This window comes from Pinus tabuliformis, chromosome J (assembly GCF_031772625.1).
Source record: "Pinus tabuliformis cultivar Carrire ecotype Pingquan chromosome J, CPIR1, whole genome shotgun sequence".
Classification (NCBI taxonomy): Eukaryota; Viridiplantae; Streptophyta; class Pinopsida; order Pinales; family Pinaceae; genus Pinus; species Pinus tabuliformis.
This window is the reverse complement of record NC_142295.1, coordinates 69,281,094-69,425,272: the sequence shown is the minus strand read 5'-3', so window position 1 is coordinate 69,425,272 and position 144,179 is coordinate 69,281,094. Positions and strand designations below refer to the sequence as shown.

General features: G+C 38.0%; 1 protein-coding gene across 3 annotated transcripts; it reads left to right on the top strand.

Annotated features, from left to right (window-relative positions):
• Positions 1 to 23,714: 23,714 nt before the first annotated feature.
• On the top strand, positions 23,715 to 129,348 carry LOC149225556 (uncharacterized). Of its 3 annotated transcripts, none has more exons than XM_089377134.1 (9): positions 23,715 to 30,319; positions 33,728 to 33,851; positions 34,021 to 34,109; positions 34,747 to 34,988; positions 35,516 to 35,602; positions 38,369 to 38,468; positions 43,893 to 44,097; positions 44,207 to 45,416; positions 128,008 to 129,348. In XM_089377134.1, the coding sequence occupies exons 1-8, from the start codon at positions 24,956 to 24,958 to the stop codon at positions 45,406 to 45,408; spliced, it is 7,413 nt and encodes a 2,470-aa protein (XP_089233260.1). In that variant the 5' UTR covers positions 23,715 to 24,955; the 3' UTR covers positions 45,409 to 45,416; positions 128,008 to 129,348. The 3 variants fall into 3 exon arrangements, with proteins under 3 accessions (XP_089233260.1, XP_089233262.1, XP_089233261.1); XM_089377136.1 differs by having other exon boundaries at positions 44,210 to 45,416; positions 128,008 to 129,347; XM_089377135.1 differs by having other exon boundaries at positions 128,351 to 129,347.
• Positions 129,349 to 144,179: the final 14,831 nt, after the last annotated feature.

Genomic DNA, 144,179 nt, shown 5'->3' with positions numbered 1-144,179 from the left:
CTCTCGGGCCTCATGCTTTAGGGGGCATCTGTTACACAGTAATTTGTCACCATTGGTCACCGTCCCTGTTACCCCTTTCCCGTACTTTGGAGGACTCATTCCGGGACCTGTGAGCAGTGACATAACTTAAAAACACTTGCATTATGTTCCCCTAAGTATGGACTTCATGTGCCCTGAAGACACCTCCTGCAAAATATCCCTGAAAAGTGTCCTTTTTCCATTAGCGCGGTTCCACAGAATACTACCCGCGCCAATGAGGGAGATCCTCAAAAGAAGGCGCGCCATTGGCACTCTGTCTTAAAGTAACACCCGCGCCAACCAAGCTTGGAAAAGATTTTTAACAAACGCGCGCCCAGATGTTTTTTCCCTTCAAGTCATGAAGTCTTTTGAGGATAAAGCTCATTTTCTAGATGTCGAGAGTCATCATCTATCCCTTACATCTATCCACAACAGCTTTTTGGAGATAATGCCAATCCATAATGGGTGTCTTGATGCATTGTATCTTCTTCCCCTTCTCCATATATAAAAGTCTGTCTCATGCATTTGACAAGCTAGTTTTTGAGTAGTAGTGATAACGCTTGTCTTGAGTGATAGTAAGAGTCTTGGAGCATAGGGAGGTTATGCTGCCGGAAGTCTGAGAGAGAAAGGTCTATTGCAAGACATATGTAGCTGCTCGCCCAGCCAGAGGAGAGATTCAATGTCAGAACTTTGGTTGTATTTTTCTCTGTTGATTATTCATTAATAAACGACTATCATTATGATTCCGATCTTATTGTTCATGTTTGATCTATATCTTTTCTGACTGATATATAGTTGTATTTAGTGGATTTTATGCTTGTATTCGCTTCGTTCTTTGCATGTGCAGGTATCCATTCGCGGAGATCGTGAGGATCATGACCTGCCGGAGCAAGGGAACGAGAGTATCAACTCTTATACGACACTAGTGTTGGACTCCAGGTTGGTTCTCATAATCTACTTTCAATTTGCAACTAGGAACTTGCATGGTAGCATTGATTGATTGTTGCTAAACCCATTTTGGGCTAGTGGGATCGCCTCTGTCCGCAGAGGGGATTTACCTCACCAACACTACTGATGTGGCAGGTGACTGTGCAAAGTCAACTTCGGTCAACATCCAATCACAGTTCGCCAAGTGTTATATTTTTATTGGGTTCACAGGTTGGTGACATGCACATTCGTATTGGTTAATGGAGGTTCAATGAGGAGGGGACAAGTGGCAAGCCCAGAGGCTGCCACGTGTCCCTCCCCAAAGGACTGGCTGGGACTTTACCAATTTTTTTTGGAGGCGTTAGGGTTCGACCCAACGACCTCCTCTACACAGTCCACATCACATAACCAACTCCACTACCGTTGTTCCTTAACCTATATAGCTTTTGACATATATTTAAAGTTTAATACGTATGGATTTGGCAGTTAGGAGGGCCATCTCGAGGGCCAACCCTCCCCATGTGAATGCATAATTCAAGGTTAACGTTATATTTGGCGATTACGAAACCATGATCCACTAACAATTAATTCCATTCATGTGAGCGCACCAAACTCCGACAGTTACGGTTAAGGTGGTGGTCAGTTGAAACCGACGGACAATTAACATTTAATGTAAGGCATGTGATACCTCTGCCTAAACCGTAAGAGTTAGGCTAGCGGCCAACCATTAGTCCGCGTGATTAGCGCTAATCACGATTTAGTATTTAATTAAAATTGAGTTAATTTCGGCGGTGTCTTGGCAGAACCCACCAAATTCGACCTTTTCTCCAAGTTTAGTGAACTTAACTGGAGTTCCTCTAGTTTTAGAGGAGCTTTTCTAGGGAAAGACAATTTGAGTCATAACTAGAGCATTTTTCGACCAAATTGAGCTCAAGAAAAGGTGTTATTAGCTAATTTCGACATTCTTAACACATTGGAATAGGTATCAGGAGAAGCAGAGCTTTGTTAACAACATTTTTACCATATTGAGCTAATCCAGAGGCCCAAGCCATGGAAGCTGGACCAAGGAGATGTAGCCCAGGAGGGGTGAACTCCTTCATCAAAACACTGTGTTAAGTGTTCAAATTGATGGTTTGCTATACTTTGAATGGTTGTTATTCAACACTTGTTTTTTGATGCTATTTTGTTCATGTCTTTTACTTAAAACTTGATAAAAATTTACTTGTTTACAATCACAAACACCATAAGAGAACCATGCACAGGAAGCAACAGACAAGAATTTGTTTATAAATCTGTAATTGAAATTAGCACATAAAAACTAACATTCAATAAAAGATCACCGTGTCTTCAAAACTTCATTAGTATACCTCCATCACATATATAATTCATCAACCATTTCATGCTTTTAGCCTTAATATATATATGATATACCACAACCTCTCCTTTTTCTTTTCCTTTTTAAATTCACACACACACACATATATGAATCATATTCAAAATTCCATTAAAAAAACTTCAACTCAAACTTTACACCATTATATAACCACCAAACAAAGACTTCATATTACCTTCTTGGAGTTCACCCAACGACCATGCCCAATTCAAAACATATTATGCTTCAATGCAATACGCCATACAGTCTTCAAAAAATGGAGCTCAACGCAAGAAGTTGACAACACATACAATACATACCAGTTGTTGGCACACCATACTCAATTCAATGCGTGAGGTAATTGTAGGTTCGACACACTTTATGCAAAGGTCTCAACGAGCTGTTACACACCTTTCAACGCAGAGATACCACGAGCATCATAACCGGTGCATAGTCATGATTTCAACCAACGTTGCAGGAGTTTCGACCAACGAAATTTTCCACTCGATATTTGAGTTCCTCGTTTTGAATACGATTTTAACTCTGATTAATTGCCTTAGTGATCATCTGTGTGATAAAATTGTTGCAGGTCGTTGCATAGATTAGAGCCCCACCGAACATGCCAAGTTTAACTACAACAACAGGGTGCTCGAGGTACAATATTTGTAAAAAAATGGAATTGAAATAGAGCTTGTTTATTTTCGATGTATGTAGGAGTATTATTCAATGCATGGAGAACTCAGACAATTGGACAAGAATGAACACAATTCATTAAACAATGTGTCCACAAGACCTAGATTCTCAACGTAGGTTTCAAGGGAGGCTATGATAGCAACCACATTCCAACTTCAATGTAGAGAGAGAGGAACAAACCAACGCACCATAGGCAACAACCATAGGCAGGGTCTGTAGAAAATACACAACGCAACAATCCAACCTAACGTTCATTCATAAGTAATTAGTGGGTGAAGAAGATAATTCACATATATAATTCAACGCACTATCCAAACACACATAATTTGGGACAAAGAACAGAGGGACAAAATATGGCAGAGAAAATAGTAGTTACTGGGCAAAAAAAAACTAAAATTAGGGGATGGATCTGATACCATGTCAGGCCAGGAAGTAACTCCACGAATTGAATTTTCTTTTGCATTAATATGGAACATGTATATATACATGGAGAGGGAGATGATTGCGTTTCATCTCCCAATGTATCTCCGTCTTCCAATTCTCTTTATTTTTCTATTTACAATATTTACATGGATTTACCTAATCCCAAAGATAAGGTGTCAACACGTGTGAAAAACAATCTACCCTTGAACAAGACACACTTGACTTACTTGTTGAAAGAGTGCTCATATCGACCCTTTCAGTCCATGTGCCTTGAACACCTAGCAGGTCCTTTTCTACCGATACTCATAGAGTATAATGTTGTTCCACTACCTCTGCCTCTGATGCTCACAAGTTCTTCTATAACTTCATAATAGCTTCAACATTCAACTCATTAATCTGCCTCTATCAATCCTCTTGTTGCTCTAAGAAGACTGAACATAGGCTCATCGACTCTTCCCTCTAAAAGTCCTCTAGTTTCTCCTTAGATCATTGTTCTTAAATTCTTCACAATACTGCCCTCACACAAAAACTATGATTACTTAGGGATTCCATAAACAACCTTCTTTCAAACTTCTTGATACTTCAAAAACATCCGATCATAGGATTTCGTAACAACCCTTTAACTATCTTCTTGACTGCTCCAAGATATTAGTCCTTAGGGCACACTTGACAGCCCACATGGTAGTGATTTGATTCCCCAAATCAAAATCACTAGAGATGCTTGTAAATTTTTTTCAAAACCTTTATGAACAACCCTCCACATTTATAATTTCAACAAACATAAGAGCACAAACATACCTCTTTAAGAGTCCACGGTTCTAGGCATCAATTTGACGTAAATCCTCGGCCTAGATGACAAACCTTAGCAGCCACCTCAGACCCTGCGGTCGCTTTAGTCACTTAAATGCTGTGATATCCTCCCTTATAGGCCTGTGATCATCTTTGCTACTCCTTGAGGGGACTCGACCTTGTCTTCCACCATAAAAAGGGGTCCCGACCCTCCTTTAACACTCATAAATCAACTCAATTATCACAAAGATTTCACAAAATAATAGAACAAAACTTATGCCCAAAACATCCATGTACAATCCTCCTGAACTCGTCTAGTTGGATCACAATAAAAGAAACCTTAACTCGTCCTTCTTTCCTTGCTAACTCAACTCCTTGAGTTCTGCGACTCCTTTGTGCTTCTTCCTCTTGATGAATTACACTTGTGGATGATTCCAAATGAGCTCACATTCATCTCTACTTATAGTGGTCTTAGTGGATTACATTATCCATTAAGAGACACGACTTATAGCCTAAGTCATCTTGAGTCTACATGTCAAAATGACACTAACATAAGAAATACATTTCTTCCATTTGACTTTCGCCACTACATTGAAGCCCTAGGTGCCCCTTATCCCTTCAAGGTTGCTCCTTATGCATCCAATGAATAAACAATGATTTTCTCCTTGGGTATTTCATCCACAACTCTGGGTACAAAGCCCATTGCTTCAGTACACTGCCCACAAACTGCATTTATGGGTCAACTCCTCACAAACCCAGTACCCCAGGGGTTGTCCGAGTGACTCCCAAGCTACACATTTCAACATGATGTTTGGTGGAGCTACTAGTTGGATGAGTAAGCGACAATTAGTCGTGGCACTATTGATGACATAGGTTGAATACATGGAAACCACTCATGCAAGAAAGGAAGCAGTTTGGTTGTGGAAACTTTGTTTAGAGATTGGGTTTGTTCAAAAAGAAACACAGATAGGTTTTGACAGTTAGAGTGCAATCTTCTTGGAAAAGAACTCATATTATATTTTAAGGACAAAACATATTTATGCACAATACCATCTCATTATAGACATAATGGAGAGAAAGAAGGTGTTGCTTTGTAAAAGTAGACATGGTGAAGAATGTTGTAAACCTTCTAACAAAGCAAATGAGTGATGGTAAACTCTCTTGGTGTAGAGAGGATTTGGGCATGGGAGCCTCGGTTCACTAAAAACATGGTACTAATAGTTCTTACAAAGAAGAAAACAAGTGGGAGAATGTTGAGGTGTAATACTCTTTGTAGGTAATCTTATTCAACTAGAGTTCAATTAGTCGATGGTTTGGTCGAGCAAGCCTCAACAAGTCTAGTTGAGGCAATTGCCTAGGGAAAATAAGTTGATGGTCAAGTTAAGAGGTCAACAATGAAGTCATAAGAGAAGTTACCTCAATTGAAGTTGATGGGTAGTCGAACAACCAACGAAATTCAACAGTTGACTAGAGCAGTTGAAGGGATCATGGTCGGGCGCATGTGCATAGTCGAGTTATATTGGTGTTAAATTGGAGGTTAATTGGTGGTTGAAACGAAGTCCACTACAATCAGGAAATGGTTATGAAGACCAAGATTCCTAAGATCTTAACCAATAATATTAAGCCACTTTTACTTATTCAAGATGCTTCAAATTAGGGTTCTTTTATGTCTTTAAATAGCACAAGATGTAAGCTTGATGAGACAATGATGATGTACAATGAATACATTAGTCTTAAGTGTGGACTTAGGTCAACATTAATTGTAATTGGTTATATTATTTAGTTGTTGGTTTTCCCAGTTAAGGGTTTCTAGGATAAAATCTCTATGGTTGTGTAATTATTTATGGTGCAGGATTGTTTATTTTCTAATCTTTAAGTTATCTTGTGATCTTAAAGGTTTATGTTAATTGAGCTTCCAATCTAGCTCAGATGTCTAGTCATTTATGTATTTGAATTTTATGCACATGTACTAAGAATTAAGTACCTTAAGCCCAACAATAACATGCAAAACCATTTCACTTTTTTCTTTAGAAGTCCCATGTGTAAGGCAACCAAACCCAAAAATACCAAGGCAAAACACAAGCAAAGGTGGTAGTTCTTCATAAGGCGAATCACACATTGACCAGCTACAAAGCACACATCATCTCCATAGGTAAGAACTTAGAGAGACATTACAACACAAAGAAAATTCCATGGCTTCAATGCTATAACACTCCCACTAACTCTTTGCAACGTAGAGAAATTCTAAAATAACCACCCTTACCAAAAAAAACTTCAAAATAACCATGCATATAGGGATAAACAACAACATGGAGGAGCACAAACCACCTACATAATCAACCAAATTGGTTTTGTTAGAAACCAAGAAAATACTAAGAAGGGGGGGGGGGGGGTGGGGGCGCGGGGGGTTGGGGTGAACCAATATTTTAACAATTTTAAAAATTATCTACTCAAAGTAAAAAGTCTCATATACAGAGTAATAAATAACAACACACCAATCTCATAAATTTTGGATATAAGATATTAATGTGGAAACCGAATCGGGAAAAACCAAAATTTCTATTTTATTATGATGAAAATAAAGCTCCAACTTCAAATTACATCAATTTGTGTATGCTACAATCTACAAAAGGTTCCAACCTTCTTTTTCTTTTGCAAGGACAAACTTTTTGATTTTTACATTCTCCAACTTGAAGGAAGCTCCAACTCCCTTATGTGCAAGCACCTACTTACACAACCTTTCAGATCCTTCTTTCATAAATTTTCAAATTCAGGTTTGAGGCTTCTTTTTCATAAAATATCACCTGATCAATTTCTCCTTCTTTGATCTACTCTTCAACCCAACACACACATCTTTGTCCCTGTTCTTCTATTTTTCTTCTTTAATGTTGTTATTGCTTATAAATCTCTATAGTTGCTTCTTTTCTCAATTGATTTTCTATTTTAAAATTTAGCTTGCAATTAGGCTTCATATCTATTTTAGATCAGTTCTTGTCCTTATCGTTGCTTCAACTGCTCTCTCTATGTGTTCCTTAATTGTTCTATTAGTTAACTCATGCTTCAATAGTTTTTATCTATAGTCTGCATGTGAACAACACATTTTACATTCCTTGTAAAAACTATAACTCAAACTTTATCCAAATTTGGTGTTCGAACTATAGTTTTCTAATTTTGTCACTAAAACACCAAATTTGTTGAACGCCAAATATGCTTGAGCACCTTTGTTGTCGGTAGCACCTTTTGCTTTGATAACTAGGGCCATAACCATCGTTTAGCCCTACAACTCTTAACTTGTTTGCACCCCAGATTGTCAGGATGCCCCAAATTCTTTGAATCCTTCTCTTATTGTCAAACATGCCTTCACTTCAAAACATTTGTTGAGACCAAGTTGATTAAACGTGATATGCATTACATAGGCTTGGTTCTACGTAAACAAGGAACATCCCTAAAGAGTAGATCGACTTGAATTCAAGTCAATCAACCTCTGGTCAATGTTCACCATATATCTTAATTAATCGAACCTCATCAATAGAGATCTGGACACGTGGATTCAACAACAACAAGAAGCTAGAGTATGCCCCATCATTTAACAACATAAAGAAATCTAACAATTGCAAGTTGAATATCCTTGTGAGTTGAGTTGAAGTAGTCAATTCAATCCATGGGCCATCAAGTCGAGAGATCTAGTCGACAAGAAAGCCAAGTCGATGTTTGGCAAAAAGGGTTTTGGTCGACAAACAAGTTTGGTTGAGCTAGATGTAAGGTCCATTTCGTGTAAGGTCCATTTCCATACTATATAGAGATATATATTTTTTTTTGTTATAATCATAGCAAAATACCACCAGAAGAGAAACACATTGAAATTTCAAATTTATTCAGCACTGTCTAACACTTTCCTGAAACTCATTTCAGGAAACATATCATAACATTTACATACTTTTAACTAAGATCAAATAGTAATGAAACACATATGTACCATTCACTAGAAGGCAAGACTCCTCTTGCTCTGCTGTTACTGGTATTCCCTTGTTGCCGGTCACCTCCGCGAGTGAATGACGATGTACTTGATCCGAATGCAAAGACCCACCGGTTAACCTCCCAGCCTACTCCTTGGGTACTCTTCTTCCCCGCGGACCCCCGAGCTGCAATGGGGTTGTACAATGGAGGAATGCACTAGCTGGTAGAGGAGAGCACTCCTTGGCTCAAGAGTCCCCTCTCTAAAATCCTCTACCTCACCAAACTCACTATAGTTTCGTAATCACTGCTCTGACATCATCTCATCCATCCAACAATAGGGTTACCAAAAAAAAGTCCTTTCTCCCATGGCTTGCCCCTTCTTTTATAGGAGTCCTCATAGGTGACACTTGTCATGTCATGCATAATTAATTATTTTTTTTATAATTCAATAGCTTGATTATTCACCCACCCATGTGTCACTCTCTCATCAAGGGTCTCCCAAAATTATTTACTTAAATTTTTATTTAAAACTAATATTTTCCTCACCTCAACAAAATTCCTATTTCTTCTCCTAGTTGTCTCTTTATCCCCCCTTTTTATTCCTTAATTTGTGTTCATTACTTAAAGTCAATTAATGAGTCAAGATTTGATCCCCTATCTACTCCCTAATTTAACTCAGGTTATCTCTTAGATGGATATTCTTATGTTGTTTGTTGCCACATGGAGGTTCTTTACATTTCTCTAGATTTAATTTATTATTCTTATTTTAATTCACCTTCCTCTTTTCTTCATTAGGTTTAATTAGTTTAGTATTAAATTTTATCCTTACAATTATGTCCCTCTTTCGCCTTTTTACCTAATTAAACCACATAATCTTCCTAGTATTTTCCAACATGGGAAGGGTAGAGTTTTTAAGGTAATCTATTTTATTTCTTCCTATGATCCTCTTAACCCAAGTTTTATTTTAGATTTAATTACCTCGGTTTCTAACATCATTTACCCTTGATGTAAATTTATCTAGCTTTCATTCCTTGATTATATCTATTATTTAATTTATTTTTAATGGTTCCAAGGGTGCCAAGTTTGGTCGTGCCCTTCAAGAACTTCCCTTGAAGTTCCAAGGGTGCCACGCCTAATAGTTATTTGTGATGCCAAGGGTGCCAAGTTGGTCGTGCCCTTCAAGAAATTCCCTTGAAGTTCCAAGGGTGCCACACCACTTGCCCTTCAAGCATTCAGTGACTACGAGGGGAAAATATAGGTGCAATGTCATAAACCACTATCATCTCTTATGATGCCTGCTATAGTGAGACTAATGGTGTCGGGGATCAAGGAATCCGCCTTGATGTGCACCCCCCGGTAAAATCCTCATGAGCGACCCAACTTTGGGAACTGCCCTCATGGCATCGTGATCTTCAAGGAAAAGGTGTTTCAACCCTTCCAGCCCAAGTCACGGTGAGAGTGCTAGTGGGTGAGATGAGGGACACTGTCCCACCCCTCCCATATAGTTCCATCCACTTGTACAACCCCATCACCCATATGTGAGTCATTTGGCCAAGCAACTAATGTGTGCCTGTAACCACTATCATCTCATCAGCATATAGATAAAAATATATAGCAGGCTTCAAAATTTACTTTGAAATAAAATAATATAATTTTTTTTTCATCAAACCAGTTGTCATCAACTCGTCATATGCGAGTGCCTCTGGTGGTTTCCTGCCATACTCAATAATCATTAGTAACAAGGTTTCTCAGCGTTAGTCATTGTCATAATAACATCATTAACTACGCCTAGTCATTCACATCATTGTTCATTGTAAGCCCGAACTAATGAAAGTAGGTAACATAGGGGACACATCCATCATGATTATCATCATCATAACATCAATGGAAACATACATATCCATCAAAGCTATCAACATCGTAACATCAATATAAACATACCTATCCATCAAAGCTATCATCATCATGATATCAATAGAGAGTATACATATCTTTTGTCATCATCATTATCATAAATTCAATAGAGACCAAACATAACCATTTATGCTACAATCATCATAATACCAATAGATACATACATAACCATTAATGCTATCTTCATCATAATATCAATGGAAAACATACATAAACATCACAACCACTAATAATAGACTCATATGTCTGGATCCTCAACCTGAGGTCCTCAAAGAATAATGTGTGGGCCTTAGGGCTAAATAAATGTTAGTGTCATATCACTGCCAGTCAACTAGAGCGGGGCACTACACAAGAATCGTGCCATATTACTTGGTCTAATCAACAGAGCGGGGTCAATACTGCTAGTCAAAAAACTCAAAAAGAGTCTATAGGATTTCACTGAAGCTTTATCTGCATTTCAATGGAGTAAGTTCAATACACTTATAGCCGTTTAGTCGGAAGAGGCTAAGGCATAAGTCGATGGTGAGGAACCCAATGTAGCTTTTATTTTGAGTCCACAAAAGGACACTCTAATTTTCAGTTAATGGAGTCTCAAGTCAAATCAATGAGTTGATATCTAGTCAAGTTAATGAGTCAATATCCATTCAAGTCGACAAGTCGATATCCAGTCGAGTCTAGTAAATGTCTTCAAGAATAGGCTATATCTCATCAATAATAATCATCAACAAACTCCCCCAAAACTTGTATTCACTTATTCACTTGACATCAAGGACTCAAATTGACATCAATGACAACACTAATTTCTCAATAAGTTCCATAACACCACACATCACATTCACACTCCCACATCCACTACAACATGGAGAAACATTGGTTCACATTACCACATCCACTATAACATGAAGAAACATTGGTTCACACTCCCACTCCCACATAGATAAATTTTAAAATAACCATATGGGTTTAAAGAAACTTATAAGGAGCACAAACCACACATTGAATTTACCATGCTAGGGCTATAACATGGCATATTTCTCTCACACGCTTGCATCCCATTGCAATGCAAATAAACACTGACAAGGAGGAACACAAACCATACACCAATTACAACATTAAAACCACCCACATCTATTGCATTTACATTGATTAATATCCAAATTTTATTGTATTCCCACTATGGAGATGTGGTGGTCACGAAAGCCTAATCAAATTTCCTTTTGTATTCAAAACGCATTGCCACCGCACCTTCAAAGAAATTTGTCACATATAATCTCTCCATTAACAAAAGTCCATTTATAAATTTAAATATGCCCTTAAATGATATTAAACTTCATTGGTATGTTGAATGTAGGGGGATCCGAAATTGATTGAAGACAAACAATAAGGTATTACAGACTCATGTGCATGGATGTGCCTATGTTACTTTATGCAACGGATCAATAAGATTGCAAAATACATAGACACTAAAGCATTTAGAGAAAACACAACAAGCAAAACATATAAACACAACAAGTTTAATAAGGAGTTCACCAAATACTCCTGGGCTACGTCTCCTGGTCCAACCTTCAGTGGTGGCCTCTCTATTATGTTTTCAAAACAGAGTTTTTACAACTGTGAGCTCAATTTGAGTCTCACTCAACAGATAGAAATCAACAACACTATCCTTGGATTTCCCAAGTCTCTGGAGTACATAGACTCTCTTTACTGATTCTCGACCTCCTATGGGTCATAATGGTATGAGTCCAATCTGAGACTCAATACATGACAGGCATTTATAGAGGAGTTCGCTTGAACCTCTCAAGCCTTCTCTAGAGTACACAGACTCTCTAACTTTCTCTGTCTCTGTCTCTGACTCGATGTTGCCTTTGCTCCTGCAGGTCGGCTCAGCCTTTTCTCTCTTTTCTCTTCTCTCAGCTTTCCGCTTCTAACTTACTTATCTCTCTCTCTCTGTCAGTTCGTGGTTGTAAAGCCAATTTGCTTTCTGACAGTGCGTTTTCGCTTCCCGGCTTCCTGGTTCCCTTGCCTCTGTCCATTTGAATTCCTCTGTTCTACGTCATCATCACTGTATAACGCCTCACAGGGAGGTGGCCACTTGTTTCATAACGAACCAAGTGTCATTTCTCTTTGACGTTTTCAAAACAACTGTTTATTCCATTAACTCCAAGAATGCCCGCAAAACACGTCCTTCTGCTAATGCATCGTCCATGTCGGACTTCGAATCCTATACAACTCTGTTTGTTTACCTTGTCAGGTCCGGTCATCCATCGGAACGCATTTCCGTCGTCGATCTGGAGCCTCCAGATCCTACGGTCTCCGTCCATATCAGACGGGTAAGTAACATGATGTTTACCCGTCCGTTGTGAGCGGTTTTCTCTCTCTTCTGCCAGACGCTTGGCACCCATTGTGTGGCATCAGGCAAGACTCGATTGAAACTGCTTACCGCTCAAAACCCTTCTGATATTCTGACGGTTTTTGTGGGCCCCGATTCTGACGGAATCTGCACGATATCAGTTGCATTTCATGATTTTTCGGGTCCGGGCACTCGGGGCTTTTCCTTCTTTGAGGGGTTTGCCCCTTGTCGCTGATCGCATATCAGAAACTACCCCCGTTTCTTGAAATGACCTCCCGTTCTGCTAATTCATGACAACGCGCGTTACCATGGGCCAACGGTCTGCGTGCTTGACCGAGGGTCCTCGTTGCTCCATGCTGATCACAAATTGAAACTGTTATGAGGATATCTCTGATAAGCTCGATCTTTATAAGACTTTTAAACTTTGGCATGAATTTTACAGTGTTCTTGAAAACTTAGAGAGTGTTCTAGGATCCAATTCGGATCAAGGGGGAAATGAAATATCTACCATCATGCACCTAACACATGTAACCAATGACCCTTGACATAAGTTATAGTCCTTGTTATTTATAAATTTTGACATACATATATGTGTGTGTGGGGGAGTGGGGGGGCATTTATGTTTAGAAGAACACAATTATAAAGATAAATAGGTGGTATAAATCTAAAAAACACAAAATATATAACAATAATATCAATCAAAATATACACAAACAACTTTAATATAATAATACTCTTTATTTCAAATATATAAATACATAGATTTATGAGGATTTGGGGGTATATGTATATAAATCTTAAGATTTATTCTTAAGGAACTATGCGAGTTTGATACTAAGTGGGGTAGTTTTGCCTTAAATTTATAGATTGTGCAACTACATAAAAATTAATTTCTATTAAGGTGTATTGTAAATAACATTAGATCAATGACTTGCCAATACCAACATGTAAGTATCTCTTGTAAACACTTGGTTTTCTCGTTTACTAAACATGGTTTTTATAAATAGTTTTACATATTTTGTTGATAACATCGAAGATCTAAAGGTTGGAAGAATTTAACATTTTTGTGAGCATTGATGTAGTGTCTCTCTACACAAAAATCTTGATGCACGAGGCCATACACATCATCGATGGCTTCATTGACGTAGAGATGATAAAACTTATTAGATTATGTCAAAATTCTACACACTTTAGTTTTTGTGATGAAATTTATAAGCAAATTGTGAATGTCTCTATAAATTCTTCTTTATCTCTCATATTGTGGCCAACATAAACATGGAAAATTTTAACATAATCATTATCAATGCATCTTTGCTCAACATAAAATGTGAAAATAAATTTATCAATAATATAAATTAATCTAATCAAATTATAAAAAATATTCCTAAACTATTTTAATAAACCATACAACTTTTCAAAATTTAAATTAAGTCCTAAACTATTTCAATAAACAATAAATTTTTAAATATAGCAAAAACTTAGAATGATACATCTCTAATCCATTACAATTTATAGAAAAAAATACATATAGATAAAGATTTATACGTACAAATCCTAATATGCAAGGAATGAGTGTGATAAATACAATTGCCATTCAAAAAATTACACACTAAGATAATGAACACATAGGCAGAATATCTCTTCGATGGCGGTTCCTATTTCGTAGACTATAGAAAAGTAAATGCTGGCTGACATGCCAGGCATTTACCTTTCGCCCTCTTTCTCCAGGCTGCTATCTCGATTCGCGTGCTGTGAGAGAGAGGGCGAAAGGTAAATGCCTGACATGTCAGCCAGCATTTACTTTTCTATAGTCTACGAAATAGGAGTTGCCCTCTTCGATGCCTTCGAGGATTACTATGAAAAACAAATATCTAATAACTCCATGGAATCCCTCACCATTAAGATTTTCAAAAATATTATTTATTAAATATTTTGTTACTATATGATATACGAGGATAAGGATAGATTTGTCCTTATCTACCTACAACAAATAGAAAGTCATAAAATTGCCCTGGGAAGTGGGCCTAGTATTAATTTAATAAACTCATTAAATATTTATGTTGTTTCACCAATTGTTAGCTAAAGCCAAAATTCTTTATCACCAATGGCCATTATTGTTTATGCCAAAATTCTAATGATTTCTTAGACATTCTTAGTATAGAAATATTATTGTTTATACCAAAATTCTAATGATTTCTTAGACATTCTTAGTATAAAAAATATTCTGTTAGATATTTTTAGCAGGTTAATATCCTATTTATAAGGATAGATTTGTCCTTGGAAGTGGCCATGCTCATTTAGTAAACTCATTAAATTAAATTAAATATCTATGTGGTTTCTCCCTATGTTTGTTCAAGCCAAAATTCTTCATCTCCGACCAAGTGGCTAACATTCCTTAACTTGGCTAACTTGTCGATCCAAAAATCTTCACCTCTTACCACGTGGCCGACATTCCTTGACTTTTGTAACGTTGGATACATGGGACTTCCCAAAAGATACCCACTCACTCCAATTTATATTTTAAAGGTCAATTTTGTTGGACACATTGCTAGCGCCGCCAATCAAGGGGACCTATCATCGAATACTCAAAAATCTATGTGATTGTGATTGTTTATGGAGTGGTTGTGTTTTCTTACCCCTGTCATCTCTGTTTTTTAAAATAAGTGTCGTTGTCTTGTCTCGTAACATAAAAGACAAATTCCGATGAAACACTCGTCTTCAATTTTCACAACAATTTGAAATGATATATATATATATATATATATATAATAAAAATAATAAATATTAAAATTTTAGTTGTTTTTTGTTTTTGTTTTTTAGGTAGGAAAATTTACTTATTATAAGTTAGTAGCGAGGATAACTATTTCTCGCTATTATTTACGAATGTAGGTTGACTCATTATCGTTATTCAATGAAGACCATCGTCACCTCACCTGGAATAACCCGCTCTGTAAAGGGGCATGCTTTCACTCCTTCCAGATGTCTCTAGGTCTTAGGTTTGTAGGTTGACTCATTATCGTTATTCAATGAAGACCACGTCACCTGGAATAACCCGCTCTGTAAAGGGGCATGCTTTCACTCCTGCCAGATGTCTCTAGGTCTTAGGTCTTAACCTATTTCCCTGCGTCAGACCAGTTCTTAGCCAAACAAGAACAATTTTAGAGTTTTAGTAAATTTTTATATTATTCTTATAATATATTTTAAAAAAATATTATACATTTTTTTTATTTCCGAAAACTATAGTTAAAGTTAATTTAACATTTTAATAATAATTAATTTATAATAAATATATTATAAAAATAAAATTTTGATTAAATTATTTTTTTATAATAATTCTCTTATGGAGAATAAATATGTTATAATGTAGAATTGAATTTAGATAAAAAGGAAATCATATTTTATCTCAACTATTAAATAAAAGTCATCTTAATTATGGATCTATGAAGAGTAGAGAGGGATTAAATCTCTCAAAATGTAAACTTCTTTTTAAGTGCAAACTAGAGAAAAAGTTTGCACTTTGAGAGATTTGATACCTCTAAATCCTCGGTAAATTTGGATTTAAGATGGATAATATTATTTATGTTTATATAAATTTCTCATCTCTAAATATAGAAATATATCCGAATTCAAGCTTCTCTGATCCATATTGAATAATTAAGAAAACACTTTCGGTAGTAATCACATAGGAGAAGTTTTCTCCTATATGATTACTATCGAAAGTATTTGCTTAGTTATAGAAATATTCTTATTTTTAATTTTTATTAAACCCCAATAATACATATAACTAGATCCATCTCTTCCAAAAGTCAGAGGGATCGAATCTCTTTCCATTCTAAAAGTTTTGCATCTCAAGCGATACATTTGATCTCTCTCTGAGCTTGGTAGATTCGGAGTTAAGATGGATCTAGGCATCTCTCTTTGACCTTGGTAGATTTGGAGTTAAGATGTATCTAGGCTGGTTTAATTATTAATTATAATTTGATATTTTAAATTTTAAATTTAATTGAAGTTTTATTTTTATTTAATTTGATCGAGTCAAATGTTTAACATTATAGGACATCACAATATCTCTACCATACCTGGCTCGAGAGCGCCTCTCCACGCAATTAATAAAGACATAGAGGAAATGACAACAATTAATAAAGGCATAGAGGAAATGAACTTTTTCACTACATTTTTTCTCGTTAATTTTACGCAAAATCTGGCAGTGGTTTTAAAAAATTCCACTTTAAGTTGTTTAGTCTCTAGAATTCAAGTGCCCTGGGGTTTTTTAGGGTGCTAAATCCATTTATGCATTTAAAAATGTATTTTAAACAACAACAAAAACATATACTTGGTTGAAATTGTATCCTCGATGGATTCGTCTATAAGTTAAACTAAGCCATTAATAAATATGCATTATGTTTGATAATTATTTAAATTTTCTTTTAATATATATAATGCAGTTAAAAGATAAACTCAAGTGGTTTGGTTAGCAATAGTTTTCTAAGACATGTTGTAAGTAGTCAATTTTAAAATAGTTTTTTGTTTGTTTGTCAAGAGTTCTTGAGAGAAACCACAATCTAGCCTCGGCCACACCAACCCTTAACATGGTTGGATTTTTGCCCATGGATTTTCAAACTGATGACCTTCACATCACAGAGTAACTTAATGGTACACCACATCACCATCTATTCTAAGCCCCATGGACAATTTTAAAATAGTATTTAATCCTTATCATGTATTTAAAAAAAATATTATACATTTATTTTATTCTTGAAAACTATAGTTAAGCTTAATATAATATTTTAATAATAATTAATTTATAAAAAAAATTATGGAGAATAAACATGTTATAAAGTGGGCATTGGATTTAGATAAAAAAGAAACCATACTTCCTCTCAATTACTTAAATAAAATCCATCTTTATTTTGGATCTATGAAGAGTAGAGAGGAATCAAATCTCTCAAGATACAAACTTATTTTTAAGTGCAAACTAGAGAAAAAGTTTGTAGTTTGAGAGATTTGATACCTCTAAGATTGATAGTATTATTTATATTTATATCATTTCACATTTCTATATATAGAATTATTATTATTTTTAATTTTATTAAACCTCAATAATACATATAACTAGATCCATATGAGTCAGAGGGATCAAATCCCTTTTCACTAAAAAAAAAACTCTACATCTCAAGAGATTTGATCTCTCTCCAAGTTTGGTAGATTCAAATTTAATTATTAATTATAATTATAATTTAATTCATTTTTTTTAGATTCTAAATGTTTAATAGTACATGGCATTACAATCTTTCTACATAGGCAGAAGAGCGCCTCTAGTTGCAATTAATAAATGAGAAGACCAAAAGACCTTTTTTCAAGACATTTTTTTCTAGTTACAGAGATTTAAAAAAACTTGTTTAATTTGTAGAATTCAAGTGCCCTGGGGGTTTTTGTTTGATGATTTTTTTTCTTTTTTTTTAATGTAATATATATATATATATGAAGTTCATAAATATGATGATTATTGATTGAATAAATATTTTTTAATTTATATGGTAAAAAATCTTAATTTATAACTACTATTTATATTTTATATTTGTTTGACATTTCTATATCTATAAATATTCTTATTTTTAATTATATCTCTATTATTTAAATTTATTAAGTTTTTATATGTTTATGGTGAACAATATTCTTAACGGACATGTAAGTGGTCAATTTGTGGCAGTTTATGAAATATTATGGATATGGACACCAATCATTATTATTATATTTTAATATACAATATAACAAATTGAATGGAATGGATTTTTACTTTTTACTTTTTATTACCTTTTTAATTGAGCTAAAATTATGTTTTATTAATATTATTTTTTGATATAATTTTATAAACAGCCATCTCCCCGTATAAGTAAGTTGATATTATGATTATGTATTTTTGCATGGAGAGACCCTCTCTAGCCCAATATGGAAGAGATGTAATGTCATGTCCTATTATGCAAACATGTTGACTCTATCAAATTACATAAAAATAAAAATAAATTTAAAAAATAATTAAAATAAAATTGAGGTAAAATAGTCAATCATGGTTTTGCTAATGTATATGTGTGTGTATATGTATATATATATATATATATATATATATATATAGAGAGAGAGAGAGAGAGAGAGAGAGAGTTTATCGCCACCCCATCCGGGTTCGACTCTCGCTGCATGTTGGCTGCTCCGCAACATATTGTACCCATTTTGCTTCGTTGTTCCAACACCTTATCATCTTCTTGTACATATGATATAATGCATATATATGTAAAAAATTGTGAAAAATGGGCTATATATAGCTTCTAATTGAGGGACTTGGCCCCCCTCATATATATATATATATATATAGACTGGATCCATCTTAACTCCAAATACAAAATCTTTTGAGGTGTAAACTTCTTTTAGAGTGAAAAGAGATTTGATCCCTTTGTGCCCTTGGTAAATGGAGAGTTAAGATGGATATACACTGATGTATTATACATTTGAATTTAAAAATAGTGTATATACATTTTCATAAATTAAGTAATTAGATAGCAAGACAAAAGAGGTACCTTATTTTATAAACAAAGAATTTCCATAGGTTAATTTGATGTATAACTAAGTTGTAATCTTAGATTAGATTATTACTATTTTAAATCGAGGGTAATACATTATTTGTGGAATTACTTGGGCAAGACACACATTAAAATCTAGCTAATTACCATTATAAATCCTAAGCTAATGTTAATAATTGACAAGTTGACACCTAGTGGGAAACTTATACCTTAGTAAGGAACAAGACATTTGAAGGCACACCCATTAAGGGGTCCCACTCATGAGGGGCACCTACCCTTTTAACCTTATCACAACAAGGCAAAGTCTCATTAGGAATTTCAACTTGAGTAAAGAGAGCACAAGACCTACCTCCCAATTAGATAAGGGACATTCAAACTACTATCCTTTTTAAATATCATTCTAGTACAAATTTGAGAGAAATTAAAATTCCATGATAATTAGAATAATTTTATTGTAGAATTCTCATTTAAAGGCTTTGGTTTTATGAAACTATTTGAGATTCTTAAAAAAAACTAAAATTAAATACATTGATAAAAAATTTACTTCTAAAGTTTTATTAAATTTCAGCCTGTGTTAAATTGGACAAAGATTTGTATTAATTCAAAATATATATATACTAATCCCTTAGTGATTACTAGTGCATCACTAAGGAAATCATACCAGTAGCACAAAAGGGTTGCTTTTGGCCAAGTAAACATTATGTTCAATGCCATACAAACAAGTGAATATGAGAGTCTAAAAAAGTATAGTAATCTACTATAAAACTGGGTCTTTCATCTCCTAGGATTAAAGGCTAGTTATTTCTAGTATGGAAAATAAAAATTATAAGAGAAAGCATTCATCTCAATAGTTTCAAGTGCCTCTATGTCCTCAACATAGCGAGAAAATTTCAAATTAGCTATCTTCTTAGCCACCATTGATACCTTGTCATTGAGTCTCACCTGTTTCAGGAATCCAATTGCCAATCTCTTCCTCCATTTTAGCATCCAAATTAAATCTTTGCTCCACCCTGGTTGCCCTCTTTACATTTAGATTTCCTTGTGAATCTCTGTTAGAATATTTTCCATATAATTCGATGTAGACCATTCCGCCATTTGTCGTGCTCATAGACAGGGAGTGTTCTTAAAGCCTCAACAACCTCTATGTCTCCCTTACACATTGATTCTTTACATCAAGAATGAGGGATGGGAGACAAGGATAAATTACGAGGAGAGGGAGCAATAAGAGACAACAACACTTGCTCGTAGACAAAGAAGTGTTCAATAAACACTTAGTGCCACAAGATCGAATCAAAGAACACTACTGGTTTATTGGAACATAGTTGAAGACCAAAGAGAGGGACAAGACCTAAAGACTCCTAGTATGAAAAATGGAAAGGAGGAAAAATGAAGCTCTGTGACCTGTCTATAACCAAGATGGTACTAGCAGGCTCTCATAGAGTCTAAAACTAAGACACATAGACGGACTAGAATTATGAGAAAAAACCAAAGAGAATCATGCCTCCTACGAACTAAAGCATAAAAACATAGATCCATAAAAACTCAAGCCTTTCAAGCATTTAGAAAAAGCCATGATTTGTGGAAACCTAAATAAATTAGAATAAAAAAATATCGGCAATATTGAACGATAAAAAAATAATAACACCAAAACACTAATTTTTTTCTTAAAAAACACTTTGAGTCTACTTCGGAGACTCTAACCCTTTTATTTACCATGAAAAACAAGTTATTGTGTCTATAATGTGACCATAATCTCATATATACATGCACCTTCAATTTAACCTCTCCCAAATAAATAAACCATTAATCTTAACTTAAAATTAACAACTACCTTTCATAATAATCTCAAACACTTCTATAATTTAACACCCACCATTTAAAAATAAATAAATCAATATATTAGAAAATCAAAATATCCATCACATAAGTTACTAAATATTTACATTTACCTCACACAACCTTAATACAAACATTTATACCAACTATCACACATAACTTTTCCATGCTAATCATTTATTGATAAAAACAACCTAAACCATATGAGTTGACAAAATGAAACAACATTTTCCAAAACATGACTTTATCCTCCACAATAAAAAGTTTGTGAAAAAATGATAATCCTTACCACAAAATAATAGTGTTAAGATTTTAACAATCCATCAACATACTTTGATTGATTTTTGGAACTTCAGTGTTTTGGTTTAGTTTAATGAAGTGATGAAAGTTGTCATTACATATATATTTTGTATTAGTAAGGGTAACTTTCACCACTTAATTATATATATAATTGAAATGGCATTTTGTTTGTAATTAAAAAGAAAAAGAAAGAAATAAATTTATTTTGATGTTCACTAAAGATAGCTTATGAGACATATTGTTTCTTTATCTGGTTAATGTATTAAGTTTTTTCCTTGTGAAGCCTCACAATAAACGCTCCCAATTTCTCGTCTGGCTAAATAGATTATCCCAAGAGCTAGCTGCCAGAATATCTGCATAACCTTCCCTGTTGTCTTTGAAGGCCTTACATTCTAATAACCTTCCCTGTTGTAGCTTCTTGTCTGGCTAAATAGATTATCCCAAGAGCTAGCTGCCAGAATATCTGCATAACCTTCCCTGCTGTCTTTGAAGGCCTCACATTCTAATAACCTTCCCTGCTGTCTTTGAAGGCCTCACATTCTAATAACCATCCCTGTTGTCCTTGAAGGCCTCACATTCTAAAATGAAATGCTTTTTCTATTTCCACTTTTCTGGAAATGAACCAACTTAAATCCATCTTATCTCCCCATTTACTAAGTGTTAAGAGGGATCAAATCTCTTGAGATGCAATAAGAGATTTGATGCTTATTAGCACTTGGTAGATCCAAAGTTAAGATGAATCTAGGCTGGTTTAATTTCCACATGAATACCATGGGTCAACACCACGACTTGTAAATACCATGGGCCATTTTTATTTTATTTTGCGTAGAAACTTATGGGGCACTCAAATTGTACGGATTAAACAACTTAAACTCGAGTTTCTAAAAATCTCTTGCAGATTTTGGTTAGAATTAACCAAAAAAAGGTTTTAGATTTTGGTTAAAATTAACAAAAAAAAACTCTCTGAAAAGGCTACTTTTATTATTTATTATCTTTTTTTTTGTAATCTGACTAAATATTAAACATAATACTATGTTACAACATATTTAAGCTGTAGTTTAACGATTATGCTTTTTTGCCCTGGAAATTCCAGCAATATTTTGAAAAAATCCCGAGGGATTTTTGTAAATCCAAGTAAAAACTGCCAAACTTCATAATTTTAGGTGTCCTGGAAGCCATTTCCACCATGTTTTTTTTGATGGTGCTAAATCCATTTCTGCCATCAAAAACATGATTCAAACACTGCCTCTACAAATCCGACCACTTTTGGTCATGCGGGCAATCCTCAGCCTCCATAGACGACTCCCATCTTTAAGGCTGGAAAGTACTTCTCCACACAAAAAAATTAGGTACAATGTTCAAAATAGTGTAGTTTAAAGGAAGTAAAGTTTCATTGTAATATATTAATTTTTTTTTAAAAGACAACTATTTTTTTTTAAATTTATGATGTTAATTTAAAGGAAGTAAAGTTTCATTGTGATATATTAATTTTTTTTGAAAAGACAACTAATTTTTTTTAAATTTATGATGTTTTTGATTTGCCATCACAAAATTGAGTTAGCTATTTTTTATTATCAAAATTATAATTTTGAAGTAACGAGGTTGTTCTTTTAATACATAGATTGTGTTATTACTAATGCATAGATACATTCAACATCTTTAAATATCTATTCAATTTAATATTTATGAGGTGTAGTTTATTTTAGAGACAAGATGACACTTTTCATTAAAATTTTGGGATACAATTTCAAGTAAAATCGTGATTTTGTATGGTTTAAAACACAGTTTTGAATGTATAAATAGATTCGACCTTGTGAAAAATTTCTAAAACATTGAAATTTTACAAATTAAACAACATAAATTTAAATTTTCAAAAATCTCTGTAAAATTTTGGTTAAAATTAACCAGAAAAACCATTTCATCTATTAATTACACTACTTATTTATAATATTATGATCTAAAATAATTACTATCACTCATTTACCTTCTCATCATTTTAGATACAGAAACTTAACTATTTTATCTTAAAAATAAAAAATATCTAAATTATCTCAAATAAATCAAATTTTAATAACCAAAATTTCTAACAATCCAATTAAATTATAACATTTAAATATATATACATTTTCCAACTTATTCCAATCACATACATAGTGACGATGCTTCAAATTTCAACAAAACTACGTAAAACTGAAAGATCACATGCACAGCGAACCCATAAATAACATATAAAAAGCTTTAAAAGCTGACACAAACAGTGATGACAAGGCTACAAAACCAATACCATCAGTGCTTTGGTTATTCACCTTATTACAAAACTTATTCTTTGAGAAGTGAGTTCTCTTTGTTGGGGAGAGAGAGTCAATATCATGTCAAAAAGTTCACTTTTTGTTGGTCAAAAAGAATCTAGACTGTGGGAGATGTCACTTCATGGATTCAGGTGGAATCCCTTGTGAACAAACAAGTATAATTATTATTATAATAATAACAAGGGGAGGGAATGGAAGCTCTATGCACATTTGAAATGTTCCGAGAGTAAAACAACTACCCAAACCCCAAATTCCCCCCACCAAAACGCAAAATGCCATTTAAAATGCAAATAATTTTCACTAATCTCACTCGTTGGGAATCACAGTTAGCATTATGTGTCAGTGCCAATTCCAAGGACACGACCGGCATTGAATTTATTCGTGCCATCGATGGACAACCAGAAGAAGAACCCCCTGGTGTTATAATAACGCCACGTCAAGCCGAGGGATGCAGAAGGTATAACCAAGGTTTCAATGGCGTATAACATTCTCTGCTGGAAATGAGGATTTACTTCTCAGAAATGACAACGAAATTTTGAGGTATGAGCGAGTTTTCTTGAAAAGAATTTGTTTTTACTTAAAAAAAAAGGCTTATTTCTAAAGGTTTTTTCTGTTGAAAAATCCATTAGTAAATGGTGTTTGTTAAATGCCAGAGGTTTCAAGACTCAAATTTTGTGGGGTTATGCTGGAACCCTTGTGGGTAGTGTTTAATTTCTGTCTAATGTGGTTGAAGGGCAGAGAGCTGCCTCAGTCATTGAGATATTGCAATCTTTGGAATCTTGAAATGGTTAAAGTAGGGCAAAGCCTGAAAGAACGAGTTCAAGAGTTGAGAAATTAGGTAGAGAGAGAAGGAACGGTGTTAAAGATTTGAGAAATTAGGAAAGGGAAATAATGGGCAGAGAGTGAAGAAATTAATGTCGGGATCAAGAAATGAGGGTAAAGATGGAAGAGTTTTGGTGCAGAAAAGGACAAAGATTGGGGAAATTTGGGCAGCACGTAGAGTAGGACAAAGATTGAGGAAATTTGGGCAGCAAAAGGAAAATAAGGACAAAGATGGAGGCTGACAAAGATTGAGGGGATTAGGGGAGCAGATGGGAAATAAGGGAGAAAATAAAGGATATTAGGACAGGAGATGGAAGATAAGGGCAAAAATCCTGGGCATTAGGACAGAGAATGAGAAGCAAGGGAAACGATTAATGCAATGCATTTAGAAGCTTGAGCATGCGGTTAATGGTTGAATAAACTGGGCAGAAGCTGATAGATCTAGTATAATAAGAAATAGATTCAAGCAGCACTTAAAAGATTAGGGGAAAGAGAAGAAATAGATTCAAGCAGCAATTGAAAGATTAGGGGATAGAATGGGTGAGTCTGTGAAGAAGATGTGGAAAATGAATAAAATAATAAGAGTGTTATGAAATGTTGGAAGAGACAGGTTATGGTTCAATGTGGTTGTTGTGTGGGAACAACCTCAATCAGCTGAAATTTTCAGAGAATGCACTACAGAGGTAACTCTTGGACAGTCGAGCGGAAGAGTGTCTCGTTGCTGTGTGGAGGAAAGAAAATGAGGATAAGGAAGGATGAGCAGAGACTCTTAAGGGAGCGCAATGGTGTGATGGGGTTGCCACGGTTTTGTGGATGTAAACGAAAAAATGCAGAAGATCCTTGTGCAGAATTTGTAAGGACAGTGATTGGGGCAGAAGCTATGACTTTGAGCCCCGAAGACAACTTTAAAGGCTCCATCGAGGAGCAGAAGATTTTTACCTCATTTTTCCCTCGAGAAGTGGAACTAGAGAATTCCTCAGAGAATATAAGTGCGGAAGATGTTTTGTTGGAAGGATGTGCTCATAGTAGAGGGTTTCCAAACATTGCCATAAGAGGGAAAAATGGCTATCGCCCTGCTAGGCTTGAGGTTTGTACATTGAGGAATAGAGGGGAAATGCAGAAGCTGGTTTCACCAAAAATAGACTTTAGGGGAGGAGAATATGATGCTGGACAATATGAGTTGAAGGATCACAAGGAGCATAATTTTAGCCTTGCTGTACCCAGCAATGTTAAAATGCAAACAAATACACATGATATGTATAATGCCCCAGAAGAAATCAAGTTACTGCAGCACTGGAGTTCGGGGACACAGTCTTTTCCAGGTTGTTTTCCTACTGTTGACAAACTTGATTCTTCCAATAGGAAGAAGATGAGCCAGGACAATGAGAAGTCAGTATATTCAAGGGAGGCTGTTTTTTCCAATTACAATCAATTGGGTTCACGAGGAAATCATGAGGTTGCCGGTAAACTGCAGGTTGATGTTCGGAATTTGAAGGGAATTAATGCTCAAGAGGAACAGTACAGGAGAATAGATGGCAATATCCGATTAAGGAACTTGCATGAGGATACTGTTGATGGTTGCCTATCTGCATTTCAGGTAAAGGAAATTAATCAACATTTGGCGAATCCCAATCAACATTTGACAAGTCCCATTGTTGAATCTTCTGAAGGAAGTATGCTTTTAAGCTGTTATGTAGGTCAGCATTCTCAAGAAATCAATACAGACAATACAATTGGGGTTCATAGGGCCAATGAGAGTTCAGGGCACTGGTCTCCCTCTCTTGTTGACACCTCCTTGAAAGCAGGGTCTCTGTTAAGCTACAACCAGGTTCAAAATTTGGCTGAAACAAAGGATAGTACTATGACACTTGGATTGGCAACTAATTTGCCACATGGTAAGATTGCCTATACTAGAGAGGTGAATGACAAAAGTAATAATGCACTGGAAAAGTTCCAGAGTGCTAAGTTACCCATATTATCAAATGAGAAACAAGCTGGGAGGCAATTGCCATTACCGAAACAACGCAAGTGGCTCCGAGAGTGTGCAAAAGCTCGCCTTTTGGCTGCTGGTTGGAAAATTGAGTTGAAGCCTAGGACTGGCAGGGACTATAAAGACTCTGTATATGTTTCACCGTGGGGTTCATCTTACTGGTCTCTTCCAAAAGCGTGGCATGCCCTAAGGCAAAGTTTGGATGCAGATGCCATAAATAGTGGAAAAAAATATTGTTCAGTACAGCCACCAAACAAAAAGAGAGCTCAGGATAAAGTTGGTGATTTTTGGGCTGAATTGAAAGATTTCTTGCAGTTAGAGAGTGGAAAGCAGGACTTCGATGTATCTACAAGTGATCAGCCTAGTGGGGTGAACCCTTTAATGAGTATGGAATTTGCAGAGGATCTCAGTTTACTGAAACGGAGAAAAAAATATAGACACAAGGAGGATATAGACAGGGAAGATGAAGACATCAAACATTACATGAAAGGAGATGATGATAAACGGGACTGTCCACTTCTCGAGTCTCGACAGCTAGAAGAAAAGGGAATGGACAAAGTAGATGAACTAGGTGTAACAGATTCAGATAGGAAGGTCTGTGTTGGAAGGGATATCTCTGAAAATATATCAATGATGGGGGATCAAGGGGGCTTATATCAAAAGCTATCGAATTCTAGGGAGCTAAAAAGTATGCAGGGGAAGTTGCCAGATCTCATGGAGGGAAGAATTGTACATGCTGGTGATTTGAGGAACATATATATAAGTCTCAGAGATGATGTGAAGAAAATGGACACATGTTGGCAGTCGATAGATTCTCAGAATGAAAGGAGCATGCATGGCAATCTCTTTGAAGCTCCGCAGCAACAGAATGTGCATGCAAAGCTCTCACATGTTTCTAATCGATCTAGCCTGAGTAGAAAGATGCTTCATGCTGATAACAGAAGAAGTGTGCGTCAGAAGCTCTCAAATGGTGAGGAACAAATGAGCATACACAAAGAGATCTTGCCATCTGCTAATCAAAGGAGTGTGCATGGGAATCTCTCAAATTCTGAGGAACAAAGGGGCACATGTGAGGAGTGTTTGAAATCTGGCAACCAAAGCAGCAGTAGCAGTCATGGTAATGTCTTGGATGCTAAGAAACAGCATGGCATGTTTGGGGAGCTATTTCGTTCTGGCAGTCAAAGGAGCATACCAGCAAAACTCTCAAGTTTCAGGGATCAAAGTGGCATATATGAAGTTAGGAGCCAAAGTGACATGCATTGGAAGCCCTTGAATGGTAGGGAGCAAGCGTGCATGCATATGAAATCCTTACATGCTGCTAATCAAAGCAATGTACATGGAATGCACATCAATGTTGTGGAACAAAATAGTGTGGATGAGAAGCTTTTCCAAGCGAGTGATAAAATTAACTCACAGGTGAAGCTCTTGAATGCCGAGAAATTGCAGAGCATGGACAATAAGACATTGGATGCTAGTGATATAAACAGCAGGAAGTTGTCAAATGCTGTGGAGCAAATGATCATACTATCACATGTGGGAGAACAAAGGAGAATATATGATAAGCTGTCACATCATGGAAATCATAAGAGACTCAATGAGAAACTATTGCATGCTGATGAGCTAAAGGAAGAGTTATTCTCTCAAACAGAAACAAATGGTAAAATTCCACACCAGGAGACAAATGGAAAATCGTTGCATGATGAACTTTACAATAAAAGCATCTTGAAGAGGCTTCACATCATCCAACAGCACATTTCAGATTATAGAGATGCTCAGCTACCGTCAACCAAAAGTTTAAATGGGGGAGCAGGAAATCAGCTTGCATTACATGTGGTTAGTGAATTGGAGAAACCCAAGTACATAAATTCTAGATTGCCTCTATCAGCTGTACAATCTGACATATCAGAAGTTGGTGAAAAAGTCATAAAGCTGCATGAGCCTCAATTAGTACAAGTGGGAAGAAAGTTGGATGAATCAGGAAAAGGTAGAATATTGAATGAATTAGATTTAGGCAGCCAGTCAGAAGATCAAGTATGCCAAGCAGAGAAAAGGTATAATCAACTGGAGGCGGGTGGGCAGTGTGATAAACTTGGAGCTGATGAAAACTCTAGTGGGCCACATGAAGCTGAAGTAGTAAATTTTTTAAATGAGATACAAGTACACCAAACAGGTGTTAACAGTACTGAGCAAGAACTAAGCAGAAAGGTAAGCAGAAAGCCAGGTGAATCAGATATTGATAGTAAACTCAATAAACTACGTGAAGATGAAGAAGGCATAAATTCAATTGGGTCACAAGTAGTTAAAAATATCCATGATCTCGAAGGAAGCAGACAGTTTGACGGGCTGCAAGACCAAGAAGATGAAGCAGGAAGAAATTCTATCAGACCAAAGGTACTCACAGTCCTCAATGGTCTAGAAGGAAGCAAACAGCTTGGTGAGCTGCAAGCTGGCAAAGTGGGCGGAGGCTCAAAGTATCCACTAGTATGCATTCAAAAAAATGTCTGCAATAACCTACAGGCAGCCATAAAGTTGAATTGCTCAGAATCTAGCACAAGAGACAAAGTTTCATATGCTCCATATGTAGGGAGAAGGCCTAACAATTCACAAGTGTGGAAATCTGGAAAGAATTGGAATGGCAAAAAGCCCAACAAACTTCAAGAAGATGAATCAGGTGAAAATTCTGTTGAGGTACAAGTAGTCAGAGAGCTAAATGATCAAGAAGGACACAGACAGTTTGATGAGCCACAAACAGGCAAAGTGGGTAGAGGCTCAGATGATCCACAAGTAGGCATGCCAAAAAATCTTTGCAACATCTTACAGGCAGCCATAAAGTCGAATGGCTTGAAAGCTGGCAAAACAGACAAAATCTCTTATGCTTCTCGGATAGGGAGAAAGTCTCACAATTCAGGAATGTGTAAATATGGAGAAAAATCTAGTGACAAAAAGTCCAACAGACTATTAAACGATGAAATACACAGGAATTCTGTAGAGCCGCATGTAATTGGAAAGCTCGATGATCCAGCAGGAGGCAGGCATATTGATGAGATGCATTCAGGCAAGGTGGGCAGAGGCTCAGATGATCTACAATTAGGCATGCCAGTAAATGTCGGCAACATCTTACAGAAAACCATTAAGCAGAATGTCTCAGAAGTTGGCATCATAAACGACATGTCTTACACTCCACAAGTAGGGAGAAAACCTAATAATTCACAAATATGCACATCTGGAAAAAAGTCGAATGAGCCCAAAGCAGTTAAATCTGGAAGAAGATCTAATAAACCAACAACAGGCAATCAGTTCAATAAGCCAGAAGCAGACAAATATTCAAAAATATGCACAAAAAACAAAGTCAAGGTTGATAGGAAACCAAAATTAAAAATTGGTGACATTTTTGCTGATGATGACAATATTACATTAGCATCAATGCTCAAAAATAGAAAGTGTGCTCAGCCTTTTTCTAAGTGTTCAGTACATTTGTCTAATAAAAGTAAATGTATTTCTGAGAAAGCCGATTCGTTTACTCAAGAAAAGAATAAAAAACGCAAAGGAGGTTGTAGTTTGTCTGTTCGTACCTCCAATAGAAGGGATACTCATTCTAAAGGTGACAAAGGATTCTCCTCTACAAGTAAAAGGACTGTGCTTTCTTGGTTGATAGATACTGGTGTTGTATGTGAGAATGAATCAGTAAAATATATGGATGAAAATTTTAACGGGATAATGAAGCATGGTTGGATTACAAGGGATGGGATTCTTTGCAAGTGCTGTAGCAGGGTTCTTACAACATTGAACTTTATAGCTCATGCTGGCGGCAAAATCCCCAGGCCTTTTTCAAGTATTTGTCTCCAGTCTGGCAAGTCACTTACAGCCTGTCAAATTGAGGCATGGAATGCAGAGTACAAGTCGAGGAAAGGTGGCTGGCGTTTCATAGAGGTCGATGAGAGTGATCAAAATGATGATGCTTGTGGGCGTTGTGGTGATGGTGGGGATTTGATATGCTGTGATAAGTGCCCGTCAACATTCCATCAAGCTTGTTTGACACTAAAGGTAGAGTGTCAAGTAAAATTGTGTTTTTTGGTCTTAAAGTCCGTACTATAGTATTTTCATCAAATTTGAGAGGGCCTGGACATTGCAGACTAAATAATGCATTGTTGAATCAATTGAAGTTCCATTAATTTATGTCTGTGCTAACTTGTGTTTTAGTAAAAGAAATCACTTAAATATTATTTTGTGTGTGCATAATGCAGCTGTTCATTTATTTACTTTTACTATTTAATGATTAATAATTAAGTTTGTGGGCTCTGTTTGTTTGTTCCTTGACCCTGAGAATATCCAGTCATCCTTGTTATCATTTTTGAAACAACCCATTGATAACTAGGCTCTTTGTGAAGGGCTTTCATTTTGAAAATATTAAGCATGCAGGTAATGATCTTTGTTTTTTTCAGAATCTTCAATGACTGATTAATCAAATGTCACTTTCATTAGGAAAGAATAATAGTGACTATGCTTAGGTCATAGAACTGTATAATAGGCATAGGATCTGTTGATTTTACATTGTGATTTTAATAGGCCAGGAACTGATGTAGGACAGTCAAGGCTCCATTGTTAATTGATGGTTCATATCATCGAGATTATGCAATGCACATTGATGGCATATGCATTGTACATATAGCACAATATAATTTCTTCTTTTTTATTGATTGAAAGATTAGTAGTAGAGGATTGGTTTCACCATTCAATCACTGCCAAATGCTCTATTTGGATCATGCTATCTCTTACATTCTCTTCAGTGTTTAAATATATCAAACAACTTTATAATAAAAACTTACATTATGACTAATCATTGTAATCCACTTGTTCTTGAATGGTTTACTAATAACTGGTTAAACTTAAGCTCACTGCTTTAATTGGTCACCTGTCCTTTAATATGTAGAACATGGCCTCGATTGAGCCTTCATTAATGCTTGATTTATGTACTGTATGCCTACTCCATATTTTGCATGCCTTGATCCAAGTCTTGTGCATAATTTCTGCCCTTTTTCTGGTTTGACTGGTCAATCTAGTCTATGTGCAATATCATTGTCTTTCTATTGATCTATATAGTAATTGTACTTGAAACGTTTATCTTGTATTGATTTATATATTGGTTCATATTGTATTTCATCTGTTTATGCCCAAAACTTTGCTCATGCTGTATTTTGCTTAAAATTAAGCCGCCTACATGGCATAAAATCCTAATTAGATTTCCAGAATTGTATATTTGTTTTTTCTGGTTTTGGTTTTTGGCTACCAACGTCCCTTATATAATTTTCTAAACAATTTGTTTCTCATGGAGGTCTTTGTCTACCAGTGTCTCTTCAATCTCGGCCCAATTCATGTTTACACATTACTTTTAAATTAGTTATATTCACTGATTATTTTAAACTAGTTATATTCGTTGATTATTTTTAAACTGGTTATACTCACCAATTATTTTTAAATGAGTTATATTCACTGGTTATTTTTAACCTTAGTCGCCCTTTTGCCAGCAGCCACGTCTTTTGCCTTGAATATTTGTTAATGCGAGTGACATTTTTTTTGGATGGATTGCAATTTGTGCTGACCATTTTAAAGTATTTTTTAAACATCAAATAGTCCTCTCATGAATTAACTGTTCCTTCTCTGAAGTCCCTAGTCTGTTGATATTCTTCAACCTACTTGCATTCTACACTTGGATTTTGCTCTTTCATTTTGTTGTTAATACTTACTTTTTACTTTTATGGAGGCCTCTCTAATGCCCTCCCTCTTTTTGTATGGGCTTCTTATGATTGATGTAATCACCAGTCCTTTTGATCTAGTGTGCTATTTTGTGGACATTGTTACAAATTTCATTTCATTTATCTTTGATTTTTTAGAGTTGCATCACTACTTTTTTAGATGTTACTTCGCTAATTTCTTCCATGGATTTCGGTTGGAGGAATTGTCTAAAGCATTTTATTTATAACTATATATGTTTTCAAAACTTTTATTTGGGTTTATTTTTGGTTACCTGTAAGCGGGAAAAGGATATGGGTATGTGTTACACCATTTTCAAAATTTTACAAAATGAGGAAATGGCAATATTATAGTATATATATATCTATATTTATGAAGAGAAACTTTTTAGTTTATTTATTAGATTTTAGGAGAAGACGAAGAAAAAGAAACTAAAATTGAATACACAAGCTATATTTGCCTTTATAAAGTTAACAACTCGATGAAACTACAATAGAACAAAATATCATCTTTAGAACTTCTATAGAAGGCATTGGCATTAACAATAAGATTGGTGGATGATGACAAATAAAAGTGGAGAATCACAATCTCCTTGTCTTCAATATATCTTTCAAACAATTGTCATGACTTATAATGGTTAGGGTCTTGGCAGATAGATGAAATACCCACTAAACACCTCAATCATTGGTCCAACTTCCAACCAAAATAGAGATTTATTTAATAGCCCTCCTTTATTAAATAGAAGCTGCTGTTGGGATGATACTCAAATAGGGATCTACCTACTAAAGATCTGGCAACTATGCCCTGATCTTTATGTTTTCATGCAAATATTTTAAAAGGCCACATAATTTGCAGTGCCTGGCTGAATCTTCACAACTATGTTGCAAAATGTACATTTTTCCTTCCCCTTGGTTTCAGGCCAAGTAACTTTTCAATTTTCCAGAAAGGAAACTTATTGGAAACAGCCAAAAATGTTTTGCTAGCTGTTAATGGTTTTCATGCCATTTTTGGCCTTGGAAAACTTGTCTATGTTGGCCACACATGATGAAAAGCTAGAAAAGGAAAGCCCCAGAAGGCATTTAACGAAATACAAGGCTAATGTGGGAAAAAGAAAATACAATTGTTTTATGGAAGGAAACAAATGGATGGGAAATCTCCTGAAAGCCTGTAAGACAAGGGTATTGGTTGACTCCTGTGTTTCTTCTGCCTTATTGTTTGTGTTAAATTGTTAATCTCTCTCTCTCTCTCTGCAAGTGGGAACTTTTTCCTTTTGTGCTTTAGGCAGTTCATTTTTACATTGATGACTTTAAGTCATGTATTAGAATCCTTGATGTCACAAAATCTTCTGTCGCTTTAAAGCTTCAGAAACCCTAAGATTTGGTCATATGCAAGCAGGGAATTAAATGAAAATAATGTATAGGATCCTGATTAACAAGAAATGATAAGGTCTCAGTGGTTGGTATCTTCTATGCAACTTAGACTTAATAGAGAAGTTGCTTTGTACTTTAAGTTTAAGGGCATTTCATTTAGCACAAGTTATACTTGGTTGGATGATACTTTTTTAGAGATGAAGGACGTTTTATTACCATCTAAAGTATTATGTATCTATCTCTGCTGCTTCTATTATATCACAATTTGTCTTTTTTGGAAAAATATGTTTTATCATTGATTTTTTAAAAGTGTGTTTTGCTGTATTTTCAGGATGTTCCTGAAGGCAACTGGTACTGTCCGAACTGTACATGTGCAATTTGTGGGACAGTTAGCTATGATGAAGAAACGTCCAATATTTCAACTTTACTTACTTGTGATCAATGTGAACAGAAATGTCCGTGAACTTGTACTGTCTATCTGATCTGTGTTTTTTTGAATTTGCTTGACATATGAATTTTAGCGATGAACTTTAGCTTGATAAATATGTTGCATGGATATTAAAAACTCTGATGAGAAAGCATTACTGATGCATTAAAGTTACTGCATTTGATCTTATCCACCAGATCATGAGACGTGTCTTCATGAAAGAGTTATCCAAGCAGGAGTATCAAAGACAACAAACACCATGTTTTGTGGGCAAGATTGTGAGAAGGTCTGCTGTTATTCTTTTCTCTAAGGGAATACTTTTCTGCAATATTGGATATATCTATAAAATTGACGTCTCACATTTTGAACAGATTCTCTTGAAAATATACGCAAGGGAATGGATCTAATGAACTAATAATATAAAGATTAGATTTCAATAGGTCAAATGTATTAGCTATAGAAAATGAATGGATCTTTTAATCCTATTTTTGTTTCTGTGCTTGTATGCATATTGAAAAGCATTCTGCAAATAATTGATTCTGCTCATTTTAAGGAAATTTTGGGCTATACTCAGTGTATATTTGTATCATGTGTCTTGTAATTAGTTGCCATGCACCCTGGCACTGTCACAGCACTGTCATGTTTCATACCACCTTTTAACTGCTACTCCTTACCAATAGTGCTCTCAAAGCTGATGTCCTTAAAGATTATTTAATTGTGGCTATTTGCTGCCACTGACTTTTCAAATCTTTGTAAAATTTATCCTTTTTTATATTGTTGTGTTCCTGTTGACAAGAGAGAGGAGAGATGCTTTGAGATGTTCTTCATTAGCCAAAGTCTTCTGCATGTTTTTTTGTTAATCTTTACACAGTTAAAGAATAGGTTCTTACTCAGCATTATTTACATTCTTGGCACCTTGATAGGTTTCTGCAAGTCTGCATCAGTTCCTTGCAATTTCAAATCATATTGAAGGAGGGTTTTCATGGATGCTTTTAAAGTCTACAGATGAGAATCAAAAGACATGCTCTACTGAAAAGCTTGCACTGATGGCTGAATGCAATGTGAAGCTGGCTGTTGCCATTACTGTTATGGAAGAATGCTTTGATCCAATGCTGGATCCAAGGACAGGCATAAATATGATTCCCCATGTAGTCTATAGTTGGGGGTGAGTATTTCGCTGTAAAGCTGGGTTATATTTTACAACGTTTTCTTTGTTAGTTGTTTGTAGAGACTGACATGCCAATATTTGTTTGTTTAATTTGGTTTTAACTTTTATATGTTTGGACTCTGGAGGAAACAAGCTGATCTAGATGTTTATAGAGTGAAGATGAACATTTTATTCTATTATTGTTGATCACTTATTTTCTGGGTCACAATGTTTTAAATAATCATGCAATAATCCTTGCTGCCCCCGGAAACTTTTCTTTGTTTAGTTGATTGTTTTGGTTGCCCCAAGATGTAACCGCAATGTCTTTTTCCTTTCTTTCTAAATGTATACCATGCATCTATTCTTGTGGGTGTGATTATGTACGATTCACTGCTTCAAAACCCTTGGTTTAAGCATGGAGACTATTATTATGGCTGCAGTGGCTGGAGATCTGTGTCTGTGGTTCTTTTATAATAGTTTCTGTCAATTGTGCAATCTTTTCTCTTGTAAAACCATGACAAATGATGAAATGAGTTGATGTGCAGATCAAATTTCAGTCGCTTAAACTACCAGGGCTTTTACACTGTGGTGCTGGAGAAGGGAGATGAGCTCATTTCTGTTGCATCTATCAGGTAGTTTAGTTATTTGCCAATGGAAACCTTCTGGATCTTCTGTATTTGGTATTTTATTTGATTTCTTTTATATTGTTACTTGCTTTAGGGTGAAGAGGAATGTAACAGGAACTTATTTATTAGCAGAGTCCAGTTTTTATACCAGCAGGTTATGCTTGTACATTTATGTTACCAGATCCATGGGGTCTTGATGCTGGATCTGCATTTCAGATGCAGATACAGATACAGATCCACCCAGATCCACATAGGATCTGCCACGTAAATGGATCCTTCAAACCCAGAAATGGATCCCATTCTACTGAAGAGATCCTGTGCCAAGTAGCCCTCACATGACAGATCCCAAGCAAATAACATTATAATTTTTGGTTTATTTTTATTTTTTCAAGGATATCTGCCACCTGTTTGAAACCCTAAAAAACAAATATTCTATTTAGATTACTTATTAGTAATCTGTAGGTTGTATAGTTGAATAAGTTATCAATTACCTATAGGCTGTATAGCACATGATAATGCTAGCAGGAAAGGTATGACACATCAAAATTTTAATTTTCAATTTTTGATAATGCTAACAGAAAGCTTTGAGACAATACATAGATAATAATATATAATGTACAAAAGATGGTTGTGTTATTAATAATTTAATTAGATCAATCCCATCCAACTCTAGGTGAAGAGTTCTCTTTGAAGAGTATGATACATAGACTATAGTATGTTCTCAAACATTGTACAATATTCATTTACCACTGTACAGTTGAAATATGACATGATCAAATGATGATCAGGTAGTTAGACATACTCTAACATCCTCATATCAATAGAGTGATCATTGATGAGACACCCAATTTTGTATTTACAGTTATCCTTTTTGTATAAAGCATGATGTATCATGATTTCAATATTCAGATTTATGAATTATCTAATGATTTCAGTTTTAATGTTGTGATTCATGAATGGTTTTGATTTTTAAGTTTGAATATGTTTTTTAAAATTAAAAAAAAAATATTATTGAATTTTTTGTACATGGCGTTTCTCCACCGTATGTGGATTCTGGATTTTCATGGATCCATATCTGGATCTGTATCCGTTTCCATTTCATGGTAACTTAGCTGTACATGTTTCAGATTTGTAGAAAGTGAAATACTTGATGTGATATACTCCACACAAATATGCAAAAATGAAGGTTTACTGCATAATATCTTGCCTACTAGTGTGCAAATATTTCCTTGAGAAAAGACAGTCAGGGGACATATGTCTGTTAAATCTCTACATGTTGTAGGTACTTGCATATGATAATTTTGTTTTCTTCATGCATTGCAATTGGGAGAACCTGTGGATGTCAGTGAGCTCTTTTTTTGTTGTTTTCAAGCATGTAGATAGCTGCTCTTGTTCTTGTCTGTAAATATTTTAAATAGAATGCACAAATTGGATTTTGATCTTGAGCAGGCCAATTTCAGGGCTTAAATGTAACTCTCCACCCGAGGTTATGATAACCAGCAAGCAAAATTGTGACATGTGAATGTCCCGAAGTAATACAACTGCCTAGATAGAATGATTCTAGTAATTACATTGACTGCCATTTTTCACTCCATATGGTATATAATATATAGGTATGGCACTACTTAAAGATAGTGGCCTTTTCCAACGACGCTGTGAATTTGTATTAGGAGCATAGAAATCAAAAGTGTCTGTTAATGTACTTAAGTGACCAAAATAATGGTTAATGTGACTGAAAGAGAAGTCATTGTTTTAGGCACGTCCAGGATGGGGATGCTAGATGCATCTCCCGAGAAAAATACATCTAAGATTAGTGTAATTTAAAAAAAATAAAATAAATGAAAAGAGAAAAAGAGCAGCTAAGTATATATTACAGTTGAAGATGGTCCAAATTTCAAAGTTCTCTACAAAACTGGGCTTTAGGAGTCTACTAATGTTCTGCATAACTGGCATAAAATGAGATGAAGTGAGCAATACAAAGAATTGAGCATCATCTATGACACTGAAGCCACCCTGGTAAAGAATGTTCATAGTAGTTGAACCGTCTTTGATGGAGAAGACGCCAGGAATGTAATATTTCCATTGGATACTTTGTGATATCTGTCTTCCATGAGTAAAGATGCTGGGATATTTGGTTTGTGTTTGGCATGATTTGTGCCTCTACCTTTAAGTTTTTCCTCTGAATGCTTCACCCTCTTTCCTGCCATTCAAGATTGACATCCTAGGATCCTGTTTGTTCCTTGACTGTGTCATGCTTTTCTAACTTTCACAGAATGTAAATTGAGGCTCAGTACTTGAAAAGAATGGAAACCCCACTAAGCCAGTGAGAAGCACCACAACTAAGTTCAACTGACTGTATCACCTATCTGTTAACCACTCAATAGATGTCCATGTGCTGTGAAATATCCTCATATGTGGTAATTATAGGCAGGTACAAGGAGTTTGTTCCATTCTATAAAGAGGTATAAGGATTTGTTCCACTCTATAAGAGTTTGTACTTTTAGTATGCAAATGACTTATTCATCTGAATGTTGTGGATCATGTCCTTTAGATGAACAAGATTAATTAGCAAAATTTAAGATGTTTAAAATAGAGAGAGCAATATGGTTGTGCCTACGATACTTTCTTTATTTGGATTCATTTTGACTATTGCCTCAATTGTTGTTTGGCAGCATTGTTTTGAGGCATGTGTTTTAATCATACTTTTATTTCTCTCTTCACCAGCTGTACTAAATAAAAAACTGTGTATCGTTTCTCCCAAAAATTATGCAGGATTCATGGACGGAGTTTTGCAGAGATGCCACTTATTGGGACTTCTTGTCAATATCGTCGTCAGGGCATGTGCCGTCGCCTTGTAAATGCAATTGAGGAGGTATTGGTTGTTGTCTGGTTCATTTTAATGCATATTGCTTTTCTGAAGCATTTTTGATCTGGCATATTCTTGAATAAGTGATATCTTCATTCAATTTCATGTTTGAATGCTTGACTGGGTATCACCTCTGTTGTATGTACTATGAGTTAGTTCTAGTTGTGAATGTCATAAAGCAATTGATGCAGACCCTTTTTGATTTTAAATTCTTCCACAGTTTTCGCAAAATTAAAAATCTCAGGCAGCATCTATTCTTAAAAGATATTTGCAAATCAATTTGAGGTCAAGGTTAGAGTTTTCAATCATAAATTTATTTTACAGGCATTGATGGGTGGTTACATAGTTCTAGAAGAATTTTAGTATTTTGTTTGAAGTTTGTAAATGTTTTGTTTTTCTCATGGTTTCAACCTTTGCTTCTTGAGCAATCAAGATAGAAAACATTTTTTACAATTTTCAAAGGTGTCAAATTTATCTTTGACCCTCTCTATGCTTCCCAATGCACTTGAGTGGGCCTAATGGTTAAGAATATGTGTTTCTACCTTAGAGGTCAGAGGTTTGAATGCAGAGTGGGGTAGGGTATGTACCAAAGTTTTAAAACTCGGACTTGGACTTCGACTTGGCCACCTATAAACTCATGTTTAGACTTGAACTTGGATTGACTTGGATTCAGTGACTTGGTTTTCACCATGGATTGAATCATTGACTTAGATCAACTCACATCAACTCAGATCAACTGATATTGTCTTGGGTCCAATGATTCGGTTTTCAACTCAGATCAACTTAGATCCAATGATTCTGTTTTCAACTCAGATTGACTTATATTCAATGACTCAATTTTCAACTCGTATCGACCTAAGTTGCACGAAACGCAACGTTTCGGAGTTTCAGAAACGGGTACGTTTAGAAACGTTCCCTCCCAAAAATGGAAACGTTGGTCGAAACGTCAGCCGAAATGTCATAAATGTATATATAAAAAATATATATAAATAAATAAGTGAATAACACATTATCTTTGCAAGAAAAAAGGGAAAAAGACCCATAGATAACAATTTAGAAGGAAAAGCAAGTCTATATTAACTCTCATAGATGATTACATGATGGTCAAGTTTCGGCCAAGTTTCGGAGTTTCGAGTACGGCCCGAAATGTCGAGTTCCTAGAAGTTTCGTGCAACATAGGTATTGACACAAATGTTTGGGTTGGTTTGGTACAAAATCTGCCCAAACTGTGCCCCCTCAAGCGAAGTTGAAGGCTGAGCTGAATCGGTAGTCCATCAACTTCGGCCAGCTTGACTGGTTTTGAGTCAAACCAGTGCAATTTTTAAACTGTATTCCCTTGTAGAATAAGTAATGCAATCCCTACATGGAGGGGTTCCCTTGTCCCACAAATAAGGGGTTCTCATACATTAATTTTATGTTTGACTAGGTCGTGACCTTAGAAATGGATTATTATCTGTGTTGCATGGGGACCTTTCCCCAAAAAAATCTCGTGTACCTTTTGTTCTTGCTTTTCAGGGATTTAGGGATCCCTAGGAAACATCCCCAAACTACTGGGGACTTGCTGGCTGTCCCCAAGACATTCGGGCAGATTTCGGGGAAGTTTTGGACAGATTTTGGGGATATTAAAGGCATATTTCAGGGATGTTCGGGGCATATAACTTCAATTTTGACAATCATTGACATTGACAATTGGACAATATGGTCATTTTTCCCATCCATTACTTTTGTATTGCATTGAATCTAAATCTATTGTACAAGTTGCAGTGCAAAACATTGGTTTTGTATGATGGGTTTTGGTGATTGAAATATTGAAATTTTAGTAACAGCATTACAAGCAAAGCCTCCATGTCAAAAAACCAGGAAATGCAACATTTCAAAGCGCTGATCCTTGTTGTTATTGCTCTTGTTCTTCTCATTTTTTGGGTCATCTCAACTTTTACATATTGTACATGGGTTTCCAAGAGTCATTAATGTCCAGTGCTTCCACCATCCTAACATCAAGCATTGTGAAAACAATCAGATATTAGTGACTGGGATTGGACTTGCATTGAATCTAAATCTATTGTACAAGTTGTAGCTCAAAATATTGGTTTTGTATGAAGGGTTTGTGGTGATTTAAATCTTAATTTTTAGTAACAACATTACAAGCAGCAAAGGGTCCATGTTAAAAAAAGAAAAGGAAATGCAACATTTCAAAGGGCTGATCCTTGTTGTTATTGTTCTTGTTCTTCTCATTTTTCACGTCATCTAAGCTTTTCCATATAGTACATGAGTTTCCAAGAGTCATTCAAGTCCAATGCTTCCACCATCTTTAATATCCCGGAATTTAATTTGATGAGTTTTTCCAAGAAAAAGGTTTATGACACAAACATAAAATTTCTACTTTATCAAAACTTATACCTTTACATCATAAAAATTGCAGCACAACAAATATGATTTGCAGTAAAACTCAGAAATGCTACAATTGCAAAAACACAAGAAATGGGAATAATGCATCTTTATTCATTTATTGAGAAATTCACATATAAACTCTCTATAGAATATAGCTGCAATGATGGCCATTATAAAATCTGCTACAATACTGGATCGGCCTCTGAAATAGAACTGGAATCAATGAGCACCAGCTATGAATTATAGATGAATTCACCAAAGGGAGAGATGGGTTCTCGCCCACTCTCATTGAGTCACCCGAGGGTTTTCGTCCTGGGGCTACTAAGGTAGAGAACTGAATTCTCCAAGCCAAACCAAAGACAAATACTCAAAACCATTGTGTCCTCAAATGTCTCCTCCTTTTCCTCCTTTTAAAGGCCCGATAGATAGATCTCCAATCTTCTAGAAGCATTTTATTTTATTATTATTCTAGAAGTTCCCCCTTGACTTTATTTGAGTGACTTTTAATTTACTTTTATTTTTCACTTAAGTCACTTTTGGCCTTTTCCCTTTAATAAATCATTTTCCTATTCTTTTATTTAATTAAGTGACTAATTAAAGTCACTTTTTAATTTCCGAGAATGTTAAATCGCCCATCATATATTCTCTGGCCACTGGAAATCACTTCTCATCATCTCATCTTGTAGATTTTCTCGTTTCGGTTCCAACGAGCTATTACACTAAGGTATTCCCAAATATTCTTCTTGGAATGCCACCTTAAGCGTAATCAATTAAGTTAGGCTCAACATCAATCCCGTTTTACAGGAATTATTGTAATGCAACAGAACCAAAAGCAAGCTGTGCGGATGATAGAATACGCCAAGTGAATGTTGTCGGATTCCATAAAACTACTCAAAACCCCTCCGAAACCTCTGATGACACACTCTTGCTCCAGTGACCTGGCCATCATGCACCCTGGAAATCCATCCTGGCTGTACTATAGAATAAACTGAAAATGGGGACATTAGACCATCCCAAGCTCAAGCATTGTGAAAACAATTAGACAATAGTGACTTGGATTGGTAATATTACCCACCCGAGTAGGTGACCCTTAAGAGAAAACTTTTTCTCCCATTTAGTCCAGCTTGCCAGCCAACAACCGTATGCGATCTACGGATAGCTAGTCTCAAAGACCCTTCATCTATGCTCTGCTCAATGATTTGTGACATTCAGCTTATTTATCAAATGAAGGTCAACCATACATAAGGTGCATTAACCATTTTTGTTATCAAGTGCTTTCATTTAATCTTTAAGGGCATATTATTATAGATCACAGGTTGAGTTGGATGAGATGATGTTACTGATATTCTTGTGATATTGGCAACACTGATTTGTTCTTGATCTAATTACAATTTGAAGTTTGAACAACAAAGATGCGGTCAATATTGGCAACACTGATTTGTTCTTGATCTAATTCAATTTGAACAACAAAGATGCAGTGGCGGTCAATATTGGCAACACTGATTTGTTCTTGATCTAGATACAATTTGAACAACAAAGATGCAGTAGTGGTCATTCGGTTCCCAATCACCCATCATTCCTCTTTAAATGATTCATTCTCTTCTGTCAAATCATTCACTTGGCAGTTTCATTTTAGGATGACGGTGGACTAGTTACGTGGGATATCCGATCAAAAGGTAGTTATAGTCTAGGAATCATCTGCTTGGAGATTGCCAAAGGAAGCTGGGAAGCTGGGAATCATGTTGCTCCATGTATGATCCTCATAAGAAGGAAGCTTTGATCAACTAAAATTTATACGGTTTGCTATATTCAGTTCATACTAGCATGTCATGACATGTTGTCTACATCAATAATCACGAACAAGTACTATGGTCTGAGATGTAGGGGTATTATCATTCAATTGTTGATATCATGCTATATTCAGTTTCAATGTGTTTGTTACTAATAGCAATACCTTCTCATTCCATTTCACTGATATGTCATGCTTAGCTAACATGTTGCTAATAATAAAACAGAGCTGATTCACATTAAATGTGTAAAGTCATTGGCAATTTTGGATTGTTGCATAATGAGAGTGCTCAAATTGAAAGGCTTGCTGAAATGCATACGCAGGTTCCTATGAAGCTCCAATCTGGTTGGAAATATCATGAACAAGTACTATGGTCTGAGATGTAGGGGTATTATCAATCAATTTCTGATATAATGAAATATTCAGTTTCGATGTGTTTGTTACTAATAGCAATACCTTCTCATGCCATTTCACTGATATGTCATGCTTAGCTAACATGTTGCTAACAAGACTAGCAGAACAAAGCTGATTCACATTAAATGTGTAAATTCATTGGCAATTTTGGATTGTTGCATAATGAGAGCGCTCAAATTGAAAGTCTTGCTAAACTCCTATGAAGCTCCAATCTGGTTGGAAATATTCCTTTCCTTAACTGTAATAATGAATCTTACAGTTGATTTGGTTTCCAACACTATTGTCACGTAACTATGTTTCTGGACTTTTTATTTCTAGAAACACGGGCTATTACAGTAGCATGTAAGATTTTGCGACTTTACATATCATAGTGATTTTTTGGGCTTCAAATAAACACTTACGTGGTTACCACCAGAAATTACTACAAGATGTGCTATTATTTTCAGATTCCAAAATGTTATTAATAGAGGTTTGGATGGATTTTCACGGTCTACGACCTCTATTATATATTTTAGCTGGCTCAGGCAGGTTAAGTGGATCCAGGGCAGCATTTTTTGTGCACAGATGACTTTGTTACCAATTACCATCAAGTGCACTGTATTTCTCCACAGAATATTGTATCTGGAGAAGCATGCAACCTATGCGAGGGCTGTTAAACCCCATTTTTGTCATTTGGTGGTTTTCTCTTCTCATGTTATGTTGACCTGTTATCAAGTTTGTGAATAAATTATGATCTTTCCCATGATCTATTTATGTTCATGCAGTAATCGCATTATCTGGAATCATGCTCCTGAAATATGTTTATGTTTCAAATCTGATTTTTGCTACTTGGACAGATGTTAATGTCACTTAAAGTGGAAAAGTTAATCTTATCAGCAGTACCTGAGCTACTAGAAACCTGGACGAAGGCCTTTGGTTTTAAGCCTCTGGAAGATTCTGACAAAGAGGAAATGAAAAATATTAACATGATGACGTTTCCGGGCACCTCATTATTGCAGAAATACATATTCAAACCAGGAATGAAAAAATCCATTCAAAGAGGTACATTTATGTTTATTTTATATACTTGTTAATTTCACACAAGAGAATGTTACTGTGAAGAACTGTTACCCATTAAAATATCGGGTTAATTTCCATTTGTTTTTTTTAGCAGAACATGTGGACCAGGTTACATGTGCCAAGGGCAATGTCTTTGATATTCAAACAGAGGGGGATGATACAGAAAATCCGGTGCTAGAGAAGACAAATACTGAATCTCCATGGCATGTCCCTGTTTACATTACCAATGGCAATACCATGATAGGCTCACCACCTTCTAGCATTTTTCCCGAAGTAGTAGAAAGATGGAAAGATGGCAAAAGCATATGCGGTACATTGGCAGCTGAGGAAGAAAGAAATAAGAGCTGTCATGAAGGCGTTGACTTGGATGCTCAAGCACTGGGGGACAGAATTGAAATCCCAATGCTGGAGAAGGTACACACCAAGTCTATATGGCATCTTCCTAGTGACATAACTGATGTTAATACCATAGCGGAGACTGCATCCTCTGGGATGTTGACCAAGACAGAAGAGAAATGCAAACATTACAGAGGTTTAGACAATTTATTGACTGGGGTGGAAGAAACATCTGTTGTTTGTTATAATACTAGTGATCTGTATGCTCAAGTGCAGCCAGACAGTGCTGAAGTTTCAGTGCTCGATAGGGTATGCAATGAACCTGCACACTGTATTCATAATGGCTTAGCTAATATTAATTTAATATCAGATACTGCATCTCCTCAGTTGTTGCCCAAGGCAGAAGATTTTTGGAAATGCAATGAAGGTTCAAACAGAACGCTGAGAGCAGAGGAAGAAAGAACTAGAAGTTGCCTAAAAGGTAGCTTTTTGGATTCTCAAGTACATGGAGACAGTCTAGAAGATTGTATGCCACAGAAGACAGATACTAAACCTCGATTGTGTGCTCCTGGTGATGTAGCTGAAGTGCAGGCAATAGTAATGAGTGCGACCTCTGAGATGCTGTCCAAGGCAGAAGAAAGTTGGGCACATCATAAATTCTTGGACAGCGTTGAGGCAGTAGGGGAAGAAAGAACCATGGGCCAACTTGTCAGCAAGATTTGTAATAAGGGAATGGCAACATATCCGGGGTTGGTAAAAGGAATTCCTTCAGAAGATGCTTCCATAAGAGCAAGATTGGATTCTTGTATGGATAGAGGTCATCTTGTAGAACAATATATCCATAGTACTGCAAATTTTCAGAATTCTGCATCTGTTCCAGATCCTGCCCATGTTGATATTATTGGCAGTTATTGTGGAGGAGATAATGTTTATGATGAGAAAAAAAATATCCATTAAAATTACAAGTAAGCCTTATTCCTTTCAAAATCATTTTCCTCCTTAAGTATGCTTGTGCTCATCTTTTCTTTGAAGGTGTACTCACTTTAAACTTGGAATAATTATCTTTCTTTCCTCATCTTTTCCTTGAAAATAATACTTATATAGATTGAAAATATTAGTGACATACAAAAATTAAATTTTCCTCTTCCCTCTTGATGGAGACGGATAAATCACAACCTGGCTAATGTTGGGAGATAAAATCATGCCTAAAATTCATAACAATAGATGACATAATTGTAATTGACTTGTACCCTTCGAGATAAGTGACTCAGAATACTTGCAATACTCTATACTACAAAAAATGTAAACATGAACATTTATAATGTATGGAAAAATTTCCTAAGAAGTATGATGAATATTTAGTTGAGTGCTTCTTAGAGGGCCATAGTTGTCATACTGACAAGTATGGTATGTTGAGAAATCTGTTAGAGCAATGATTAGAGTGATTTCTCTTTTATTGATAACTGCTAGTGATGTCTTTTTACTTTTCTTACTTGTTTAACTTCTTTACTTATTATTATGTTTGTGTATCATCAAACAAATACCAAAACAAGAAGAACAAGAACACAAAATATAGGTTGCAAGCCAGGGCCAAAACCTCTCCACTTGAGAGGAAAAACCGCAAATCTCTTCTCTTCTTATAGATTCTTCAATTGACGAATTCCAAGACCTCTAGACCAAGATCAATACCCTCCAAGACCAAGTCCAACCCTTTCGAATGATGTGCTTCCTTTGTTCAAGTCAAACCCAGTCAAATCTCTTCCAGTAGCACAACTTGGACCTACAGTTGTAGAGTTTCAGCCTCTACCGTAGGTCTGAAATTTTCGGCTCTCCTGCAGCAGCTGCTGCCACACGTGTGAGCTTCTTCTGGCCTCCCAAGGCTTCCTCAGACCTTTGCTTGGCTTTTCTCTTCCTTCTGGAGCTTGAGGATGGCTTATTGTGACCTTCGCTGACCTTCTTTCCCTTCCTTCTTCAAGATCAAACCTGCAGAAGAAAACCCTAGACCAGCTGCAAAAACCCTAGCCTTCCTTCGCATGTGTGAGAGAGAAATAGCCCAAAGACAAGTCTCCTTCATCCTCTTCCTTCTTTGCTTCCTTCTTCTTCTTCCTCCTTCGCTTGAATGAGTGAGTGATGAATGTCCTCCAAGGAGGTCGAGTTTCCTCCTTTATATAGGCTTCTCAAGGTGGACGTAGCTCCTTAATTTAGGCCGACTTGCTAGTTGCCAGATCGACTTGGTCTTGAAGGGTATTTTGACACTTTTAAGGACAAAAATAATTTTCTTTACAATTTACAATGTGCTTGATGGGGTCTTCAACTTATGACAATGACTCTTTTGACTTCTTGACTTAGGACAAACCCTAGAAGCACTCAATGGGTGCTTGACCTATAAAATAAAAGACCTTGAGCATGAAACCCATGCTCAATAATAATAATAATAATTTTTCTTTCATTTTACAATATACAAGAAACAAAAATACATTTCATGTTTATGAAGACCGAACCTAGTTACACATTTTTCAACACTCCCTCTTAACTAGGGAGGTTTTCATAAATGGTACATGGACATTCTCAATCTTGAAGAGATCTCATAAGAAGAGTCAGATTGGTAACCCATCTGTATAACATCATATCAATCAACATTGTCATATAGCAAGGCCTTGACTAATAACTCTATCTCTCCACAAGATCAGAGCACAATCCTGGCAAGACCAATGATTTATAGACACCATCATCATTGTATCTCAAGGTATATACCCCACCCGTGTGTTCACAGAGTATGATCTTCATTGGACTATTCTTATCATGGATAGCTAGTCCTTAAAGAATATTGGTCCTCGACTACTCTTATCTTGGATGCCCTACCTCATCCTCAAAGAGTATCAGATGCCAGATGCTTACCCAATCCTCCATTCTGTCTTCCCAAGTGAAGACAAGAATGATGTGCCTATCTCTCCCTCTCAACCAGGGAGGATACATCAACCAAACCAAGTTTGTCTCTCAAATACACAAGCTTCTTATTAGGAAGAGATTTTGTCAATATGTCAGCTACCTGCTCATCGGTGGAGATATATTGTAGCTGCAACACACCATCTTGTACTAGCTTCCGAATGTAGTGATACTTGTTGTTGATATGCTTTGTCTTTCCATGAAATACTAGGTCTTCAGACAATCGTATACAACTGGTGTTATCACAATGTATCACTGTAGGGTCCATTGGTCCTTCAAATAGGTCGGATAGTAGCTTCCTCAACCAGACAACTTCTCTGCTTACTTCACAAGCTGCAATATACTCAACCTCAACACTACTCAAAGCAACTATTTCTTGCTTTCTGCTCATCCATGAGATCATGGAGGATCCCAAATTAAAGCATCCTCCTGTAGTGCTCCTTCCATCCTGCTCATTGCCTCCCTAGTCAGAATTTGTATATCCAATCAAGTGGACATCATTCCTCCTATCATTTTTCAGGCAATAGTGGATGGTTCCTTGCAAATATCTTAGTATATGTTTTGCTTCTATCCAATGATCATACCTCGTCTCCACTTGAAATTTACTGAGAACATTTACTGCAAAACATATGTCTGGTTGAGCATTCACCAAGTACATCAGTGAGCCAATCAATTGTCTGTACTTCGAAGGATCCACAAGGATCGATTTAGAACTTAGTATTTTTAAGTTTGTGATCATCGGGGTCGTCATTGTTTGCAATTTATCATGTCAAACCTCTTCAACATCTTGATCACATACTTTCCTTGACCTAGATAGATCTCATCAGGTCCTTGCCAGACTTCTAGTCCCAAATAGTAGTGCATCAACCCTAGATCCTTCATGTCAAATTTTGCTGCTAGTTGCTTCTTACATTCTTCAATTCGACCTTCCACACCTGTCAAGAGAAGATCATCCACATATAGAAGAATGATTACTGACTCTCCCTTCACAACCTTAATATAAAGGTTCAGATCAACATAACTTTTTGTGAAGCCTAATCTTTGTAGGTATGCATCCATCCTAGCATACCATGCCCTTGGTGCTTGCTTGAGGCCATATAATTCCTTCTTCAATCTGCAGACATATGCCTTTCTATCTTTAACTTGAAATCCCAAGGGTTGTTCTATATAAACTTCCTCATCAATTGTGCCATTCAGGAATGCAGTCTTGACTTATATTTGGTGGATGTTCCATCCCATCGATGCTGCCAAAGAGACCAACGAACGAATAGTTGTATACCTTGCTGTTGGAGCAAATGTCTTTTCATAATTGATGCTTTGATGTTGATAGAAGCCCTAGCCACAAATCTTGCCTTATATTTATCAATACTTCCATCTGCTGCATGTTTGATCTTGTAGAGCCATTTGGAAGTTACCACAAATTTGTCTTTAGGCCTAGGTACAATCTCCCAAACTCCATTCTTCATTATATATTGATATTCTTCATTCATGGCATCCTTCCATTCTTGGTGATTCATAGCTTCTTCAAAGGTGGATGGCTCTGCTTTTGTTAGTTTTGACATGTACGCTGCATACCCAAATATCGTTTGGGCTTCTTGCTTTCCCTGAATGTACCTTGAGCTATTCCATGACCTTCTGCATCTAGAAGTGTAGACTTCAACTAGTTAAGTCTTTTTCTAGTTTTGGGGATTACCACAGGTTGTATAGGTTCACAGGGACCTTCATCTTCATGGTTTGATTCTTCTTCCCTAGTAACTTCTTCTTCAAATACCAGAAGTTCTTCATCATCAGAGTCCATAGGGAGATCCTTTGATTTCTTGAATGCAATACTTTCATCAAATATCACATCTCGACTGACTTCTATTTGGTGTCCTTCCTTTATGTAGATCCTATAGGCCTTAGAAGAGTTATTGTAGCCCACAAATGTTCCCTTCATGCCAGATGGATCCAACTTCTTTCTTTTGTCCTTAGGTATATGAATATAGATATGACAACCAAAAATTTGGAGATGATCTACGATTGGTTTCTTCCTAGTGAACACTTCTTCGAGAGTCTTGTTATCTAGTGACCTGTGGGGACTTCGATTTTGTATGTATACAACTGTCTTTGTAGCTTCACCCCACAAAAATTTTAGTAAATCTTGATCATGTAACATTGCTTTTACACTTTCTTCAATGGATCGATTCTTTCATTCTGCAACTCCATTTTGTTCGGGATTATATGGGACTATCAGCTCCCTCTTAATCCTAGACTCCTTACAGAAAGCTATGATTTCCTTAGATGTGTATTCTCCTCCATTATCGAATCTTAATATCTTGATTCTTCTTTCTGTAAGGTTCTCTACTTCAGCTTTGAATTCTTGAAATTTGGTAAATACTTCATCCTTGGATTTCATTAAGTAAACCCAAGTTTTCCTTTAATGGTCATCTATAAATGTGACATAATATAGATGACCTACAAGTGATTTAGGAGTCATAACACCACAAACATCAAAATGAATAAGATCCAAGATTTTCTTTTGACCGTGAAGCATTGCTTCCAAATGGTCGGTTGGTGTTCTTACCCAATACAATCCCTTGCATAATTCTTCGTGATTGTCTTTCAGTTCGGGGATTCCATCTACTTGTTGTAGCGGCTACAACCACCCTCCAAAATTTTGCCTTAGCTTCGTTTTGGAGCCTCCCTACCAACCATCCTTAGCAACATGTCTTGCACTGTCCAAGTACATATGCTTCAGCTGAGTTTCAGTGGCTTACCAACCTGTGCTTGTCAACTTGTTTGCCTCCCACCCGCAGGCTGACACTCTGGGACTTAGTCATTTTCTGGTTGTGATGCTCACCTAGGAAATTGCGCAATTTTGGAGGGGAACCAACCTTCCCTCTGGAAATTGCGCAATCCATCTGGGCTGCCTGCTGGGCTCCAGAAATGCGTAATCTAGCCAAGTAGCCTTCCCTCTAAAAATTGCGCAATGCAGCCCAACACTGGGCTTCATCTAAAAAATTGCGCAATTCTGACTGACAACCAGGGCTTTAGTCCAGAAATTGCACAATGCATGAGGGACAACCAGACTTGCTCAACCCAGAAACTGCGCAAATGTCATTCCTAGGCTTGCAAGCTGTTGCATGTGCTCCCAGGTTGACCAGTTCCCTCTAGGACTGAGCAATCCTGATTTGCATGGAAGAGAGCTCATCACTTCCTTGCGCTTGTTAAATGTCTTGTTAAATTCTTCTGTCCACCTGAATGGTCCCTTTTTGGTTTAGTTTGTGAAGGGTGCACTTAACTGAGAGAAGCCTTTCACAAACCATCGATAATAGCCGCAAATACCGAAGAATCCTTATAACTAAGTTATGTCCTTGGGTGTAGGTCAGTCCAAAATCGCCTTAATCTTCTCTTGATGAACCTGTCCTCCCTTTGCACTGATTATGTGTCCCAAGTAAAGAATCTTTGTCAATCCAAAGTCACACTTTGATGCCTTGGCATAAAGTGACTGTTCTTTCATGCTGCTCAAGATTTTATCCAAATGTTCCAAATGATCATCCCTATGTCTTGCTGTAGATGAGAAGGTTGTCGAAAAATACTAATAACAACTTCCTTAGCTGTTTGTTGAAGATGATGTTCATGCAATATTGGAAAGTGGCAGGAGCATTGGTTAATCCAAACGACATGTCCAAAAACTCAAAGTGTCTGTAGTGGCGTTGGAACACTGTTTTTGGTACGTCTTGCTTTTGAACATGGATTTGATGATACCCTGATCGTAAGTCAATCTTCAACAAATATACTGCTTCATGAAGCTTGTCTAGTAAATCATCGATCTTGGGAATAAGATCCCTGTTTTTGATGGTTTTCTTGTTGAGAGCTCGGTAATCAATACACATCCTCCATGTGCCATCCTTTTGTTTCACCAAAACCACAAATGAGGAGAACGGACTTGAGTTAGGTCTGATATGGCCCATTGCTAATAGTTCCTAAATGGTCTTCTCTATCTTGTCCTTGAATTTCTTTTGATGCTGATATGGTGTGGTGATTATGGGCTTGGCCAAGCCCCTTCTTCCAATTCTATAATATGCTCAAACCCTCTCTTAAGGGGTAATCTTGGAGGAATGTCACCAAACACCTGAGCATGCTTCTCTAGCACTTATTAAATATATGTCCTGTATTGCAGTTTGTCATTGCTAGGGGTCTTTTGGCCCATAATCTTGCATTTTGCTACATATGCTACATCTCCATGCATGAATAGGGCTTCCATCCTCTTGGCTGAACGACTTGTGGGCTGCGTTAGCCATGCCTCTCAACACTAACCTACTGCCATTTGGTGCTTTAAATTCCATTTCCAGTGCTTGGTAGTCCATCATGTGCTTGCCCAACGAATACATCCATTGAACCCCCAATACCATATTGCGGTCTGTAAGATCTATTACATAGAAGTCACTTGTAAAAGTATAGTTACCAAGAGTTACGCTCAAACCTGTGATCATTCGTGTGCAATCCAAGTTGTACCCATCTGCAACTATCACATCCAGGCCCTCGAACTCTTCGGTGGGAAGTCCCCTTTTGGCTACTAGTGTTGCATAAATAAAATTGTGTGTGCCTCCTTTCGTTGGTCGTCCTGGTGATAGGGTGTATAAGGGGACCAGGGTTATGACTCCCGCTTCCTTCAGTGGGTGGTTCTGTCGCTGCGAATGACATTCTGGTTGCCTATGAGATGAGTCAACAACTGAGTAAGTTGTTGTTGCCCCTGAGCCAATGTCTGCATCAACTGTTGTCCTTGCTGTTGTCCTTAAGTTAATGCACCGATCATTTGCTCTTGTCTTTGGAGTATTGTTGTTAACATGACACTAGGATCCTGTGGAGCCACCTGTTCTCCTTAACCTGCTCTATCCCCAATGTTTGAACGATGGGTATTCCATTTTTTCCTTACTGTGACATTGCTTGTATCTTCTGAAAACATGCAATGCTCATGTATTCACACACTTACAGGATGTAGGCTCTGATACTGCAGTAGTGAGCTAGGGTAATACTAATTTTTCCCTAGGGTTTTCCTGTAGCAATGGATTTTTCCTTCACTAGTACAACAATTAAATTTAATTACAATTAACAATCTGTCTATTCCTCCTTTTCAGTGGTACAAGTAAACAATTCGATTTTCCAAGAGACAGCAGTACAATAGAATCATGTATAGTCCACAACACAATAATCCAACAATGTAGTATTATCAATGCATAAATATAGTTCACAACAAAAATGCTTATAGTCAATACGTATCAACTACAAATCCTGAGTTCCTAAACCAAATGTAGAGTTTCACAAATATAGATTCCTAGACTAGCTATGATTCTTCTACAATCTAATCTCCTTACTGCTACCAAATCCGGTTCGCACAATTGTCAATTCCAAGGCTTCTGTTGCAAGGTTGAATTATGGAACAGAACCCAAGTTACTGGTATAAACCCTTACTGTTCTGTGCTAATGCGTCTTCTTAATTGCGGTCCGCGGACAATTCAGGGCTTTTACAGGCCTAAAGATAGACCTCTGCCTTCAAACTTTGCTTGCTTCAAACCTTCTTTATTCCCAGAAATTTAGATTTAGAGCTACTGTGGTTTTCCTGGGCAATTCAGACTGACTTGCTTCAGGACTAGGGTTCGGCCCTGCTCCAGTACTTCGGGAAACTTTAGATGATCTGATCCCTTCAAGAAATAACTTGCTTGAATGCTCTTTGTAGACTTGTGCTAGAACCGAATTATGGCTCAACAGGAAACTCTCGCTATTGTGCCAAGACCAAAGACCAAAACACCAACAGAATTTGTTGTTTTCAACAGTATTCTTGTGCCCAAAACCAAAGATCAATCTAACAAAGAATTTCGCTCCTCCTTCAGAAAGTATCCATATGCCAAGTAGAGATTCTTCGCTACCTTCCAAGGGAAATTCCTGTAACGAGCAAAGATCAGTACAACAAACTTGCTGCCCAACAAAGTTTAATCTTTACAGAATTCGCTGCCCAGAACAAAGGTTAATCATGATAGAACTCACTGTCTCAGATAGGAATCTTGTGCCCAAAGTAGAGAGAAGAAAGAGAAGGATGTCAACTAGGGTGGAATCCTTCACCACCAAAATTGACAAGAAGAAAAGGGGTCTTAAAACCTTCAGAGCTAATGCTCAAGAAACAAATGTGATGATCCACTTTTGATGCTCCAAAATGGATTCAACCCTTTTGTATTTATAGATTTCCTAGAGGGGTCTCTTTTTCTTAATTGATTGAACAAATTTTACTCCAAACCCTAATTTTGGGTTTCTTTGCCCAACGACCCCAAAACTCGCCCAGACTTTGGGTATTTTGGGGGTTTTCCCCTATATTGAGAACTGAAGCCTACGGGGATTGATAGGCTATTTCATCCTTCATTCATCCTCAATTTGTAGAGGACATTACTGTCACCCAAGGTCTCCTTAGACACTTGTTCTAGTGTGAGCAAGTTGTTTTTGTAACTTAGACCAAGTTTTGACTTAGGAAAGCACATAATTATTATGTTGGCTAATTGGGCTAAAGTAAACTTAGCAAAATTGAAATAATTACTTTAGTGATTACGTTTTAATCTTAGCCCTTGATCTCAAGTTAGGCAAGATCTAATTTTGACCATCAATCACTTTGGAGATTAGGGTTAGGGATTTAGCTCAATGTAAAGTTATAAAAGCAAGGCTAAGGAGAGGAGAAAGCCACACCATACAACACAAGATTGAGAGAGGCATCTTAGTGAAAAGTGTGACACTGTAGTGTGTCGCGTCTGAAGAAGTGCAGAAGGGGAGATTGGAGATCCAAAATAGCTAAGGGGATGGAGGACTGCTCTAGGGCCTGATCTACTGGATCAAATCCTAGGCATTCTAATCTGTATTTTCTTTAGTTGGGCCATTATTCCAGGACAAGAGCCCAAGTAGGTTCCGAAGTTAATGAAGTGTTGTTGATTGGGTAGAATTTGTTTGTGTCATTGTGATTGAGATTGGTAATTTTTGCTTCCTTTGATTAAGTTATGAATCTAGCTGTGCTTTCATTCAATAGATTTGTAATATGCTAGGTCCATGAATTGTTGGGTGCTAGGTTTGCAGGAAAGTTAATAAGGTCTCAAAACGAGAAACTCTGAAAACTATTCTTAGAATCACACAGAAGCTAGGTTCATACATGATCGTTGGGACCATGTTCATCCGCAATCGTAGGTGGTGGAAATATTTTTTAGGGACATAGGAAATTGTTTGTACGATGGTACAAACACATTTTTGTTTTTATTTTTGTTGCAAGGGGGCCAAATACAAAATTTCTTTTGGCTGAAGTTAAAAAAAAGAAAACAAAAATTGTGAGGGGTTGACAACTTGATTGGGTTGTCATACCCACTCAGCTGCTAGCAGCCAAGGGAGATAATGTAGGCAGGTGACAGTGTGACGCAAGTGCGGATGTGGACGACAAGTCAACTTGGGGCAGAGGCAGTGACAAGCCAGATCAGGCAACCATAGGGAGTAGGGTCTAGGCGTAATCAAGCAGTTGGAAAGACTGTTGGGAGCAGAGCCAGATAGTGACGACAGGTGGTGGTGGTGGTTGGATAGAGTGTTGGGCCAAGGAATAGGGTGACAAAACACATAGAGAGATTGTCGATCATGTAGACATCGAAGCCTCGCTAGAGAGGACCGCGAGCGGGACAATAAGGCTATTAGTGGCAGAGACCGGAAAGGAAGTCGTAGTAGGAGGCAAGAAAAGAGTAGTTGCCTAAGGGGGGAGGGGGCTAGTAGTAGGAAAGGTACAAACAACAATGTAAGTGATGGGCAAAGCGATCGACCACTAGGTGGAGAAGGCAATGATTGAGGCCAATGTACACTGCGGAATAGAGGAAACCAAAAACACGAGTACATGTACCGAACGACAACAACTAAGTGTAGGGTTAACAACATAGATCAATAATGAGGTAGTACGTGACTGCAGAGTGACAACGCAGATCGTATAGCTAGAAGGTTTTTTTTGAGGTCACAATCACAATTGTGCCAACAAAGTTAACCATATTTGCTAGTGTGATTGGCAAAGGTCAACCCTTAGAGGGAGAGAGGGAGACCATACCAATTAGGGAGTGACAACCATAATTTTTTAGTAGATTTTCCAATTTTAGGATGGCAACAATTGGTCTAAGTTTCAAGGATAGGTTGGAGGGTGCTTATAATTTTAGTCCATGGAAAGAGAGAATAGTGTTGGTTCTCATGGAGATCTATGGGATTTTGTAAAAAGTTAAAACCCAGGTTACGACTCCTTTAGATGCAACAACTTTGGTAGCTCACAATTTGACATCAAGGGTGGGGTGAAGGATCATGCGATCCCTCACATATCAAGAAAAAATATTTCCCATGAGATGTGGATTGCCCTAATGAATCTATATCAGAGTGATAATCATAATTGGAAAATGGCGTTGAGGGAAAATCTCAGGAACACCAAGATGACTGAATCAGACACAATGGTGTCATACCTCACTAGTATTCAACAAGTTTGAGATGAGCTTGGAGTTATTGGGGTAGTTGTGTTAGATGAGGAGCTTGTACAGACAACCCTGAGCAGGTTCACAAAACCTTGGGCTACCTTTGTGACAAGTGTTCTAGCACGAGAGAAACTATCGAATTGGAGTAGACTATCGTATGAATTCACTTAGAAGGATATCTAGGAGAAATCATTTCTAGACGACAACAAAAGAGTGGAGATGATGAGAATTTTGCTCTTGCCAGTTGGGCAACAAGGAGAAAAGTTTCGAGTAGCAAGGGTGAGGAGTCAACCTCACAATCCAAGAAGAAGAAGGACTTGACTAAGGTCAAGTGCTTTGCTTGTCATAAGATGGGACATTATGCCTCGTAGTGTCTAGAGAGGAAGAAAGTGGGAAAGGGCACACACCCAACAATAGTTGCATCGACAAAATCTTAGGAGGAGATTTCTAGGAAGTTTGAAACCATGTTCTCACTTATTTCCTACCTTACCTCAAGCACATTATTGGTGGGTGGATGGGTTCTAGAAAGTGGAGCCACACGGCATATGATAGGGGCACGTGAGCTGTTTGATAGCCTGATTGAGTGGGACTTAGAACTGCATAGAATTTGGAGTTGATTCCAAACATGCAGTGAAGGGGGTTGGAACAATGATATTCTAGCTTGAGTTGTGAGGCAGGCTAGGAGTAAAGGATGTGCTATGATTGCCAGAACTCAGGTGGAGTTTGCTCTTAGTCTCCTTGATTTAGAAGAAGGGGTTTTGTGTAGCATTCTAGGATGGATGGGCACTAATTAGACCGCAGGAATCTAGCTCTGACGAGGGACATGTCATAGGAGTTAGAGAGGGCAACCTGTATAGGCTAAAGGACCAGCCTATTCGAGCAATGGCAAGAAGCAAAATTGTGATAAAGATCAAGGAGTGAGAAGCTCCAAAGGTTGAGTAGCTCAGAGGGAGTCAGCCTTTAGGTTCAGGTGAGGAGGAGCAATCTACAAATTCCTTCAAATCTGTCAAGAAGGTCTCTTGCTATGCGATGACCTTATGGGATGTTTGGGAGCAGGAGGCTTCTAGGAACTAGACCAAGGGGGGTAGGACTTTGAAGATGTTTCAAGATTAGGTGGTAGGGAAGGATTCCAGTTCAGAGGGAACAACCAAGGCAACAAATGCAATTCTAGGGTCAAAATCAATTCCAAGGGGAAGAAGTAACGCCCTCGCTAAGAGGGCGTGTTGATATTTATAGCTTGGGTAGGTACGTTTGCACAAGCCTAAGTGTTTAGGTGTGCATAAGTTGCACAAGATATCCTTAGGCACTTGCTCTAGTGTGAGCAAGTTGCTTTTGTAATTTAGCCTAACTTTTGACTTAGGAAAGCATATAATTATTATGTTGGCTAATTGTGCTAAAGTGAACTTAGGAAAATTGAAATAATTACTTTAGTGTTTATGTTTTAATCTTAGCCCTTGATCTCAAGTGAGGTGAGATCTAATCTCGACTATCAATCACTTTGGAGATTAGGGTTAGGGATTTAGCTCAATGTAAATTTATAAAAGCAAAGGCCAAGGAGAGGAAAAAGCCACACCATACAACAACACAAGATTGAGAGAGACATCTTAGTGAGGAGTGTGATACTGTAGTGTGTCGAGTCCGAGATAGTGCAGAAGGGGACCTTGGAGATCCATATTAGTCAAGGGGACAAGGGCCGATCTGGGGCTTGATCTGTTGGATTAGATCCAAAGCATTGTAATTTGTATTTTCTTTAGTTGGGCTAGTACCCCAAAATGAGAGCCCAAGTAAGATTTGAAGTTAATGAAGAGTTGTTGATTGGGCAAAACTTGTTTGTGTCATTGTGATTAGGATTGGTTATTTTGCTTTTGCGAATTAAGTTATGAATCTAACCATGCTTTCATTCAATGGATTTGTAATCTGCTAGGTCAATGAATTGTTGGCTGCTTAGTTCGAAGGAAAATTACCACCTCTGTCATGACCCTAGTAAAAATGTACCCATCACCCAAACAAAATCTCTATTTGACATGTTAAGCTTTTTCTATCTTAATTTAATGGTTAGAGGGTGATATTGATGATGAGGATCCTAATAAAGGTAATGATTTTGATGATATTAGTTATTTGTTGTAGCATGATTTTTTTGGACTCTACAAGCCATTTGGAGCCTCTTTGTTGATGTATTCTTGGTTTAGAGATGGACTGCACTTGGTGATATTTGGTTATATGCACTAGTTATATGATTGAATTAGTATCATCATCATGTAAAATTGTAAATGTTTTAGTTATGAATTCTAAAGAGTTTTGAATGTTTATCCATATTTCATTTTTTTATGTGTAATAATTCACTATATATATATATATATATATATATTCTAGGGTCGTCATGTCCCATGTCGAGCACTTGTATTTCCATGTCCTTCGTGTCTTGTGTCATTGTGGTCTTAATGACTGTACTCTTCTTTAGTCCCATTGACCTACTTTTGTGGTCATCAGTTGGACATTAATAATTTACTTTCTTTACACAAAGATGGAGAATCCCTATCAGTGGGCTCTTATCATGGAAGTACTTCATTATGAAACGATAAATCTTAAATAATGGCTTGGAGGCATGGATATGCAAAATAGCTAATGATGTCAAAGTGATGGGAAATATGCATTTGTACTTTATGGATTTCATTACATGTTCAAAATATAACTTCTTGAATAATGGGGCCTTCGCACTTGGGCTTCTCACTATTTGAATACATCATAACATACTTCAATACTTACACATGGAACAATTGTTACTAGGGATGCTAAGGTGAGGTATTATGCCATATACAAAATGAATATTTAGATGATTTTTACTAAAATTGAAACATTGATAAAATCAATAAGTATGAAAGCCTAGGTTAAATGAAATTGCTACTTGTACCTCAACCAGAACATTGTCTAGCCAAAATATTCAGATGTAGAAAATTGGATTAAGATATAACTAAAATCAATGTTCTATCAAATTTTTGGTATGTGGGGTGTGGGAATGTGGAAGCGTGTTTAAGGGACACGTGGAGACAACCCCTAAATTCTAGGGAACATCCTAGGAATAATCAGGGTACTTGACATGGAGGATTCTACCTAAAATGCAAAAAATTGAATATTTAAATATTGAAAAACATAAATGTAAATGTGAGTTTGGGTCTGTATAGAGGGGTTTCTATAAGTGCAATTTAGGTTTAGAGTGTAGACACCTTGGGGTTGGTTTTTTAGTTTACTATTATTTTTTGATTTTTTTCTCTTCATGGTGCATTGTTTTGGGAAGGGAGCATTTGGAAATACCTTTTCTTAAAGGTACTTTTGGGCGTCCTCCTTTTATAGGGATATCCCCAACTGCATTTTGTGGTGAGCCCCCAAAATGGGTACTTGGGTAACATCCCCATTAGAGTAGCTATGTCTCGAGAGTGCAGGGAGTGTGGGAAGCATGCTCCCTACCCTTTTGAACATGTCCATGTGTAACACTGGCCAAAATACATTGAGAAGTCAAATACACTGGTCCCTAACAGAGAATGGCTAATTGATGATGCATTTTATCAACAACATTGCTTTTATGAGTAAATTTGGGATAATCCTATATGGTTAGAAGTGTGTCCTTATTTTCAGTAGTCACTAATATTATTATAATATTTTGCTCAAGTGGCCATGATTTCTTGGTTCACCAATGTCAAGAGTTAGATGTCTACTCAAAAGGTATGAGATTTGTTTCAAAGCACGAAGTCAACTAACATCAAATCTCATTAGGAATGCCAACTTGGAAGTGAAGGATGTTTAATAATGAGCATGTGTTGTCCTAGAGGTTTGAAAGATTGAAGGTAAACCTAGTATAGTATTAGATGGTTAGACATGTGACCTAATTTTGAGTAGCCATTGATATTATTATTATTAGTTTTCTCTAATGGGGATTATTTACATGATTTTGTGGTTCATTGATGTGTTCAGTTGGGTGTCTACTCTAAAGGTAGAAGAAAAAACTTTTACAAAGCATGAAGTAATTTGACATCAAACCTTATTGGGGATGTGAACTTGGAAGTCAAAGATGTTTAACAACAAGCATGTGTTGCTCCCAAATCTTTTAAATATTGAAAGTCATTGTTTATGTGTTGACACAAAACTTGAACTTAATCAGGGAAGTTCAAAATTTTTGTCAAATAAATTAACCTTTATTTGAAATTGCATAGTACCTTCTCACAAAGTGTGGAATGAAAATTTTGTAAAGCGTGAGGTTAATTGGCATCAAATTTTGTAGGCTATGTCGTCATGAACTCAAAGATATTCAATAATGCTTGACATGTTGCCCTAAGATCTTTTAAATTTTGTAGGTGATTATTTGTATGTTGAAACCTAAACTAGGATGATGATATTGGGAGAAGCTTGAACTTAACAATAAGTGGAAATTGCAAACATTGTTGGCAAAGAAGTTAACCTTGGTTACAAGTATAGCTAGTCCATCTAGAATTTTAAACCCTTTTGTGAATGCATTAATTAGCTTTTGAAGTGCTATTTGAATGACATTCAATAATTTTAATAACTTGTTTTTGAAATTCAATGGTGGTTATAAGTATTGATGTTAACTTAAAGGATTTGGGCATGCATTTATACATATGAAATCATTGTATTATTAAAATACCTTTGGGAAACAAATGAGTAGCCATACAAGAGAAAATCAAGGGTTGATCATCCATGCTGTATCATATTGAGTATGTTGCAAGCGAGATGCAATAGAGAAAACTCAACATGACAACTTGTATGAAAATCGAGCGCCATTTGCTCTCATTAAATGGCAAAGTTTTTTCATAGTGTTGAGAAATCTAGGGCAAGGAGATTAGGTCTTCTATTATATTGATTTCTCTTTACTTTTGATAGATTCTTGTGATTTATTAATTAGGTTCTTCTTCTTCTTCTTATAGTTATTATTCTTTGTTCATCAAAAAACTATCAAAACCATAAAAACAAGGAGACACCAAATGGAGGCACTCAGCCAGGGCAAAATCCCTATGGAGGGAAAAATCCAGTGAAACTCTTCCTTAGTAGGCTCATATCAAAGTAATACAACCAAGACCTTTGACTCAAACTTTTACCCCTCCATCCATAAAGTTGACGGAGTATGAATTCAGTCCTCTCCGCAATTCGACCTTTACTTTGTAGTATCAATTTCGTCCTGCAATAATATGATGTCTTGATCCTGTAGTCACCCAACATTTCGGTCCTACAGATGATCTAACTTCGCTGCCCCTGCAATTCTGTCCTTCACTGCCCTTGGAATTTCGTCCTTCGCTACTGTGTTATGAATATAATTCATAACAAGTAAATAAATAAAATAAATGTAATTATTAAATAATCAAATATTGATTATGTTAAATAGTCATTAAGTAAAGTGAAAAGGCATGTCTAAAAGACATGCCCAGTCATGAAAGGACACCTGCTTAGGTATATATATGCGGGTCCTCATTGTAACATTCATCACTTATACATTTTTACATATAATAAATTATTATTACAAAATACCTCTTGTGTATTTTTACATTCAAGTCAACAAGCTATCAATTTTTATGCTTCAGTGGTATCAGAGCCATGGCACACAATATAATCATGCGGGTCTTTGAACGTTGTTCGCCGCACAATGTGCCATTACGTTCATGTCTTGAATGTGTTGAGCAGTTTAGTAAAATTCAAGAAGCATTTCAGCGTTTAGAAAAATCATATGCAGAAGTTAAAGCATGTCGAAAGGAAATCAATAATAGGGAAGATGATAGCAACCATGGAGAAACAGAACAAGGGGAAGCAGAAGAAGAAGATTTTGATCAAAATGATGATAATGAACAAGAAGATGCGATAGATAATGATGAAAATGAAAAGGATATCAATCAAGATGATGATCTAGATGGCATTGATGATGGTGAAGAGGAAAATATTGCAGAAGAACCTAAAGAAGAAAGTGATCATGGAAATGAGGATGAGGGTTCGGATTTCTTGTCGTCCCGGAGGATATTCAGGAGTCGCTCAGAAGATGAGGACTATCTTGACAAACAAGGAAATGTATAATATCATAACAATGAAGAGGATACCGTCAATGAAAAACTGTCATCCGTGACCCCGAAGCAAGAGCAAGTTGTTGTAGATATTGACAATGAAAGGATATTAGATTTATCCTTGTTGAAAGGAGATGTTGTTAATGAAAAATTATCATTTGTGTCTATAGAGCAAAAGTAGGCTTTTAAAGATGTGGAAAATGTAAATGCCTTCGATAAACTAGGCATGGTGGGTGAAGACAATTCAATTCTTATTGCTCTAGAGGTCGAGATTGATTAGGAAAAATTTTCTGAGATATGTACAACCCCTGTTTCTGATAGGAATGAAGGTGAAAGAGAGGTAAGACATGCTTTAACAGATAGGACAAATGAGTGTCACGACAAAATCCAAGACACACCAGGAAGCATCTTAAAGAGTGTTGATACAAACAGTGGTAAGAAGGTACCCAGTGACAGGCTAAATATTGTGGTTCAGAAGGATATGGACAATAACTATAAAGCACTTTTGATTGATGGGCGTGCAAGTGCGAGTATAACAAAACCAGGAAAATGCTTCAGACTTTATACAGAAAAGAGTTTCCATAATGCTCTTCAAGCACAGACATACCCTGAGATTTTATGTTCCAGTCTAGCAAATGTGGTTCTTAATTTGAAAAATTTGGGGATTGATGATTTAGTACACTTTGACTTTATGGACCCACCTGCTCCAGGAACTCTGATGCAAGCATTAGAGACTTTGAATGATTCGGGTGCTTTAGATGATGATGGAAATCTAACAAAATTGGGAGAATTAATGAGAGAGTTTCCTTTGGATCCTCAAATGTAAAAAAAATTAGTTGACAATCCAGAATTCAACTGCTCCAATGAAATTGATTCCACCAGTGCAATACTATCAATCCACAATTGCTTTCTGCGGCCTAGGGAAGCTGCAGATGCAGCAAAAGCTTGGTTTGTGCACATTGATGGTCATCATATGATGATGTTAAAATTGTACCATGCTTATAAGCAGAATAATGAGGACGACAGTCCAGTTTCATTCCTGACCATGCACATGCATAACCGACCATCCGCACTCACCTTTCGTTTGCCACCTGAGTTTCCCACAACCTTTCCATTGACTTCCTGTTTGTTGAATCGTATCCCACTTCAGTTTTGTCCCTACACACGACATCATTCGAACCGTCACCACCAGTCAACTTTTCAATTCCCGTTTTCGTCTGCCACTGTCCCTTTCCGCTTCCTTGCCTCTGTCGTTCCCCGAAGCAGTGCCCTCACATTGCCCCTCGATTCGCTCCCATAATAGCTAGCCCATCGTGCCTTGCTGCCTTACGCGTCAGTTCCCTGAACGCTTGTACCGACGACTGTTAAACACACACACGACAGCAAGATAATATGAAAGATAAAACATGAGAGTGTATTTTTTATTAACAAATGATATACATTTAGAGTACATGTTTTGACTGTTGGGTTCCACATCCCAAGGTCTCTTGACTTCCTTAGTCTATTCCGCTTCCACTCTAACCCATAGAGGATTAGGTGTCCAACATTCCCCCCCTTAATCCAAAGGGTTATGTATGAGTCCAAGAAAAGAGCTGTAATACAAAACGTGCAAAAATGCATGGCAGCACTAGGCTGAATGTGCTCTCTGAAATGTTGGTATAAAGGGAGATGGTTTAAGGATGACCACCAACACTGGAACGCTTAGTGCAGTTCCCAAAACTCTTCCAAATCTGGCATGAAGCTCAAGTCTTCTGCTAGAGGAAGTGCTTCTGATGTTTTGAAGAGGGAAACCTTCAACCATGAAAGGGAGGTCTCACCCCGCATAAAAGGGAGAACTTCAATCTGAAAAGGGAAGTCTCAACTTGTGATGGTTTAAGGATGACCAACAACTCGGGAATGCTTAATGCAATTCTTGAAACTCTTCCAAAACTGGAAAGAAGCTGAAGTCTTCTGCTAGAGGAAGTGTCCCCAATTCTATTCCTGGAATTCTTTCGAAACTGGCAAGAAGCTGAAGTCTTCTGCTAGAGGAAGTGTCCCAAATTACCAACTGAAGGCATGCTCAGGGGCATCTTTGTCTCTGGCTACAACTCTGAAACTGGTGTGGCAGGTTGTGGCTCAGGCTCGCTTGATGTGGCTTTGAAGCTTGTAGATGACCATCATTTCCCCCATGTCATATACAAGGTGAGATGATGGAGAAAACTCAACTGCAAGATTGTTCAATACTCTAGAACAAGTTCTGACATGTGACTGGAATATCTTCTTAGCTGTTGATGCCCATTGCCAAGAAGCGATCCATCTAAGATGAATCTTTGTTCTTGCAGGAGGTTTGTTTCTGAAGCATCTGTTTGAAGAATGACTGGTTTTATGACAGTGCTTACATGGATGAAGATCAAAACAGTGATCTTTCATATGGCCAACTCGGTCACAGTGTTGGCATTTCACAATCTGTTGTGGCTGCTGTGGAAGAGAACCAGAATCTGAAACAGCTGAAGGTGAATTGTCATGAGGAGCAGGTGAAGATGAACCGTCCTGAAGAAATCCAACACTTTGAAATTGGATTGGTTTGGAGTAGTCTGGAATATGAAAGGACACGTCCTTGTCATATCCAAGACCAGTTCTGTGCTTGTTGTGGACAAGCTCTTCCCAAGGTCTGATGATGGGCTTGGGAAGTGCAAGTTGAACTTCTGCATCTGCATGTAACTCTGCTGCTTTATTGGGCACTAGATCTGAATCAATTTCAACAATATTGACTTGTTGCTTATGGGACTCTGTTTCATTGTTCTGAATAGAAACAGGTTCAGAACGCTGACTCCATTGTTGTAATTCTTCCTGTTGTAGTTGAGATTCAAGCTGTAAAAAATCAATATGTTCTTGTGCATATTGTAGACAAGTCTGAATTTCTAAGAGAGAGGCTTTGCTGATTTGGAATGTTGTGTCATTAGAAGTAGATTGTATTAGAGTTTTCAAGAACTCTAATACTTCACCAATTCGATCCATTTTTCAAAAAAATGCAGTGCCTTGATGATACTTTGAGTTCCTCAGAAAGCTAAAAGCTTCTTGGAAATATATTTCAAGCTTCTTAGAAAAATGGAGCATTACTTTAATCAAAAATCCAAATCTGATGCAGAGACTAGCCAAAACTATTCCACAGTCAATAATAAATCTCCCTTGGTGAGGTGCGGTTCGAACTTTTCCAAATCATACTATGAAAATAGTCATTAGGAAAGGTTTAATTAATTTATTATGCCATATTCCATTTCATATCATTACATAAGAACTTTTATGCTTCGACCCTTTTTTTAAAATTGACTATATAATTACTTGAAATATGACAATAAGAAAATCATGGGAGCACAGTATATGGGCCTGATCCTAGCTGCTTCAATCCCAACGGTGCTCGATTTTCCCAAAGTTGCACGATCCAACAATTTTAAGGAGGACCCGCCTTATTACTGGCTGCCAAAATATATATTATGTTGACAACAATGTTGAAAAAGCCATGGATGCCAACGACCATTTGCATCACTTTTCTTAGGCTGCCTGGTGGTTGCTAGCCCTGCGTGTTGCCATTAACAACAAGGTTCTTACTATATTTATCCCTGAAGATACTATGTGTGCTGGAATACGAAGAGACTCACACCAAATCGATCTCCAACATTAATAAGAGCTCACCGCAACACATACTCAACGAAGAGGAGAAATATACCAATGCATACACAGTCAATTTGATGTATTCACACCAGACGCAGTCAACATTCACCAAACGCAGGAGTTACCAACATAATATAAAATGCAATGCTTCCACAAATCTGCGTACATAACTCAATATGGGGTTCATCCACACTGTCAAGCCTTTTCAGAAAGGATACGGAAGAGAAAAAGAACATCTCATCTAATCACTAGCAGTTGTAACGAGAAATTAAATTCATGGATTCCATTACCATATATCTGTGACTGGAAAGCGAAGAAGCGGCGTTGCTGGAGGAGGCTTGAGTAGAGGTTGGATCCAAGGCTTCTGTCTGTGCTTGTATTAGGGTTGTTTTTTTTTTTTTCTCTTCAGTTATGTTCTTTGAAGAAAAACGGGTGGAATTTCTGTGCGAAGATCTCAATAATTCCGGCTCTTATAATTGAACAATTCAGAGTGCTTAAAGCTGACCTCTTCCACCAAGGCCTTCTAGTTGATTCTTCCACCAGTTTAAGAACTTGGAGCTTCAATGGTGCTCAATTGGATACGAGGATTGTTGTGGCCATAATCACAACGTGTTAGAACGATAACGTCCAGATTCTAATACGACCGAGGTCTGAAAGCTAAATGTTCAACCTGAGCCGTTAAGTGAGTTGAAACGGTATGGTTTTTCAGACACGGAAATTCCCCAATTTGAAGCTATATATATGGAATATTTTTTCTGGCAGCAAAAGATAAATATATATAGTTAGGATAAACATATGATTTCGTTGTTTCTAATGCTCAATTCAGAGAATCAATTTCTGTCGTTGGAAGTCATCCGTGCCTCTCAGATTTGATCTTCAAATTAACTGGAAAACTTCATGCCCGTAGTGCATTTGATTGTCAAGCTGAGAGCAATTTGTCAGAGCGTAATCCAAAGGAGGAAATATACAACTAAGAATCTTCTTATGTACGATTTCTATACGCCTGTTGCAGGTGCGATCATCATCCCGGAGGCAAGTTATTGAAATGGGAAATCGATGCTGATGTTTGTCTCTGCTCTGGTGTCCAATACCGTTTTATTCCCGCTGTTCCGGCCAGCTCTAACACTTATCCCGACGTTCCAGATTCCGCTCAGGGCGCCTTTCAACAGATCATTGCAAAGCTGGAAAGGGTCCTCTGTTCTGTCCATCAAATCTCTCTCAGTGATATTCAACAGCTTCGAGTTGTGCAAGTCAGATTGTGAACCACTGCGCTATTCTTTGCAAAAACTCGACATGTGGAAATGTGTGAGCTTCAAATTGCTTCCTAGCAGTTTTGGCAAAGCTCTAGATTCAGACTCAACGCGCTTATTCCAACACAAAGGAATTCTATCGGGTTCTCCTCACTAATCCCCAGAATCCCCATATATATATTTTTTAAATGTAATAGTGCTTTCCGTTAGTAAAGTACATGAGTACATGAGGCACAGTTTTTTTTACCATTCAAGTTCTGTGATTTAGAAGAGTATATTGAGCTCCCAGCATGTTCAAAATTCTAAAGGTAAACTGATTTACTGATTACCTCTGTTTCGTTGAACCCACAAACTATTCAGCCTACAGGCATTCTCAGTCTCACCGCTGCCAACAGCCACTATTGACCCAAAATATTAATTTATTTATGCTCTAACTTGAATTTATGTTCAGTGATGCCTAGGCGAGTTCCAACTTCCTCCCAAAATCTGGTTGTAGGACTGACATGTAAGGAAGGCCACAAAACAACAAGCTCAATAAACAAGTGGCTCATACTAGAGCAGGTCGGGAGATCACCTGCAGCTCCATGTTAAACACACAGATGGCAGCAAGATAATATGAAAGATAAAACATGAGTGTATTTTTAATTAACAAATGATATACATTTAGAGTACATGGTTTGACCATTGGGTTCCACATCCCAAGGTCTCTTGGACTTCCTTAGTCTATTCCGCTTCCACTCTAACCCATAGAGGATTAGGTGTCCAACAACGACAATAACACACGTAGCACATCGGCTCTGTCCGCAGATCTCTGCTCCCACACCGACGATAACATCGCATGCAACATCGTTAAAAACCAGGTGTCAAATGACATGCTCCAGTCGGAAGGTCAGTTGATGGTGATCCAGACCGCTCTGAAGATTCTTCACAGGGTGTGCCGCCATTCAGAGTAGGCATGTGAATAGGTAGGGCAGATGGAGGAAGAAGAATTGGACGCGATCACAAAGGCTGTTTACGTTGTTGTGGGCTGGATGAGAAAGCCAGCGTTTTCAAAGGCATTTGCGTTCTTGACCATTGCCATGGCCATCCATGTCATCCACTTGCACTCATCATCAAAGGACGTGCGGCCAAATATAGCCTTGAAAGCGGAGATGACACTTAGATTATTAGCCGATTAGAAGCGGAGTTCGAACTCGAGACTTTTTGATTGTTTCTGCATAGCATGAAGTGGTATGGCATAGCGTGAACAAATTTGTCGACCAACCAGGACTCTATGTTCGGTCGTGCCATTTGGACAATTAATGATATATATATATATATATATATATTAAAAATAATAATAATAATGATCTATATAAATTAAATTTAAAAAAAATTATATTTACAATTAATTAAAAAAAATAAGAGTTATAAAATAAAAAAATAAAAAAACAAACAAAAAAATTAGAGTTATTAACAAAAAAATAAAATAAAATTAGAGTTATAAAAAAATAAAAAATAAATTGATAACCTTGGTTGAAGACAATGTTACCAAGCGAACTTACAGGCAGAGGTGCCAATGGTGTCAAGTTACATATGCCGAGATGACAAATACAAACTGAAGGAAATTGCTGACAATAAGCTTTGAGGACAAAACTTCTGAAGGAAGGGGCTATGTTATGAATATAATTCATAACAAGTAAATAAATAAAATAAATGTAAATATTAAATAATCAAATATTGATTATGTTAAATAGTCATTAAGTAAAGTGAAAAGGCATGTCTAAAAGACATGCCCAGTCACGAAAGGACACCTGCTTAGGTATATATATCCGGGTCCTCATTGTAACATTCATCACTCATACATTTTTATATATAATAAATTATTATTACAAAATACCTCGTGTACTTTTACATTCAAGCCAACAAGCTATCCGTTTTTATGCTTCATGCTCTTGCAATTTTGTCCGAACTTCATAACTTCTGCTCCATTTGGTCGAGTTCACTTGGGTATATATAGTGGTTTGCCATTGTACTTTGAACCAACATGAATAATAGACAGGCCGACTTATAAGAAATGAAGTTGTAGTCGATTTAGAGGAGCTTGATGGCCAACTTGATAGATGGAGGGTTAGACATGACATAATACATTTCTTTCTTTGCCATCATGAACCCAAGAAGGGTTTCTTAATAATTTTGACTTAAACAAAACTCCTAGAGCACTCAATGGGTGCTTTGACCTATTGACCATTGACCGAAGCATGAAACCTATGCTTTAATAAGTCAATAAAGAATTTCATTTTATAAATAACTTTATTTTCTTTCTTTTGATAGATACATGACTCAAACTCAATTATGAGGACCGAAACTAGTTACATTCTTCAACACTCCCTCTTAACTAGGGGGGTATTCATAATTACATACATATACAAGTACATGGAAGATCTCAAAATGATATGAACTACAAAGATTTCTAGCACACTTAGTGTTGTGGACTAGATACCTGACCAGGGTATTCTATCTGGGTGGGACTAAGGGGACTCAAGCTTTAGCCAACTCTAGGTACCATCAGGCTTTTAAGCTCTACCACCAACCCAGGGATCTAGGTGCGTATCCAAGGTCGGAGCTCCATGACCAATGCCACCCTTCCTCTTCGGGATCTAGACATGAACACATAGGCCGACCAAATGTTCCTCCAAGCATCTTGCCATTAGATGCTTCTTCTCCCCCTAATAAACTAAATCAAATATATCCATTTGTTCAAGCATGCTTCCATAGAGTTTGGCCTTTTTATGGAGAAATTTACCTGTACAAACACAAACCCCAATCAATGATAAACTTTCAAATATAAGTAAACACAAACCTTCGGGGTTCTCAATCATTCTGATGCTACTTTCATCATCAAGCTATCCCTATACAATTTGTTGGAAGCTTTCTTCTTCTTTCATTTCTTCAACAACACCAAATACATCTTCAAGTCTCCTCAAGTCTTTTGTTTGCAACTTCATGGACATTCATCTATAATACTTTTGCTTACTTCAAAGTATTCACTGTCATAATATGCCCTCCCTCTCAACTAGGGAGATATACCCTTTCTTCTATCTAGTGTCCCTCTCAATTTAAGGAAATCAACCACGTCCTTCTTCTATAACATCGGAAAGCCTTTCATGGCTCCATTCCTTCTTACAAGATCAAGGTCATCTTGATCATCATAACTTCCTTCATCATGCTTACTATTATCATGCGAGCATTTTCATCTTGAAGATTATGTACCTGCAAAACTTTAATAGCAAGTACAACCAAATACAAATATATAAAAGCATGAAGTTAACTATATCAGAATCATATGGAAGCATTTTGACTTTAGACATCAAACACTTAAACTTAGTTAGGTTTATGAGAGACACATACTAGACTTCAACTTCTTGCGAGGGTTTTGTCATAAACCCTAGGCTTCATCTTCGAGACACAAAGCCTTAGACATCAACGATTCAATCAAATAACAATCCTAAATACATCTAAGGCTTCAACAATATGCTTTTTCGTGTCAGACTTCTACTAGGGTTTGTTGCAAATCCTAGATTTTATCATCAAAATTAAATTATATCGAAAAAAATATCATCATATCCTAGAAGATTATTCTTCACTAGGGTTTTGTTACAAACCCTAGATTTCACAAACTAAAACATGAGCATCAACAATTAGGCTAGCATATTCGCATATACATTTAGGATTTCATGTACTCGCATCTCATATCATTAGACACAAACATCAATACATTAAAGTTAGACAACAATTTTTCTCCAAGCTAGGGTTTCGATCAGGTGAATATACACCTAGGGTTTCATTAGTAGGAAGTTACTATAGATATTGCCAGAGTTTTGCTCATATACCCTAATTCATCAAACCTTAAAGATCTAGGGTTTCAATACATAACTTAGATATTAACAACAAACCCTAAAGAACTAGTCTTTCCATCATAAAAATATCAAAATCCTAAACATCAAAAGAATAGTATTTTTAGAATTTATCAATAACCCTAATAAAACTAGGGTTTCGTGATCAATGTTGACACACCCTTAGCAACAAGAGGCTAGGGTTTTGTAGTGAACCCTAAAAGTTAGGGTTACACAAGAATCATCAAATGATAATATGATGAGGGTAGATTCAATCTAATGATTAATCACCCTAACAAGAATCTTTGTGATTCAAAATCCTGAAGATGAGATAGTTAGTAATACAAGACATTAAACATAATTTTAATGAGGAAGTTTTGCAAATCTAATAGTTATAGACATGCCTGAAGTTGTTCCTTTTACAAACCTTGTAAGGTGCTCTTTCTCAATCTTTATGCCTGCAACACTTAATGACAAGTACAACTAGGCAAAACAAAAATTGTGATGTCAATTTTTCTAACTAGGGTTTCCTAAGTAATAGAGAAGGAATCCTAGAGCTTCCAATTACAAACTTTGGACAAATCTTATGACTATGAGTTACCTAGGGATTTACAATATGATGGATACTACCAATCCTAATACAAGAAGAATATGCCATACATATCTTACGTACCTTTGCCTTTGAGCTTGTTTCCTTTTGCACACTGAAGACAAATTGTTAGATAACCAAAACATGAAAAGTAAAGGCAATACTTACCTGAATGAGATCTAGATGTCTTCTTTTGATAGATACAGGATTCATCATAATATTTCATAGTCTAATCTGCTAGCTTGATTTGTTTCATGGTGAATTTTGGTTCATTCCTATTTACCATTAATCATGATAATTGAATCTGACTTTTATTAGAAGAAACTAGGCTTAGCTATAAGACTTTGAAGATTTCTATCACTGTATATGGAAGATTAGAAGCTTTCTTTTTCCCTTTACCGGACGACTTACTATTTTGAACAAGCGTAAACTATGTAGGAATACCAATCTTGATATTGCAACTCCCACAAATTGAATAAGGTGATTGAAGCTTCAAATGCCCAGGTCTGATGGTAACCATTCCTAAAGGAAGTCTTGACTTCTTTTCACAAGGTGACTGCAACTTTTAATATGCCACACGATCTCAAAAGTTTGCTTAGGATTTCTATTGAATAACTTGCACCCAGAATGGATTTCAATTTTCAATGAGACTTTCAGCACCTTTCTTTTTGACAATGGCTTACAAATATGTCTTATAGTCCTCCAATGATTTTTACTTTGGATCAAATGTATGTTCAGGTGTAGACACTATTTCAATGCTTTGTCTGGGATATTTATGTTTAGAAATAATACTACAGAACTTTGCACTTTTGATAGCAGACTTAGATACTTTCTAGGGTTAAATAGGTTAGCAATGGGAAGGCCTTATGCTGCATTGGCTTCTTCAGAGCAATCCCAAAACTTCAATGAACTTTAATGACAGAAATGTACATACCAGAGATGCAAAGTTGTGCACAGAAAATTTTGGAAGCCTTGATGGAGATAACAGACCTTGATTGACCTTCGCTCCTATGCCAATTACTTGTTGAAGTTTCTAAGTTTACTTAGTTTAGAAACACTTCATGCACTTTTTCTGATTTATTTGTACCTACTTGTTATTTTTCTTTAACAAGTTATTTACAAGGTAAATACTGAAAATAAACACTAGTGCATGCTCAACATATTACAGATCAACAACTAAAAGAAACAAGAACAAACACACCACATGACACCATTATTTTTGGACCAATGTCCCCGGAAAAACCCAATGCGGGAAAACCGGTGCAGCTATTTGAGGGTTTTCTTATTAAGCAATATCATAGTACAATCTGGGTGCCGAAACTGGTCTACCCAATAGAGAATTTCCTTAGCAGCTATACCTCACAGTTTGAGAGAAATCTCCTGGCTGAAACCCCGGAAAACCCTTCCGGCAGCTCCTCAGCACAAAACTGCTCCTGCAACCCTAGCGTCTGCCCAATCTGGATTGCGTCAGCCCCTCTTTGTCTCACGTTGGCCCTGCGTCAGCCCCAGGAGGCCCTGCGTTAGCCCCTCTGGTGCTCTGCACAACACTTGGCTGCCTCTGTGTGGCCCTGCGTGAGCCCTTGCTGGCTCTGTGTCACCCTCCTTGGTTGCTGCGCTGCTCTCCCGGCACAATCTCTGCCTTCTGTTTCTTTGTACTCAATGCCCCTCAGCTGCTCTCCTGATCATTGATTTTACCTCTCTTAGCAAACTCCGCTCTAGAGAATAGAATGACTGATCATCTGGTGTACTCTCCAAGTGACCCTCAAGCCTCCTCTTATACTTTTCATGTTGACATCTCACGGCCGAGATTAAGTCCCTAATCAATGACTAAGATTAGATCTGGCTTGATCCATGTCTTTTGGACCCATTTTAACACAGATTCATATTAATAGACATTAATATTTTATTTTCCCTAAGTTTAGACTTAGGGACTCCATTAAAAATATTAATTACTTTAATATCTCCTGATTTGCTTAGAATCTGCCCAAACCCTTTCTGGGTATTGGAAATCTCATGTGTCCCAACTTCTCCACCAAATTTTGTGGCTAGAGCACATCCGATGCTACCCCAAATCAACACTCCCTCTTAGCGAGGACTGTGCTCTAGCAATACTCGTCACTAAGTATTACTCTGATCATCTGACATCGGTACCTGTGTTGATGCTAGGCCTTCTTGCCCAACATCCTCTGCACTGCGGCCTCCTGCACTGCTGCCCATGGTTCTGCCACTACCACTGTTGCATCTGTACGACAACTCCCTTTGCATCCGTGCTGGTGCTGGTCCTTCCTTCCAGTACTGCATCAACACTGCACCTCCTCTCATCATGTTGCATCGTGCTGCCCACTGCTGCACTGCAACTCAGTTACTGAGAAGTAAGTAACTGATCTCCCAATTGATCTCCCTGTTGGGCTAGAAACACCCACTGATGCTGAAGCTCCCTCTGTTGCTGACAAGTGCTCCCTCTCTCTGACCTCTACACTGCTGCAACAACTGCCTGCATCTCGCACCGTTGCACACCTCTCTGTGCCTTCCTGCACTTGTGCAACACTCCTGTGCCTCTCGCACTGTTGCAGCCTGCTAGCTCTGCGTTGTCTTGGGACTCTTGCACGGTAACTCTCTCTGTCGCTCCATTTGCATCTGTCTCTACTCACTCAGCCAGTCCTGCTACTCCTCGTCGGGGCTCCCGTAGCAAGGTCTAATCCAAGAGGTTGGGTACCTCAAGGATCTTGCTTCTCATCGCCTGTAGTCCGCCTAACTACAGCTCGATGTCTCCCCACTTCCGCTCAAGTGGTGCGTGTGCACTCATGGCACATTCATCGCTTGTCAAAACTTCCTTCTTTGCCCGTGCTGGCGTTGCCATAGTCTCAGAAGACTCTCCCTTACTCTTCTTCCTTGGGTACTGGGTCGCATAATGATCCATCTCCCCACAGTGGAAGCACTTGATCTTGGAGAGATCTTTATTCTTCCGCTTCTCTTGCTTTCCCTCAGATGCTAGGGCCACATCCTCCTCCTCCCGCTTGACCTTTATCCCTTTGCTGCTGCTCCCTGTCTTTGACTGCTGTCTGATCTCTTCTTGGCGAAGAGTTGCCCACATCTCGTCCCAAGGTAGGAGAGTCCCTCTGCCCAGGATGCTCTAGACAAACACTTCCCACTCTTCTGAGACAACATTCAGGGCTGTCCTCACCATAAGCTCTTGATCTGGTGTCGCTCCTATAACAGTCAACTGATCTCGGATCTCATTCAGTCCTTCGAGGAAGGAGTCAATCGTTTGACCCTTCTTCATCTGATACGACCTCATCTGGTTCTCGAGCAACATTCTTCTCTGCACAGAAGTATGCTGGTACAGGTTCTTGAGAGCCTCCCACATCTCAACTGCTGTTTCCTTCTCGGCTATATGTGGTACCACATGATCCTTGACCCCGTCAAGGATAATGCACTTGGCCCTCGCCATCGCCTCTTTGTACTTGTCATTATCATTTGGGTCGACTGGGATAGATATCGTCTTCAAGGCGAAGTTCTTGACATGATTCCTGTCAAGCACTGATAAGATTCTGGCCTTCCAGACTGCGAAGTTCGATGCTCCGTCCAGTCTATCCTGGTCCCTTACCCCGTGTAGTGCCATGACGCTCCTCTACTTCCCTCCTGGAAGTTCTTTGTTCGACTCCTCTGAGTCTCTTCTGGACTCCCTTCTGAGTCCTGATTTCCCTGCTAGAAATCCTTTTGTCGCTTGTCGAGATGCCCCCTACTCTAATCGTCTTGTGCAACTGCACTGTTGATCTAGGTTCCTCGGCTAGAAACCCTTGGTAACAACTCCTCTGGCCCTGCTCTGTCAGGTACTGTTCAGATTACAGTACCTCACTAGTTCCACTCTGCAATATTTCTACAGCCTTCTGGACCAATGTTGCACGAAGCGCCCCCCCCAGTTCCAAGCCCGGAAGCGCGTCCCATGCGGAAGCATCTAGGATGCTTCGGCGGAAGCGCGCTTCCACCTGATTTTGCCGCTTCCTGGAATTTTCCGAAGCGTGGCTCGGAAGCGTGCTTCCAAACCTCCGAAACGCGCTTCGTACGACGCTTCAGAGGGCGAAGCGTATGCTTCCCGTACACTTCCGGAAAAAGTGCCGCACGGCCTAAAAAAATCGATTTTTATTTTTATTTTTATTTTTTATTTTTTGGTGAGTTTGCTTGTTGGGGGTGGTCCCACCTTGGGTTAGGGTGAGGAATGAAGGCAAAAAAAATATAAATATAGCAGACTCTCCCTCATGGCAATGTTAAATAATTAAAGTAAAAGTGATTTTCTCCTTTATTTTTCATTTTCATCATTTTACTTAAATTTTTAACATTACCATGAAATGACTCAGGATGTTTGAGAGTGGTTCCAGCCTCATTGGACTTCATATGGAGAAAATAGAATTTCATATCTTATTCAAAATTCAGCAGACTTAACAGTTTTCAGGAATTCAGGATCAATGGGATTGTGGCATTTCATTAGATTATATCAAGTATGAAGGTATGCGATTAGCATTTAATCAAGAGCACCAAGCCCTATATGTACCCTAGTGTTGGTGGTGTTAATTGATGAACTCCTTTGTCACGTCCTTAGCAAAAAATTACCTTTCAATCAAGTCAAAATCATCGATCAAGCATGTTAAGCTTTTTTCTACCATATTTTACGTCTTGAATTAGGTAGTTTGATCAAAATTGGGCAATGTTGACTAATATCCCTAGACAATCGAGGTAGAGGCAAAGGCTAGACAAGAGGAGAAGAATCTAGATTCTAGATGGTTGATGCATCTAAATGGTTGATGCTCGAATAATTAATCATTAATGTACAATGGATGCTATATCTATCTTGATTTATGCAAAAATATGCATGTTTTCATGTTTTCTACAACTAATTTGGTATTTGGGATGTTTGTTTTGAGTATAAATGCATATAATATATATATATATACAGCAGATGCTTTTGCAGACGCTTCGCTTCCTAGATTTTTGGAAAATGACGCTTCTGCGTCCCCGCTTCGTGCAACATTGTTCTGGACTCCAGCAATTGCCTCTCTGTGAACTGTGTCAGCCCCTTTCTGCCTCACGCTGGCTCTGCATCACCCCAGATGGGTCTGCGTCAGCCCTTTGGCCCTCTGCGTCAGCAACACTAGCCTCTCTGAGGCTCTGCGCAGTTCCCGGCTTTTGCGAGGCTCTAGTTGGCTCTGCGTCACACTTCCTTGGCTTCTGCGTTGCTAGAAACAACTTCTGTCACCTCGAGACAATTGTTTTCTGCTGCTATTGCTCCGCTTGGCTGATGTCTTTTAGTCCTCCTGTGATCTGCAATCATGCTCTGATACCATGTTGAAGTTTCTAAGTTTACTTAGTTTAGAAACCCTTCATGCACTTATTTCTGGTTTATTCCTACCTACTTGTTATTTTTCTTTAACAATTTATTTACAAGGTAAATACTGAAAATAAACACCAGTACATGCTCAACATATTACAGATCAGCAACTAAAAGAAACAAGAACAAACACACCACATGACACCATTATTTTTGGACCAATGTCCCCGGAAAAACCCAATGCGGGAAAACCGATGCAACTATCTGAGGGTTTTCTTATTAAGCAATATCAGAGTACAATCTGGGTGCTGAAACTGGCCTACCCAACAAAGAATTTCCTTAGCAGCTATACCTCACAGTTTGAGAGAAATCTCTTGGCTGAAACCCCGGAAAACCCTTCCGGCAGCTCCTCAGCACAAAACTGCTCCTGCAACCCCAGCGTCTGCCCAATTTGGACTGCGTCAGCCCCTCTCTGTCTCACGCTGGCCTTGCGTCAGCCTTTCTAGGCTTGTGTCAGCCCCAGGAGGCCCTGCGTCAACTCTGGGAGCCTCTGCGTCAGTTGCGCTGGCCCCTCTGGTGCTTTGCGCAACGCTTCGTTGCCTCTGCGTGAGCCCTTGTTGGCTCTGCATCACCCTCCTTGGCTGCTGCGCTGCTCTCCCGACACAATCTCTGCCTTCTCTGTTTCTCTGTACTTAATGCCCCTCAACTGCTCTCCCGATCACTGATTCTACCTCTCTTAACAAACCCCGCTCTAGAGAATGGAATGACTGATCATCTGGTGTACTCTCCAAGTGACCCTCAAGCCTCCTCTTATACTTTTCATGTTGACATCTTAGCGATTAAGATTAAGTCCCTAATCAATGACTAAGATTAGATCTGGCTTTGATCCATGTCTTTTGGACCATTCTAACACAGATTCATATTAATACACATTAATATTTTATTTTCCCTAAGTTTAGACTTAGGGACTCCATTAAAAATATTAATTATTTTAATATCCCTTGATCTGCTTAGAATTTGCCCAAACCCTTTCTGGGTATTGGAGATCTCATGTGCCCCAACCTCTCCACCAAATTTCGTGGCTAGAGCACATCCGATGCTACCCCAAATCAACATTACTATGGCCTCACTTGATCTGCTTAATTAGCCTTTTGCTACATCAGAATAAGTCCCTTTTATGCCCTTGCTTTTGAAGATTAGGTCTGTGATCTAATTGTAGGAATTTAGGGCTAATGAAGTTGCCCAAAAGGGTTGCGTTCTGTTTGCCAATGGATGTGGCTAGGAGAGAGCTCCTTCTTCTCCTAATTGATCTCTTGAAATATAGCAAAAGTGCTCTTCAAATACCCTTGCTACCTCTGAAGCATAATCTCTGCAATTAGGGCTTGATATTATGCACACAAATTTTCTCTTGATGTCTCCACAACATCGGCCAGGGGTAATTTGACTTCCTAGAGATAGAATGATGCCAAAAATGATCTTTGTTGCAACCCTCTTGTTCATAGCCATAGCTTTGATACCACGTTGAGAAATCTAGGGCAAGGAGATCAGGTCTTCTATTATATTGATTTCTCTTTACTTTTGATAGATGCTTGTGATTTCTTAATTAGGTTCTTCTTCTTCTTCTTATAGTTATTATTCTTTGTTCATCAAACAACTATCAAAACCATAAAAACAAGGAGACACCAAATGTAGGCACTCAGCCAGGGCAAAACCCCTATGGAGGGGAAAACCCAGTCAAACTCTTCCTTAGTAGACTCATATCAAGGTAAGACAACCAAGACCTTTGCCTCAGACTTCTAAAGTTTTACCCCTCCATCCATCAAGCTGACCAAGTATGAATTCAGTCCTCTCTGCCATTCGACCTTTACTCTTTAGTAGCAATTTCGTCCTGCAATAATACGATGTTTTGATCCTCCAGTCACCCAACATATCGGTCCTACAGATTATCTAACTTCGCTGCCCCTGCAATTCTGTCCGAACTTCATAACTTCTGCTCCATTTGGTCGAGTTCACTTGGGTATATATAGTGGTTTGCCACTGTACTTTGAGCCAACATGAATAATAGACAAGCTGACTTATAAGAAATGAAGTTGTAGCTGATTTAGAGGAGCTTGATGGCCGACTTGATAGATGGAGGGTTAGACATGACAAAATAAATTTCTTTCTTTGACATCATGAACCCAAGAAGGGTTTCTTACATAATAATTTTAACTTTAACAAAAATCCTAGAGCACTCAATGGGTGCTTTGACCTATTGACCATTGACCCAAGCATGAAACCCATGCTTTAATAAGTCAATAAAGAATTTCCTTTTATAAATAACTATAGGTATGTCTTTCTATTATTAAAGATAATTGAGCAATGTTGCTTGAAGCGGGGATGTTTTTTGGAAGCGAAGCATCGAAAATGTCATTTTCCAAAAATCCTTGGAAGTGAAGCATTGATATATATATATATATATATATATATATATATATATTATCATTGCATTTATATTCAAAAAACATCCAGAGTGTCAAATTAGTTGCAGAATACATCAAAACATGCACATTGTACACAAACCAAGATATAAATGGCATCCATTGTATATTAATGATTAATTATCCAAGCATCGACCATCTAGAATCTAGATTCCTCTCCTCTTGTCTAGCCTTTGCCTCTATTTCGATTCTCTAGGGATATTGGTCAACATTGCCCAATTTTGATCAAATTGCTTAATCCAAGCCTTATAATATGGTAGAAAAAGCTTAACATGCGCGATCAATGATTTTGACTTGAGTGAAGGGTACATTTTTGCTAAGGCCATGACAAAGGAGTTCAACAATCAACACCGCCAACACTAGGGTACATATAGGGCTTGGTGCTCTTGATTAAATGCTAATCACACACTGTCTTACATGATATAATCTAATGAAATGCCGCAATCCCATTGATCCTGAAATCTTGAAAATTGTTAGTCTACTGAGTTTTGAATTGGATATGAAATTCTATTTTCTCCATATGAAGTTTGATGAGGTTGGAACCACTCTCAAACATCCCGAGTCATTTCATGGTAATATTAAAAATGTAAGAAAAAGTGAAAGATAAAGGAGAATGTCACTTTTACTTTAAGAATTTAACATTACCATTAAAGAGCATCCAGGAAGCATGTAGGAAGAACCTTGGGAGTGTCTGGGAAGCATTGTTCCTCACATAGCAGTTTGAAGATTCCAAAAAAAAAATGCCCCTCGTGGCGAAGCCGTGGTTTGGAACTATCACAGTTCCGAATGTCTAGGAATCACGAATTTTCTTGCGGATCCCCACAGGACGCAGATATGCCCTTAGAATCAGGGAGGGGGGATGGTTCTTGCAACATTGTAATTGAGCACTCTCTTGCCCTGGTGATATGATGAACAAGAGTTGATCAAGAGCTTTAGAAAATAGTTCTTGGCACGAGGATATCGGTTTGATCTTCTAAAGACATGAATATGATATTTAATTAGAGGGGGCTTGACTTAAATTCATTGCATTTCATGCTTTGCCTTTGGCATAAGTTTTGCAATGTTTAATTTGTAATATTAGTAATTGCATCGAAATCACATTCTATAGCACATTATGGGGGAGACATGTCACATTTGTCCATAATGTTGACATGACAAAACGTTGACCAAAATTGCTATTTAAATAAATTTAAAAATAACAATAAATATATAAGGCGGACATATTATTATCAATAAAATATATATAAAACTCCCCTTGGCTCTTAATAGCAACTTGCTTATAGCAACGTGTCTATAGATTGGTGAAGGTGGGCTGTAGAAGATATTTGACAAAGATATTGTCAAGCTAATTTGTGAAAGGAACACAAATTGGCATAGGTTGTTTGTGAGCATGGAGATGTTGAATATAATGCATCCAAATCTCAATGTGTTTGGATCTTTGATGATTTAGTCGATTGTGAATAAGCTCAATTGTACTTTGATTGTAACAAAATAAGTTGGAATGAGGCCGTTGAATGAAACCTAGTTGATCAAGTATCATTTGTATCTAGGCAAGATGCTTCCTAACATGAGCTGTAGTATCATATTCGACTTGACTAGAGCATAGACTCACACCCTAAAGCTTCTTGGAACGTCAACAAACATGTTGAGAAACAAGAGAACAAGTATCTCGTGTTAGAGCATCACTGATCAAGATCACTTGCCCAATCAACCTTAGAAAAACCAAGGAGATGAATTCATCATTTTTGTCGAAGTTCCAAGGAAGCGGAAGTACCATTTTTTTCAACAGAATCAGATCATCTATCAACAATTTATGTATATAAACCCATTTTGCAAGTTATGTAATGTAAATGATGCTAGTAAGACCGTGAAGATGTGCTTAGTGGCCTGTTGCACAATTTTTGTCGAAGTTCCAAGGAAGTGGAAGTACCAATTTTTTCAATAGAATCAGATCATCGATTAACAATTTATGTGTCATTATAAACCCATTTTGTAAGTTATGTAATGTAAATGATGCTAGTAAGACCGTGAATGTATGTAACCTAGGTGAGCTTATTATTTTGGCGAGAGTTTTATCCTAGGAGGTTTTTCGTTTCACTAATTCATTTGTGTTTCTAAATACGTATGGTTGGCAAAGTTTTTTCCTCCAACCTCACCCCAAAGCTAGGGTGAAATTCTTCGTCAAAGTCTTAGGTAAATTTTAGCATTCTAGTCGAGTCTTATGTAAAAGTGATTTCAGAATAATTTAAGCTAGTTGACTAAATTATTTTATTACAAATCACCTGGTCTGCTAGATCATGTTCTGTCACAGATTGGGTATGTAATTTGAGGGTCTAAGCTGAACGTGTATTCCCCCTTTGAGGGTTGAATTTTAAAAAATCTTATGTAAAAAATATTTTAATGCATGATCCCTTATACTTAGACACCATGGTTAAAATATTAGAGGGTTGGAAAAATAATTAATCCCCTCAAGTGTCAATTAATTAAATTTTCTGACAAAATTAAATTAAAATCCTAAGCCATAAATTTAATTAATTAGATTCAAATTAAAATGTTTTAGGAAAATAAAATTCTCCAAGTGGAAAATTCGTGGGTATAAAAAGAATTAATTTTTGGAGGTCTTTCATCAAGGGAATATTGGATATTTCAAGAAAAATTGGACCCTTGGACCTTGGTGGTTAAGTCAAAGTCAATTTGTTGAGGAAATTAGCTCAAAATAATTAATTTTTAGCTAATAAATATGGAATTAAACGCTAAATTCAAAAATTTCTCAAAAATAAAAATTCAACAGCTAAGATTAAAAGATGATCAAATATTTTTTGACCATCGTTATTATTTTGACAAGGATCAAGTAAAGTAGTCGTTATTTTTCCACTTGGAGGATTTATCTATAAATTAGAGAGTCATTTGAGTCTCTAGCCATCTGATTTATGGCTAAGAAATTGCTACTGAAGCATTGATGTAACACTATTGTCCCACTGAGAACTTTTATTTCTATCATAATAAAGACTTTGAGGTGCAATTCAAGGTGTTCCATGTTCGTTGGTTTGTGGTATGTATTGACTACGAACTTTCCTATGTTGTGCTGGTAAATGATAAGATCTGTTTTTCATTAGATGGAGATGAAATCCTATTGATAGTTTTGGGCTAATCTTAGATAATTTGATTCACCATATGATTAATGGATTTTCTTGAGATAAATACAGTGTTCGCAGGTACTTCAGTCCTTGGTTTCCAAGTTCACAAACTGTGGGCAAGAGCCAACTTTGCTTGGATCTTGAATATTTATGTGGTAGATTTAATCTTCGATAAGGCTATAGTGTGGATTGGGTTTCTAAAGTATATTTTAGCCATTTATCAAAGAAAATATCCATAAAGTTTTTTTATTTCTCAAAAATTTATTTTTCAAAACCCTTGTATATTTGTAAATAGATTTGTAATTTAAACTTGTAAATTATTTTTGCTAATTGGGGTTTTGAGATTTTGTATATATTTTGGGTTTTGGGTGTTTTATCTCCATTTATTGCAAGTGAAATCAAGAGAAGAAGTTGGAATAGAGTTAGATCTAGGCCTATGAGGGTAAGATCTAGTCTCTAGAATTTTTTGTAGTGCCAGCCATTGGAGAATTTGCAACAAAATTCAGATCTGGAAGAGATTTTTTTTTTGAAGCAGGGGTTTCATTTTTTAGGCCTCTCGGGCCTGGATCCAGCCCTCCTAGGGCCAGCATCTTCCTTCTCTTGGCCTGCGTCAATCTTTTTGCCCTCTTTGTCAGCCTTTTAGGGCTTTTAGGGCAAGCCGTACCCTTTAGGGGCCTCAACCTCTGCTTCTAGTCCCTGCGTTACGATCTTTAGGCCTTGAAAGGCCTAGCCGTAGGCTTGAGAGGCCTTAGCTGCCTTCCTTTGCCCCTAGCGGCCACCTCAAAGGCTAGCCTTGGCCTTTAGGACTCTTTTTGGCCCTCTAACCCTAGCCGTCCAGCCCTTTAGGCCTCTATCTCTCCAACGTTGGCTTTTCTTGACCTCCTTCTTCCTCTTTTGACCTCTCTTTGGCCTCCTGGTTCCCTTAGCCCTCAACGCTAGCCCTACTGGGCTTAGCGTTGGCCCTCTTTGGACCTGGTTTGCCCTAAATCCTTCTCTGATTTTTGTGGACTGGATACTTGGTGGTTTTGCAGGTTTTTGGCCTCAAAAATTCTATTTTTCAAGCGACAACTTTATCCCAAAGTTTCAAAAAATTTGGACCAAGGGATCTTCAAGGCCTTGGGCCTAGGGTTTGCTCTCTAAACCCTAGTTTTCTCATTGTTTTGCTACTGCTGTAAATTTTATTTTATAACAGTGATATAAGTGCCCTAAGATCATACTAAGTTGGTTGAAATAACCCTAAAATTTGCAAAATGAAATTTCCTAAGATTTTGGCTAAATGGGCCTAGGATCTAGGATGTAAAATTTTGATTGCTGAAATTTTCTGCGTAAATCACTGAATCTGCATTTTTCTGAATCATACACTTAAAAAGGCTTAGAAACTATTATTATTATTATTTTTTGTTCAGTTTGGTAATTTTCTGCCAAGTTTTGGGCTTGAAGTAGCACTTGTTGTAGCACCATTAACTCACTGATTTGCTGATTTGCTTACTGCTGTAACAAGGTATATCAGATCTGAAATAATTCTGAAATTTGCATCATAAGAGGTCTAAAAATCTAACTTTTCTGTTTGGCAAGCTAATTCTTAAATTTTGGGCATATTGTGGCATTAATAGCTCACTGTTGTCATAAGTTTCACACTGTTGTCACATTCTCTTACTGCTGTAATAATTGGATCAGATCTGAAAATTTTCTGAATATTGCATCCTAAAGTGGGCTAAATTCATAAATTTACATTGGCTAATCAGTGAGATATTTTCTATTTCATATGCTTGGTAAATTTCATGATCTAAAGGATTTTCTTACTAGTGTCATAAAACTAATAAGTGTTGAATTTTCTGAAGTTTATACTTGAAACATTCATACACTTAAGCTCTAAATTTTTGAACTTGTTGATGGTATAAGCTGCTTTGGCATTTGAAATCTAATTGGCATTGTGATAAGAACACTCTGAATAATTTTTATTGATCATTGGTTAATTGATAAATTGTATAATTTGTTGAAGTATCTTATGGATTCATTTCTTATTACCACTTGTATCTTTAAGCACTTGTCTTGTTATAAGATTGTCCTCTACTTGTTGTTAAGTACTATTGTCATAAAGAGTAATCATAACTTAAGTACTTAAACACTTAAACAATCTCAACTCATGCGACTTCACTCATAATCATTGCATAAGCATTCTAGTCTTAGCTTTGCACTTAATAACTTACCTCCAAGCATAAGCTTGGTTGATAGACTCCTAAGTCCACCCTCTCTCATCTAGCTTGAGGGATTCAACCCTTCTTAGTGGTTAACACAGTGACCTTGCTGTGATCAGAGCCTTTGTCTCTGCAGCGTCAGAGGCACTGGGTGGTTGGAACACAGGGGGAGGTATCATTAATCAGCCACTTTCTGCTTCCCGTTGGCTTCCATCTCACAACTTACTCTGAAGATTATTTCTCAAAATAGTTAAAGGAAAGGTTCAACTTAGATTAGGTATTTAATCTAAAATTAACCAAGATCCTTGCATCACACCTAGTTCTTAGGAGTTGTTCATCCAGTTACTTGGTTATAATTTCTAATAAGCAAGATGTTTTGACTCCATCAGACACTGGTCTTAATATTAAATCTAATCAAATCATTAATTTTGCTAAATTCTACCAAGTAGCTAGGCCACTCAACTGTGTCTCCCGAACAAGTTGGTTCCCAACTTGTTTTCCTCCACCTCATTTCCATAGGGACTACCCCACATAGTCTGCTATTGAGAGACAACTAGAACGTAGTGGGCAGGGATTAGAGTGACAGGCCCTGTCCTTTGCGGTTGTCGCAGTACCTGTACAATTTGAGCGACAACATGGCCCACACACAAGATGCACTTAGAAGACCATGTGTAAGATGCACTTAGTGGCCCACCAATGACTCTTATGAGGCTTCCTCATGTTGGGGACACATACTAATTCAAAGAAGATATGTCGGCAAGAATGTGTAAGACGATGTAGACTACTAACTAAAGAGTGATAAAGTTTTGCTTCAGATACAGGTGAAGGAAACTTGGCTTGAAAGTTCGTCTCATAATCAATGGTAGTACTTAGTAGCCGGCGGTCTTCCATTCCAAACCATTGCAAGAGATCTAAGGTCTAATGAGGCTATGAAAAGGAAATCCTAGTAGAGGTTCGAGAAATTTGAAGCTCTATAAAAGAACAAAGCAACCCTAAATCATTGATCTCAAAAGAGTCCTTAAGTGGTTACCTCATGTCATTGATCAGGCATGTGGAATGACCAAGAAAAGATAAATCATCCACATTTCCCACAATTATGAGAGTTTTTCCATCTACATGGCAAATATAAAGATCATGCTCAACCTTGTAGGTAGTGCCGCCGTGATTGATAAAGAAAGTGTGCATATTTTTATATCAAGTACAAGGTGCCTACTTAAGACCATATAAATATTTCGTCTGCTTACTAACTAAGGTGACAGGTCATTGGGTACAAACCCTAGTGTTTGTTGTGTATAAATCTCTACTTGGATGTCTTTGTGGGGAAAGGCACTCTTGACATTGATATAATGAGCTTCCTAATTCAACAAAGCAACTATAGAAGAATCACCTGAATTGAGTCCATAAGAGCAGCTATGATCCAGGTGGCTCCAGACACAGGCAGAAGTCCCAGAGGACTCAAGAAGGGTAAAAAAATCAAAGTGTTTGGATTATGCTCGAAACAGGTTCTTGTTAGAGATCTCGTCGTCGTGATCGCGGTGGTGCGAATGGTTCGTCAAACCGAGCTCATATGCGAAAGATAGAGCTCTTCAAAGTTTGACATGACAGGGGAAAAGAGGGGCCCACAGTGTGCCACATGGCATCCCAGTAAGCATGTGGGACCCACATGGCAGCCCATCAAGCATTGACATTTGGCGTTCTTTCATTAACTCCTTATTCCTGCAAAAAGACAAGAAATATTTTTAAATACCAAAAAAAGAAAAAAAAATCATATATATTAGAATATGGTTATTATTATAACCATATAACAAAAATCCTATAAAATATTAAATGGTTAGCAAATCATATACAAATAACCATATATGGTTATATTAAACAAATTTCAAAAAAAAAAAACCAACGTGAATATTTTCAAAACCAACGAAAAATTGTGGCTATTCAAAATCTATGGTTAAGATATATTAGTTATATTAAACAAACGGTTACCACCATACTACAGAATGTTGCCTCGGTTACATAACCGTTGAACCATACCAAAACGAAACCCCAAAAAAATATTCAAACGATTATGTATTAAAAAGAAACAAGTGCCAAGTTTGGCATGGGCGGGTTTGATCCCCCAACCCCATGCTTGTCATTTCCAAAAATTGCCATGGTGCCAATGACCAGCACTTTGAGAGATCCGCCTGAGATGTTTATATAAACCTTCCTCATTTCATTTTCGCGGAGAGCGGGCATGAATTTTGAGGCAGAGGAGACAGTACACAATGTTCGAGGCAAAATTTTGCAGGAGGGCCGAATTTTCACTTTGTCAGATTTTGACAAATTTTATATGGTTTCAGCACTTCTCGACGCCACGAACGCAATGGCGTTGTTTGTTTCTCCATCAGGGTTCTTAATTTTTCGGCCATTTTTCACTATGCAGGTGGAACCATGACCGTTGCAAAAACAGGGAGCAGAACCATGATCCTTGAAATTTTCCAGAGGAGGTAATTTTTCTCCATGTCGGATTGTAGTCAAGTTTACAGTGGTTTTTCATGGTTTTCCGCAGGGATCGCAATGGCGAGTTCAGATTCACCCTTTGAGTTGCAGATTTCCAGTCCACCCATGGAGCAGAATCTTTGAGGAATCTAAAAGATTTCTTGAGCCCTAGAATCTCAATTTCTTAGAATTAAAAAATTGGACAGTCGATTTTGCACTATTTGACCCACAAATCTGATGGTGTGTTCATATTTCTCATTTTCTCATTCTATTCTTCAACCACCTTTCTAAGTGGGATGCAGGTGTCAACATTCATGTGCAAGCAACCATTTCCATGCAAATTGATGCCGTGAGATCGATGGCATGAATAGCTTCAGCAGTTTGACATCAGCTTCTTCAAATGGCCCCTGGTTGTGAGGTATATGCAGTGCGTTCATTTACTTCTTTTGCTATGCATTGCGCTGCACAGATCCCTGTTGATGCTTGATGTGGGATCTTGTTTGTTACTCGTTTTCATGATTCCTGCTTGATGTGACGCGAAATCGTCCATGTGATGTACTTGTTGTTATGATTTGTCATGTTATGTTTTGAGATCCCTTTGTTGTATGTTGATGGGATCCTCATATTGTCGTCATGTATGTTTGCATTGAGATCCCTTTTATGCCATGTTGGCGGGATGCTCATCATGCTTGAGTTTGTGTCATACTGATAGGAGTCTTTTGACTGAGAGTTCCTGTGGTGGAACATCTCTTGGAGCCACTCCTGCGTGAGGGCATTTTCCTTGTATGATAACGACATCACCTCCATGTACATCATCACTATTGACAACACTTAATGCAGTGGCCTACACCATCTTGACATTGGGGCCCGGAGACGTAGTCCCTCTTGGATGAGCTCCGTTATCAACGTCTTGTTATTTTATGTTGCTGATGATTGACATGTTCTTCTTCTTTACGGCATGCACATGTATTCTTTTATGTTCTTTTAAAAATGCAAATTAACACATCACGAAAGTAAAAGGTCTTGGAAGGATCCTTCGTCACACTCGGACCTGGATCAAGTGGTATCAGAGCGGTCTTTGCATTGATGCGAATTTGCAGTGTGAGCAATGGAACATGTAGCAACAGAGGATGAAAAAGCGATCTACGAGACCATGCTCAACATTTCCAAAAGGGTGGAAATCATGTATGAAACTCTATACAGAAAGAGACGGAGGAAAAGGAGCGATTGCAACTTCAGTTGCAAGCCATAGAAGAGGCCCTGGAAGAACTGAAGCATAACAAACATAATTTTCAAACAGAGAACGCTGAATTGAAGATGCGTCTACATGAAGAGAAAGAGGAAAAACAAAGTTTGCTACAACAGCTGCAAGCAAAGGACGAGGCCTTGGAAAAGCTGTAGCGTGACCCATGTGAGGTAAAATGTAGTTCTCCGAATTCATGTATGTGTCTTGATGATGATTTCGCTGTTTTTGAAAATCATACCACAGCTAAGTCCCCTGACATGGGGATTCGGGATTCGTAGTGTCGGATTCAGACATGTTGACCCCCCAGAATAGGACACGTAGGATTCTTTATATATTATTTTATTTTTATATATATATATATTAAAAATTAGATATTTCTTACACAAATTTTAATTAATGATACAAATTTATTGAATTCAAACATAGATCTTCATCTAAAGCATGCATAGTACATACAAAATCATCAATGTTGGAGTTAATGTGGCTTGGCAAGATCATCAAGTCAAAAGGTCAAAGGAAAATTGAATAAAGAAAGTTTAATATAAATTTAATATAAGCTTAATATAGTCAAAAGTTAAAAGAAATATTATTAAAATTATATGTCCTTTTATCTTTTATATAGAAAGGACCAAGAATACTTTTATTAATATATCCAAATGTGGTTCGTATCCTAATGTCAAAATCATATCTCGGGGCTTCAACCTTTTTAAATATTCAAAATAGGATTTTTTCCTCCTAAAAAACATTAAGTCGGTTCCTTAATCATGGCTTCAAAAGATTATATAAAGACATCATTCCTAATCTTCTAAACAGTATGAAATGAATATCATTTTGAGTAATTGCGAGTTTTGAAATTTCACTTTGGACTTGTGGAGCATCGTATATCAGACGAGATCTTTGGATTGGAGTTTCGCTTTTCGAAAGGATCAAGGGTTCATTCCTTTTATTTTCCTCTTGATACAGGACGGTTACAAAGTCATTCGGGATTCGGGATTGGTGACCAAACCCTTATCTCCTTGCAAAGAGCTCAAACAATGCAAATACAAATGACAAACAACGTGAAAGAATGAAGGAAATGCATGCTTTTTAACCTGCGGGAGGCACTTTTCTGGGATACGAATCCTAAAATCGGGATTCGCTGAGCATGTACGGGATTCGTACGAATCCTAGCCGGACTCGTCGAATCTGGTTTTGGGATATGATTTTCCAGCGATTTGTATCGGATACGTGAGATTCGGATTTGCCAGGGTATATCAACGAATCTGGTTACTTACTACCACTGGAATTGGCTCCAAACTGTTGAAGAGAATGGGGTATGAAGGAAAAGCTTGGCCATTAATGGCTAAGGCATTGTCAATCCCATCAAAGTAGAAGAATTACCCTGTCAGGCAAGACTTGGGTATGTTAGGAAAGAAGTTGGGGAGACAGCTAGTGAACCACCAACAACAGATGATGAGAAGCCCTCATCAGTTCTTTCTAAATCGACAAAGGAGGTAAAAGATGTTGATTTCCTTTCGGTTTCGTCGTCACATAGTATGATTTCTGTTGGAGATTTGGAGATCCCAATTACAGGGACAAACATGAGGTTCCTTACAAGGGCGAGGCACCAGGAGGAAAAAGAACTTGGTGTCAATAACCAAGACATAACTCAACCATTGGAGGTTATGCAAAGACCTCAATTTGCAGGCTCGAGATACACTAAAGGAGAATGATCGAAGGTGTCAGATTCTTCTGAGACATCGTTGAAATCATCGAGGAAAGAGAATGATGGGAAAACATCCCCATCATCCCATGGCAGTGTCCATTGTAGGGAAAGCGCTGAGGCAAGCTCTCATTGCCATACTTACACTAGAGACAGCAAGGGAAGGTATAACCACTTTCGATCTTCGAATGTTCTTTTCGATTATAATCATGTTTTTAATGATGAGCGTAAAACATGGCATTGAAAAACATGTACCTTTTGTGGATTACATAACCATACATTTTCTAAGTGTTGGAAAAGAATGGCAGCACACAAAAGGATGAGGCGTGAAAGACCCTCTCAACAGCAGGTAAAGAAACATGTTAAGCAGATCTGGAGGAAGAAAACCTATTGCAGTCATTGCGACATAAGTGGCCATCAAAGAGCCACTTGTTGGAGGCTCCATCTAGAGCAGCGCCTTAAAGACAAAGCGTCGGTGCGTGAACCAGGTGAAGCAGTTGTTCGACAAGCAAAACCGCCACAAGGAGGCGACCCATTCACATTGATAAGTGAAAAATGGTTTCTAGATATGTTAGCGTTTCATGGTTGTTCTTTTGTAAATCATTTGTTGCATTTTAAAATGTAAAAGTGATGATGCGTTTTCCATCACTTGTTTAGCAACAATGATGTCTAGTCTTATTTTGTGTTGCATGTTGAACTGTGAAAGTGATGTCGTGTTCCCATCACTTGTCAAAGCAAAACAGTGTTTGCCCTGATCTTTGTAAATCATGTGTTGTAGTGATGAAGTGTTTTTCATCACTTGTTGAAGTAACAATGATATGTTGGCCTTGTTTTCGTAGCTGGGGTATTGCGTCCATCTTGTTGTAAACTTGACCATCGAGTATGTGTTATAAACTCGTGGCAAGTGTGGGACGCTTGGGTCATTAGTTGGTCATGAAAGTCAAGCATGTAATTTGCAAAACAATGTACTATAGGCTGCAGAGGTTGCAGGTGTTGGCTCATCGCTTAAGGCTCCGAAGAACAAAGGTGAAGGAGATGGAAGCGAGACCTTTTCAGGACGCTTGTGATGTAGACAGGGTACAAAAAAGTTGCAGATTATTTTTTATGCTTTTGGAGGACCAACAGCTCCTCAGTGGGGAGGATTGATCCAGGTGGCTCCAGACACAGGCAGATGTCCCAAAGCACTCAGGAAGGGTAAAAAAATCAAAGTGTTTGGATTATGCTCGAAACAGGTTCATGTTAGAGATCTTGTCGGCGTGATCGCGGTGGTGCGAATGGTTCGTCAAACTGAGCTCGTATGCAAAAGATAGAGCTCTTCAAAGTTTGACATGATAGGGGAAAAGAGGGGCCCACAATGTGCCACATGGCATCCCAGTAAGCATGTGGGACCCACATGGCAGCCCATCAAACATTGACACTTGGCGTTCTTTCATTAACTCCTTATTCCTGCAAAAAGACAAAAGAAATATTTTTAAATACCAAATAAAAACAAAAAAAAATCATATATATTAGAATATGGTTATTATTATAACCATATAACAAAAATCCTATAAAATATTAAATGGTTAGCAAATCATATACAAATAACCATATATGGTTATATTAAAACAAAAAAAACCAATGTGAATATTTTCAAAACCAACGAAAAATTGTGGCTATTCAAAATCTATGGTTAAGATATATTAGTTATATTAAACAAACGGTTACCACCATACCACGGAATGTTGCCTCGGTTACATAACCATTGAACCATATCAAAATGAAACTCCCAAAAAATATTCAAACGGTTATGTATTAAAAAGAAACAAGCGCCAAATTTGGCATGGGCGGACTTGATCCCCCGACCCCATGCTTGTCATTTCCGAAAATTGCCATGGCGCCAACGGCCAGTGCTTTGAGAGATCTGCTTGAGATGTTTATATAAACCTTCCTCATTTCATTTGCACGGAGAGCGGGCACAAATTTCGAGGCAGAGGAGATAGTACATGCTGTTCGAGGCAGAATTTTGCAGGAGGGCCGAATTTTCACTTTGTCAGATTTCGACAAATTTTATATGGTTTTAGCATTTCTCGACGCCACGAACGCAATGGCGCTGTCCGTTTCTCCATCAGGGTTCTCCATTTTTCAGCCATTTTTTAGTATGCAGGCGGAATCGTGATTGCTGCAAAAAGGGAGTGGAACCATGATCCTTGAAAATTTCCCGAGGAGGTAATTTACCTCCATGTTGGATTATAGTCAAGTTTACAGTGGTTTTTCATGGTTTTCCGCAAGGATCACAATGGCGAGGTTACATTCGCCCTTTGAGTTGCAGATTTTTAGTCCACCCATGGAGCAAAATCTTTGAGGAATCTAGGGGGAATCTAAAAGATTCCTTGAGCACCAGATTCACAACTTCTCAGAATTCAAAAATTGGACAGTCGATTTTACACTAAGCGACGCCACAAATCTGATGGTGCGTTCAGATTTCTCATTCTCTCATTCTATTCTTTAGCCACCTTTCTAAGTGGGATGCAGGTGTCAGCGTTCATGTGCGAGCAGCGATTTCCATGCAATTGATGCCGTGAGATCGATGGCATGAACAACTTCAACAGTTTGACATCCGCTTCTTCAGATGGCCCCTGGTTGTGAGGTATATGCAGTGTGTTCATGTACTTCTTTTGCTATGCATTGTGCTGCACAGATCCCTGTTGATGCTTGATGTGGGATCTTGTTTATTACTCGTTTTCATGATTCCTGCTTGATGTGACGCGGAATCGTCTATGTGATGTACTTGTTGTCATGATTTGTCATGTTATGTTTTGAGATCCCTTTGTTGTATGTTGATGGGATCCTCATATTGTCATCATGCATGATTGCATTGAGATCCCTTTTATGCCATGTTGGCAGGATGCTCATCATGCATGATTTTGTGTCATACTGAGAGTTCTTGTAGTGGAACATCTCTTGGAGCCACTCTTGCGTGAGGGGATTTCCGATTTTCCTTGTATGATAACGACATCACCTCCATGTACATCATCACTATTGACAACACTTAATGCAGCGACCTACACCATCTTGACACCGGGGCCGAGAGACGTAGTCCGTCCTGGATGAACTCCGTTATCAACCTCTTGTTATTTTATGTCACTGATGATTGACATGTTCCTCTTCTTTACAGCATGCACATGTATTCATTTATGTTCTTTTAAAAATGCAATCTAACACATCACGAAAGTAAAAGGTCTTGGAAGGGTCCTTCGTTACACCCGGACTTGGATCAAGCTAGATAAAATGTCTTTGAATAATTCATGCCATTTTTTTGGGAAAAGCCGTTATAAACAACACGAGCTTTATGCTTATTGAGTTTTCTATTTGCATCATACTTGGTTTTCCAACCATATTATTATCGTTGGGAAAAGGTCCGAGGTCTGAAGTTTGATTTTTCATTAGGGTATCATATTTTGCACCCATAACATCCTTCCATTTTGGAGCGTCTCATGCCTAAGTGCAAGTTGCAAGATTTGCATCAATTTGGAGGCAAGGGCTTGTCAAATTAGGGGTTGCCATTGTCATCCCAATTCTCCTTCACGAGGAAGGAGAAGAGCAAAAGTGAAGGGATTTGTAGTAATATTGTTATCTGTTCCTTGACTTGTAAGAGATCAGATGGAACAATCAGAGTTAAAGAGACTTCAACACAAGTAGTATTGGAAGCCATCAACATGGGCTTCATCATGGGTTGTTGATTGAGTCATAGTACAAAAGGTGGAAGAAACTATGAAAAAAGAGGATCATCATCAAGTTGTAAAAAAGAGAGTACCACTATGACCACTAGAGTTGGATCCTCTGCAATACAAGTGAGATAGTATCACGATGGACCACGGGAAAGAACCTCCTCAATTACTACATCTCACAAAACCTTGTTGGTGGAAGGATCATATAAATGGTATGCCTTAGATTTTCACTGTAACTCACCACAGTGTAGTGTTCACTTGTAGGTTGCAACTCATTTCACTTCTCTTTGGGATTTTGGGCTCATTCATATGATCCAAATATTTTTAAAATTCAATATCGGAGGTTTGTAACCATACTATTCTCAAAAGGAGTCATATGATTAACATCTTGAGATGGCATTCAATTGATGGTATGAGCTGCACAATAGATTGCTTCCCCCAAAATTTAAGCTCCTTCTATTAAGAATGCAATATTTAACAGGCCATTTCCATAATAGCTTTATTCCTTCAATGCTCTACTTCATCTTGCTAAATAATTGGTTTTTGCCAACAAATGCCATGAGATGTGAGAGATGGCCAAGATTTATTTTGATAGATTTGATTTATTCATTGCAGTGATTTTCTGCCAATGATTTAAATAACTTGAATTTCTCAAAGGCTTCATATTTGATTTGAGTAGTCCATGTTACCACACAATCTAGCAGGGCCCTAAGGAAACAACTACTAGAGTAAGTGACAACAATGGGACAACGACCCACTGTCACAGTCAAAGTCCCCTGCTCTTTACGGACTTTCAAGGAAGCGAAACACTCTCTAAGAAAGGCCTAGGAGGAGATCAGGACTTAGGGTTTGAGATTTGTTAGGATAATATGTATTCCTAAGTTCAAGATTCTAGGTGATGAGGTAGGATCCCTCAAGGAAGCTCTTTGTGGTGTTTTTACACTTCTAAGATGCTCCTCACTCCTTTTGAGAGACCTAGGAAAGACTTGTGCTAGACCTAGGGTTTTATCAATAATCACAAGAAGAAACATTTCCAAGGTACTCACTACGTCAAGGCATAAGAGAAGAAAGGACTTCGTATGATTTATTCTAATGAATATTAAGCTCATACAACCCTCAAAGAAGTCCCCAAGGTGAGAGGGAAATACCTAGGTTTTCCCTCTTGGAGTAGCACCTAGGGCAAGAGATTTTATGGATGAAATTCGGTGGATTCTCACCAAACATGGAGCATAGGTAGCCTAGCCTTGAGCTTCATGTTTGGACCCTCATATTCCCAAAAAATGACGTCCTTGAAATTTCGTTGCAAGCCCTAGATACCGAAATTTAGGAAGAGAAATTATGGAGAAAAGGGAGTTTAATCATCCAAATCCTTGGATTAGTGCCTAGTCCTTTGGGCGATGGAGTCTTGAGATGCTTAAGACACAATAAAATGTCTTCTAAGGAGGCTCGAAATCGATGCCCTAGGTACCAATTTCAAACATTTACCCTCTTCAAGATATAATGGAGTTTCATGAAGAATTCAAAGACATTCATTCACTAGGAACATTCATTACATGCCTTGCATTGGATAACATATGCAATACTCTACTAGAAAAGCTTTGCAAATTTAATCTTCAAGAGTTAGGGCAAAAATTCTCTTACTCTAGAGCAACAATTCCATACATTAAACAACTTTCAAAGAAAAATTCAATCAACACTAAGCACTTACAAAGATACATGCAATATATCCATCCTTCATTCAAGAAGAAGCTCCAAAGAAGAAAAGCGAATCATCTTCCACACATAAAATGCATCAAAAGAGCCTCTAATAGCTCCAAAGGAAAAGTGCAAGTTCTTTTACAAGAGAACCAATCCAAGTAGCTTTTTCAAATTATAAATTAACCTTCCAAATGCTAGCCGGGTTGATCATGTCATGCTGATGTAGGGTCGTTGGAGGGCCACATTGAGTCCTCTAGGTGCCAAGATGAGAGAGAGGGCTCCATAAATCACCAATTAGGGGATGGCCCCTAATTCTCCATGCAAGTCATCATGTGGGGCCCCAAAATGGTTTTGGGGCACAAATGCTGGTCTCATGGGTCTCCTGATGATAGATAAGCCTGTATAATGCTCCAAATGAGGGCTCTGATGATGGTGCTTGCCCTCCCATGTCTCAAGGGTGAGACAAACCTCCTCTGGGCCTTGGATCAGCTGCCACTCCATATGGTACGCTGACTGGGCACACTGGTCCAAGTGCATCATCTCATGAATAATGTGGGGCAATAAACAAACTGTTGAAGGTGTTGAGGCTGCCCATGGTGTGAAATGATGCTCTGCACATGATGGGAGTCCCATGGCTCTCAACGCATCCCCTGTGGTGTCAATATGATCCTCTGGTGGACTTGGGCCCCAATTAAGTTGCCCAGCCCATGATGAAACCACCTGCCAATTACATATAATGTCCAATGCGCCTCCTCACCTTCAGGTACAATAATTCATTAGTGCATCTAAGTGAAACAAGCTTGTTTATCAAGGGCACAGTGAGACTTCATATGGGGTTTCCCTTCCAAATTTGGGGCTTTGAGCTCGAAGTAGTGTTACCTCCCTAGGTAGGAGTGGTTAATAAACAACCCTATTAGGTGTTCCCAGCCCCTAAGGGGAAAGACAGGTCCAAGGTACATCCTTCAAGTGATAGGGGTCATGTGAATAATGATGAGATGGATGGGGACACAGGGGTCTCAAGGCCAAATGCCATGGGTACAAGGGTGGCAATGATGAGGAATGTCCACATATTTGGGCATACAGATGTAGGAGGGAGCAATTGTGGATACATGAGCTACCCAACCTTTGTTTTTCCACCCTTCATCATTTGCCTTTTGCCTTTTCTTGATTTTTCTTTGTATTACTGCTCGGGGCTCCAAGAAATGAGAGCATGTTGTGTATGATGTAAGCAATTATTACCCCCTTGAGGTGGAGTAGTTCATTGCCCACCAGGGGTTGGGACATGCATGGGTTCCTTAATGATGTGGGGGAACTCATGGGCCCTAGGAACTAGGGTGATGGCCATAATGATAAGGGTAGAGCTCATGTTTGGCTTTTTCCCACATGCTATTTTTAATGTCCCTTTTGCATTTTATAATAATTTTTTCTTTTGTTTCTTGCTTGTGGCCATGATATGCTTTTAACTTTCTTTTAGCTACGTCAACCTCCGGGGCAACGTTGCTAGGCCTGACCCAGACATGTGGACAAGGGGAGGGAGTGTGCCAATAACTCGTGGACCCAGTGGTCATGTGGACCCATAGAGGGAAGATGGTGAAATAGGGCTTGTGATGTGTGGAAGGGAGTGAGAAATGTGGAACAGGAAAACGAGACCACGCTACCAAAATCGGGGTTTCCCAAGTAGTGCCCTTCCTAAAGCTATAAGCTAATAGGGGGGATCCCACGGGATTAGGGTTAAGGATTAATACCCCATTTAAGGTGAGGGAACAAGACCTGGTCAAACCCACCCTTCTTTAAGGTCACCCAATAATCCATGCCCATAATGCCCCATGAAAAACAAGCATAAACACTTGATTGGACAATGAAAAACATACCTTCCAGGTTGGAATGCCCACCTTCGAACATATGCTCTCGACAAATGGGCGAGGGGACATATGACTAAGTTTAGGGAGCAGAAATCAAGTGGCACAATACATCAGCTACATCGGTCGCTGTCAGGCGCTATTGGCTATTGGCTGAAGAGATGTCTACGAGAAAAAAATTCTCCTATGGGGTCACCCACTTTTGGTGGGTAACAATCTATATCCAAATAAAGTTGGGGAAATCATCGATGAAGGTGAGGAAATATTTGGCCCCACCAAGTGGAGTGGTCATAGGTCTGCAAATATCAATATGAAGTTTGAACCAACTCAAGAGGATAAGAAGCTGGCCTCGCTAAATCCTTAGGTAAGGACTCATGATGTTGTTTTCTTAGCATACATTCTTCACAGACATCACTAGGTGGTTTAATCTGTGGAAGGTCATCTACCATCCTTAGATGACTCATATGATGCAACGTCCTAAAATTGGGATGACCCAAACATTGATACCATAGTTTGTTGTTGTTAGTATTGGCAACCATTTTAGTGAATCCCGCTTTGTTTGAAGGGGATGAAGATTTTACCAACTTATACAAATGATCAATTTCATTCAATAACTCGAAGCAATGACATTAAAGTCGTCATTCATGTCCTTGATAACTCATGATTTGTCCAAAACTTGACCTTTTTGTTAGTGTGACTGATATGGTAGTATAGAAACTAGATTTGGTACGATTACTGGAACATAAAGAGCCTCTCTAAGTTTGGTGATGTTGATAAGGACATTGCCACATCTAGAGAACGGTAGAGGTGAGCCATCACCAATAACAACTTCCTCTTCATCATATTTATGTTGATAACTATGGGGTAAGTGCCAATGTTTTGACACATTCCTAGTGGCATTGGAGTTGAAGACCCATTCTTATGAAGAAGTGGAGGACCAGTATGCCCTATGAGGGTCCATTAGAGTCTATTGCCTATGCATTGAGATAATGAATCATGATGCGGGTGTTGCAATAAAAAAAGACTTAGAAATTTGGCTAAAAGAAGCAGCAAAGGGTCCACTGCCCTAGAAGTGCATCATTTTGCACAAATACTTACTTTGTGGAAGTCTAAAAAGAAGGAAAAAATTAGGATGACATTTGAGGAGAAAAATGTTGAAAGATCTAAGAACATATTTTTGTCTTCGAAACAACAATGAAAAATTATAGCTGTCAGCCTTGAAACAAATTTAGAGCGTTGCTAGATAGAGTAGGAAAAGTTAACTTAGCTTTGATACCATCTTGAGATCGTAAGGAGATAATAGATTATCAATGAACACTTCAACAAACTATAATCTAGTCAAGTAAACCCAACAGATTTATAGTGGCACTTAATAAAGATCACAAGAGAAATTACTTGTACCATGGTGTGCCCAAAAGAGATCAACCACAATCAAGTGCTGTTGCCATGAGTAGAACACACTTTTTATTAGTGCCCTTAGGCAACGAATGAAGAATATGATTACTTGATGAGATGATACAAATGAGTGTAGCTTAGTATTTATACACCATTTAGGGGTAGGGCGCTAGTGTTATGTAACCAGATCACAAAACAAAAGAAACGATAGATCAACGACTTGAAAATAAGCCTCTTCGAGGGGCAACCTCCTGTTTCATCACACAAATGAACAATTCTTGGATGATACAAATGACAAAACCTCCTTGGTATATATAGGAGTCTAAAGGGTCACAATATAATAAGGGCCTACATAACAATAATAATGTAAGGGCACAACAATAACAATAGTGGGCTTCTATGGGGCACAACAATAACAATATGGGGGCTACATGGGGCACAACAATAACAATATGGGGGCTACACTAGTATTATAGGGACCTAGCATGCCCCTTTCCTTCAAAAAAGTGTTGTGCTCAACTCTTGAGTAGTCATGTATGCTTTTGTATAAGATACTCATCCTCCCATGTGGAATTTTCAGCAGGTAAGTTCTTCCACTTAATGAGATACTTTGAAATTGATTGATTCCGTAGCTTCTTGGTTCTGTGACTGCTTTAGGCTCCAATATGATTTTTCGTTCCTCGTGAAGTTTTGGAAATATTGTTTGAACAGGAAGCTTGTCACCTATAACCTTGTCTAAGCATAAAACATGGAAAACTGGGTGTATTTGGGAAGATGTAGGCAACTCCAATTTGTATGCCATAGTACCAATCTTTTGCAACACCTTGTAAGGACCATGATGCTATTATCTTGGAGTGGAGTGATGATAAGGATCTAAACATATTGCCTTTTAAATTCAACTACATGTGGTTGAATGAGCCAGATTTTAATGACCTGGTTCGTCGCTCCTGGAACTCCCCTGTTTTGTCTGATATTGGCAAGCCATCGTTGCTGGTCAATCACAAATTAAAGAGGTTGAAATCCGAGGTTAGAGAATGGGTTTCTAAATGTAAAAAATATCTCTGGAATGAGTTGTCTACAATAAAACAGGAGATTGTGTCATTCATGGACCCCTCATCCCCTGAGTATCTTTCGGAATAACACAAAAAGTCCATTTTAGATTTGGTGGATGGAAAAAATAAAATTCTCAAATTTCAAGAGGAGTGGCAGCTTAAGAGTTGGTTGGCTTTGATCAAGGTGGGGATAAGAACACAATATTTTTTCACAGGGCTGCATCTAAAAGAAAGAGTTCCAATTCAATATGGGCTATCAAAGATGAATCAGGTAGAATTCTTTCTTGTATGAAGGATATCAAGAAAGAGGCATTCCTATTCTTCAGCAAACAATTTAGGGAGACAGAAGTGGCCAACATAGCAGAGAAAATGGAGTTGGTTAATCTTTTTCCAAGAATGGTCAACGAAGATGAAATAGCGTAGATGGATACCCTTATCTTGGAGGAAGAGCCCCTACAAACTCTGAAGGAAATGGCTAAGGATAAGAGCCCGGGGCCCAATAGATGGCCTGCTGAACTTTTTCTCTTTTTCTTTGATCTCATGGCCCTAAACTGACGCTAATGGTGGAAGAAGCTAGAAGCTCAGGTCAAATACCAGGTACTACCAACTAAACTTTCCTCACTCTCATTTGTAAAAAGACAACCTCTCTTCTTTTCTTTGATTTCAGACCCATCTCCTTATGCAATTTTGTTTATAAAATGATTTCTAAACTCCTCGATAACAAAGTAAAGAAGATTCTATCTCAGCATATCACTCTGGAGCAATTTGGATTTCTCTCAGATAGAAGAATTCAGGACGCGGTAGCCATTGCCCAAGAGTGTATTCACTCGATAAAAACCAGGAAGCTGAATGCATGTCTTGTGAAAATCGACCTTATAAGGGCTTATGATAGGGTGGACTGGGAGTTCCTTAGTATGATTGTCTATAAAATTGGTTTCCCACACAGACATATCAAATGGATTATGGCCTGCGTGACTTCAGCATCCATGGATGTTCTTATCAATGGCGAGCCTACCTATTTCTTCAGAATTCGTAGGGGACTTAGACAAGGTTGTGCACTTTCACCTCTACTTTTTATGCTTGTCATCGACACTCTCAGTAGAGGTATCAAAGTTTTGAAGGAGGCATGATTAATAACAGGTTGCAGGGTTTCAAGGAACAATAAAACAACGCACTTCATGTTCGTGGACGATGTCCTCTGCTCCGGGGAAGCCAAATATTTAGAATGGGAGGTCTTTTATCAGGTATTTGCTAAATTTGACAAAGCATCTGGTGTCATCATTAACAAAGTAAAATCGGAGGTAATTTCTGATGATGGGGATTCTGAGGTGATCCAACAAACTGCTTCTTTGTTTGGGGTCAAAGTCTGACCCATGTCTGCTGGTTTTAAATACTTGGGATTCTTTTTAAAACCCAACAAATACAACATCTTGGACTGGTCCAGGCTCGTTAAAAAAAATGAAAAAAATTTGACTTGATGGGACCATAAATGGCCGACTCTTGGTGGTAGGGTAACTTTGGTGAAGGCTGTTCTTCAGGGTATACCAATATTCTGGATGCATTTATTCTACATTCCCCAGGTTGTCATACACAAAATTGATTTAATCATTGCGAAATTCTTATGTTCAGATGCTGACTGCAACAAAAAGCTTCATCTTATCAAACTTGAATCCATCTCTCGACTAGTTCAGATGGGCAGGTGGGGCATTCGAGACTCCAGGCTTTTCAATCTTGCCTTGCTATCCACAAATTGATGGCAGGTTTTCAATGAAAAAGGTCTATGGCAAGACATAATATTTGGCAAATACCTCCAACAATCAACCCTAGAGGATTGGATTGCAGGTGGGGCACCATCAAACTCCAATGCATCTCTCATCTGGCGTAAATTTATGATTGCTAATCCTTGGTTATGTGGCAATCTGTGCTGGCTAGTGGGCAATAGACAAAAGGTTCTTATAGGCTTGGATGTAATCAAGAGATTGCCTGGGAATCACTTCCTTTCTGCCTCCATTATACACATGCTTCACTTGCAAGGTTATCGCTCTCTTGCCAGCCTTTCTGGTCGACGCTTTCCTCTATTCTCTCCAACTATATGGCCTCACACTTGGGAGATTGGTCTTCTGGAAAATCTTGAAGCAAAGTGGGAATGCTACTGCAGACAATTGAGTGAGGCTGGCATCTACTTGTCCCAAAAACATGACAAGATTGTATGGGGGGGACATGTAGCAGTTGATTGTATTTCTGCTAAAGAAGCATACTCATACATTTCAATGAACAATCAACGATTTCCTTATACAGACTGGACTACTCAAATGTGGAATTGGGAATCTCTGCTTAAACTCAAGTGCTTCGTGTGGCTAGCTATTCACCACCGAGTCTTGACTTGGGAAAATCTAATGAAGAGGGGCTTTCAGGGGTCGAGGAGACGCCCACTCTGTGGGCTGGATTTAGAGGATCGCACACATCTTTTTTTAAACAGCCCCTTCGCGGTCGCTGTTTGGGAGTTGGTTTCAAGGCTACTTAATTAAGGTTAATGTTCAGGTGGACCGCACATCAATATTTTCTTGCCTCTGTTCCTGGACTGCAAGACAGAAATCCCCTAGGGCAGTGCCTCTGTATATTCTGTGGGGGATTTGGTGCTCCGGGAATGGTTGTATCTTTGAAGACAAACCTCTTGATGTTATGAAATCGAGCCTGATGATTGTTGGATACTTCCACGAGATTGGTCCTTGCTCTCCCTAGGCTCATTCTCGCTCCATATTTGTTAATTTTAGGTATGTTCTATGCTGAGAGCAAATTTACTTCAATTTTCCATATTAGCTCAATATCAATTCCAGATTAGCAATCACATTTAGCATGATAGTAAAATGTAGATAGACATAAACATAAATTGTAGAAAGCAAGCCAAGACAAGAAGACACAAGATGTGGCGCCAGCCAGGGACAAACCCCAATGTGGGGAAACCCTTGATCAATTCTTCTTATGTTCTTCAATAGTTCAGCAGAGAGAGAGATAGTACACATACATCAGAAGTCAGCATTTTGACTTATCAAAATAAGAGCAGAGATCTTCTCTAAGAAGATGTCACATGAGTTAGCTGATCTGGACTCAGGTGAAGGCATACCAGTGTTGTTAAAATCGCGATAAAATCGTGATTTAATGAAAAAATCGCGATTTTTTCAGCTTGCCGATCAAATCGCGATTTTTATACGAAAAAATCGCCTACTTTTTTTTGCCGATTTTTACTGAAAAAATCGCGATTTTTTCGAAAAAAGCGCGATTTTTAACGAAAAAATCGTGGGGGCTCAGGACAGCATAGTTTTATAACTTTTTTTGGGTTTTTTCATGCAATGTTTTTTGAAAGAAACAAATAATTTTTGAGTGGGGTAGCTTAATGATCAAGTCTAGGCCCTAGTATGGATATGCTATTCATGGTAATGTTAAATTCTTAAAGTAAAAGTGACATTCTCCTTAATCTTCATTTTCATCCTTTTACTTAAATTTTTAACATTACCATGAAATGACTCAGGATGTTTGAGAGTGGTTCCAGCCTCATTGGATTTCATATGGAGAAAGTAGAATTTTAGATTTCATTTAAAATCCAGCAGACTTATCAGTTTTTCAGGATTTCAGGATTGGGAGATTGTAATGTTTCCAGGTGACACCACCTGCCCGGGCTACCCCTGCCACCAGTAGAGGACGTGGTCTACCTCCTATAGCTCCTACTTCTAGTTCTTCAACGTCTAGATCACATCAGACTCCACTGCCATTTCCACCTGCACGGGCACCAGCATCTACATCTAGAGGGAAAGGGAAAGCTGTGGCATTTTCTCGCAAGAGGGGCAGAGGAAATCAATAGGATTAGACTTTCATTTTATTGTATATGACATTATGACATGATGAGATACATTATCATATTTTTGTTGATATTTTGAGGCTGAGTTGGGACTTACTATTCAGGACATGATTCAATGTTATGTGTGATTTTAGCGCTAGAAATGATATTAAACATCTTATATATTAGTTTTTTTATCATATTTATGTGTCAATGTATTTATTTTATGTTGTAGATGGTTTAGATATTAAAAAAATTGAAAAAAAATGAAAAAATGAATATTTTTGTACCAAACGATTTTTTCCCGCTTTTTTCCGATTTTTTCCCGATTTTTCCGATTTTTTCCGATTCGTTCCCCGCACCGATTTAATCCCGATCGCGCTTTTAACAACATTGAGGCATACTGCTTCAACTGATCCTCCAAGGTGACTCCATCACCATGCTGCACCTCGCTGCACCATCACACCATGTCTGTCATCACTGTGCTGCACTATGCATCATTGTGCTGAACCACTGTCACTGTACACTATACTGCATCATACACTTGTACCCATCACTGTGCACTATGCTGCACTGTTCCATCATTGTGCACTATGCTGCACCACTCACTACTGTACCCATCACTGTGCACTATGCTGCACCACTCACTCACTAACCTTAGCTGCTTGCTATGGCTTGCATCCTAGCAGAGCAGCTAGGCTATAGTTGCAGATCCCTTCAACAGGTCTTCAATGCAGTGATCACATTCACTGTTTATTGCCTTTACCCCTTTCTCCATCCATCTGAATCAAAGTCTGCAACATACAACAATTTGTGCACTTGCATTTATGTCAACACAACCCTAATCATATGTTGTCCAATCACGCCTTGCTGAACACACATCTTTCAGCACTCTACTTCAGGTCATATGCTGGACACTGTCCCTGTCCAAAACAGCAGACAGATTAGGCATCTTTTGGCTATGGTATGATTGAAGACTTCCTCTTTCCAGCTTATAGGAATCCTCTTCTTGCTGTGGATTATATCTCCTTGGTTAGGGCTGTATGGAGTCTCTCTTTTGCTGCAGGATAAGGCCAGCATTTAGGGTGTATCCGGACTGTGACAAGGGCACACATATAACTGCGGCTAGGTCTCTTTTGAGCAGCGTGTAGTCCTCTCCTTAGGACAGCAGATTGAGGACCCTTTGAACAACGTATGGAGAGCCAACTCTATGACTGCGGTTAGGGCATAAAGACCCTCCTTAAACTGCGACCTAGTTTCTTAGAAGACTGCGTCTAGGGTTAGGGCAGTGGCCAGATAGACTTCTTTTGGACAACGTTGAGTTCACTTTAGCATATAGGCCTCCTTGCTGCGTATTCACCTTCTTGACAACGTTATAGGGCATCTCCTTCCATGGCTGTGATATGATCTTCCTTAGGGCAGCATTAGGGCATCATTAGGCCAGCGTATATCCTAGGGCACTCCCTCTAGATCTCTTCTTCATCAAACCCAAAACAGAGTGAAGAGAGATCACAAGAGTGTGCGTGTCAAATGACTTAAAGTTCTCCTCTGTTTATACTAAAACGTTGAGGATAAGAGGGAGCAATTTGGTCGCTGGCTGACCTTGACGAATTGTCACATAACACAAATAAAGTTCATATCTCCATGAATACTTATTGGAATCGGATGATCTTTAGATCAATCCTACACCTCTCGACAGAGGAATCCAAGAAAAATATCAGCTGCCATAAATAAGAAGACCCACATGGAGTTTGGCCCTCGTTGCCAATTTTAACAATATCCTATGTTAACTTGGGGGATTCGTTCCCTATTGGATACTTCGATGGGGCCTCTTCTGGAGGTCTGTGTGGGTGCAAGGTTCTCATTAAGATTAATCCTTCCCTCGCATTCTGCTTCTCTTGGTGTGGGGTCTTTGGCTCTAATTGCAGGGCTGAAATGGTGGCACTTTGGGGTTGATGCAGTGTGCCCTTTGGCTAGACATTGACAAGATCTTGATTACTGGAGACACATTATCTATCATACAATGGCTACAGGGGAGAAATGCTCCTCCTCTATTTATACTAAAACGTTGAGGATAAGAGGGAGCAATTTGGTTGCTGGCCGACCTTGACGAATTGTCACATAACACAAACAAAGTTCATATTTCCATGAATACTTATTGGAATTGGATGATCTTTAGATCAATCCTACACCTCTCGATAGAGGAATCCAAGAAAAATATCAGCTGCCATAAATAAGAAGACCCACATGGAGTTTGGCCCTAGTTGCCAATTTTAACAATATCCTATGTTAACTTGGGGGATTCATTCCCTATTGGATACTTCGATGGGGCCTCTTCTGGAGGTTTGTGTGGGTGCAGGGTTCTCATTAAGATTAATCCTTCCCTCGCATTCCGCTTCTCTTGGTATGGGGTCTTTGGCTCTAATTGCAGGGTTGAAATGGTGGCACTTTGGGGTCAATGCAGTGTGCCCTTTGGCTAGACATTGACAAGATCTTGATTGCTGGAGACACATTATCTATCATGCAATGGCTACAGGGGAGAAATGCTCTTGAGGTCCCTTCCTTATGCAACTGGATAGAGAAGACTCAATACTTACTGTTGATTTTTGGTAGCATCGGATGTGCTCTAACTATGAAAATTGGTGGAGAGGCTAAGGCACATGAGATCTCCAAGACCCATAATTCGTTTGGAGAAATTCCACTCAGATGAAGAGATATTAAAATAATTAATATTTTTAATGGGTTTCCTAAGTCTAAACTTAGGGAAATTAAAATATTAATGTGTATTAATATAAAATGGGTGAGAAAGTTTTAAGAGACGAGGATCAAGCCAGATCTAATCTTTAGCCGTTGATTATGAACTTAATTTCGGTCGTTGAATCGTCAACAGGAAAAGTATAAGAAGAGGCTTGAGGGTCAGTTGGACACACACCAAGAGAGATCAAGAATTAGATTTTCTGGGGCAGGGTTTGCTGAGGAAATCGAGTATAGATCAATTGCAGTGAGGGGCAGTTCGGCAAGGGATTTCGATCCAAGGCTGAAGAATACATATCAGAGAGGCAACAAAGTGCTGGAAGAGGCAGCGTAGAGCCTAGGAGGGCTGACGCAGATGCTGAGGAGGCTAGCGCAGAGGACATAGAAGCCGTAGAGGCAGACGCAGAGGACACAGAAAGCTGCAGAGGCTGACGCATATAGCGTAGAGGGATGTAGAGGCTGACGCTAGGCTGAAGAGGCTGTGTTGAGGAAGCTCTATGGGGCAGACTGAGAGCAGATCAATCGGGAGAGGGTTACGCAGTCCCAGAGAGGGTGACACAGTTCCAGAGGAGTGCTTGGAGCAGCTTTCGCTGTCCAGCACAAGGAATAGCCAGAGTCACTGTGGGGTTAATCATCCAGTTGCTGATTTGCCAGAATATCTGGCTCCGGAGAGAGGTACTACTGCTGAGGATATTCTCTGAAGGGTGAGCAATTTCTGGCACCCTAGTTGTATTCAAAAATATGCTTAATAATAAAACCCTCATATACGTTGCACTAGTTTTCTTGCATTGGGTTTTTTCAAGGACGATTGTCCAAAAATAACGGTGTCCCTTGTGTTGTCTCAGTTTATTTCAGTTGTTGATCTGTATATTTGTGAAGGCTGCAATTGTGTTTACTTCGATGTTTATGTTAGTAGATAACTTGTTAATGTAAAGAACAAGTAGGAGATAATAAACCAGATATTGCAGTAGGGGTTTCTGATGTGTTTGATTCAGAAATTTTGACACAGTATCAAAGAGATTGCAGATCAAAGAAGACTGAAGACACTAGCTGAAGAAATCTAAGAATTTGCAGCAGAGAAGTAGTTGTCTCGAGAGACAAACATTGTTCCAGAGCTGAAGAGGCAAGAAGAGGGTGACATAGAGGCTCACACAGAGCCTGCGTAAGCATTCTGAGCTAGGAGAAGGGCCAGCGCAGAGGCAGAGAGGGGCAAAATAGGCTCACGCAGAGCCACGTCATCCTTCTCAGCCAGGAAGGATTGACGCAGTTGGCCGGGAGGAGCAGATTTAGCCTATACTGTGATTGCGCAGAGCCTGAAGGGCTCAGATTCTTCAGTTGTCGGGGCTAAGGGAGCTGTGCAGATTGTGATTTGAGGAGTTGGTGGGATGCTGGTTCTGTCAGTACAGAACAGTGTCTAAGGAGACAGAACCAAGGTAGAGGGAAGCACTACCTTGACGGATTTCTAGCCAAAAAATTCAGATCCGAATTGGAGCAGCAAAGGGGGGTTGGAGAGGAGTGATTCGACAATTGGCAGAACGATTTCCAGGAGGGAAGTCGAGACTCATAGGGAATTTAGAAGAGGAGCAGAGATGGTAGTAAACAGATTGAGGGATTAGGACAGATTCGACAGAGCTTCCAATTTTGTCATCTGGAAGGCTAGGATCTTGGCAATCCTAGATAAACGTCGCATCAAGGACTATACCTTGAAAACCGTAGCTGTCCTAGTTGACCCTGATGCAAATGAGAAGTATGAGGAGGCCATGGCGAAAGCGAAATGCATGATCCTAGACGGGGTCAAAGATCATGTAATACCACATATTGCTGAGAAGTCAACAACAAGGGAGATGTGGGAGACCCTGACCACCTTATACCAGGGCTCTTCCATGCAACGAAAGATGTTATTAGAAAATCAACTGAGGTCATATCAGATGCAAAAAGGAGAGGAGATAGATCACTTCCTTCTCAGGTTGCAAGGAATTTGCGACCAACTTACTTCCGTGGGGTCTACATCGGATCCAGACTTTATGGTTAGGACTGCTCTGAATGCAGTCTCCGAGGATTGGGAGACGTTTGTCCAAAGCATTTTGGGCGGAGCGAATCTCCCCAGTTGGGAGGAGATTTGAGCAACTCTTCGACAGGAAGAGATCAGGAGGTTGACCAAGGTGGGGAGTAGCGATAAGGGAGTTCTAGTCAAGAAAGAGGAGGAGGAGGATGTGGCTCGAGCATCTATGGGCTAACAGGGGGTTCAGAAGAGGCAGAAGAAGAACATCTCCAAGGTCAAGTGCTTCAATTGTGGGGAGCTGGCACATTATGCATCTCAGTGCCCTAGGAAGAAAGGCAAGGGAGAGGCTTTCGACTCAAAGGCAGCTCCAGCAAAGGCGGAGGAAGATGTCAAGACTGATGACGATTGTGCCATGAGTGCTCATGCACCTCTAGAGAAGAGGTGGGGAGACATCGAGTTGTTGTCAGGAGGACTACATGCAGGGGCAGGATCCTTGAGGTACCCAAACTCTTGTATCTCATCCGGTTACGGGACCCCTTAATGACAGTAGCATGATGACCGGTGTCAGGTGGAGCAAGGTGTGATGGAGTGGCAAGGCAATGCTAGAGTGTAGAAGTCTGGAACAAAACGCATTGGAGGTTGCCGCAATGTGAGAGGCACATAAGAGGTTGCAACAACGCAGTGGCAACAAAGGGGGCACAGGATAGTAGTAGAGATAGCCTCAACATCACGAGGCTTCTAGACTGACCAGGATGTCAATGTTTGGGTGAAGTCAATTACTTACTTCTCGGTAACTGAGTTGCAGTGCAACAGTTAGCAGTGGCAGTGCTATGGGCAACATGATGCAACATGTTGAGAGGGAGCTGCATTACAGATGTAGCAGTGGCAGTGGCAATGGCAGTGTCATGGGAAGCAGTACAGGAAGCAACAATGTAGGGGATGTGGGGCAGTAGGCCAAGCATCAGCACAGGTACCGATGCGGAAGATCAGTATGATGCTTCTATGATGAAGCATTGTTAGAGCACATTCCTCACTAAGAGGGAGTGTTGATTTTTGGTAGCATTGGATGTGCTCTAGCCATGAAAATTGGTGGAGAGGCTAAGGCACATGAAATCTCCAAGGCCCATAAATCGTTTGGAGAAATTCCACCCGGATGAAGAGATATTAAAAAAATTAATATTTTTAATGGGGTTCCTAAGTCTAAAATTAGGAAAATTAAAATATTAATGTGTATTAATATAAAATGGGTGAGAAAGTTCTAAGAGACGAGGATCAAGCCAGATCTAATATTAGCCGTTGATTAGGGACTTAATCTTGGCCGTTGATTAGGGACTTAATCTTGGCCGTTGAATTGTCAACAGGAAAAGTATAAGAGGAGGCTGGAGGGTCAGTTGGACACACAACAAGAGAGATCAAGAATTCGTTTTTTTGGGTCTGGGTTTGTTGAGGAAATAGAGTTAGAGATCAGTTGCAATGAGGGGCAGTTTAGCAAGGGATTTCCATCCGAGGCTGAAGAATACATATAAGAGAGACAACAAAGTGCCGGAAGAGGTAGCGCAGAGCCTCAGAGGGCTGGCATAGAGGCTGAGGAGGCCAGTGCAGAGGACACAGAAGCCGTAGAGGTAGACGTAGAGGATGTAGAAAGTCGCAGAGGTTGACGCAGACAGTGCAGAGGGCTATAGAGGCTGATGATGGGCTGAAGATGCTGCGCTGTGGAAGTTCTGTGGGGCAGACTAAGAGAAAATCAGTCGGGAGAGGGTGACACAGTTCCAGAGAGGGTGACGCAGTTCCAAAGGAGTGATTGGAGCAACTTTCGCTGTCCAGCACAGGGAACAGTCAAAGTCACTGTGGGGTTGATCATCCGGTTGTTGATTTGCCAGAATATTTGTCTCCGGAGAGAGGTACTACTACCGAGGATATTCTTTGAAGTGTGAGAAATTTCTGGCACCTTAGTTGTATTCAAAAATCTGCTTAATAATAAAACCCTCATATATGCTGCACCGGTTTTCCTGCATTGGTTTTTTTCAGGGGACGATTGTCCAAAAATAACAGTGTCACTTGTGTTGTCTCGGTTTATTTCAGTTGTTGATCTGTATATTTGTGAAAGCTGCAATTGTGTTTACTTTGATGTTTATGTTATTAAATAACTTGTTAATGTAAAGAACAAGTAGGAGATAGTAAACCAGATATTGCAGTAGGGGTTTCTGATGTGTTAGATTAAGAAATTTTCACACTTACTACCCACTTTCTCTAATATCTCCTTTCAACATATTTATAGAGAGCAAAATTCAGAAGCTGATGCACTATCTAAGTAGGGCATCTCTCTCTTCTTGGGGTACATGTTTTTGAGCGCCTAGTATATGGTTCAGTCTATGGATAAGGTTCCTTTGTGATCTAAGTAGTGGTCTCTCAATGCTTTGTTTTGACCGGCCTTCGTGATGATCTCCTCTTTGTTTCTCTTTTGGAAGGTATCACACTGTTTCATATGCTCTTTGAGATGTATTTTTTAGGAATTCATTTCCTGTCATTTTGCTGTTGTACTTGCCCAATATCTTTGGACACTTTGCTGGCTTTGGGGCATCATTTGTATTCCTCTTTGGTTGTTGGCCTTTTGTTCTGATGCAATTTTTAGGTAGGTTTTGTTTTGCTGTTTCAATGCCAATTTATTTTTCTGGCTCTCTGGGTAAAGATCCAAGTCAATGTAAACACCTCTTTTTATTAATGAAGGCTGTTATGTTTTTTTATTTTGAAAAAAATGACCATAATACTTGGGTGATAATTTATTATCCTTCTTAACTTGCTTAAGGGACATTTGTTGGTATGGTTGTAGCCATAAAAATACCCAATCGCCTATGTCAAAACTTCTTTCACTGCGATGCTGATTTGCTTGTTGTTTCATTCGATTCCGTGCCAAAGTTAGGTTATCCTTTAAGAAATGGAGAACATGTTGTTAATGCTTGATGTGATCTTCCATTGCATGAACCTTAGAATTTTCTCTTAAAGACGATGTGATAGACGGTGGAAGTGCCATAAATGGAGTCATTTTTGCTGCGTTATGGTAGGAAGTGTTATACCACCATTCTACCAGAGGTAACCACTTGACCCATTGTCTTTGTTTATCAGATACAAAGAAACGAAGATATCCATCCAAACATTTGTTCACTATCTTAGTTTGCCCCTCAGATTGAGGATGATAAGATGAGATATGAGCTAATTGGGTACCAAGACAAGAAAATAATTCTATCCAAAAATTTACAGTGAAAATGGGATCTCTGTCACTTACAATAATCTTTGGGTTTCCATGTAGCTTTTGAATAGTTTCCATAAATGTAGTAGCGGCTGTACTAATTTTGAAAGGATGAGATAGTGCACAAAAGTGTGCATACTTGGTAAGTCTATCAACTACCACCATGGTGACACTCTTTCCTTTGGAATTGGGTAAACCTGTCATAAAATCCATTGAGACCTCCTCCCAACGTTGACTTGGAATTGCTAAAGGTTGTAACAAACCTGGGGTTTTAATTGTCTCAACTTTATTTTGTTGGCAAACCAAACATTCTGCCACAAACTTCTGAATATCATATTTAAGGCCATCCCCAAAAAATACCTTCTTGACCCTGTGGTAAGTTTTTAAAAATCCCGAGTGCCTCCTAAAGGTGGGGTTTGCAATTCCAAAAGAATGTTTTGTTTGAGTTGAGTGTTCTTACATATATAAGCAATCTTTGTAGGATAATGAATCATTTTTTCAGATAAATGTATCAGATGTATTGGGATCTTGTTGTAACTTTAGAATGAGTGTCCACACCTCTCCGTCATTCTTCCATTCATCCTTTGATTCAGTTATCCAATCAAGTTGGATAATAGAAATGGCACAGAGCAATGCTTCCACATCCTCATCCCTGCTTGAGAGTGCATCTGCAAAAACATTTTGCTTCCCTTTTTTGTAGACGATTTCAAAGTCATAAACCAACATCTTTGTGACCCATTTTTGTTGCTCATCTGAAGATAATCTTTGTTCCAAAATGTATTTAACACTATCATGATTTGTTTTTACCTTGAAGTGTCTTCCCATTAGTTAAGGGCACCATTGCTTCAGGGCATGTAGTATCTCCAACATTTCCTTCTCATAAATAGGTTTGTGGAAATACTTTCCCTTGATTGGACGACTTTAAAAAGCAAGGGGTCTTCCTTCTTGCATTAAAACAACAACAATTCCATTTCCTGGGGCATCACATTCCACAATAAATGTTTTTGTGAAGTCTGCTGTAGCTAAGACCGAAGCTTGGCACATTGCCTCTTTAAGATGTTCAAAGGCTTTAGTTGTTTCTGGAGTCCAAAAAACACATCTTTCTTCAATAATGTTGTTAGAGGTGCTGCTATTTTGCCATAATTCTTAACAAACTTGTGATAATACTCTATCAACCTAAGAAATCCTCAAAGATGCTTTAGGGTTGTGGGGATTTTTCTTTCCTTGATGGCTTTAATTTTGTTAGGGTCTACCTTAACACCCTTATGAGCTACAATATAACCCAAATATTCCACCTCCTGTACCCCAAAGAAACATTTGGAAGGTTTTGCATACAATTGTTTTTCCTCCAATAGTTTAAGCACCCAATCAACATGTTGAACATGATCTTTCTAAGACTTGCTGGAGATTAATGTATCATAAAAAAATACTAACACAAATTTTCTAAGAAAGGGTTTGAAAGTGGAATTTATCAAACCTTGAAATGTGGAAGGTGCATTAGTAAGGCCAAAAGGCATGACCAAAAATTCATAATGACCTTCATGAGTTCTTAATGTTATTTTTGGAATTTTTTCTATCTTCATTCTAATTTGATGATATCTAGAATGAAGATCCAACTTGGTGAAGTAAATTGCTCCATGTAATTCATCTAACAATTCATCAATGATAGGAATGGGAAATTTATCTTTAATAGTGAGCTTATTAAGCTCTCTATAATCTGGACACATATGCCATGATCCATCCTTCTTTTGCACCAATACTACTAGAGAAGAGAAAGAACTTTGGCTAGGTTGAATTATACTTGCCTCTAACATTTCTGCAACCATACGTTCAATTTCACTCTTTTGGGCATAGGGATATCTGTAAGGTCTAATGTTTGGAGGAACACTTCCCAGAATCAAGTGAATAGGATGGCTAGGTTGAATTATAGTTGCCTCTAACATTTCTGCAACCATACGTTCAATTTCACTCTTTTGGGCATAGAGATATCTGTAAGGTCTAATGTTTGGAGGAACACTTCCCAGAATCAAGTGAATAGGATGATCATGGTCGTGAATAGGTGGGATACCTTTGGGAGTGTCAGACGAGGAGTAACTCCACGAATGAATTGTTGGTTTGCATTAAGAGAGGATATGAATATATACAAGGAGAGGGAGACTATTGGGTTTCATCTCCCAATGTCTCTTTGTCTTCCAACTTTCTTTATTTCTGTATTTACAATATTTACATAGGATTTCCTAATCCCAAATATTAGGTATCAACATCCCCACCCCCCTTTAATCTAAAGGGTCGTTGGCGAGTCTAAGCATCATTCTGAATCTTTCAAACTTTTTCCTTCCAAGCACTTTGGTGAAGATGTCTACAATCTGCTCATTTGTGGAACAATGCCATAGGTGGATTGTTTTGGCCTCAACATGATGTTGAATCAGATGGTATTTTGTATTGATGTGCTTCGTTCGATCATGGAACTTTGGGTTCTTGGCCAACTTTATTGCAAAAGTGTTGTCAATCAAGAGAGGAGTTGAATGCACTTGTTTCTCTTGCAAATCTTCTAGAATTTTCTTGAGCCACACAATTTCCTTTGTTGCTTCAGCTGTTGCCACATATTCTGCCTCAGTTATGGAATCTGCTGGAACTGATTGTTTGCGTGACCTTCAGGAGACAACTCTTGATCCAAGACTCATAACATAGCTCTAAGTAGATACCCCCGTTTCTTTATCTTCATCGAAATCTGAATCAGAGTATCCAATCAAGCTGAAGTCACCCACTTGTGTATACTTGAGTCCAAAGTCTTGAGTTCCCTTCAAGTACTTTAGAATTCTTTTTGCAGCAGACCAATGACCCTCACAAGGCTTTTGCATAAACCCAGAGAGGATTCCAACAACAAATGAAATGTTTAGTGTGGTAGTAGTCAGGTAGTTGAGACTTCCTACTACTTGTCTATATTTTGTTGCGTCTTCAAATTCTTTTCTTTCAGTGGATGTGAGCTTTAAGTTCTGTTCCATTGGAGTTGTCAAAGGATTGCACTAAACCATGCCAAACTTGTTCAACAGATCTCCAATATACTTCTTCTGAGAGAGGAGAATAAACTTCGGATGTTGAGTTACTTCAATACCAAGATAGTAGTGAACATAGCCCAAATCTGTCATTTCAAAGTCTTTCCTTAGTAGTTTCTTTATGGATTCAATGTAGAATCTTTCCTCAGTACTTTCTTTATGGATGCAATGTAGTTCTCATTGTTCCCTGTCATCGAAAGATCATCTACATACACCACAAGATATACAACTGTTTTGCCAACTTTCTTGACAAACAAAGTTGCATCATCAAGATCATAATGTTTGAAATTGAGTTCAGAGATGCCCAGTGAATTTCTCATACCAGGCTCGTTGTGCTTGCTTGAGGCCATGTAAGGATTTTACAAGCTTGCATACTTTGTGTTCTTGACCCTTCACAATAAATCCTTCTGGTTGGGACATAAAAACATTCTCTTTCAAATCTCCATTCAAGAAAGCAAATTTTACATCCATTTGATGGACTTTCCAACCATTCTGAGCTGCCAAGGTAAAGAGTGTCTAGATGGTAGCTCATTTTGCCATGGGGGCAAAAGTTTCCTCCTAATCGAGCCCTTCCTTTTGTGCAAAACCTTTTGCCACAAGCCCGGCTTTATGCTTGTCAAGTGAGCCATCTACTTTATACTTGTTTTTGAAGACCCACTTGCATCCAATTGGCTTGGTTCCCAATGGAGGATCAACCAACTTCTAGGTGCCATTCTTTCCATTCATCATGAGAAGCAACTTCTTTAAAGGAAGATGGTTCAAAATTTATAGACAAATTCAGTTCACAATCATAACAAAAATCCATATCAATAGGTGAATCATGAGCGTGTACATCACCTCCATTATTTTTGGTTGAGCTTCTTGTTCATGTGTTTCCAACCTCATCAAGTTGAACACTTTCAAGTGTCTTTGTCAGCCATTTTGGAGGACCTTTCTGAAATGGCCCCATGCTGCTTAGTTGATTGAGATGGGGCCAAATGAAGATTTAGTCTCCCAAGTTTGTCAATCACATCACTCAAGGTGTCATCTTGATCAGTGGCTAGAGCATAATGCGGGGGAGAGTGCTTGAAAAGAAGATTCCACAGCTTGATCTAGTATAGGGATAGCTTGTTCAATATGTGGAATCTCATTATCAAACTCTTGAAAATACTTTGCATGTTCGATTCTATCCAAGCGATCAAGTTGCTGCTCAACAACATTGTCAGTCTTGGAAGATTCAAGAAAGATTGCATATCTAGATATTATAAACTTGTTATTCTCTTCATCATAGAGACGATATACTTTGGAGGTATTTGAGTACCCCAAGAAGATACATTTGCGACTCCTTGCACCGAGTTTGTTTCTCTGTTCCTTAGGTATCAAGGCATAACAGGTGGAACCAAAACCCTGAGATGCCTCACCGAAGGAATGTGGCCATACCACATTTGATAGGGAGTCTAGTTTTTGATAGGATGAGATGGACACCTATTCTTTATATACACAACACATAGAACTGCATCAACCCAAAACATTAGTTTAACATTCTTGAAAAACAACATGGAACGTACCATATTTAAGATTGTCTTGTTCATTCTTTCAACTACTCTGTTCCATTGGGGATTATAAGGCATGATTGTTTGATGTTTGATCCCATGCTGGTGAAGATAGTTTTCAAATTCATTTGAAGTATATTCTTTTCCATTATCAGTACGAATAGATCCAATATGAGATTGTGCATCATTTTCAATCCATGCATGAAAGTTCTTGAATGTTTCAGAAACTTCAGATTTGTTCAATAAATAAACCCAACACGTTCTGGTATAGTCATCAATAAATGTCATCATATATATATTACTATTTGCAAAAGGAATAGGCATTGGGCCACATAAATTAGAATGAATGAGTTCAAGTTTTCTATGTGCTTTGGAATGAGAATCATGAAAAGACTGTTTGCTGTGCTTTCCTAAGATACAAGCATCACATTGCTTAAGTTTTCCTAGGAATTGTAGGCAAATGAGTAACACCATTTTTCTTCAACAAATGAAGGCCGACATAGTTTAAATGTTCAAATCTAGCATGCCATAAAAGACTTGATGAAAATGTACCTTCATCATAGTGATAATTGTATGAAAAGTTCTATGCATGAGCAGAGGTTCCTTGCAACTTCAGAAGACTTTCTTTTTCTATCCCAGTGATGATAAGTGAGTGATCTGATGCTTTTTTGACCTCAACCTTGCCATCAAATATGTGAATGGAGTGTCCTTGTTGGCGGATGTGGACCAAGGACAACAAGTTTCTCCTCAACTCCGAGAGGTTTAGAACTTCTTGCAAAAGAAAGTCTGGAAGACCAGGCGGTTTGAGCCTAATGGTGCCAAGCCCTGATGGCTTGAGTTTTGACTTGTCTGCAAAGTAGACTGCTCCATCAACATTGTCAGTGAATTATTCAAAGAAATCTCTTCTGAAAGTCATGTGGCAAGTTGCTCCTGAATCAAGCAACCAAGCATCTTTCCATGAAGCAAGTGAAGAATTGAATAAGTCTCCAATTACTCCAATGTTGCAATGTGCCACAACATAATGAGCGGACTCGGGTGCTTTTCCTTTCCCTTTACTAGGTGTTTTACCCTTTTCTTCATTTTTTTCCTTCTTGATTCTGTCCCAAGGCAACTTACATGCAGAAGCATCATGTCCATCTCTATTGCATCATATGCAATGAAAATCAGAGCTTTCTCCTTGGAAATGTCTGCCTCCCCTGCCTCTAAAATTCTTCCTTCCTCTTCCTCTTCAGTGACCTCTTCCTCTAGAAGAATCTTGTGCATTATTCTTCTCTTTCTGTGCAAGGCACACAAATTCTTCAGAAGACTGAGGAGCTGTCTTCTTCCCAAAAGCCTTCTCTCTTTCAACAAACTTCTTCTCAAGGGAGTCAAAGGTAATCTCTTTAAGTTTGCCACTTGCTTGCAATGACTCAAGATAATGTGAATAAGTGGGATATAGTGCTTTGACATAGGCTATGAGAGGAATATCTATTTCAACACCAATGGCTTTTATGTCATGCATAATCGATCTTACTTTTGATGCTAAGGCAAGAGGGTCATCATTTTTCAACTCAAGATTGAACAACTTCAAGTTCAGAGTGTGAGTCATACAATTCCTTCAACTTTTTTAATGCTTCAAAGGCATTTGAAAATGGTGAATTATGTCGACTCACCTCTTCATTTACGGAGGCTGCCATCAAAGCATAGGCCTTGCTCTTCTTATTTTCCCAAATGACTAGCTCCTTAGCTGAAGTGGGCTTTTCATGTGCATTGTCTCCTTCTCCTTCACAAATTCCTTTCCAAAGTTCATTGAAAATGAGGGGTGTTTTATCTTCTTGGACCACTCACGATAGTTCTCTTTGCCAGTGAGAACTACTCCCACTATGGAGATGAGTGAATGCATTCTCAAAAAGACTATTTGCTTTTGATTCAAAATCACACCCTTTCTTGATGTCTTCTATTTAATTATGTGCTTGGAAAAAAAACTTCACAATAATGCTTTAATGTAACATGTCACCTCTCCTTAATATATTAATGTATCACTACTCAATATATTAATATCACCACTCCTTAATATAATATGTGGTATATCTATTCAATTCAACACACTTCATATATTATATGCCCATAATATATTATATACCATGACCTTTTAAAATGAATCCAACACACTTCTTATCCCATTATAAACCAACCATACCTGCCATACCCACTCTCATGCACATATGCCAATTCCACCAACTTTATATGCCATTTCAAAAATAATCAACGCACATATTAAATCTAGCATACGCCCATCACAACACACACAACTTTCAAAAAAACTAAACCCACATATGGTCTTCAAATCACTATTTTCGGCCCTAAAAAACTTGTTAAACGTAGAATCCAACACATGCACACTACGATTTAAAAAAAATTTCAATGCACATGCATTCATCAAACACCATTCCATCTACCAACAAAAACTTCAACGTGCATGCTGTAAATGGATTTTGGCCATTAAAGAAAGGGACTTACCAAACACCAACAACATTTGAATACAGTCAACGCAGTTAGCATACCAACGCACAACAGTACCATCGAGGCCTTTGAAGCCATAACTAAGCAGTGAATCGTTGTCAGCAACCTTGTCACAACGTGCAATGTATCAGTTAAAGGTGGGCCTCGTTAGCATTCAACCAACGTACAACATTCACCATTCAAATGTATATGCCAAAGACCTCAGGTCACGACCATAATCAACGCAGAGTAACACGAATGTTCAACGCACAACTAGGAATTAAACAATGAACAACATAATTACTCCATGAACCAACGCAGAGAATGTGCAAAAAAAATAGAATGCAGAGGGACAGAGGAAAATGGTAGGAAATTAGCAGGAGTTACAATGTAGAGGGAAGCTAAAATGGGGCTGGATCTGATACCATGTTAGGCCAAGAGTAACTCCACGAATGAATTTTTGTTTTGCATTAAGAGATGATATGAATGTAACAAGGAGAGAGAGACTATTGGGTTTCATCTCCCAATGTCTCTTCATCATCCAACTTTCTTTATGTCTCTATTTACAATATTTACATAGGATTTCCTAATCCCAAAGATTAGATGTCAATAAGGTGTCTCAAATACCTTGGAATGATTGTCTAGGACTCTTTGGAGATTTGAAGAAAGGGATGATTTCGACGTTTGAACATCAAGTGAGCATAATTGTGCAATTATGCTTTGTTGTCATTTCTTCAAAAGCTTTGTCATGCCATTAGAGATGATTATCTTCCCTGGTTTCCCTGTGATACCCCTTAATTCAATTTCTTTTCCTTCCCAGAAACATTTCAAGAAAATTTCTTGAAAATTAAAAGCTATCATCCCCAAAGATTGTAACTGTTGGACTGCTAATATAACATCAACACCATCCATTGGAATGGAAAGCATTGGACTTCTCGATAGATTGTAACCGTTGGACTCCTAATATAACATCAACACCATCCATTGGAATGGAAAGCATTGGACTATTCGATATATATTCCCCCATGGTTAGCTTGATATTATGGCACTTCCATGAGAAACTTATAGTTCCTCCATTTGCAACCATCACTGGACACTTTGGTGCTAGATATAGAAAGCAATTCAATTCCTTGGCTACCTTAGAACAAATAAAATTATGGGTACTACTTGAATCAATCAACACTGTTACCTTTTTCTTCTTGATATATCCTTCTATCTTGAGAGTTTAAGGAGTGGTAATTCCCGCCAATGCATTACAAGATATTGTCAGATTCATTTCTTCTTTCTCTGGTGTTGGTTCATGCTGTATATCCTCTTCTTTTGATGTTTCTTGTTCCTTTTCTTCCTCCTCTTCACAATATATCTAAAATAATTTCTTTTCAGCACACTTATGACCTTTAGTGTATTTTCTATCACAATTATAACAAATCCCTTTTGCTCTTTTTTCCTCTAGTTGTTGTGGTGTCAACCTTGTAGGTTGTGGGAGTCTAGGAGTAGCAACACTTCCATCTTTATAGTTGTGAGTGGTAGACCTCCTTGTTGCCATAATTTTGCTTTAAACTTTTTTTGCCACCCTGAATGCATTTTCCAATGAATTAGGTTCCCAAAGGCAAACCTCATGTTGGATGTTATCCTTTAAGGTCCCTATGAAGACATCACTCATATGCTCCTCTTGTATATCAATTACCTTTATATTCAATCTTTGGAAGTCCTTAATGTGCTCTGCCATTGAACCCTTTTTGGCTAAAGAAGGTATTTCTCTTTGAATCCTCATAATGTGCTATTAATTCCTCCATAAAAATTGTTCAAGTGGCTAGTGCTTTACGAGAACAAAGCCATCAATACCATTTAAACTGATTTGGTTCTAAATGTAAAGATGCAATGTGGACCTTTTGTGTGTGTTGCACATCATGTAGATCAAAGAACTACTCCATTTGTAGTATCCGTGTTACCAGATCCTTGCCATCAAACCTCCTCATATCAATCTTTGGAATGTGGTTGGTCTCCAACCCCGAGTTAGAGTCTCTAAAATCACGATTTGCAATCCTTTTGTTCTCATCATGAGTTTCATGGAATACCTTGTCGCCTTTAGGAAGCATTTCTCGTAGCAACTTTGTCAAACCTTCCATTTCTGCCTTTAAACCATCCTTCAAACTTCCCATGCCCCTTTTTATTTTTAATTCTAAACCATCCATGCCCTCTTTTATGTCCCATTTTAAACCATCCATCTTAATATTCATCATCGCTTCCAATTCATTTTTGGTTACTGTTTGTGTGAGCAAAATTTGTTGCACTTGGTCTTGTAATTTTGATATATCATGTTGCATTTCTTACTATTCTTCATGTGTCATAGTAGATCTTTCTATTGGCTTATTGAGTGTATCTATTTTTTTGTTTCGAGGTATTATCAAACCAAATAATGATAACTATTCTTCAATTCCCATTGGATCACTTCAAACTGACTTTTCAAACAAAAATTATGCAAATTTTAAGAAAAAATACACACCTTTTTCTTGCTTTTAGGAGCTCGATCTTGAAACTGTTGTATATTTGTAATTTCATCTTCCCAAGGTTTGAAATTTCGTTATGTGGTAGCCCTTTGTGTCCTATTTCCAACACCACCAGTTAGACCGAGATTGGATTCTTCAAGATAAAGTTAGGCCAAATATCCCAAGATGACCTGCTTATGGACTGGTTTAGTAGAGAAAACTTGTACGAAATTCCACGTGTCATTGTTTTAGCCTTCGACCCCAATAAACTGCAATTTGTGCACTTTCTACCACTTTTTACGAAATTCAATTTGGATGCCTGAAATGAAAGTTATGATGATTTTCCCTGAGACACCTGTTTGAGACAAAATTTGGAGCATACAAAAACCCTAACTTCCTTGAATCATATCTCCGAGAATATAGTGAACCAAGCTTTGGAATTTTTACACTATGTTCATTAAGATTTCGTCTCCACGTGGTCGAAATTTCAGCTTCTGAAGCCTCGCAGAAAAAAGAAAAAGTTAAAGTGGAAATGCCAAGATGGCTTGCTTAAAGCACCAAAAGTTGAAACCCTAGGATCCAAAGCTCTGATACCAAATGTTATGTAACTAGATCACAAAATAGAAGAAAAGATATATCGACGACTTGAAAATAAGCATCTTCGATGGGGAAACCTCCTTTTACATCACAAAAATGAAAAATTCTTGGATGATACAAATGACGAGACCTCCTTGGTAAGTTGGTATATATATAGGAGAGTAAAGGGTCACAATATAATAAGGGCCTACATAACAATAATAATGTAAGGGCACAACAATAACAATAGTGGGCTTCTATGGGGCACACCAATAACAATAGGGGGGTTACATGGGGCATAATAAAAATTATATAGGGGTTAAACTAGTATTCTAGTGACCTAACAACTAGCTCCAAGTGGGTGAGTAAGATGACCTAGTCAAATATAGAAAGATACAATAAATGGGTTAATAGATACCTATGGAATACTTAAGGCGGGTGGAAATGATCCTATTGGACCACCGATAGAAATCCTTCAAATATAGTATTTGTACTTGAACCAGAACTGTCAAACACAACACTGATGAAGCCATACCTTGATCAAGGAAGGGTTTGGCACAATAGATCAAAGCCATATGTAGAGTGCACAACTACATGTGCACTGTAAATGATGTCATCAGTGTCATCTAAAAGACCCCTCTCAACAGTTGCAAGCTGTCACTCTTATAACTTCTTCAAGTTCCTGAAGACAAGTCAAGCGAGATTCACAACATTTGTACGACAAATATTGCTTATAGAATACTTCTTTATCAGATCTTCCCAAAATATATAATTAGACCCGTTGAAGAGGAAAAACAACCATTTTGAGTTCATTAGGTTCAACATCAAAAAGTTACCTTTATAGACCAAAGAAGGAAATAGTACTAGCCTTCCAAGAAATTTGCATTGTTGTTTTCTGTAGTTAGGACAGTGTAAGCCTTAGCAAAAAAATGCAACCCAATTGGGAAATTATCATTGCGAAAACTAACTAGAAGATATGTTGGATTTTAGGAGTGGGAAATACCTAGGGAAGGAGAGCATTCTCTTGTAAAGTTTTATGAATAAGCTTGGAGAGGCTTGTTGCCTCAAAATCTAGTAGGTCTTGTGAGGGGAGCTCACAAGACAAGAACTAGACCAAGAGACAACAATGAGGTGGAGGACCACTATCACCACAACACACCACCTCTTGCTCTTTAGTGGATTTTCACCACAAAGGAGGCTTCCTGGTTTAGGTCACGTAGAGGATATTCTTGGTATAAGGTTCAAAGGTGACAATTGAATAGGCTCAGACGAGGTACTTAGACTAAGAACAAGGCTCAATTCTATGTAATAAGGAGAAGCATACCCTGAAAGGAACCTATAAAGGAAATTTGAATAGGCTCACTCGAGATACTCAGACTAAGGATAAGGTTCAATCTTACTAGACAAGGAATAACGTACCTTAGGAGTAGCCTACAAAAGGCTCAAGGAGAGCACTCCAACTAAGAACAAGGCCCAATCTAGTGAAACAAGGAATAACATGCTCTCCAAGGGACCTATCAAAAGTACTTATGGCCTAGGGTTTAAGGGATAAGCAATGATAATGGCTTACAAAGGCACATAAGACCAAGAAAAGGCTTATGAAAATTGGTATGATCAACAAAAGGAGCCAAAAGCCTTCAAGTGACCCCACATCGAACCCTTGGTGCAGAATTAGGGTTTTTCTAGCCTTAGAGTTGCCTAGGGTTGATGACATTATCCCTAGGGAAGCAACTTCAACAGTACAAATTGCTAGATTTTGATGTTTTAAAGCTTGGGAAGGTGGAACGACTTCAAACCAGCTCAACATCCAAGCCCTTGAATTCCGGCTAAAACCCTAACCCTAGCGGGTTGCCTTGAAAGGTTGAAAATTTGGGGGCCGGAATTTTAGGGCCAAAAATCTCAAGTCCGAAATTTTAGGGCCAAAATTTTAGGAGGAGAAGAAAAAGAAGAGACTTTTTTGAAGTTTTAATTTTTATTTTTGACCATCTATGTGGAAAGTCCAATGCTTGATCTTGGGTGATGGAGTCTAGAGGGAGATCTACTCATGGAGGAATCAAACCCTAGTATGCAGTAAGGGTAAGAAAACCTAGTTTTCAAAACCCTAGCTATCATTTTATGAGGGGATAAAATCATTGAAGAGAGCTTAACATGAAGATTCATTTGAGAGATTGTCACATATTCTTAGGGGTAATGCATACAATACCTTGCCAAGATTTCTTAGAAAAATATTCAACAAAACTAGCATATAGAAATCCTAACAGTAACCATTTCATGCAATAGCCATAAAAAGATATTCAACGACATATAATACTTAAAACAAATGCATGAACCAATCCTTTATTATCCCGAAATGATGTCTCCACACCAAGAGAATGTCTCCAAAAGAAAAGTCTCCACAAAAGATCATATCTCCACAAATATACAAGACTGTTTCAGCTAGGTCAAAATCCTTCAAACACTGAATTGTTCCACAAGTGATGATGAAAAGACAAATGAGGCGACCTCTATTTATATGAGGTCTACGTCAACTAATTTATGACTAATGAAGCGCTTAAATCAAGTTTGACATAAAATAACCTTGGGTTATAAGCCAACCTATTAGCTAAGTGACAAAATAAGCCATAAATGGCCACATGTGTGAGTTGTAGCCTCTAGAAAAGTTGACATCATGCCATTTTAGGGCTCCAAATGTCATGTCATGGTGTGATGAGGCGTGGAAAAGTGCCATGATGCTAGAATTATCCAAAATTTGAGAAAGGTCCCTCAAATCCACCTCAAATCCTCCTATGGGGTCCCAAGTCCAGCTAGGGTGCCATCATGTCAGCTCCATGTGTCTCTAATTGTCAAAATAGGGCCTCCTTTGTCCACTGTTAGGGCTTTTCCAGGTGCAACAAGCCTACCCAAGTCTTTCAATTGGAGACCTCATCTGGGCTCTGAATCAAGTCCTGCCCATCAAGTTGTGTCAAGGCCAGCTTGGGGACATGCTGGGTCTAATGGTGTCATCATGAAGAATCTTCAATGTTGGGTCAAAGTAGACCAACGTCTTGGGTCCTGAGGGTGCTCTAGGACATGTAACATCTACTCAAGTCATCAGGAGGCCCAACTCTCTCAACGCTGCATCTGCTAAGCCATCTATCTCTCTGAAGAGGCCTGGGTACCTGTGGAGTGGGTGCCCTCAAGGCTAGGTTGTTGTGGACCACCTGACAAAAACAACATGAACTCAAGTGAAAGCAACCATCCATCAAAGACTAAGATCATATATGCATCTAAGTGGACCAAACTTGAATGTTAAGGGCATATTAATACTTCAAACAAGGATCACCTTCTGATATCTAACTAGACCAAGTCCCGTAAAGGTGTTCCCTACCTTGATAGAGGTGGCTAATGATCAACCCTATTAGGTGCTTCCAACCCTCAAAGGGAGGTGACAGTTCCAAGTCAACCTCTTAAGCAATAGGTGTTAGTGTAAATGTATGAGAATGGAGAGGAGAAGGCTTCATGGCCAAGTGCCATGGTCAAGGAGACCAACTGATGGGGAGTCCACATCCTGAGTGTATGAATGTAAAGGAGGGAGAAATCATGGAGGCATGAGTTACCTTGCTCGGCCTGTTTTTTCCACGCCTCTAGCATGTTGTTTACTTCTTCTTAATAATGCTTTGTATTAAACATAGCTCAAGGGTTAGAGCTTTGCTCTTTATGATTTAGCATTTTTATTACCCCTTAAGATGAGACAGTTCATCGCTCATTAGGGTTGGGACATGCAAGGGTTCCTTTTGATGTAAAGGAGCATCATGAGGAACTAGGTGATGGCTAATGAGGAGGGTAAAGCTCATGCTAGGCTTTTGCCCACTTGCTAACTTATGTCTGGACCATCTTTTGCATCTTAATTTTCTTCTTTTTGTTTTATTGTGGCTATGATATCCTTTTCCATTCTTTTAGTTGCATCAACCTCCTATGCAATATTTTCCAGCCTAACTCAAGGAGTGTGGACATAGGGGTGCCAAATCCCAAAGAACCAATGACAAGTTAGACCTGAAGAATGGATGTGGTATATGGGGCTTGTAATGTGTGATGGAAAGTGTCAAGCATAGTATAGGGGATAATGAACATGCTATCTCATTCAAGATTTTCCAAGTAGTGCCCCTCCTATAACGATAAGGCCTCGAGGGAGGTCCCATTGGACTAAGGCTAAAGATTACCCCCCCTGGTAAAGTGAGAGAACATATTTACAATCAGGATCGGTCAATCTTTTGGGTTTTCCAAGTAGTGCCCCTCCTATAACCATAAAGCCTCAAGGGAGGTCCCACTGGACAAAGGCTAAAGATTAACCCCTTGTGGTAAGGTGAGATAACATATTTACAATCAAGATCAGTCAATCTTCCAGATCACCCCTTTATCCATAGTATTCCATACTAAATGCCCAAAATGAACAAGTATAAGCACTTGATTGCAAAATGATAAAAGTACCTTTTGAATAGCAGCCCACCTTCATCCAAGTGTAAATGCTGGATGGTGAGAGGCACGTCGCTGATGCAAATGGTGGAGGCACATGGTATATCATTGCCAAATAGTGGCTGTCAGGGGCTGCTGGCTGGCTGGCTGCCCGTCTGGTTGTCAAATGGAGGAGAAAAGTTTTCTCCTATGGGGTTACCCATTTTGGTGGGTAACAAGGCCCAAGAAGCCCTAGAAGAGAAGTGTGGCTTTTGTAGGAGGGTAAAACTCTTCTAAGAAAGAGAGATCCAAACTCTCAGTCCCTTTGTTGATCATGAGAGAACTTTGGTTCATGTCTGAATGGAAGGCTGAATTAGAAATGATGGTGCAAAATGTTACCAGCATGAACAACTAATAGAAAACCCTAGTGCCAGGCACCAAATCAATGGACAAGATCTCTGTAGTTAGTGCAGAAATTGGAACAACAATAATAAGACTCCATCTGGTCAGCAGAAAGCACTATGAAAACTACTCTGAAACTCTCCAAACTTGTTTTCTTCTGTATACCAAAAGAGCTGGTTGCAAAATTACCAGCAAAATCAGTTAAGAAAAAGGCCTAACAGCAGCAGCAAATTAGGTAGGAAAAGTTGCACTGGCCCTGGTACTATGTTGAGTTTTTCAGAGAATGAGAGGATCAAATGGAACCAAAAATCCAACCTGAAATCTTGCAGCAAAGAGGGAGAAAATGGCAGCGCTCAACAGAGCACTCGAGCTGTCAACACATCTGCTGGAAAGAGAAGGATAATGTGCCCAAGTGAGAGAAAAAATAAACCCCGACATGAAAAGGAGACACAAGATGTGTGTGCTTGTAGGCTTAGCACTTATTAGATTAAAGAATGATGCCCATAGGATAAAGAATGATCTTTTGCCTTAACGAGATTAGGTTAGAGAATGATCTTTTGCCTTCGCAAGATCACACACGCTATATATTACAAATGAGGTTGAGTTGTGTATTTATACACAACTCAAGTAGCATATCCTCCCAAGAAAATTTATATGCCCACACTAATGGGCTGCACTTCTCAAGAGAGTTATTGAACCTACATTTCAAACTTGATTACGTACGCCTTAACCAGAACCTAGTGATACAATAAATAATCACATTAATGTCTGGCCTATTGTATTTATGACACAACAAGAGTTGGCTGTAGATGAATGTGATGATACAACCATTCTCAACTTTCCTTTATTTACAACAATTGGAACTTTAGAAGTGTTGGGTAGTGTTGATTGATGGTGTGAAATATCGATAGGTATTATATACAATGTTAACAAGAGCTTCCTCTGCAGATACTAGATACTAACACACTACAGTGATTTTGTGCCAAGGTTTAATAGTGTGAAAATGATTAGCTAGGCCCTAAATGCAATAAACAGATGCAAGAAAATTTCATTGTTACTCAAGTCATGAATTGCTAACTGTTTGTGCGTTAGAACCCTCTTCATTTTTTAATCCTTGATGGGATCTAATTATAATTTTGATATTTTCACAAGGAATTTTGATCTGAAACTAAAGATCAACTTTCATGAACAGTGTGTAGTGGTGTTGCAAAGCAATTTTTTTTAACAATAACATAAATCAGAGACTTGTTGGATGCAGAGCATATCAGAAAAAACATTTGATTAGCTCTACAAAATAATTAATGTAGAGTACTAGAATAAAGCTCATGCAAGATCTTGATTAAATGCCATGTACTAGTTATTCTTTTACAGTTTGTAGTGAATTTCTGGATTTGTTTGTTAACAGTCTTTTGTAAAGACATGAGAGAAGAGTTTATTTGGCTCTTTGTTGTAAGGACCAATGAAAGTTATAACTTTTTTCTAATATCTGAAGCTTTCTTACGAGAAAAGAAGTCCTGATCTCATACTGATATTTCTTCCAATGCTCTCTATCTCCTGCATCACAAATTGTTGGAGCTTTTACAGTTCTTTCTCTTGCAGGCTATTTGTAAATGCTTGCTAATTGTCATTGTGAAATCAAGCTTTTCGGGTTTTCCTCTGTCAGATTGTGAGTGGGCCATATTTTCCTCTGTTCAATGGTTAAAGTCAAGATGCCCATTCTATTTTAGAAAAGCCCTGAAAAGCAATCCTTGTTTGGTGACATATGATGTCAAAAGGTAATCTTAAAAGAGTTCTGATGTTACAGGGAGGTGAAGCATATGGGGTTCATTTGAAGGTTAATGCAGAGGCCTAGTATTTTTAAGTGTTCTGCCTCTAATGTTCTAACCTATGAAAGTTTTGTTCCATTGGTTTTAAGCATATATAATTCATAATTCATGTGCAGAGAAAAAAGTCTCATAAAGGGCAACCATGGAAAAGATATGCATGGGAATCAGAGGGTGGGTCACAGGCAGAGGTAGATGGGAAAGAAATGCAATCTAACACAATGGGATGGCCAGAAAAGATAGTTGCTACTGACACGAGAAGTTGAGGAACATAGATGGTTATCGGGTATGATCAGTGATTGGTTGGGGAGCAAGTATTATTCTCACAGCCTTTTTTATGTCCGGACAATTTCATTGGCATCTTTTGCATTCACTATGTATCTGTGTTCATAAAATCCTTCCAGAAGACATTCACAATGTATGAAGATTTCCAGGTGAAAAATACCTGTTGGGATGTAGATCTGTCTTCTGTTGTGATGACAGTTGTCCGATGCACGTGTATAGTGTATAGTGTAAATATATCATCTAATGCAGAATGATGGATGCATGGCTGCTGAAAGGAGATGTTTGCTTGGATATGGATGCGGATTGGGAATGTGAGCAACGTCATCCTGATCAAGGGAAAAAGAAAGACCCAAGAATACTAATTCCTGGTTGAAAAAAGATGAAGGTGAAATAGATGACATCATGGATGAAAATAAATGGATATAATACAAGCAAAGGGCAATAATACACAAAAAATGTCAATGGAAAGGAAATGTGCACAAGTTGAATTGTTGATTCCTTTAACTAGTGTTGGTTAAAATCTCTGATGTTGCCCGTCGAACAAATTGGTTCCTTGCAGTTGAAACGGAAATTGTGCTGCATGAGGTTGTCTAGAGGTCCAAGGATAAACTTACTGAAATCTTTGAGGATTATATGCAATGACTTCGATTTTGTGTTATTATTGGTTGAATGTAAACAACCAATACCATCGTATCTTTTCCTTCCCAATTTGTTGGTTATTTGTTAAGTAATGGTTGTGTTTTTGTGTTCTTTATTAATTTCTGGTAAGTTATTTAACTAACTGTTCAAACTACTGTGTGTGTGAGAGAGAAAGAGAAATGATGGACTATTTTCCCTTCTTTCATTTTTCTTTTGTACACAATGAGTTAAAGGAAGGAAGAGAATGTATGCCACGTCATGGACAATTTGTTTCATTTAAAGATCATTTTCAAAACCAGGGAACATCCTTTTTTATTTGAGACAAATTCAAATCGTATGCTATGTTAAACCAGGATAGATTATCTGTAGTAGGGCAGAGGACTGACAAATTAGGTGCAACCAGTTCGATTCTGGTTCTTAGCGTTTCTAGGTAGATAAAAATCTTTATTCTCTATATGTTTATAGATATATAGATAGGGGTTGACAGATTTGTATATGTGCATAGTTGCAACATATACATATTCCCGAGAGACAGATTGACATATCTTATTCTTTTCCTCTTCTTTGCTCATATTGTTCTTCTGTTCTAATTTAATCTTTGATGCTTTGTACACTTTGCAAAGTTGTTTCCATGGCTTAGAAGTATAGGAAGATTTGATGGTCTGAATAGATAGAATCTATTATCAACTGAAATTAGTACTTGTAAAATCAGAACACGTAAATCATTAATTCGTTTATGATGCGGCAACAAAACATCATTGATTCCATTCCTCCATTTCTAGGAATAATGTAAGAATTGAATGGATAAGCATTCGTTTAGAACATACATAGGCTGATTCTGTTTTTCCTTATTCCATCTGAAATGGGAAGTATTCTCCAACGGTAGATCTATAATTGAAAAATAGAAGGTTGTTTAGTTCCATTAGAATATTGTTTACTTGCTTCCATTCAATCAGAATCCTATATATCATAAAAGTTAGAGGCAATGTAATGTAAAGGCCAACCAATTCAACTTTCTAGCAGGAACATTCAGTCATAGTTGACTTTTGGAGACTTGGCTTGTCTACAAGATCTATTCTCCCAACTTCGGAGACAGAATTAAATTAAAAAAGTGAGTGTTGAAAGTCCTTTTTTTTTTCAAAAATAGCTAAGTGAAAAACTTATATGAAACTTTTATCTCATTTTAATCCAAAGCTAGAGTCATTTTTATCCATATGTTCTGTAGTTAGGCTACAGAGTTCCGTCAAGTTCCCTATGTTATATTGCAAATTCAGTAATGGATTTTACCGTCTTTTAATGCCTATTCAACTAGTTTATTGTGTTGTGCAGGTTTAGTTTTTGTTGCATTGACTATATTACATGTTTAAATGCAGAAATGAATTTTTTTTCTTATTCTGAGTATTCTACTATGTGTGCATAGATGCCCTACTAGTTCATTGCTCCTCGTTGCCCCCTAAGGGCAGCTATTTCCGGAACCACTTTCTCATGGGTGAGGTGTCACTGCTTGCATGAACTCTCTTGCTCATATCCTCGGGCTCAGATTTGTTTTTCTAGTTCTCTTTCATGATATATGATGAGCTTGTGTTGCATCACTCCTCAGTTCTTTTGGATGATACATCCATGGTATATTAGCTCATTTCTCTTACACGTCAAAGGATACATGCACTTCGAAATGGTGCATCATGTTTTCATGCACATGGTCATGGTACTTTGATTAAGTTTGGTTCACTTCACTTATTGTGCTATGTTCTCTTGTATGAGTTTGATATTTGGACATGGTGTTATAATGTCTTATCTAGTTGTAAATGTGGTAAACGCTGACGTGTGATTAAATAACATTTCATAACAATAATAATTTTATAATATGCTTTGTTGTACTGTTACCCAAGAAAGTGGGTAACCCATAGGCAGAAAAAATTCTTCCCATTGGTCAACCAACCAGCGAACAACCCTATGATGAGCCACAAATAGCTTTACTTTAGAGCTCTCCACCTATGCTTTGGTCAATGTTCTCTTCCTTTTGGCATGCTTCTTGAAGGAAGGTGGGTCATCAATTAGAAGATACACTAACCATTTCTGTAGTCATGTGCTTTCACTTAATGTTTTGGGCTATACTAATATGGATTACATGCCAAGATGGATGATTGACTGTTCCTCGTTGTACCCTTATTTGTATGTTTCACCTAAGAGGTTATTCTTTACCTCTAATCCAATTTGACCTCCCTTGAGGTCTTTCCTTTAGGAGGGGCACTAATTGGAGGCACTGAGTGATATAGTGTGCACAAGGTAATCCATACTTGCCTCCTTCCATGTTTCCATTAGTATCCACATCTATCTTTTGAATTGATTGTCATTGGTCATCGGGATCGACAACCCGGTTGGAATTATGAGGGGCACTAATTGGAGGCACTGAGTTATATAGTGTGCACAAGGTAATCCATACTTGCCACCTTCCATGTTTCCATTAGTATCCACATCTATCTTTTGAATTGATTGTCATTGGTAATCGGGATTGATAAACCTGTTGGAATTATGATTATATTGGCCAATTCATTGAAAGGCGGGGGCGGGGGGGTGAATCAATGTAATGACCAATTTTAATCAATCAAGAGATTTTAAATGTATATACATTGTCAATCACATCAACAATATAAGAATACACCAAATTTGTTTGAAACTTCATTTAATATAAATGATCTTGTAGGCACCAACTTACTGTTACATTGATTCACTAACACCAACTAGAAGGAGACACCAATCCCCTAAAATGATTCACTGACACGAACTGGAAGGAGATACCAGTCCCTTGAAATGATTTATTGGCACCAACCAGAAGGAGACACCAATCCCTTGAAATAATCTACCAGAACCCACCAGAAGGAGAGACCAATCCCTTGAAATAATCTACTGGAACCCACCGGAAGGAGACACTAGTCCCCTAAAATGATTTAATTGTGTTATGTACTGCATAATCTTGCTCAAGGTACTAAGTTTGATCTCTTGCACATTGCACTCTGTTCTTGTTCTTCACATTTTTTTTTAAATATATTTTCAGAATTTAAATAGGATTCTTGCACATTGCAACCAACATGACACTTGTAGATTTTAGAATGCTTATCTGCACTCATATTGAATAACTTCCCTGTTTAGGTCACACGTCTTCCTTAGACTTCATTCTTAGACTTCTGCATTTGGTCCCATAGAACTCATTTCTTGGTTCTTCTTTGTACTTTTTTCCACACTCAATCACAATTTTCACACTTCAAACCTCTTTGGCTCAAGTTATTTATATTGCATTATGTCAACATAGACCTAGTTAGGGTCGACATGCCATGGGGATCCAATCCGTATAACCTGAATTACTTTTCTATTTTCATGGATGGAGATCCGATCAGATGACTCAAATGACTCTTATTTTCAAGATTCCTTGGTCCCCGGTGCTAAACCCTTTAGCACTTGTGACCATATGTTGTGACTGTGTTTAAAATTATTTCAAAAAATTTGGAATTGGCGCCCTCATATGTATAACGAATATATTGATTTTCAGATGCCCTGCTTACCAAAATTGTTTTACCATTGACTCCAACTCCAGGGGCTTGACTATCACCCCACATGACATTGTGTCAGGCCCACAATTTTTAAACAATTTATCTAAATATATCTGAAATTCGGGGATCCGCCTCAACCTTATAGCATACCTTTGTTTGAAGCCCAAATGAGCTGGAGGCTAGATATAATAAACAAATTCGGGAATCCAGGTATTTGCCTTAGTCTTACAACGCCTTTGTTTGAAGCATAGATTACTGGATGCCCATATTTCTTTTTCTTTTTCCGTTTAGCTTAGAGTGCTAAACATTAACTTTTTGTGACCTAGAGTTAGGATCGTGGTATTAAGTTGAAAAGTAACAACTCAAGAATGAATTTCCTTGAATAAAAACTCATTTCTGACAATTCTAGAGTGACTTTCTAAAATTAGAAAGTCATGTCTAGTAGCTCAAGTATGACTTTTGAAAAATAGTAAATCACCTTGCATCAATTGGCAATCAAGTATAGTTTATGGAAAATCACTTAACTTATCATTAATCAATCTTAATAGTTCAATTTCGACTTAATCATCATCATCATCATCATTATTATTATCATCATTTAAATAGGAAATTCAAGGAAGGAAAGAACTATAACAACCCTGGTTATAAGACCATGGTCATGGGACACGTATTCCAAGCCGAATGGTGGGAAAAAACAACCTAGTGGGTGTTCATTTCGGTTATTATGGCTAAAGGAATTTGGAAAAGGCAACGACAAAGGCGTTGGATAGGCAAAATGACATTTTTGACACATTTATTTATGAAAATAATGGAAATTAGGAGAAAAGGAAAGTGAAAGGTCACACGTTGCATGTGAGGAGGAAAATAATGGAAATTGAAGAAATAAAGGCCTCATTGATAAAAATGTTTCTGAGGATCCGTGGGTAGACTTGGCCAGTGTAACCTTTTATCAATTCAATTTTGGAGTTCTCATTCTATTCTCTCTTTCTCATACTCTTGGACACTTAGAGTTTCTTGGAGCACTCTTGGAGAGTGTGGCATACTTGGATGCTTGGAGCAAGAAGGCAAAGGAAAAGTAGGAAAACACAAGAGGACATTAGGATCAACAACATAAGAGGACATTGGGATCAACAACATAAGAGGACATTGGGATCAACAACTAAAACGAGTTTCGCTTACAGGTACTGACTTGCATGTATGTTTTCCTCACTAGTTTTGGCATGCATGGCATATGCATGTGGTTTATTGGTCATGATCTGTCATTGGCATGGAGGATTGCCTGGATTGACAATGGATTTGCCTGGATTGGCAATGGATTTGCCTAGCCTTGCCATTTCTTGGATAGCCATGGTGTTGTGGGTTCATTTCCTTGTTTTTATGGTTGTTTCTCATGTTTCCTTTAGCTTGGGCTGAGTTACTAGTTCCTGGAAGCCCTGGTTGGACAAGCGCTCTAGAAGCCCTGTAACAGTTTGGTTTGAGTTGCTAGTTTTGGAAGCCTTGGTTGGACAAATGCTCTTGAAGCCCGACGACAACTATGGGTTGTGTTACTAGTCTTGGAAGCCTTGGTTGGAACAAATGCTTTGGAAGGCTTAGGTAGAGACTAATCTGGTGATAGTTTGTGATGTCTGACCGTGAGGTGGAATCACTGTTTGATGGGTTGAGGTGGTTTGGCCTCTGGAAGCCATGTATGGTTTTGATTGATGTGTTTTTATCAGGTTCCACATTCATGCTTGGAATATGGCACGAGGGTGATTCACTGAAGAGAGATTTGGCTCAGCCATGTCTATGGTCGGGTGGTTCGTGGAAGTCCCAAACTTGGTTTGCCTTTGCATTATTAATATGAGGTTATTTCTCCTTGTTATTTCATGAATATTATATTGGTTTATCTGTGGATTATATGACAGTTGTTTCCTTGGTATTTCTGTTGTTATTATGCTGGTTATGCACATGTATTATGACAATGGCTATGTATGGCTCTCATCATGTTTTTACTTGTAAATGAATAAACAATGTATCATTGACCTAATGGATGAAACTACAACTAATGTGTTGATGCATGAATGCTTCTTAGCGATTCTCAGATGAGTATGAGACCCCTATGCTCATACTTGTTGTTTAAACCTATAGATTACATATTTGTGACATGTTTGACGAAATGTGTGTCATGGCTAGTAGTGGTCCAATCAAGTCCTTGTTCAAGTAATTGCGTTTGTATCATTGTTTTGTTGTTATCCTTCAATTCTAAAAGTGTCATTTAATTTTGGGCAGTGACCTGGGCTCTGGTCCTAAAAAAGTGGTTCAAATCCTAGAGACGCAGGTACAACATTGGGCAGAAAAGTCCTTTGATGCATGCATACCCATGCTATGGGAGCATCTGGAGTCTCCTGGACGCATGCTTGCCCATATCAAGGGAGCATCCAGGGGTTTAATGGATACACTACACTTTCTCTTATACACTCATTAAATGCATGCCATGAAAGATTCCTCTTACTCTCATTAATGCATATGCTACACTCTACTCATTTAAGTCATATGTTTCTTTCCTAAACATTGCCTCCCGTTAATGGCATAAGTTACTCTTCTTGAAGGCATGTGTTACCTCTCCTTAATGGCATATGTTACTCTTCCCAAAAACGCATGCGTTGCCTCTCCTTAAGGGCATAAGTTACTCTTCACAAAAAGGCATGCGTTGCTCCTACCTCATGGCATGTGAGTTGTACCTCCTTTATGACATGAATTTGTTGTACCTTGTATATATATGTGTGTCTCATATCATCTCACCTCAATACTTGTGCGTTGTGAAAGAAGAATTCAAACTTGAGAGAGAGTTGGAGAGACTTGAAGAAAATTGTAAGAGAGAGACTTGGAGGGTAAGAGTAGGACTTGGTGAGCCAAGGTTGATTTAGTGTTTCAGTGTTGATTCAATTGGAAGGAATGTTGATTATGAGTTTGCATCTGCTCCGGCTATCAATGATTTTTATGCTTCAACTTGTTTAGATTTGGGTGAACTTACTCATTCTCTTGATCTCTCATTGTACTCTGTATCTTTGCTGAACAATTGATATTTAATAGAAGAAGAATCTAGTTGGGTTTTCCCCTAGTAATTGGACCTAAATTCTTTGTGTCTCATTTTGTTCTTGGCCGTCTTCTATTGTGCATTTGGTTTATGTTCTATTTACATTTGCTTACCTGATATTGCAACATAAAAAAGTTTTGTAATAAGTAATTGTTACAACATAGAACGTCATAATTTCAACGTAAGTCATCTCTTTGATGTATCCAGAGTCTAGGCTGCTTATCAACGGCAAGATTTGGTTCGCATTTGAATTATCAGATGCTTGGATGAATTTTCATTTCCTCTTAGTGCAGAGCCTTGACAACACTTGGAACTTTGCTTTAACTACCTTCAGTGAATCCGACATTCAGGTCAAACAATCAAATGATTTACCTTAATGTACTCTCGGATGGTTGGATGCCCAAATTACTTGAAAAAAATTTAGCTCTGAAGTGAGACCCACAATTTGCCAAGTCACTTTCTAGGTCACTTGCCACATCACCTTCTGCAATCAACCAAAGCTTGCCACGTCTCTTGATGTTAACCTATACTTGCCATGTGTCATCTACCATTTGGTTGGCCAAAAATGCTTGTTTATCTTGCCATTTGTCCTATCCTAACACATCTACGTCACTTGTCTAGTCACGTAACCTCCTTGTGGCGCCCCCTATCAGCCTCATCACTTGTGCCAACTAGATGAGCCAAACTCCAGATATCTGGTGATCCGACTTGGACTTATGATTACACTACTGCTCGTGGCACGAACATGCCTAAATGGTTGGATTGCCTATTCAATTTTATTCTAGCTCCAAGGGCTAGATCATTGGCATCTCATGACCTTGTTTAGTAACCATGGGCTTAAGTCATTCTACTTATATCTTCAGAATTTAAGAGATTTGTCAGGGATAATGCTTAGAGCACGCCAGAATATGTTAAGGGCTGAATGTCATATTTCATCTAGATGACGGAACAAATTCAAATTCATCTAGATTCTTTTGCATCTGGTAAGGACACCCAGATATGTTGAGGGGTTAGATATCATATTTTGATGTCCGCCCTGATACTGATTCATCTAGATTCTTTTGCATTCAGATTTCTACCTTACATCAAATTTATTTTGCATTCTTAAGGCATAGGCAAAGGCTCCCCTGAAGCAATCTTCTCCTTATCATGTCAACAATTTGGATAGTAATGAATACACCTTTGACATCAATGACAACACATTTGCAACAAGCCTTATATCCTCATCTTTGAGTTAGAAATTTTTCCTAAGATTTTGATAGAGCTAAAAGAAAGATAAAAGCTTATGAAGCCACAAATAAAGAAAATGAAAACTGCAAAAGGTGGCTAGGACATAATAAGCACTTGGGAAAAAGGCTTAGCATGAAATTTATGTTAGAAAATAAGAAAGGCATAAATATTTCCTTATCTAGTTAGTTACTTGTGATATATTTGAATTCTTATAAGTTTTTTTTATGTTTTCTATCATCAAGCAACTATCAAAACCAAATGCATGAAGATCAAAACAAGAAGTGACATAATATGTAGGGTCTCAGCCAGGGAAAAACCCCTCTTCAAGGGGGAAACCCCAAAAATTCTCTTCTTTTCCTTTAGAACAAATCAAATGAGACAACCAAGACCTTTTAACCAAGACAAAGATCTCCTCCAATCCACCAAGTCAGCCTTTCAAGATAGTCCTTCCAATCAACTTCTAATCAACAATAGTCAACCTTCCTCAATACTGCATCAACCATAAATTTCGGTCCCACTGCATCAGAATTTCGGCCTTACTGTAGACGTGTAATTTCAGCCCCTTCTTGCAACCTAGAAACTCACATGTGTGGGAGAACAAGAGAGAAATTCGACTCTTTTAGCTTGTTTGGTTTCTTCCTTCTTTCTAACCTCTTCACACCTTTTCCACTTCAAATTGCAAGTCAAACTTTTTGTTGGATTGATACACAAATAAGTCGAATTGCACTTCTATATATTGTCCTTTTGTGTGGTCGACTTCCCTTAATGTGGCCGACTTGTCTTCTCTTGATGCTGACTTGGTGGAGGAAGCACATAATACATTTTTGACTCAATTACAAATTTTCTCTTGATATAAAAAGCCCAAGAAAGGTCCATTACATAATGACAAGGACTATGACATATGACATAAACGCTAGAAGCACTCAATGGGTTCTTTGAACCAAAACAAAAATAAATGAAGCATGTAACCCATGCTTATAAATAATTTTATTTTTCTTTCTTTTAACAAATACGTACAAATTTCATCATGTTAGGAGCTATACAACAATTATGAAGATCAATACTAGTTACATTTCTCAACACAACCTCTTAACTAGGGTGGTATTCATAATTGTTCAACTGATACAAGGTTGACCTCAATTTGAAATGTTCCAAGAAGAGTACAACAACATATGCAATGCTAGAGATACCAAAATTGCCAAGGTATCCAACACATCAAAGATCCAAGTGTTAAGAAACTATTTTAAGGATCCAAGTGTCATTTCCAAGACACTTAACAAGGATCTAAGACATTGTTGAAGCCCCGAAAATCGGGTCTACAACAAGGGGGATACTCGCCCGGTCCGGACCTTGGTTGGCAGCTCCTTATCTGTTTGGTATAGCGGGTCCGACTGGGGATATGGGACCAGTTTCCCAATCTATGAGTGTGTGTGTGTAGAATTTGATGTTCCTGATTTAACAGTTCCTAATTAAGATATTCTAATTCTAATTTTAATCTAATTCTATGCTATTGTAATCTAATAAGCAGCAACATCTAAGTCTATACTAACCCGGGATGTAATTCTTCTGTTATGCGATCTAAAAAGATTTCAAATAACAACATGTAATAAAGATCATTAAGCTATTATAAGAAAAGAAATCAATAAGGATGAACCACTTCGCATAAAAAGTTAGACGAAACAGTTGAGAAAAAACATATCACATAATGAGCTATTCATACATTAAGCATAAATAAATAGCTATCACCGTACAAAAGTGCCAAATGATAACTCAGGCATTCATGCAATAATACATAAACAACTAAAAAACTGTATATCACTTTAACACAAGCAGAAATGGTCAAGAGATAAAAGTACCATTTATGACTAGTCCTACTCATAAGCTTCAAGCGACAATGATTTATCTGTCCTTGCTCTAACATCCACTGAGAGTACAGAAGTGCAACATCAGTAGCAGACATCAAATGCAAACATCAACAAATCTTGTTCCATTCATTCACCAAAACCTCCTCTGAGGGTGCAAAAGTGCATGTTCTGAGGACAAGTTTTTGATAAATTTTTGGACCCTTCTCTAAATGCATGAGAAGGGTTTAAATACTACTAACTAAATAACTTAATTACACAGATTCAGGGTACGGTTTAAATGGCCGCCATTTTTCTAAGCAAAAATAAAACAAAACTATTTCTAAAAATTAAATCTAATATCTAACTATTTCTGCATTTGCTCCTTAATGTTGCAAGCATTCAGTATTTGCCTGGGTAGAGTCGGCTGACTGTCTTCCGCTTTTGGTTGAGCTAAGCAAACATAATTGGTAAGAGCTGGCACTATCTTCTCAGCAAAGTCGATGATATACTCGAGAGTCATCCTTTGACTATGTGGGTTTACTGCGTATGCCCAGTAATAATCTCAGTTCAACTTGGTTAACCCTTTGGATTGCTTCTGCCTTTTCTTTAGCTTTCTATTTCCAGTTTGTTTTTTACCATTGGCTTTTTTGCAGTTAGAGGCTTTCCTTCTCCAAGCGCTAATCGCGCATCGGAAACTGCCTCCGTTCTTTGATCCGGGCTTCTCTGATGCGTTTTTCTCCTTTTGCGCCTCTTCATCTTTATCGGGTATAAAGCTTCAAAATTTGTAAAAATAATGGCCTTGTGAGCTCTTGACCCTGAGCATTAAACTGCCTGTTGATAGCAGCATCCTTCAACACTCATTCAACCATGGCTGTATATGAAAGATCTGTAATGGATGGCTCAGCAGCTTTCTGTGAATCTGTGGCTTTTTTGCATGCGGTATCTGTTTATGAGGGCGTCTTTTCTCTGTCTTTGAAGATTGGAACTTAACCCTTTTTCCTCATATCTTCCTGCACATTGCTTTGTGTAACTTTTGTTTTTAGTTCCTGCAGTTCACAGGTGAGGAGAGAGTAATGATAATAAATAACGACATGAAAGCTTTAAATGCTACGGATATGCAAAAGCACGTCACCTGACGTGAACTGGCTCTTCGAACAACACAAAACCATATTTTATTAACAAATGGCATATAATACATTAATTATCATTAAAGCGCGTAACTAGTTCTTAGTTTATGGAAAACTTTTTCTTGAATATTGAGCCAGGAAAATCTGCGATGGAATGTTTCTGCGATCTGCATCGCAGTATCGCATTTCGCTGTATCGCATTACCGCAATTTCATCATGCTGTGCTATCGCAAGGTTGCTTGATCGCGCTATCGCAAGATCGCAGATCGCAGTATCGCAAGATCGTAGATCGCTTAATCGTTATGTGTCTTTTATGCAATTTTGCGAGATGCGATATCGCATATCGACGATTTTTTAAGGTTTTCCAACGTGAGTTTTTCTTAATGCATGCGATGCGATGGAGTTCGCGTCGCAATCTCGCATTTCATCATTTTGACTCATAAGGAAATACCCTATCTTTCTCTGCGCGATGCGATATTTCTTAAGGAGTGACATATATGAGCACTAATTGATTTTTTGAATTTTTTGACTAAGGGTCCCCACTTACATAGTGTTATTGCTAATACTAAATAAGGAGGGGGGTTGTTGGTGGCCACAACAATTGGCGATTCACTTGGAAGAACCAGTTATCTCTGTTTTTCTATTGAATTTTCTAAACTTCCAAAACAGAAAATTTTTCAGAAAGTTAAACTTTATTATGGAAAGATAAAGTACATTATGCTCTAACCTGTCAATGATATTTTGTTTCAACTATTTTCCACTTTGATTATTTGCTTCCTCAGGCTAGTCCTTGTATTTACATCAGTCATTACTTGGTCTTGTAAAGATAAAACAAAGTCTTCTCTGTAAACCAGTTTTAAATATGCTCATTTGTCGTAGGTAGAGCCTCTGCTGCCAGCAGGCGTTTATAGCCTCAACAGGGTTACCTGTTACCCAGCAATGATCCTGTATCGTACTTAAGGCAGTCTACAACTTTCAAAGAAAAATCCATATCCACACTTATTGCTTTGATTTTCTTTTTTACTCTTAAAGAACAATGTCTTGGTTTAGTAGCCAAATTATGACGCAGTCATTCACTTGATTTATAACTTTGCTGAACAAGTTGGCTCGTGATGAGACCCCTTGTCTTTTGATTGCAACAATCTTGAGTCATTGCTCTGTTGTGATGTACAGTATTGGCAAAGTCAGCAAGTTATAATATCTGTGATTGTGATAAACCGGCTCGTGATGAGACCTCTTATTCTTCAAGATAAAGTGTATCCTTGGGTTGTTCTTCTGAAAGTTGTGATTTCCTTAGCAGGGAGGAAGTCATTGTTTCCTTAAGATAGCTCTGGACGACAATAATAGAGTTTTTGGAAACAACTGTTCTACAAAGAATCTTTATTTTGTTATTGATACCTTTCATTGTACTGAGATAAAACAATTTCTTCACTAAAGGTTGTTTTCATCAAACTTTTTGAAGTTTAAACTAGTATCATATCCGAGCTAGAGTCTTTAACTGTATCTATCAATAATAAAGATCAATTTTCCAAAAGATTTGCTATTTATACAAGCGAAAAGTTCAAAACCTGAAAGAGAATTGGTGTCTTTTTCGTAAATGCCTAATGTAACTACTCACAACTGGTTTTATTATGAAAAGAAAAATAACTACTCTACAAAAAATAGAAGAATAATCTTCTATGGAAAATATTTCTTGAGAATTTGTCCGCTAACAGGCAAAGAGTCTCTCTTACCTGCTAAATCCTGTGACACAAACGTTGATGGACCTATGACTTCTACAATTTGAAAAGGACCAAGCCACATTCTTTGAAATTTTGTATGTTTGCCTTTCTCTTCATGAGCCTTGTCCCATTTTAAAACTAAGTCTCCCATCTGAAAATCTTTTCTGGTCATTATGTTTGAATCAAAAGAGGATTTTACTAGTGCTTGATGATGAGCATGCATTTTCTTAGCTTGTTCTCGTTGTTCTAATTTGATTATCTCCATTTGTCTTAGCTGTAAGGAGGAAGTGGGTACTTCATCAATGTATTGAACTAGAGACAAAGAGGGAATTGCTAAATGAGTCGGAAGAACCACTTCTTTCCCATAAACTAAATTAAAAGGGAGAAGTGCCGATAAAAGATTTTTGCGTTATTCGGTCTGCCCATAAAGCATATATCAAAGCCTTATGCCAATTTTTATGATTTTGGTCAACTGTTCTTTTGATAATCCTGATTAGGTTTTTATTTGTGAACTCAGCTAACCCATTGCCTTGTGGGTAATAATTGGCCGAATATTTAAGTTTGAATCCAATTCAGTCATTGCATTTCTAGAAAAGTATGATGCATTATCAAACATTAAAGCGGAAGGCAATCCAAACCCGGTGATTATAAATTGATCTATGAACTCAATGATATTTTCAGCATTAGCCGTCTTGAGTGGAACTGCTTCTACCCACTTAGTGAAATAATCTGTTGCTGTGAGGATGTATCTATGCTGCTTAGAAGAGTGAGGAACGATCTCACCTATTATGTCCAATCCCCACTGACTGAAAGGTTGCTCAATGTTAACCGACTGTAGTGGCAAGGATGGCTTCTTTTGTCTTCCAGCAGTAGTTTGGCAGACTTGACATTTCCTCACGTAACTGTGCGAGTCTTTAAATAACGTGGGCCAGTAATATCCTGCGCGCAAGATTTTATGTGCAGTAGCATCTCCAACATAGTGTCCGCCTGCTGGCCCATCGTGGAGTTCCTGCAAAACTTTTTCAGCTTCAGATTTCTCAAGACACCTAAGAAGAACAGAATCATAATTTATTCTAAAAAGAATATCATTTATGAGCTGATATTGTTTGGCTTTCAACCTTAGAGCTCTTTTCTTAGTATGGTCGAGGTGTGAAGGAGCATACCCGTTCTTAAGATAATAAATGATATCAACGTATAATGACTCTGCATCGTTTAGGCTTACCTCGCACATTTGTACCTCTGCAGATGGAATTTCAGAAATTTGCGACGCTCCAGCCAGCATTTTGCAAAAGCCTTGACCTCTTACAATGTTTGCTAGTTTAATCTCAATGTCATATTCCTGTAAGGCAGTAACCCAATTGGCCCTTTTCTCACCCACATCCTTCTGTACTAGAAGGTTCCTTACCGCTGGAAACGGTACTATAATTTTAGTATGGGTTTTGAGTAAGAAAGGTCTGAAGTATTTGATCGCTTTGAAAACAGCATAAGCCTGTTTCTCCATGTATGAATAATTTAATTCAGCACCCTGTAAATTTGAACTGAAAAACGCAATTGGGGCTTCCGCTTTTTCTTGATTTGCTTGAGTGAGTATTGCAGCATATGACCTATCTGAGGCAAATGTATATAAAATAAAAGGCTCTGAAAAATTCGGAGTTGCTAACGATGGAGCATTAATAATAGTTTGTTTGATCAGGTTGAATGCTTCGTGTTCATCTTGGCTCCATTTAAAATTTGAGTTCATTTTAATCATGGCTTGCAAAGGAGAGACGATTCGTGAAAAATCTGGAACGAATCTCTTTACAAAGTTGATCTGACCAAGGAAAGATTGCATGGCTTTTTTGTTATGAGGTAAGGATATTTCAGAAATCTCTTTGATTCTGTCGGAATCAATGTGAATACCAGATTTTGACACTATGAATCCTAGAAGTTTCCCTTCACTTAATGCGAAAAAAGATTTCTTTGGATTAAGTGAAATTCCATACCTTAAACACCGTTGGAAGATTTGTTTCAAGTCTTTAAGATGGTCGCTTCGTTTCTTTGAATACACTGTTATATCATCCAAATAAATTACTACAGATTTATTGACTAAACCTTTGAATGCGATGTCCATGGCTCTCTGAAATGTGGCACCAACATTAATCAAACCAAATGACATCTTTCGATATGCGTATGTGCCCCATTTAGTTCTAAATGTGGTTTTCAATTGATCATCAGGATGTACCAACACTTGATTATATCCTGAAAATCCATCCAAGAAAGACATTAATTCTGAGCCCGCCACTGCTTGCAATATCTGTTTCATAGGTGGTAAAGGAAAATTATCTTTTTGACAGGCCTTGTTAAGGTTTCGAAAGTCAATGCAAATCCTAATATCTCCGTTTTTCTTTCTAACAGGTACCATATTGGAGACCCATTTGGAATGTCTGACGGGAAAGATTATTCTGGCTTTCAATAACTTATTAAGCTTAGTTTTTATCT

Coding starts and splice junctions, on each gene's coding strand:
- LOC149225556 (XM_089377134.1), top strand. CDS start 24,956: ATGCACTACAGAGGTAACTCTTGGACAGTCGAGCGGAAGAGTGTCTCG. Junction 34,989..35,515: donor CATGTAGTCTATAGTTGGGG/GTGAGTATTTCG, acceptor GTTGATGTGCAG/ATCAAATTTCAGTCGCTTAA. Junction 44,098..44,206: donor GAAAAAATCCATTCAAAGAG/GTACATTTATGT, acceptor TGTTTTTTTTAG/CAGAACATGTGGACCAGGTT.